Raw genomic sequence first — 140,961 nt, 5'->3', positions numbered from 1 at the left:
GGTGGCGCTAGACAAAAGGTCAGGGGATCACTTAAGTCAGTAGGATTCATCCTCCGGGGACCATAAATGGCTATACAAAAGTTCATAGCAATCTATAGCAAAGGTTGTTGAGATATTTTAGTCTGGACCAAAGTGGTGGTCACAATGACATTGCCACACCTTGAGCCACGCCGCTGCCGTCGCTAAAAAAAGAACAACTTGTAACGTCACCAGAATGAAGACAAATGGAAACTGTTGAGCATCTCCTGACTGAGAAGTCATTTGTTTATTACACGTCAGGAGAAATATTGCTCAACTGGGAGAGATGGTGGAAATCCTGCCGTGTGGCAGGTAGACAGACTGACCTCTTGTGCCCCAGTAGAGTTTCTACCCATCGCACTGCCAAGGCCAGGCTCAAGCAATAGCAGGAAAACCCCATCTCCACCCTGCTACCTCATCACTGCCACCAGCCACACAGGAACACTATGCACTCTGTGTAGCAGTGCAGGCCAAATATAAAACCACTGGCAGAGATGCAGTATATATAATAAGAGAGTCCTGCTTCTTTTTTTCCATGTGGAATTCGGGATAATTTCACACTAAAAACAGTGTCATTAACCAAAATTATTTGACCAAAAATAGAAAGCATGCATGAATAACTGGGTCTAAATGGCAGTGGTACTGTGCTGCCAGGTGGTGCCACTTAATTTTTAGGACAGACAGTAAAGGGCTTTACAGCCATCTCACAGCATTAGAGGTACCCCCAGCAGAACACAAAAGAGGTCCAGACAAAATGTCAAACCAACTGTAAAATATGTCATTAGGCTCTTTGTCTTTCGGAAATATTGACCCTGTTCCTCCCGGTGATTCAAATAGTTTTCAAATAGGTCTTGTATACTGGCAAGATGGCCTTTTGTGAGGCCCAGCTGTGGGGGGCACAGAAGGCCCGGGCTGTTCTCTCTGAAGAAGACATGACTTGTAATGAGCTTGTCAGGGGCCATCTCTCCTTTGGAGATGGCAGTCCACATGACATGACCAGAGCACAGTAATGAGGCTTCACAGAGAACACCATGTACTCTATGACCACAAGACACCTCATGGGAAAACGGGTCTTCATAGTTAGAATCGGTTAAGTTTCTTAAGACAAAGAGTTAAAAAAAGAATCACTGAAAAGAAACCAACTGGTTTTGAGAGAAGTCTAAGAGAGAATCAGATGCAGTTTCACCCTCATGGCCTTCATTTGTTCGTAAACTTGAGTTTATCTGTGTATCAGCGTTACATGATTGCGTTTCCCATACTGCAAGATAAGTGTATGTGTTAGAGAGAAGCCCCACCTCCCGCACCAGGAGATCAGACAAAAGCTGTCTGGTAACCTTAGACCCCTAAAACTGCTGTGGATTCCTCGGCATCAAACTCAATGCAGTATAATGAGTGATTTAAATTCATCGTGTACTCCCATGTCTGCTACATCCTGGTGTCCCTCTTACACAGTTGGACGAGACAGACTGGTTGAGAAGAAATTTCAAACAAAACTATTTTATGTTAACTGAGGGATCTTTTAACCAGGAACTTTTTAATACTTTAAAAGAGATAAAGTTCCCAGTTACTTAATCCACAGGGCTCGCTCTGCAAAGTTATTCTGCCATGGTTAATGAAAACCACAGTGAGGTTTGTACATTACCCTGAGTACACTGTTAGCCTCAAACACACTTCTGATGAGCTTTTCAAATGTAATTTTTAAATCTTTTTTTAATTTTAATCTTTGCACACTGAAAATAAACTTTTATTCAACTCCATTGTACTGGAGTGGCAACTAATGTCTCATCAGAGGACTTCTCAAAACCTACGCAAATAAAACTGAAACCACCTTCATAGCTAAGGTAATATGTCATTTAGGGGAACTGAGCCTGAACAATGTTTCAGTGGTTAGCAACAGACAATAAAAGACATTGCAAAATACAATATACTGATACTGTTTCTGAAAACATCCCTCTTTTAGAAAAAAAAAATCAATTTCCATACTTTCAGTCTATATAACTAATAAGCCATAATACTTCAAAGTTGCTTAACATTAGCTAATGTGTAATAGTTGATGTCAACAAACATCATTAAATAAACTAAAAATCATTTTTGCATGGCTTAAAACAAAAATTCCCTACAAAGACATTACTATTAGGTGAAGTTTGGACTAGTAATGGGATTGATTTCTTTATGTAGTGTGTAGACATTGCATAAAAAAATACAATGTAGTTCAGGTTTCAGCTCCTCTTACACTCCGACAAATCACATACACAAGGATTGCAAAAGCAGGGATGATGAGGCTTTGGGCGTTACAGAAGTCAAGTGAGGACGCCTGTTCCCTGGCTCTTTGTTCAGTGTCTATAACAGTGTTTCCCCCCTCAATTAGATAGCGGTGTTTGGCTGGGACTGACTGGGCTGGAATCCATTCTCTCTTGACTCTGCTAGTAGGGGCTGCAGGGAAGCACACTGCTAGAGTTTGGCTCTGTGAAAGCACTGCAAGGTTGACTGAGGCAGCCCAGCTGAACTCAGATGACCCATATTCTGGGACTATCCAATCAAATAAGCGGAAACAAGTCATTATTATCAGAATTTATGGGACACAAACCAATCGTGAAGCAAGGCGTGGGAGCGTATCCAAACAGAAAAGCAGGCTAAAGGACGCTTAATAGGCAAAGAGACAAGGGCAGGGCTAATATGGAGCAATAAAACTACACTAAAAACACATGGTCAGGGCTGAAGGGAAGCACACTGACTGCTGGGGGCTAGCTGCTGCAAGTTTGACTGAGAGAAGGCAGCTGAACTGAGATGACTCACGTTCTGCGACTAGCCAATCAAATAAGCACAAATCGTCCTTATTATCAGAAATTATGGGACACAAACCAATAGCAAAGCAAGGCACAATAGTGTATTCCAAAAGAAAGGAAGGAAAGGGATAAGCTTAATAGGCAAAGAGACAAGGAAAGGGCTGATAGACAATAATAAAAGTGCACTAAAAACACACAGTGCAGAGGATACAGGCATTGTATTCCTTTAGGAAGTCATTTAACTAATGATACTGGAGCATTATGAACCCCTTTGTTTTCAATACACATAAATCACATTAATGTTTCAGTCTCTCAGCATGCTTTTTCTTGACAAACACTGATTACACGCCACTGAAGTCAGCCCCAAGCTGCAGCTGATGAGTAAAAACAAGAAATCGTGACTAAAACAAAACAAATCCAATACAGAATCATCTACAAGGAAATATAATATATAACAGGCTTATGGTGTCATGTAGTGTGCATTTATAGTCTTCCAGTTATTTTTAAGGTCATATGGCATCCATATGCTATTACTCTGAAGAGTAATAAATCTCAACAGAAGCTTAACAGACAACAAAACAAGAATGTATCCTTGTAGATGTTCAACTGAGGCTTGTATTGCGCAAAAAAAAAGAGGGGGTTTAACATCAAGATGGTGTCCCTGATATCTTGAATTTTGTGTTGAGTCAGGTGTTTTTCTTGCACACTCTTCTGCAGAATTTAATTTTTGTAAGACTCAAATATGGGTCAAGTTCACACAACTTATGTGATGCAGATGAGTCTGTTTGTGGTCTGACAGGCAGATATATGTGTGAGAAGGGTTGAGGGAGGAGGGGGGGAGTGTGAGCTGCAGTCTACAGAGCAGAGGGAAGGAAAGGCTCCTCAGTCGAGGCTCAGCTAGCTGAGTCTGTTGCTGGCCAGATCAGCTGGCAGTCTGTCTAGCGGGGGTGTGGCACATCACAACAAAGGGCTTTGGGCAGACTGCACAGCTCTTATCAACCCCCCAATTTGAGTCGATCTGCATCTTTTCCCCCCTCTCAGTAGCTTATCCTGCGGAATGCAAAGCGCAAATATGGAGGTACGGGTCGTTCAGGAAGGTCATATGTAACATACTGCTGATCTGGAGCGCATTTCCCTGCATTGTGTCGGTACACTTACTGGATTTGATCTTGAAAACTTTTTTTTTCTTTCTTTTTTTTGCATGCCCGTGTTAGTGCACACTTGACTTATTCTGTGATGTGCACATTACAGGTTGTTGGAAGATTTTTATTTTTTTTATTTTTTTTTATTTTTCCTCATGTTGCCATGAAACAGACCCAACGTTTGCTTTAATTAATGCGCGCAGAAGAACGCTGGAAATCTGATCTGTGTAATTTTGTTCTGCATTTGCACTGCAGTTTACTGTCCAATGCAGGGGAGGGTTGCAAAGAGGAAAGCCGTGACAAAGCTCTGAGACTTGAGTGGGAGTGGCACTGTTTTCGACTCCCTCCCTCCCCAGAAATTAAAAGGACATTTCGCAAAGTTCATACAACTTAAAGGAGCAATGCAATTAAACTATGCACCAATTCTGTGGGTTTTTTTTTTTTACTGTACTCCATGTGTTGATTATTCCCATACAGGGTAGTGGATCCGTTTATACACACTGATATTTATAGGCTACATATGACTCAATGAAATACAGCAATCACCCTCCTCTGCACAAATATCGCTTCATGAGAGAGAAACCACACTTCTTATCAGTATTTTCGGTTTCAATAATCCCATCCTCTCTCATATAGGCGAAGGGACTATAATAAATCATGTTCACAGCAACAAACATTTGCACCCAGTGAAACTGACCTGTATGTGTCCTTAGATGGGCTTTGAGGTGGGATGATTTGCCATAAACTTTTTCACAACCTGAATAGTGGCATTTGTGCTTTTTCTGAGGTGATTCTTGCTCAGTCCGACCTCTCGATCTTTTGCCTCTTTGTTTGAGCGAAGGATCGGAGATGGTGGTAGGTGTGGCAGAGTTTCCATCATCTATGAGGTTCGGCATGCTCTCATCCTTTATTTTTGCCTGCTCGGCAACATTGTTGGGAGTCTGCTGGTTAAAATCCGCCAGGATCCGCGCCACCACATAAAGAGAGGAGTTATCTTTCACCAAAGGCTCTTTCATTTCCTCTCCGTTCTTGGAGGAAGATGGGATTTCTGGTTTTATCTCCCTATTCCCTTTAGGAGCGTGAACAATTGCACGACTGGACATTGAAACAAGGCACTCTGCTGCAAAGTGATCCATTTTGTCTATCAAAGAGCCCCCTCTGATTCTTTATGACATTCAAAAATAAAAAATGATGGCGTGTGAAAAAACAAAGTACTTGTTCCGTGGTTCCCTTTGTGTGGTGGTGGTGGTGAGGAGGAGGCGGTCGTTCTCATCAGAGAGAACTGACTTTATGATCTTACCCGGCTTTCCAGTATCATCAACATCCTGTGAGAGAAACGCCTCGGACAAAAATGCAGACAAGCCCCCTCAGAGGGAAAAAAAACAACCCCAAAACAAAGTCTTTGTTTAGTGCAACGTCGCTGGTAACAGGAACTCTAGAAACTCGGATGTGTTAACTCCCATCGCGGCTTCAAACACTCTCCAGCATAGTGAGTGTGTCTCCTGAGCGCCTGTTCCTGCTGGCTGTTGTATCCATGCTGGGGGCGTGTCGACCGGCAGCGCTCAGCAACATCATCAGAGTAGCCGCTCATTCATTGGGTACTGCTTGTCCCCAAATGCACCGCACAACATGAGTTACTTGAAAGTTTCACCACAGGTTGCCTCCCATGCATTCAGATGATGTTTCTCACGGGCGACACGGTTATGTATTGCAAAGACCTTCAGGAAGATCACATGCAATAGAGTAAAAAATATTTTTAGGCTGGGTAGGATGGACTATTGTGCAGTTGTGCTTTTTTACTGCAGCATCCGGCTCAAGCCTGCATGCATGTGCACTCAGCTTGTTTTGCATCCTAACACAGTGATTCATTTTCACACCAGGACCCCTATAGTGACACACATTAGACCACGGACCCCCATCTGATAAGATTTTTGCTTTTAGATGTTTTATTACAGAAGGTGTATAAAACCCATGACCAAAATAGTCATACATACATACATTGTGTTACTTATGGATGAAATTATAGTGAAAAAAAATTATTCTCCTTTTTGCTGAGGACCCCCTCAAACCCCTTCAAAGACCCCTGGGGGTCTCTGGACCTCACTTTGAGAACCACTGGCCTAACATAATGTTAAAACTGTATTTGATAGTATTTTATAGATAGTATTTTCATAATTTAATCAATTATTCAGAGGAAAGGCTCCTTATAGTTTCTTAGAGCCCAAGCTGATGTCTTCACTCAGGTTTTTTTTATCTGACCAACAGCCCAAAACCCAAATATATTCTATTTGCAATCATATAAAACACAGAAACGCTGCAAATCCTCACATTAAGTGGAAAGCACTGAATATTTGGCATTCTTCACTTGAAAAATGACAAACTAAATTATTAATCAGCTATCAGGAAGTTGCCATTTAAATTTCTGTGATCGACTATTTGATTAACAGACTCATTGTTTCAGCTCTACTGGTGGTAAAAATACAAGCGGGTTCGCAGGAAATCAGTATAGAACCATCAATTTACTGATGTCCTGTTTATACACTGAATGTGCCTCTTTTTTTTTTTCAATTGATGAAGTGAGACCTTGTTGACTTCCCCCTGTTACATATCATCCAATCACAAATGAGGAAATGTTAAAAGAAAAACACAGAATTCACACAAGAACTCCTCTGAGATAAGGGAGTGGTTTTCTGTGCATCATCAGGAAACCGTCCCTGATATACTTTGAATATTATTGTGTCACCTTGAAGCGATCAGCACACTCTAGGGCCTCTGGCCAACGAGAGAGTGCACCAGCAGAGAGCTCACATGTTTCTAACTGCCAAATTATTGGCTTAGCGTGCTGAGATTCCACACAGGGAAAATTATTCTTCTTCACCGCCTCACAAAGGGTTTTAATTACATTCTAGTCAAAGAGAGGATAGTGGTGTAAACGTGACGTGGCAATAATTGTTACAGTTGTTCAAATTCCTTTCTGTTAATTAAACTTTTCACTGTATTGCAGTCTTACCAGAGTGCATTGCTAGTTTTTATGATATTAAAAGACAAAAGCTGCCTGATATGTACTGTGTGGCCTCCACCCCTGAATGTTCTGCTCAATCTAACATCAACAGTTTGCACATTTTTTGGAAGATGGCGTCCTCCTTTCAGTGAACTAGCAATGTACCCCCAAAAACCCTCCTCTGAGAAACTCCGAGGTCTCTGCCAGTTGAACTCCAGCCAACCTTCTCCAGTTTATCTGCAGACAAGAGCCAAGTGACACCACTGTGGAGGGAGGAAAGAGTCAAGATACAAAGCTGTGTGATATGAAGGTCTTTGGGTCATTATTAGACAACCATTTATTTCTTACAGCTAGTCAGTCTGGACCTATTTCCAGACAAGTGAAATTAAATCCATTAAAAGGCAATTTCTTATTACTTTTCAACTTTAAAATCTCCAACTTAGAAGCCAGTCGGGTGTGGAAAATAGCATGTCACCAGCTACAAAGTCCTGGCAGAAAACAAACCAGCTGATGCTATTGATTAGCAGCGAAGACACGCTTGAATGACCATGTCCCTGTTTACCCCGTTCACCCAAATTAACCAAAAAAGTTTTCAGGATGCATTTGTTTCAGATTAGGAACATAACAAAATTCTACTTTGTACATAATGTTCTCTCAGTGACTTCTACATTTGTATCCAACTCTGAGCCCAGCTAACAAAAACAGTCCACTTAAACACATTTATTGAAAATAAGAATAAATGTGCACTCCACCAGTCCAGGATTAGACCTGCTTTCCTGCAGCAGCTGATGCTCTCCTGTGAGAATGAATGCACACTTTCAGCACTGTGCACAAAAGCCCACACTAGAAAGTTCCCAGTGTTCAGTGTGAGCAAGGCGATGTGGCATTCAGAAGGCCATCTGGCTGTATTATTTTACATATTCTTTCACCACAAAAACGTGGTGTTCTTGTGTTTCATGTGGTGCTTTGACGATCTTTTCTAACGATAGCACGGCAAGAGGGTATAGTTCCTCTTTCACAGGGTTATTTCCCAGCGCTGTGTAGAAACTGCAAGTGTTTATCAACTCCCGCTGGGTGTCAAGCACAAGAACGCCAAAAGAGACAGAGGAAATCAGCTGCAGCTTACACAACCGAACCTCTCCAAAGGTAACACGCAGCTGTAGAAGTTGTCATTTTTTTCATTTAAATCTGACTCAGAGGGAAACAGTGAAATGTCTCTCTCTGTAGCTGCAGCAATGTGATGATTCAAGAGACCTTTTGTACGTTCCCAAATCCCAGCATCAACCCCCAGTGCACAGTGTCCAAACAGCAGTGTCTGGCACTGACATAAAGTTCTCAGGCGGGAACAGCAGTTTGATTGGCCTCCTCATGCTCTGTTTGTAATGGGAGAGATCCTCTTTAAGCACGGGACAGCCTGACCACTGTAACAATCTGACTGGCTGTTGTGTCAAGGCCGGGCTCTCAAGGCAGAGAGAAGAAGAAGAAGAAAAAAAAACTATAAAACCATGAAACACCACAAGTGGGTTCAGATCGTTGGCTGAGTTCTCTCTTCTCTGCAGCAGGTGGTGATGTTCAGTGGAGGGCTGTGACCTCTGCCTTATGACCTAAGTTTCATCTCTACATTTGGGTAAAATATTGTGTCAGACACCAAGCTGTTGTTAACTGTAGGTGGAGCAGCATATGGTTGTTTCAGCAACTTTTAACCTTCTTTCACAATAACTTAACATACCTAATTTGAGTCAGACTCATTTTCTTATTCGCTAAATGTGTTGAGGTACACATTTAGTCTATGAGAGTGAAGTTTTCTCAGTTTACTCATTTACTGAGTAAGAACTTTCATTTGCGTTTCCTTTAATCCTGATGTTGCAAGAGCCTTCCAACTTGTCAAAGTTCCCGATATGAAAATAAATCAACTCTTATCAGAACATAAGCAATAAAGCACTTAAGGGTGTTTAATTGCATCAAGCCAGTCTTTTTCTGGGAGTGCCATGTTCCCTGTTGGTGTTGATTTATAGGAGAACAATACAGACTGAAGGGTTTCCAAATCACAGACAAAAACTGACAGTTCAAATAAACTGAAATTATTTGAATAGTAAGGAATGATGTAGGACATGAGGGGATATAGTGTGGGCACCTATAAATACTATGCTGTACTCTCTTTTTTTGTTGATGTTCTGCAAAGCTGACTCATCCTTCGTGACACACCAACAATCGTGCCCCGTGAGTAATGATGACAAAACAGGCTGCGATTCCACCTGTGTAAGAAGAAAAGAGGATTAGTCAAACAGAAGACGCCATACAGTTGATAAAGAGTAAACATGTTCATGTAAGTCAGCAGTGAGCATCAAATCTAACACCTACTTCCTGAGCCTCTCTGCAACAATGAGCTGCATGTGCTGGCTTTTCATTGGTGAAATATTGTTCCTTGTTCCTTTCACTGAAAGGGGAAAAGAGCACCAGATCAGGTACAGCATGTATGAACGCAGTAATCACATGAGGTCAAATGAGTCAGTCAGGCGTAGCTGAGACGGGTAAACAAGTCCAAACTACGTGTTATTGTAACAAAGTGTGGCCTGGCTGCTGTCTAGCAGGATATACTGGTTACAACTGCACTGGTGTCACTGGGTCCTTATCACCAAGACTGTACTGTCATAACATTACTGACTGTTCAGGACACCATGAAAGCCAAATAATTACCTAGCACATGTACAAATAGGATCCCATGGCCCTGCTCCTTTTCCACGTTGTTGTTAAAAATCATCCTGTTTTGCTTTTCAATCATGGATTATTTGGTTATAAAAGGTTTTGTTTGACATTTGATTTTAGCCCAAAAAGAAGGTGTTCTTTTTTTGGGTAAAGCATATCACCTATTCTGACATTTACAAGAAAAAAACAGCATACTACAGAGCTCTGGACATGGACTTTTCCTTTTAATCTTGATTCCTACTTTCCATCAGGAAGTCCATCAGGGAGCCCCATTTTTAAAGGAAAAGTTTGACATTTTGGTAAACACACTCATTTGCTGTCTTGCAGAGAGACAAGTTAGATGAGAGGATTAATACCACTCTCAGGTCGGTACAGTGATACGATGCTACAGCCAGTCGCTGTTTGGCTTAGTTTAGCATAAAGACTGGAAACAGGGGGAAACAGCTAGTCTCGCTCTGTCTAAATGTAACAAATCTGCCTACCAGCACCTCTAAAGCTCACTTATTAATATATTATATTATCCTGGAGCCTTGCTGTGAACGGAGATTCCCAGAAGTCACTGGTCCAAGCCAAGAAATGGTCTTGCACATAACCCCTATAAAATCACAACTTGTCATTAGTTTTTTGGACAGATTAAACAAATGAGATATAATTTGTGAAATACTGAGTTTCAGAGGTGTTGGTAGGTGTATTTTGTTAGCTTTGCACAGAGCCAAGCTAGCTGTTTCCTGTCTTTATGCTAAGCTAAACTAACCCACTGCTGGCTGTAGCTTTATATTTAACGAACAAATGTGAGAGTGGTATCAATCTTTTCATCTAATTTCCAGCAAGAAAACAAATAAGCATATTTCCCCAAATGTTAAACTTTTCATTAAAGTAGCTATGACTAAATCATATATGGCTTTCAATAGCTATAAATAAAACATTTGCATAAACAGGTGCAAAAAATGTGTTCAGTTCACAGAAGTCCTGTGGAAACCATGTGTAAACAGCTTGTATATTCAGGTATGTACTGTACAAAGTGTTCAGGCGTTCAATGTGCAATCAGGCAGCACTGACCTGCATAGATATGTGCAGTTGGGAAAACATACAAGCTGAGGCATAGATTATCCCACAAAAGCAGTCCAGGACAGTTTGTATTGACAGTGCCACGCAGGTGTCTTTCTTCATCTGCAACAACTAGTAAACTGAGACTGCAGGGAAGACGAGGAAGCATTGTGAGCACTCAAAGGTGCTTTGTGAGGCACCTTGCAGGAAGGGGGTGGAGGTAAGAGGGGGTCGGTGCATCAGTTCACGGAAGGGTGGGGGGTGTTGTTGAAGATGGAGTTCAGTTTGGTCGTCATCCTCCCTCTGCCTGTGCCTCCAGGCTGTCCATGTTCAGCCACACAACAGAGGCAGCCTTTCTCACCAGTATGTTAATCCTGCCTGCCTCCCCCGCCTCGAAGCTGCCTCCTCGGCACGCCACCACAAAGAACAGAGTGCTGCCCAGCATTCATTGATAGAACATGTTGAATTGTCTGTTGCATAATTCGATAGGAGGCAGCCTCCTCAAGATGAGTGCTCAGTTGGATGACGTGAACGTGACGACTGTCATGCATGTAGAGTTGAGTTCATAATCACGAGCTGAAATCGATGTCACTCACTTGACCCTGGGCTGACGCTTAGCCACTACTGTTTACTGCCATCATTGTTCCTTCACATCACAGCATGGTGGCTTTGTCCGCCTCACACAATGCAGCTCAAAAGAGCAAAATGAAGCGGACACAGTTTTGTTTTTGCACCCATTTGCTGGTCAGTAGTGACCCTATTCATAATGCATTGATCAGTGCAGTGGCTGGAGAGGGATGTGCCTCGCAGGCACCGGTGAGGGGACCTGACTCTGAAATCCACCATTCAGCTGAGTGGTGAGTCCGCAGGCGCTGCATTAACTCGTCGTGCTGATGCTATAGGATGAGGGTCTCTTTTCTAAGACCATTCAACGGGGGCACTTATATGGCACGTCATCCATGCTCAAATGCAAAGACTTGCAGACTTGCAAGACCTCACACAGTGCTGCAACATTACACTGAAATTAAGCCACAATGATATCTACATTGATTCCATGTAAAATATTATAGCTGCAACTAACAATATTTTCTTTAAATGGATTAATCTCCAGATTATTTATTTGATTAACTAATAAAATCTGTTGGAAAATAGTGAAAAAATACCCACACCTAAAGCTGATGTCTTCAAAGTCCAAACCCCACATTGAGTTTACTTCAATATAAAGCAGAGAAAATTATCAAGTCCTTGCATTGAGGAAGCTGAAATCAGAGTATATTTGACTCTTTTTGCTTGATAAATGACTGAAATGTGGTGTATGATAACAGCTGTGACCTCCTTTACTGTTTTGCTACACAAAATAAATTCTGAAAAATACATAAATAATGTTAACCAACTTTCTGTAGCTACTGTAGACAGATAATCAAAGGCAACTTAAGTTATGATCCTATAAAAACTCCTTGGTCTTAAAGGTCTTCTGGGGAGAAAGCTTTAATATGGTCTCTGCAGTCTAGTTATGATAGACTGCCAATTTGAGCACTTGGTGACACAAATAAACATATGATCACATGACTTTTGCCCTCATTCCACCTTTACGAGTACTTTCTTTTTCCATTTTCCGCCATTTTCTACTCTTTAAGGCAAACATTCCCCATCTTTTCTTCAACTCGAGTATTGCATTAACAAACTTGCTTGCAATTGTGCCCGGTTATGATGCGTTATGATGGGCCTGTAATTTTGGTGCAGCGCATACACTCCCCATTTAAATCGTTATGTGGTGCAGAGAGAGAGAGAGTTCAAAGGGAAAATAGCAAGGTTGAATTTCAAAACATAGGATTTCCAAAGAGGTACTCTTGCATCACATGGCTGTTTTCACCGCTTCGGCCAGAGTGCGCTCTAGAAGTCACCGGGTTCACATGTGGGCGAGGCTCCACACAGACTGTAGCGGTGCACGAACCAGGCTGACCGCGGGGGGACGCGCATGGTGAGAGGAGAAGGGGGGCTTTGAAAGGAAATGTGAGAAGTTGCAGCATCTCCCTTAAAAACTTCTCGCCACAGGTCGTTGTGTGGCGCCCCCCCCCCCCCCTCAACCCCCTAACGACACCGTCTACAGGGGACACACATTGTTTATCCTCGAATGACCCCAATGCTGAAGCGAGAACATCCCGTTCCTGAGATATTAATAGCTCCCCTTGCGTCACCAAACTGTGGCGGACCGCTTTGCTAGACACGCAAGGGAGCCACAAACTGTGCCAGCAACACATTCTCCTCCAAAGCAAACATGGTTATAAAACAGGTAGTCATCATTCTCCACCAGCTGTCTGCGAGTCTCACAGCCAATGTGATTACCACTTGTAAGTGTTACACACGTTGTTATTAAGGTGGTGAGAGCTGAGCCTCGATGACAACAACTCAGCCAGTGCACATTTGGGGAGTTTAGTGTCAAACTGAAGGGCGATTTATTTGCGTTTATGCATAAACAGCAAAAATGAGCCAAAATTTCAGAAAACAAACACTGCATAAGATGTAAAATGCGCAGTGCAATTTTCCACCCCAACAATTTTTTTTTTTTTGCACCAGGAGGAGAGCCAGTGTTGTTGATGAGCTGAAAGCCATAGCTTACAATGCACAATAAGCCATATGTTAACTCAGTCCCTTCCCCCAATGCCGGAGCCAAGTGAGGCTGGAGCTACAGAGCCTGGCCCGCATAGCTCCAGAGGGAAAGAGAGAGAGGTGGGAAGAGAGTTTCTGTTGCTATGTTCAGTGGGAGTCTCCTGTCTGGAGAATCTATGGGCTGGCGGATTTCTGAGGGCTGACATGGCAATGTTGTATGTAGGTCAGCAACAGTAAAACAACTTAGGCAGCCCCCAAAGCGCACTGGAGGAAAAGTGTTCTGGCAATGGCTTACAGTAAATATTTACATACAGTGTTACTGGTATGCAAAAAAGTGACTGACTGGGGTTGAGTCTCAGCCAGTCATACGGGTAGTGCTTGTGTTAAACCTGACATTTTTCCGAATTCATCTCTTTTATACTGTGACTGCGTGGCTTCTCCACACCTGCACCCATAAGCACAAGAGTTGAGGCGTTCACCACTGGATGATGCATGTGTTCAGCCGCCAAAGAAAACATCCTGTGGAATCGTTAAAACTGAAGTCATAGTTTTGCAATATCTCTGTGCTGAAAGTAAAATAATAAAGTTGACAAAAAACAATCTCAGCTTATTGTTCACTTACTTTTTGACTGTATCACATGATCCTCATCGGCAGATTGAGTTTTCTTAATTGCCAGGGAAATACAAATGTTCACAATTTGCATGAGTTTGATCACCTCTAGGATCTAACATCAACACTGGCTGCAAACTTGAGCTTGATGATTAATTCTGTGACCTTGGAAACAGAAACAAACTCTATCTGCAGATGAGGACCATGATACAGTTGAAAGCTCCGAAACAAATGAATAAATGGACCTTGAGTTGAGATTGTTTGTTCGAAACTGTTGCAACAGTCCAGAATGAAGTCAGCTTTAAAAAGTGAGTGTGTCATTGTGAGCTTAGTTCGATGTACTATTTAAGATCAGGGAACTGTTAATTTTTGACTATAATAAATCATTTATTTATTTTATGATTCCTTTTTATGTTTTAAGTGCTACGTGCTGCATAATCAAGGTATGCTTTTCTGCAGGAGGTGTTTGTATTGTGTGAACTTCTGTCTCAGCCAAACAAAACTTCCTGTAAGTGTGAGAAAACAATTTGATATTAAAGGAAATGATTTGATTTGCGCAGATATGAAACCTCAGCAGAAACAGACAAAGGCTCAAGTCCTAACTAGATTCAATGATCAGAGTGTTTAGCCTCAGTCAGCTTGGGTCTTTAAAGATTTGTCTGCTCCCGCAGTCCCAACCGATTACCTTATTGCCGTTTGCTTAGTCTCCCACCACCATCTGTGTTTCAGATCATCCAAGGCAGTTCTAATTACAGTCACAGGCAAGAGCCCATAGATAATGACAATGCTGCTATGATCAGCAGGATTAGACAGGTGCTTGTCGACTTGCTTTGACTTGGGATTTTATGGTCTGTAACACACCCTGGACAATCAATGAGGAGATGAAAACCTCACTGTTTCGTCTCCAGCTCAGATACACCAACAATGCAGTTTCTTTTAACAAATAGGTGTTTTTTTCTATGTCACAGTTAGAAGTAAGAAACACTTTTGGGTTGCCGGGATGTGGAAAATCCTCCTGTAAATCAAACTTGTTTTGTTCTTTTAGCTCTTTAGTTCATCAGGAAAACCCCTCCAATAGACTGTTTGGCTACTTCCCATCTAGAAAAAGACTTAAATACATTTATAAATAGCTTATTAACATTTTTAACTGCAGATTTGATGGATTACTATGAGAACCAGGTATATGAGACCAATTTCAGCTGTTGACAAGTGTGTCTCACTCAGCATAGGGCACCTTTGGGGTATTGATTAAGTGTAACTGGTTAATTTTCCCCTATTGATTATAAAACAGAATTCTGGCTTAATGTTTTATGTAGATAAAATGCCAGTTTAGGATTTTATTTTCACAGTTCCTCGTGTATCTGTGGTGGGTGATATGAACATCTTTGTGAGAGGCTTTTTAATTTGGATGTTGGTTGACGGGTACAAGACTTCGATCTAGGGCAAGATGTTTTGACACAACAGGTCAGGTTGCTATAAAATTTGGCATCAATATTCAGTGTACCCAGAGAGTTATTCCTAATGACTTTGGTGACCCCTTGACCTTTTGTATAGCACCAGCCTCAGGTCAAAACTTCCTCTTATTAAAGGAGACATAGACACATTTCCAGGTCTAGATTTATATTCTTGGGCTCTACTGGAATATCTTTGAATGATTTACAGTTCAGAAAACTCCTACTTTATCTTATGTTGGCTCTTTATGCAGCCCTTCAGTCCAGCCTCTGTCTGAAACAGGCCGTTTCAGCTCCTGTCTCTTTAAGGCCCCCCTCCTGAGGAGCCCACTCTGCTCTGACTGGTAATTCTACAGAAAAAAAACAGAAGTAGTAGGTTTTTTTTCTCATTTGTTACTCTAAATGTCAACTTCTCAAATACATCTGTACATATTCGAGCTGAAATCTGATTGGAAATATGCGAGTGGACAATGTGAACAACTCATGGAACAACCTTAGCAACAAAGACTACAGAATGGACGGCCGTATGTTGGCATGTGTGAATGATCTGATGTCACTTCAATGAGGAAGTAGAGGAAGTAGAGGAAACCTTGCAAATGGAGTTTTCAGACCAGACAGAGGCCTCGGCCTCAGGGAGCACTTTTACATATGTTCACCTGATGTTTTGGAACTTTTACCATGTTTAACGTATGTAGACACCTGACATCATAACAGTATATAGATGACAGAAAATCACAAAAACCATGTTATGTCCCCTTTAACTCTTAAAGTTATCTCCAAAAGGTATGCCAGGATTTCCATGCAGTGGATATTCATGCTCCCCAGAAGATGTATTTGGTGACCCCCTGACCCCTCATCTAGTGGCATCATCGAAACTGTCACTTGTACATAAGATACATCAAAATCTAAAGCCCAGAGTGCAAATAAGTCTACTGAGCACATTCATGTTCTCCACAGGATGAACCCTCTCCATTTTAGGCACTCCCTGTATTTCCCTTCCTTAGGTCAAACTATCAACTTGAAATGTACAGAGGACATTCAAAACTAATGGTAATATTTGTGTGAGTTCTGCTATACATAATTATAGTTAGAATCAAATTAAATCCATCATTAGTAAGGCCCCAAGAAGGACTAAACTGTTAGTGTGATGTTCATTTCATCCAACTCTTTTGTATTGTGGGCTGTAATAGAAATGGCATGTAAGGGCTAGTGAAGCTTTAGACTTTAAATTTGTTTTTCTTATGAGTGTTTAACTGGAGCCTTAAACCACATCAGTTTGTGGCCATGTGATGAATGGTTATCACAGCTTTTGGTTTGGACACATCAAAAGAGCTTTAATAACTGCAAAAAACTTTATTTAATAATTTATTCAGAGATAAAAACAAATCTTGAACTGTATACTTTTACACTGATTCAGCACACTAACCCACATCCATGTGCTTTAGTAATTCCAAGTATTTAGTGTATAAATGTCTGCACTGGCAGTTGAGACCGGATAAGAATAGTCAGAGCTTATGGCTTCCGCATGCCAGATAACACTATGTTTTACGTATGACCCATTCGTAGAAACATCTCTCTGGATTCAGAGCTAGCATGGCATTAAAAACAGCCTGCGGCTCGGATGAAGCACTGAAAATATTGACTGTTTTTGGTTTGTAATGCTCAGTAATCCCACTCACAGCAGCTCTTTGGTTGCAGAGGTAATCAAACAAGCATAGCAACGACTATTGATTTTTTTTTGTTTACATCCGTTTCTGACGTTTATTTACAGCATTTATTCAACTGTGGTCATGGTCTGACGCAAAGACAACTGTATCATGTGCACTAGGTTCCTGGTGCAAAAAGTGCAGATCAGCAGTTCTGTGCTGTTTGTCTGTCTAGCTGTCTGTTCCCATCTTGCTTCTCTAGAGTGGTACTGGAGGGCAAATCGGGTCTTTCTTTGATCACATTCATGTCCCTAAAAAAGTCAGGGAAGTGTTGGGTTAAAAGGCTTTTGAGTGTGAATCCCACATCTGGTTGTTTGGATGTTGGACGATAAGTTGAAACTGGAAGTTTACGCAGCTGAGTGTAGGACAAACCGCCCCCCTCCTCCAGTGAGAAAGATCTCCTTCACTGCTCCCTGGGAAAGGCTTATGGGCCTCCCGCCTTGACGGCACAGACACTGCAATCACAAACATGGAGGTTTATGAAACTCTTCTGATCAAAGGAAGGAGCCACTGTTCAGTTCGGTATAACAGATGTGAAATGGAGTCAGTGGTTGGAGCAACTTCCTGCAGGTCAAGAGAGCTGCTGTTTAACAGCCCCAGTGCAGCATATGGATTCCCTGTTAACCTTTGTGTGGGCCCCAGGTCAATCTTGGAAATGCCTTACGCCAGCATGTGCTCACTGAGGAGCAGAATAGAGATGTGTACACTGGCCCGGCCGTTTAGCTGCACCGAGCAGGAGATTCATGGAATGCGTTTCTCCCAGAGGGGCGGGTTTCCAGGAACAGTTTTGCTCTGTTGGTGTGCAATGAGCCAGTCCGCGAGCAGACAGCTGGGTGTGCACGAGCTTGCCCTGGTGTTCACCAGTGAAGTTGATAGCCACAAGCAGCCGTACAGTCTGCCACGCCTCCTTCCTGTCCACTTCCCTAAAATCCATTTTGTGCTGACAGCAGAGTACAGGGGGACCACTCCTATAAACATATAGACATGTCTTATCGTCCGTGTTATCCTCATGAGTCCGAACCTTCAGGAAGACTTTTGTTTCAACGCCACTTAGCCATTTTACCCTTCACCCTACTCCGGCCCTTCTTGAGCCCCAGACATTGTAAACATCCTTCTTCGGACATTGTTGGACTCCACAGAGACTCAACTCTGCAGCTCATAGACACGACCCACAGGGGTCTTCCTCTTCTACCTTTAAAAAAACCTCCATATAATTTACACATGTCACATTCATCACCTGCTCATTAAAATGGCTTTGAGGAACTAAATTATTATTTTGACAGGAGGATTCCATGTCGTTTTTAGCCTGTGAAGAGTTAAGAGCCCAGCAAAAGTTTACATCCCCTGAATATTACCAGAATCAGCTTTTATCTTATCGTGCATATTCAAAGTTGTGTCAAGGTTGTATATCTCAGATCTGTGATTCACAACCAGGAGCATCGTACACCCGGAGGTACTTCTGCAGCTGCCAGAGGGCATGTGGAAAGATTGTGGAGTAGTTCATCTGATAGGACTGTGGGGGTACGTGAGACAAAAAAGTTAGGGAACATTTTTCTGCACATCAACAAAAACGCACTAAGAATGAATTTAAGCTATTGAGCACTGAATAAAGGAAATACCAAAAATACTAGTTTGTATTTGCAAGGCATCAGCATGCAGTAATGAGCCACAAATTAGTCTGTTTGACTGAAAACATAAACATATAAAACACGTCTGTTTTTATATTTCAATTTTTTATTGTTTTCCTTTTTGTGCCCAAACGATACAGTATATAATATACTAAATATAAAGATTGCCTGTAGCTTTATGTCTTCAAAAACTGACATAGATTTGTAGTTGTATTTTGTTTTTATATTCCCAACAACCACAATTTAATGGTGACTCAACAATATCAGCAGCCAACAATACAAAGTTCAGTCAATTTAAACTTCAGAGACTGAATCTGGTTCATATCCAGGAATCTGTTCCACACCTCTTAAATATGTCTTCTTGTTAGGTTTAAGACACACAGATCAACTTTTTACTGTGTCACGCCTAATAAGTGGTTATTATGTGGGGAGCTCACGGTGCTACCTATGGGCATGCTGGGAGTAGAGAGAACATGCCCCAACATGATCACTAAAGACCGTTTCCTGCCCCTTATGTTCAGGCAGTGTGTTTGGTCTGCTGAGAGAGATGAAATGTCAGCACTCACACATTATCCCTGTGTTTTAATATTTCCCTCTCCACATGTAATGTTGTGTTTTTAAGCTATTTGTCCAACTGTGTGCATGTTATAATCAGCTGCTTGCCCTCTCCTGCTGTACTGAGGGACTGAACACACCTCAAGCACCGTGTCTCAGGTGAGTGTACAATCTGTTTCCTTAGCAGCCAGGAAAAACATTGGCTACAAGCAGAGTCAAAAACACGCAAGTTTTATTGTTTTGTCACTGTAGGTCACTGCAGATCTCCTTGATAAAAAGCAGCACACGCGCAAACAAAGGAGGACATACTTGGTCTTGTTTGGTGTTTTTCTCCTGCAGGTTTCCGCAGAACTCATGCTCCACATATTTAAATGTTTGGGTTTCCTTGCCAGGGGTGGTGACTACCTCTAAGCACTTCATAGGAACAAAGAAGGACTTCCACAGTACAGTTTAAGTGCACAGGGTGAAACATGCCCTTTTCCTTGAAAGGTGTCTCCTTCCCAGCTATCACACGTGGAAGTTGTTTTCACCCTAACCTGCTTTCCAGCTGTTGGCTGTATCCTTTCCAGCTTAAGTGATGAGATTAGTCACACAAGGCATTTACAAATTATCAAGTAAAACAACTGAAGGTAAATTGAGCTTGATGCAAAGCAGAAGCAACAAATAAAATGTGAGGTATGTGGAAGCAGTGCAGTTTGTGAGGATTTCTTCTTGTGGTACTGGCTGTACAGATGGGTAAAACAAACAGAGAACATAAAAATACATACAGCATCAAAGCAAAAAGTCTAACAACCGTTCTGTGACCCCGTGGTCAGAGTTATGCATAAAGTATGTGGTCATAAAAGAGATCAGAGCGCCCTCTTGTGGCTTACATTGGGCTGTCTCTGCTTTAAAGACACCTGTGCCCACAGGCTGTGTCTCAAATAGTCTGAAGTCTGGAGTAATATACATTGTGTATTCCGAGGGTATATTGTTCAATGAATCCTCAAAAAGGCTATTTGAATCTCATAAAGCTGACACATTAATTTTAACTGAAGAATAAAAACAAACATGATTAGTTGAATGAACTGACTTAAAATGTACTTCATAAGGCATCATTTTCTAACATGCATTGTGGACATAAGGGAGATTTATTTTTAGTCTACTAACTACTCACCTCCTCCGCCAACAATAACCTTTTCAATGATGCATTCATGTCAAGTTGGATTTACTTGAAATATTACCGTCTGCCTGAAAAAACAATTATGCCAACATTACAACACAATTGTAATTTTTTGTGGACTTTTTCATGTCTTCTGCTATAGTGGGTGTTACAAATGGCCAAAGTCCACAGTGAACTCTGCAAAAAATCCACAAATGTCAGCAGCCCTTGCTGACATTAAAAATCCAAACCACCTATCACACCTATATATATACATATACAATATAATGTACTAGTATGTCCCTTGCTGTAAATTTATTGTTGAACGTAAAAATCTATTTATTTAATACCACTTTTATGTTGTAATGTAGCAACAAGAGTCATCTTCTTCTGTTTATGTTGAAGTGGCATATGTGTGTAGTGTTATCCCACTTTGAAAATTATAATGTAGTTATGCTGGCAGCTTTTTACTCAAGATTCAGCAAAGTTGTGTGTGTCTGGATGTGCGTCTGAGGAAAATCTTAACAAAGAAATAGAATTTGAATACAGAAAATTAATTTAAAATTATGTTAATTTCATTTAAGCTGTATAACACAGTTGTTGAGTAATGCCCAACATCATTCCAATATTCAGTTTTATCCACCTTTTTCATCTTTGCACAGTTAGGTATACATTTTCTACACGTTCAAGTCAATATCCCTTCTTGCTTCTGCCCTCTCAGTGCTCTGCCTTCTTCTTGAGACAAATAATCTCCTCCACTGACACATGCACAGCTACCAACAGATGATAAATCTCATTTGCGTCTGCTTACTAGGAGAAATTACGCATTATCCATTCTTAGAGCAGACAACACTAAGACACACATGGCTGCAGATCCTCCATTCATGTTTCTTGTTATTTGTTTACTGTTTTCAAGATAATTTTTTGCGCCATGTTTGAGATAAAGACTGGAGGAATACATTCTTCACTTTCCAAAAGAAGTATGCTTGTATGCTGATGCGCAGGCTGATAACAGCACAGTAGGTACTTGTTGATTGCATGTTGTGGATTTGTAGAATAGTTATCTTTTTGCTGCACTTACACATGGTTCTGCTGGGATTTTTATTTGCAAAAATGTGCTTCTGTGAATATTTTGTTTATATACTTATATACTTTCCTGGAGGTGGATCAGTCATTATAAACTCTCGCTGTGCAGCCAATCTTTATTCAAACTGGCATGCATTTATTTTAAGATCCCAAAGAGTACAAATATGCCAAATATGTTGGGCTCAATTCAGGGGAAATGTGTATTTAATGCTGCATCAGACATCTAATACATAGCCAATAATATACTATAGCTTTAATAAAGGACTGGGACAAACTAACACACTATATAGAGTATGTGATACTATTAGACAGAGATGATTTTTATAACCTTAAAGTTACTTAGTAGGAAATGAAAGTGAAAACTGGATTTTAAAGAGTTTTGCCAAGGAAATGATGGAATTACATTAATATAGACAAGGTCAGTTTGGCAAACTATTGCGATCATTATTTTCTACTTATAACCATTCCAGTTCGTATCCAGTAGAGGGAGTTGCTGCATATCTAATTTGTCTGTCTCAGCTGGACTGAAACTTGAATCTTTTCCCATATGTTGCTCAGATGGTTGCTCTCATTTGATTCGAAAAAAATGCTAAATCTATGTACAAAAATGCATACACTTCGTTTTTTGATGTATGTAACAGCCTGTAATAGATCCGCTATATGGGAGACGATGATTTAGATTCTAGTATTTAGAAGTTGAGGCACTTCAATTTGACATTTTCTACTCAGCTAAACATTCAGTAGAAATAATGAGTCATAATGACATTGCATAACCGGTTTCAGTTGGTGTGGAAGTTATAAATTCAGCATTAAAGTGATACAGTTCATTACTACTGATGTTCGTTTTTTATTATCAAGCCCGGTTAATGAATAGCAAACTATTTGTCAGGGTAGGCCAAATGCTGAGTGGTATTAAGACTTAATAGTTTCATTTTCCATTAATTTTGTATGTATTATATAACAGGTCAAACTCTTAACAATACTTAACATGGAGCTTCTCTAAATCTGTGTTGTGGGACTACTTTATGTGGAGCTGAACAAAATATTAACAATAAAATGTTGTCATTAAGTGGAAATGAGGGATTAGATACAAAACTATAACAGCTATTACAGGACATTTTGTCCTGGTGATAATGACCATAGTTCTTTGAGATTGGTTTAAATGACGGGACAGGCAGGTACAAGGTGTGCTGCTTGAAATTATTGGAGTGAATATTCCTGGTGTGTTTCTCCCAGAGAACTGGCCTCTGGTAGATTCAAAGCAGTGTTCATCACTGAGAATTAATCGTGGCTTTTTGCCTCTGCATCACATTCTGTATCTCTGCATACCTTTCCGTTTGCACCCTGATGGGATGCTCCTGTCTTCCCTTTCAAACATACTGAGCCTCATCTGGTGGGACAACCTTTGGCTTTCCGCCGGCTAACTTTAGCTTCACAGCATGGTCTCTCTAAGCCTTTTTTGGGGTTGTGGTGCGCCAAAGTAGATTTACCTTCAATAACCATTTATTAAATCTCTATCCATTAGACTCTGAGGCTTCATAAGAGCCGGCTGCATTAAGCCTGATTATGGGATGCCCGGCAGAGGAAAAGAGTCTATGTGTCAAGTGTGTCATCGAGTGATTTATATCCCCAGCCGGGATCCCTGTCTTGTCAGTCGGGAGTAAGCTGAGCGAGGAGAGAGAAGCACTGAAACGTTTAATGATGGTGAATTTTGCTAATTTTTAAAAGTGTAAATCCAGAGGTTGTTGTTATGCCTCGTTCCTGTAGCGGCTCTCTAGGGTTTCTGTCTGTTTCTAATGTTGACGTTGCTGGTGAACCCTGACCTGACGCTGCTCTCGAAGGATCCCTGTCTAAAGTCAGTCTGACTTGCTTCTGTGAAGCATAATCTGAGTCTTCAACATGGACAACAAGGGCCCCAGTGGCACCTTTAAACGGTCCTCCCTCAAACGCTCCACATCTGGCTCGCAGAAGGTAAGATGAAGTCTGTTCAGCAGGCAAGTGTCACATTCAACAGGTGATTCTGTATTGCATTACTGAGTTTGCTCCTTCCTCTAATTTGTCTTGAAAAGGTTTTATGATATCCTGACCTTTTTATTGAGTAGTGGCATTCATTTTCAGAGTTAGTTAAATGTTTGGTGTTGCTCTAAAGATTTTTTATTTATAATAACTGAATCTTAGTTGCTTTTTGTTAACTTTTTGAACCCAGAAACCATATGAATATATATATATATATATGAGTGGCTTTTGTTGCACAGTATGTCACATGGAGCATTACTATGAGCTGGCCATACTCCACATTAAGTCCTAACCAATCATTTTCCAGACCCTGTGTCCCGGCATAATGACACGCTCCATTCAGGACTGCTAGTCGTATATCTCGGTGTGCACATGGTCTGCACTCCCATCCCTGCAAACTTACTTTTAAGTGATGTTTGAAGCTGAGCAGGCTTCAAGAGCTGCTCGCTCCAGTACTGCCATTTAATCCTTCATAATGGCCCAGTATGGACAACCACGGCCATGACAGATTAAGGACTTTTATATATTTCTAATGTCTGCTTTCATGTGATTAACACACTCCTGTTAACATGTCCTTGAAAGCAAGAAAGATGTAAATTGTGCATACATGCATGCTTCTACTCCCAATCCATCGAGCAGTGTATTCTGGGATTAGAGCGTGCACACTACAAACTAACTCAGTGTGCACTTTTGTGGATGCATGTAAGTACAGAACAGAGGTGAAATGTTGAAGAGGCTAAACTATAAAAAGACTTTCTTATTCAAATAGTTTAAAAATGATGAGCAAATTTAAACAAAGATTCCAGTTTTCCAAAAAAAAAAAAAAAAACAACATGAAGTAGGAAAATAAACCATACACTTTGTAATATAAAACACATAAAGCACATTGGGTTTCAGTTTTTATAGATAACATGTAGTGCATAGTCATAATCAGTAAATTAAAAATGTATATTTTAAATATCAAGGGAATTGTTCTCTATGTGGTTAAATCAGCCTGACTCCTGATGTATATTTTTAACAGTAAATCTGACTCAGACATCATCAGACGAATTTAGTGTGATGGGTTTCTGTACATTAGAGCAAGCTTTATTTGGCGAGATTAATATTCTTTGTATAATCCAGAGCCTTTTTAAATGAGGTTTTTTACTCTGTAAAGCAATCAGCAATGTCATGGCTCTCAACTGAATAGCGCTGCACTTTTAATGAGATCGGATATGTTGCTAAATATAAACTCATCAGCTACAAAGACCAGACGGCAAAGATATAATAATTGTCCCTTTTTTTTCTGATCATGCATATTCGTAATGTTGTGATGACAGTTTTTAATCATGGCTTTATCTGCGTTATTCAAATGACAGGCGTATACTTCATCATTTACAGCAGGTCATGGTATGGAGACGGATTTATTTTTCATCCAAAGTGTAGTACATCATAAATAGAATAAAGGCAATACCTCTTTGAATGCAGTCTGGATGGATGACACTCGAATTAAAAAATGAGTGTAAAAGCTTTGCTTGTTATTAACAACAGAAAATGGCTCTGTTTTAATTTTTAAACAGGCATCGCATGATTCTGGTGTAGAATGGGTTGATAAAACACATTTTTAGAAAGGTAATGACCATATCCTAATTATTATATTCAGTTTAATGTATTCACATGATACTAATCTGTTGCCATGAATCAACTTAGCAATGCATTCATGTCCCTCTGTGATGTACTATACAAATAACACTATTCACCAGCAAATAAGCTGCCTCCACTAACCTTTTACCCCTTTTACTGAGAAATTGAAGCTTCCTGTTCAATATTTTCTATGGTCAGGTTTTTAACTATTCACAGATAGATTTCAGGCTCGAGCCCTAAATTGAATTAACTATATAAAAACTGCTAAGGCAACGTTTAGAAACTCTGAAATTTTCACAATGGGGTTTGCAGGGTCATATGACTGCATCAGGCTCAGGTCAGGTGAGAGCCAAGAATCCTCAAAAGCTTTAAGGCTCAGGTCAGGATTGAGCAGAAACGTCTAGAGCCGGGGCCGGGCTATGTGTGAAAGTCGGAAAAGCTTGTGAAAAAAGTAAGATGTTCAAATGTTGCAGGATCTTGTAGTAAAAGTATTTTTACTGGGTTTCTCACAACTGAAGTACAAACATAGCAGCGTTGTTGTACCTAAAGTGTGAATTAAAACAAATAGAAAATATTACAAGCTAAAAGGAAACTGAAGATTTTATTCTGCGGATTTACACCAATATGATTACCCCATGAAATGATTTGCTTCAGATTGTCTCTTAGGGGACTCGCTTTTATTTATTTTGCATGATTATAACATTCAAGATCATATCTGTTAATTGAGTGTTGCAGTAATGTTTCTAGTTTGTCATTTTGTTCCATATAGTGGTAGTCAAAACTCTTAAAACTGTTGGCTGACCTGCTGTTATAGCTTATAAATTATTATGTTATTTCACTTAAATCTGTTTCCATGCTATGAGATGCTTCTATTCTGATACAAAAAGATCAAATAACTTCGCTAGTTTTTATGCAGGCACGATCTTTATTCTGGTCCCCTGACTATGTAATTTTTCATGTGGTCTCGTTTTTTTTCAGTGAGACTTTCCTTTGGGGAAAACAGGAAAACAGCAGCTTTAAAACATGTCTTATGACTCCCTCAACTCTTGGGGATAATCAGTGACATGTTGGACTCGTGATGGCTAACTGGATTTTCAAAACCCAGGAGGACAATGAGTGCATTTACAAACTGCAAACAGTTAGATCCACAGTTGATGCAAATTTGTCGAGAGCCTGTAACTCGAGTGTGTCGCTTTGTCCAAATATCTTTCCCCTCAAGTGAAAATAAGTAAAAGGCAGCTTTTTATTCGGTCCACGTGGGATTCGACCATGAGTCTGAAATATTTTTTTAGACAGTAAAGGGGTCTACATGGGTTTTCTTCCTGTCACATTGCATCAAACTCCAACCACATCGCCATTCAATACCAAAGCCGAGCAATTAGTTGCTTTTATCTTCAACCCTGGTGACATCACATTCCACATAGGACCCCCAAATCCTTTCTGATCCATTTCACTTGTGCTGATGAGGCTTTTGTTGTGTGAATTCCACCGTTTCTACAATATTCAGAATAAGTGATGTGTTCGTTTGACACATCTGACACGATTCGTTTTCAGTCAAATCTGTCGAGCTACAGACTGTAAAAACAATTAGAATTAAATGATTTAAAACTAAATTAAAATGCACTGAACTAGACTGGGTCATATGTCAGCGAACAGAAATACAGCCATCATTATACCTTTTCCTTATGACTGGTGGGGCTGAAGAGTCCATGTAATTGTAGCTGCACTGGAACAAATTTGCTGTGATCTAGTTGCTCACTAAGCTGTGGGTCAGGAGACTTGGCCCATGTGATTCAAGTGCAAAAAGGCATGAATGTATGGCATATAGTGTGTGTGGACTGTGTGTCTGTCTGCGATCTTGATTAACTAACTATTGCATAGTGGAACCAGTAAAAGTAGTTATTCATGGGGAGAATTAGAATAGAAAGATATGCATGTGCCACCAGAGACATATATTGTGTTATAGTGTCGTAAAATATCAGTACAGTTCATAAAACATGTTTAAGTAGAGGTAATAAATACCCTCAGTACTTTTGTATCTGTCCCTTTCAGGAATCCAGCAACTATAATTTCCATCTCACACAACTGTCTTTTGTTTTCGATCGATCATTTTCTCAGAAAAGTCTGCGTGTTGGAATGAATGTTGTTTATTGTTATCGAGGCTCGGCTTAAGTCTTGTTAATTTGCTTGTTGTGTCACAATCTGATCCTGCAGTATCTAATTCTTCAAGGTTTTTGTTGTAAGTGCTCAAAGGCAGCTCTAACGAGGCAGCCGGTTGCTGACTGGATTTTGGTTTTAATTGCTGTGGTTAATGAGTTTAAGTAAGCTGAAATAACTGCGTCATACTGGCCAAACCCCTCTGGAAATGCGCTTTGTTTTCTTCAACTATAATTAACAACGACCCACGTGCATTTTTTACTAGAGCAGGACCAAAAGAAGGGGGAAGTTAGGCAGATATCTCTCTGTGTGTGTCTTTCTTAGTCATCAACCACCAACTTCCCTTTTCTTCTTCACCATGAGTTGCTGTCAAGCTTCAAACTGCTAACTTCAACCATATAAGGAGTGCTTATCAAACCATTTCACATGAGGAAGGTTTTAAATGGATGTCTACGACTTTGCGCTTGTTAACTCCATCTCTCCCTCCAGCTCAACTAAAGCTTTCCTCTAGTTATTTAAGCATGTCCCCAGAAGCCCTTAATGACTTTAAATTGTCTTCATTGCTGTATACTGCTTCATAAAGTCCATGTGTAATAAACAGGATTAATTTTAGACTTTTACACTTGATACACTTTGGGTACTTGATATCCAAATCATCTGTTTTGGCCTAAAGTTTAAATAGACAGCAGCCAGTAGGATAATTCTTGTATTTTTCAACAGTAACATCCTGTTTCATTCAGTTTGCTGGAAGCTCTTTATCTTACACGTTTTGAAATACAAATCCGCTCAACATTACCAAAATTAAAAATCAAGATTAAGAGAATATTGAATAGCTGGTCTGCCGAGTTTTCTTTTCTTCCACAAAAACAGCGTGGGTGGAAATAGAGATTAACTGCAATTAGCATTGACTGACCTTGCCCCCAACTGGAGACCAGTCATGTCTTAACAAGGCGCCTGCCAAAAGAATGCCTGCATCCAATTCTCTCAATTATGCAAATTGGTTTGAAATCAAAGTAGTTGGAGGGGGTGAAAATTTTCAAATGAAAAGTTGGGGAGCCTCTGAACGAGACTGCAGCACTTTTAGGTCGTCCACTCTTCTCCGTCTTCTCACACAAGCTAAGATCTTCCACACTGTGAAGTGAGCACAAAGAAAGGAGTTTCAACAAATTGGGAGATTAGGGGCCGGTTATCAAAGTAGATTTATTGTGCCTTGTTCAAGCGAAGGATGAAAATACCCTGTGGGCATGGAGAAGGGGTCATGGGACTCCCAAAAGGATTACCTTGAACTGGAGTCATGAGACTTGGGCGAACAAAGACCCTGCTCACATGCTCATCATATTAACTGGCCCTCATAAAGTGAAGAAGTTTCATGTCCTGTGGGATTCAATGAGACCACTTGACTGGGAGTGCAGCACCAGGAGAAAGCTCTGGTGGAGGAGCAGCAGACTTCTTCTGTACTCTTTAGACTTAAACTCCAGCAGCACTAGAGATAGGACTCTGCAGCTCGGACAGAAGATTGTGTGTAAGTGTATTTACATTTTATACCTGCAACTCTTTAAAGCTCTTTTCATTACTGGTTTATTTTATGACTAAATTAGTAGACCTACTGGCAAGCGATGTGCTACAAATTATAGACCCTAGAATGTGGATTCAGATGGGGTGAATGTGAGTGGGCAGCTCTGTTTTGAGTTCTGGTTGCTTACTGAACCGTGATAACACTGAGATGGAAAACTGCTGAGACAAGACAGACAGCAACAAACCACACTGTGTCTCGGACTTTCTGGAAACACAAAAGGGTGGTAATACTTTTTTGCAAAAACCTAGAGTATTAGGAATTTCACGTTTTCATGCAATCAAATAGTTTAATAGGAACTATTTTACTTAAAAGAAAATTGTTTTACCGATTTAGAAAAACATTTGTTCAACATATTAATTTTATCTACTAAATCAAGTCATTATCTGACTGAATGAGATAAATCTTTAAGGATTCTGGTGGGAAAATCAGGTCATTGCAATAACAAACAGTAATGGGGTACAGAAATGAGAACCGTTTTAATATAATGCATGGATGGAAAGATGAAACGTGGATTAAAGCATATAGAGCAGTAGCAGTACTACAGCAGTTGAACTCATATATGAGTATGTATTTATAGTGTGTTGACAGGCTGTAAAAAAAAAAACAACCATAGACCCGATCGAACAAATTAATATTTAAAGAATCTGTCTTCTCACTATTAATAATATAATATAAAATCAACATATAGGCTAAAAGGTGTCCAGAGATTTGCTGTGGATAGCTTTCTTTAATGTAGAGCATGCATATACTGTTTATTATATGGATTTATCATACTTATATATTATATTTGTGGTGTTGCAGAGCAGCCGCACTGCTGCAGCTCCCTCCTGGCTGAAGCTGCTGCTATTCAGATAGATAGAGGATAGAGAGAGAGTGAGAGAGAGAGAGAGAGAGAGAGAGAGAGAGAGAGGAAGAGAGAACAGTAACTGTACTGTGTTATGGATACTTGTGATTCCCGATCACAAGACTTCATTAGATTTATCTATGGTGTTTCATTTACACGCACATGGCTTCAGGCTTATGGGTAAAGTTAAATGGAGATTTTGTACATTAAGTATATTTTAAGGTATTAAAGCTTAAAAAGTATTACTATTTTTTCTTCTGTTTAATTTCCCAGTGTTTTCCTGGAAAGATATGCTCCCATTGCTTCGGTTTTAATTGGGCCTCTGCTGTCAACAATGGCCTTCAGAGAAACTTTGCTTTGAACTCGGGTTATTTTTTCTCAGGACTGGAAAAAGATTTGATTTGACATAGTGTGTGGGCAGAGTACTTTTGTGTGATATTTCTCACTGGCTGCTTATGAAGCTCGAACAGACAATGAAAGGTGTCTAATTCCACAGAGTTGTTCAGCGACATCAGCTCTGCTCTAATAATCTCAAAAATAACTGAAAATGTTCTGGATGAAACCAGTTGATCTTCGGGTCGATTTAAATGTGCCAAACAGAGTTTTTACCTGTTGATACCAGACAACATGCAATTTAAGCTGAATTTATATTTAAGTCTCGGCAGAAACCTTTCCACTTTGAATATATTTCTCCCCTCTCTGTCATCTGTGTGTTTCTTCACAGGGTGCAAATAGTCCTCATATTTTAGCCAGGATTACTGCTAAGAGGATTTTGAAATAGAAACTTTTCAGATATCGGCAAGGATGATCTCCCTGTGACTCCGGCATGACAGCATGTGATGTAAACTAACACTTTTCTTTTCTCTCAAATCTTCTCTTTATCAGGCGCAGAGAGCTTGGATTGAGAGAACCTTTCAAAAACGAGAATGTATTCACATATTTCCCAGCAAGGACCCGACCAGGTAATTATGGTCTTCAAATTACCTTTTAAATACTTGTGTATATACATATACAAATGGACTCAGGTTACAACACCAGCTATATAGATATTGTTTATTATATGAGATGACATGAACATGACTCCAAAACTCATGAAAACACTTCTGTTCTGTCAAAAAGTTTGAAAGTTTTACTGCTTGAGACAGGTTATACATTTCCAAAGAAATGGGCACAGTCATGAAAGAGCTTCCTCAATATGTATTTTTTGATAAAAATACATACAGCCTTCATGAGCAGAAAAAAACTGCAGTGTCATTCAGTACTTGTCATCATTCCTTCCCTTGATACCACTGAGTATTACACTACTCAGGGATTTCTACAATGTCTGAAGTTCAGACACGAGGTACCAGGCCACACAGCCTTTGAGTGATTCTTGTTCTGTGATCTATCTAGATGTGCCTGTGGTCAGCTGACAACGCAGCACGCGGCCATCCCTCCCGGTGCCACCTCAGTAGAGGAGACACACCAGCTGGTACAGATTGACAACCCGAAGGATAAATGGAGTGTGATCAAGCACACCAGGACCTACCCAACAGATGCCTTTGGTGTAATCGAGTTCCAGGGTGGAGGATTCATCAACAAGGCCATGGTGAGTTTCAGCAGTGAAAAATGGCCTCTCTGTTCACACAGTTGGTCCTGCATGAAGTTACAACAGCATGGGAGGATGTGATGTGACCTGCCGATGTAATTAAACAGCCTCTCATATCTGACCTATACTTTAAAATGTTTTAAATTTAAGGCAGAAAGGACTGTGCTGAATTCTTCCCATCTTTTATTACCCTAGTATATCCGGGTTTCCTATGAGACAAAGCCTGACAACCTGCTGCATTTGATGGTGAAGGACTGGCAGTTGGAGCTGCCCACCTTGCTCATCTCTGTGCACGGAGGTCTCCAGAACTTCGACCTCCAGCCCAAGCTCAAGCAAGTTTTCGGCAAAGGCCTGATCAAAGCCGCTGTCACCACCGGAGCTTGGATCTTCACGGGTGGAGTCAACACAGGTAGGGCACTGACAGTTCAGGATTATGCTTTTAATGTTCACTTAACAAATAACAGTTTGTGACATTAGTAGATTACCTTTGCTCTAAATTGTCATTACATAACACCTATTCTGCAATTTCCTAGGGGAGATTTGACCAACCCATTGTTACAGATTTAAGCACTATAATTAGAGCTTTTGTGGGAAAAATTCATTATAAAGGACAATCTGTGTGGAGTTTGCGTGCAGTAACCACAGTGTGTCCCATGATGCATCCCCATTAGGCACTTAAAAGAGGCATTATTCATGTTGCTATATTTTCCTTTTTACAACTTAGGGGTGATCCGTCACGTTGGAGATGCCTTAAAGGAGCATTCCTCCAAGTCACGAGGGAAAGTGTGCGCGATTGGAATTGCACCATGGGGGATCCTGGAAAACAAAGAGGATCTCATTGGAAAAGATGTAAGAGCATCTGCAGCTGTGTTTAGTTTCCTTCAAAGCGAGCTCTTTCACACTAATATTTCTTCTTGAAACATTTTGAGCTCATTTCTTCTTCTCTTTCCAGGTAACCAGACCTTATCAGACGATGGCCAACCCACTGAGCAAGCTGGCTGTGCTCAACAACAGCCACTCCCACTTCATCCTGACCGACAATGGCACCTGCGGGAAGTACGGCTCCGAGGTCAAACTTCGTCGACTGCTGGAGAAGCACATCTCCCTGCAGAAGATCAACACCCGTAAGTCACACAGTGCTCCATGTTTAACAGAAAGCGTGCTTCATCCTCCATAACATGTGAGTGTGAACCAGGGTCTTGTTGGACATGTGGCTGGAGAGCTCCTCTGTGACCTGTGGGCTTCCCTTTGTCATCCTATGCCTGGAGCTCAAATAAGGCAGGGACAGCAAAGGGATGCTCAGCTGTCACCACTGACTTCACTCCTTCCCTCCTCTGGTTTTGTCTGTTCACACATCACATCAATGTGTTCTGCTTCAACATTTCACTTAAAGTTCTGTTGTGTTATCTTGACATTACTATAAGGTGATAGTTTAGTAATAAATGGATGAATGGAAGAAATGACTGTTTTTGCTGTGTTTTCCAGGTCTGGGCCAGGGGGTCCCTCTGGTGTGTCTGATAGTGGAGGGGGGTCCCAACGTTATCTCCATCGCCCTGGAGAGTCTGAGAGATGACCCTCCCATTCCCGTGGTGGTGTGTGACGGCAGCGGTCGTGCTTCCGATATCATTTCCTTCGCACACAAGTTCTCAGAGGATGGAGGGTGAGATTTCAGATGATTTTCCCCTTTTGCTGTTAGCATTCCTCCAGGAAAAAGTTGAAATCTTACCTTTGAACCTCCTCCTCCAGCCTGGTTAATGATGACGTCAGAGACCAACTTTTGGTGACCATACAGAAGACTTTCAATTATACCAAAAGCCAGTCGCAGCAGATCCTGCTCATGGTTATGGAGTGCATGAAGAAAAGGGAACTGGTGAGTAGAAGGATAAACAAGAGAATCCTCATAAAGGAACAAAAATAAGGTGTTAATACACTAAAGTGTCTCATATTTCACATTTGTCTTGTATTTGAAAATGTTTCAATCAATAAACATATTTGAGTTGTGAAGCATTTGGTCTCCATCGTCGTTCATCCATTCCACTCCTCTTTGTGTTTCCATTAACATATTGAATAAACATAATCCCCACAACCTGCTTGTCATTTCTCCTTCGTGTTGTGCTCATGTGTGGTACTGTATGTCATGTAATCCAGGGCATTCGCAGCTTCATCATCAACCCTTATGTATAAGCACACAGCTGTAAAGGGGTGATGGTGTCATATTCTGCAGCATTAAACTGTTTACTTTCATGTAAACAATGCAGTTCGCTGCTGTACATTGAAGCGAACACCCCGGTAAGAGTCTTCACGGATAGCCGATTAATCCCAGAGCTGAGAGTGTTTCTCCAATGTGTTTGCCAGAGACCCTTGATAAATACATAGCGGCAGCATTTGTGCATCTCCAGCAGATTTCCGTAAGTGATGTGATTAGTAGTTTGTAATACCCAGCGGATATAATCTCCAGACTCCATACATTTGGAGGGGGAAAGATCAGCGCACTCTACCACCTGCTTAGCAGAGGCTCTTACTTCATCCATTCACAGTAAGCATGCACCACACAGATGGAGGAGAGGATCCATCTCCCTAATCCTCAGCTAGGTTCCTCTCTCTCTCTCTCCACTCCCTAGGCTTTTTTCAGTCCCCAAAGTGCTATCACTTCACCAGAGAGACTGCATCCTCTATCCCTGATGTATTAGACTGCCTAATGCTCCAACATACCAGATAAGCAACTTAAACTGCTTTTTTCAAAGATCATACCGCTGTGGGCTTTTCCCCCGTACCATTTGGTTTGCACTGATACCCGACCCAGACCATGCGACAGAATTGCCAAATTGTTTGAGCTCTTTATATGCAACTAAGAGGTCACACTATTGCCTGCTATTAATCTAAAGTGCCATGACTAACCCACAGGTGAATCAGTATTACCGTCTAGTACCCACATAATCCTTTCATCCTAAGTGCATCCAATGTGAACAGCTGGGTTAGACAAATAAAAATACAGATTTAAAGTGCTGAAATTTGCAGTGATGTAACACTAGCAAACAACATTTAAGTGAATTATGGGTTTACCATTTTTAAAAAAAGTTTCCCTATTTGCAAAAACAAAGGACACGGACAGCGCAGCACACAACTGTCTGGAAGAGTAACACAAGTTTTCAGTCTTGTACTGTCTCATACTGATGCATGCTGCTTATTATCGATGCATCCTGAGACCAGCTCTGAAACTTTTGGCGTCTTGCCACGCATTCATGCCAACCTAATCCCATTTACCACGGCTGCACATGTGACAGACCCGTCAGCGTAATTTCATTTGATATAGTCGAGTCTATAACAAGGCAAGCACTATCACTCTGTCTGACAAGTAAATTAGCCACAGCGTGCTGGAGTGAGAGGTCCTGCTGAAAGAATCTCGCATCAGCTGTCATCACATGTTTACAGCTACAGTTAGAGATGGGAATACATTCCTTGTATGATTTCACCCATTCATTAATTCATTAACCCATTTATGTGGTTAATTACTAACTGATTCAACCATTATATGCCTGCCTATTTCACAACTTTGCTCAATTCTTCTCTTTTTTTGTTTCTTTCTCACACATAGATCACAGTTTTTCGAATGGGTTCTGAGGGACAACAAGATATTGAAATGGCCATCCTTACTGCCTTGTTAAAAGGTATTATCTGACTAAATATCTGAGCAATAAGGTCAACTTCCAATACATATACTCGTATGCATCTAAGAGCAGTATTTTTCTTACTGTGTACTACTCTCTCCATCTCTCGCTTCTCTCTCTGACTCTTCATCTGTTTTGCATCAGGCACGAATGCTTCAGCAGCTGACCAGCTAAGTTTGGCTCTGGCCTGGAACAGAGTGGATATTGCTCGCAATCACATCTTTGTCTATGGACACAATTTACCAGTGAGTGGTGCTAACCTCTGAAAAGTGTAAATTAATTATTCCACATGAGTACACTTCAGTTGCAAAGTTAGTTTTACAATCCAAAAATCTGTTGAAATAGAAACCAGGGGTTCTCAACCTATAGCAGAAGGACAGAATGATCTTAAACAGAGTTGTGCTTCTCAGATGATTCAATGAAATCAACAAATAAAAACAATAGAAGAAAATATGATTGATATGCTGATGTTTAAGCAAAGAGGAGCCACAGCTTTCTTCCTTTTTTATTCCTGCTTGGTCAGCCTGCTGGTGCCATCGCCAACACTACAACCGCTGCAGCCCCAAACCAGGAGAAGCAGAAGAGTCCCGCCACTGCTCCTCGCAATAAAACCAGAGGAAAGAAGGGGAAGGGGAAAGGAAAGGCAAAACCTGAACCTCCAGAGGAAACCGATCCGAGGAAGTTAGAGTTGATTCGTTGGGTAAGGGTGGAGTTTATAAGAAAAACTTTCATGTCAGATGGAAATATGAGAGAATAAAGGTTTTATGTAAATAATAATTACTCGGCACTAAATATTACTTTCTGATTAGGTGAACTCTCTGGAGCAGGCTATGATGGATGCTCTGGTGCTGGACAGAGTGGACTTTGTTAAGCTGCTCCTTGAGAATGGGGTCAATATTCACCACTTCCTCACCATTCCCAGACTGGAGGAGTTATACAACACAGTGAGTCTGACGCACTGCAGCAAATCAAACTGAAAGTCATTCTGAATGCCTCAAAATACAAATCTGTCAAATATGAAAAAAAAAAAACTAATACTTTCTCTTTTCTTCTCTCAGAAACTGGGCCCTGCAAACACACTGCATGCTGTGGTTAGAGATGTCAAAAAGGTAAAATGATTTTTCCTACTGAGAGTTTTTGCTGTTAATAAGGATATTTTCAACAATGTATTATCTCAACATAATTACTATACTTCATGTTACTTTGGTGATTCTGCAGGGGAACCTTCCCCCAGATTATCAGATCACTTTGATTGATATTGGTCTGGTGCTGGAGTGCCTCATGGGTGGAGCTTACAGAAGCAATTACACCAGGAAGGCTTTCCGCAACCTCTACAATAATTTGTATGGACTGAAAAGGGTAAGAAAATAAATGATTATGGCTTGTCCATCATTTAAAACTGTATTTGATATTAACTGCCATATTTTGACATTTTCTTGCAGCCAAAAGCTCTGAAGCTTCTAGGAATGGAGGTGAGGTTTTAAAACACTTTAAATGAACTAACAAAACACAGCACCAATATGAAATAATTTTTTTTAAAAACCAACAGAGCAGAATGATTTATGATAATTCTTTAATTTTCTTGTTAGGATGATGAACCTAGAACAAAAGGCAAGAAAAAGCCAAAAAAGAAAAAAGAGGAAGAGGTGGAAATTGACGTGGATGACCCCGAGGTCTGTCGATTCAAATATCCCTTTCACGAGCTGATGCTGTGGGCAGTGCTGATGAAGCGCCAGAAGATGTCACTGTTCCTCTGGCAGCGTGGAGAGGAAGCTATGGCCAAAGCTCTGGTAGCCTGTAAACTGTTCAAGGCCATGGCCCATGAGTGCTCTGAGAGTGAACTGGTGGATGACATCTCCCAAGACCTGGAGAACAACTCCAAGTCAGTACTGATATCACGACATAACATCTGTCTTGAAGGTTTCAGTTGTAGAATCACAAGTTATTTTGTCAAGATGTAAGCCCAAGTGCATATCACCATAATTTTAGTACCTTATCTTGGTGACTTGTCCATTTCATTAAACAGCTGAGGCTCACTTTTACATGCTTGCTATTATAATTATTATTAAAATGATCTTATCTTTAACCTCCCTTTGACATCACACAAATGGTTGTTATTGTTTTCTCCCTTTCACAGAGAATTTGGCCAGCTGGCCTACGAGTTGTTGGACCAGTCCTACAAACATGATGAACAGGTGGCAATGAAACTCTTGACGTACGAGCTGGTTAACTGGAGCAACTCCACCTGTCTGAAGCTGGCTGTGGCTGCTAAGCAACGTGACTTCATTGCCCACACCTGCAGCCAGATGTTGCTCACTGACATGTGGATGGGCTGCTTAAGGATTGGCAAAAACCCCGGCCTCAAGGTTGACATGCCAAAATGTGTTTCTTTAAGCAGTCATTAAACATATTTCACAGTTATAATATTGAGATCATAAGTTGTGATAATTGTTGATGGTAATAAATTCACTGTAAACAACTAACTTGTTGCAAGTTCTAAAAAATGTGGTCATTTTCTCACCTAGGTTATTCTGGGAATTATCTTTCCTCCTTTCATTCTACTGTTGGATTTCCGTCTTGGAGATGACGCGTCTTATCATGCACCTGAAGGCAAAGAAGAGGGAAAAGAAAAGGATGACGACACAAAATCCAGCAAGGTCCGGGTTCATGCTGACCTTGTCAGATTACTTTATTTTAAACACATTGTTATAATCTCTTTCTGTCAGCAGTGAAAAGTGATGACCAGTAAAAAAAAAGAGTTTGCTGTGTCTTGTAGGACCCTAATAATGATACAACTTCCCGAAAGGGGGATGAAGAGGAGGGCAGCACTAAGGTCCGCAGAATCCCCATTGGCAAAAGGTTCTTTGAGTTTTATGATGCGCCCTTCACCAAATTCTGGTTCAACACCGTAAGTTTCCCTCTGATAACAAAAAAGACAAAATATTTTAAACTTAAATAGTATAGTGACTTTGTTGCACTGACTTTATGGCATTTTCTCCGTCTGACAGATTTGCTATCTGGGCTATCTGATGTTATACAACTACATCATCCTGGTGAAAATGGAGCGATGGCCATCTATACAAGAGTGGACTGTCATTGCATACATCCTTACACTTGGCGCTGAAAAAGTCAGACAGGTAAAAGCCAAAATTATGACCAGTTTGATCGAGTAAGTATACCTCAAATGTTGGTTGAGTTGGTTTTTAATGGTCTCTGCATAACAACCTTGGTCTTTAGATTCTGATGTCAGAGCCAGGGAAGCTGAAACAGAAGATAAGTGTATGGATGGAGGAGTACTGGAACATTACAGACCTGGTTGCCATTTGCACCTTCCTTCTTGGGCTCATGCTACGGCTGCAGCATGAGCCTTACATGGGCTACGGCAGAGTCATCTACTGTATAGACATCATCTTCTGGTACATTCGCGTATTGGACATCTTTGGAGTCAACAAATACCTGGGGCCCTATGTGATGATGATAGGAAAGATGGTAATGACATTTAGTGTTTTACTCTGAGCTAAATAAATCATTTGAAAAAAAAAGAAAGATATGATGGACATGATGTGAATACAAAGAGAAGGGTCAGAAGTTCACAGTGAGTTGAAATGCATTTTTCTTCTAATTTCTTTCAGATGATTGACATGATGTACTTTGTTGTGATCATGCTGGTGGTGCTTATGAGCTTTGGAGTTGCACGGCAAGCCATCCTTCACCCTGATGAGGAGCCGACCTGGCGCCTGGCCAGAAACATCTTCTACATGCCCTACTGGATGATCTATGGAGAGGTTTTTGCGGACTCGATAGACCGTAAGACTAGAATTCATAGTAAGATTCTGTTTCCTGATTCTGGGCAGATGATCAGTGTTTTTCATTTAACTTTGTGTCATAAACTCTGTGACTTTTAGTAATACTGTAATACGTTGCATGGTGACCCCTCAATACTTTGTCTCCCTCTCCTGGCACATTTATACTAGACTCTTAAATATGTGGAAAATAATTTGCATTGAGGAAGAGCAGAATAGGTATCATAAACTCATCTCCTCAATCATGATCATCTGCCTCCAATTTATTTTGTCAATGTTTCTTCTGTCAGGGTGAAGGCAAGGAACAGTCACTGAAAAAGTCTAAATTACATTGATTATTAAACATTAAAACAGTGTTTCTGAGGAATTTGCAAGTAGGTTTTTTTGTTTGAAAGTATATTGACTGCTTCTGATTGACTGCTGATTCTCTCAGACTTTGAAACAAATGCTGCATATTCTAGAGTTTGGTTAATAAAGCTATAAACTAATTAAGTGACTTAAAGCAATTTCTATTTGATTGACAAATTTGGAGAAACATTTTGATGACAATAGTCCATTCTTACATGGACATCAGCTTGATCCTGACAGAAGTATGATGTAGAAATCTTGTGTTTATTGATTTTAACGCTTTCTCCATGTCTCTGCGTGACCGCACTTTTCTCGGATTTCTCGAAGTCTATGCAATGGAAATCAACCGTGAGTAGTCTTCAAGACAAGAATGCAAACCAAATCAATTAGCTAAAGATCTCAGAATAATTTTTATAAATAACTGCCTTTTCCCCACAGCTCCATGTGGTGAACATTTGTATGATGAGGATGGGAAGAAACTGCCTCCATGTATCCCCGGTGCCTGGCTCACACCTGCTATTATGGCCTGTTACCTTCTCGTAGCAAACATTCTTCTTGTCAACTTGCTCATTGCTGTCTTCAAGTAAATATATACTCCTACATCTGACTGCTCTGTTATTTTACAAGAAACATTTACAGTTTGTACTCACCAGTCTTGGTTTCTTGCCCCCACAGCAACACCTTCTTTGAAGTCAAGTCCATTTCCAACCAGGTGTGGAAGTTCCAGAGATATCAGCTGATCATGACCTTCCATGACCGCCCCATCCTGCCTCCACCTCTCATCATCTTCAGCCACCTCTACATCCTCTTCAACAGGCTGTTTCGACGGTGTGCCAGGAGGAGACAAGAGGGAGAACTAGATGAGAAGGACCGCGGCCTCAGTTAGTCACCTCTAATAATCCAGAACACTTATACACAATTTCATTAAAATAACTAAAAGGCTGCAATATAATTGCAGTTGCTATAATGTTACATTCAAATGCTTAAAATCAGACACGAAAATAATTATATTTTGTTTTTGTCCCGGGTCTCTAAAAATAATAATCATGTTGTAACTGATAGATATACATATTTACAGAAATATTTTGAACCTGACAGATAATTTAACAAACACACTGACTGACACTGTCATGATTTGTTTCTTCCAGAGCTGAGGCTGAATCACGAGGAGCTAAAAAGTCTGTACGAGTTTGAAGAACAGTGTGTGGAGGAACATTTCCGAGAGAAGGAGGATGAGCAGCAGTCCTCCAGTGATGAACGCATCAAGGTTACTTCTGAAAGGTGAGCCCTCATTTCAAGTATAGTTTCGACTTCTAAGCATGATGCTTACATTTCATACTTACATCAACTTTCTATTTCTCTGTTGTTCTTGGCAGAGTTGAGAATATGTCCATGCGTCTGGAGGAGGTAAATGAGAGGGAGAACACTATGAAGGCCTCCCTGCAGACGGTGGATCTGCGCCTGGCCCAATTGGAGGAGATCCACGGTCGAATGGCAGTTGCCCTAGAAAAACTTGCAGGAGTGGACAAATTGGAGCTGACCAGAACCTACTCGCGAAACTCCTCTGTGTGTGATCCTTCCTCTCTACTTCGCCAGGGCAGTATTAACAGCGCTGATGGTTACAGTCTTTACCGCTTCCACATGGACATGGAGGAGTTTGCAGCGAAGCAGAAGGACACTGATGATCTTGCTAAAACAGGGCTAGAAAGACAGAGGAGTATTTGCACTCTCGCCAAGGAGGGTGGTCAGAGCTTAGAGGTTGGTGGTCTGGATAGAACACGACCCAATTCGTGTGTGGACATTCTCATATCTCCATGTGAACAAAAACCTGTTTCTCCAGCATCAAGTCAAGACACCATGACCAACAAAGGCAGCACAATGCTGCTAGATAGACTAACAGACAAGAACACACTAAGACCTTCTTCCCCTCCAAAAAGAACTAAATCACTGAGATACTATCCAGTTGAAGACCAACCCACCTCTGCCTTGATAAAGAGGAGGACCATGAGCACCAGCATTGTCAGCCCTCCTGATGACCCGGTGGAACCAGCTGTACCCACAAAGAGCACCCAACTGCCACTGGGAACTTCCTCTTCTCCAAAGAGAACTAAATCTTTGAGGTATATTCCTGATGAAACCCAACACCAAACATCCCCTATTACAAAGAAGAGGGCTATGAGCAGCATCATCTACAACCCAGCCGAGGCAGGTGATGATCTGCTGCAAACCGCAAACTACAGGTCACTGGTGGAGCAGGTAACTAAAACTCCAAATCAATGGCCAGAAAACTTGGAGTATCAGGTGCACCCCAATGTCTTTGGTCACATGCCTAAAGTATCAATGGTCAGAACTCTTGCGCAGCAGTTTCAAACTACCCCTGCTCCCGGAGAGCTTAAGCAAGAGGAGAATCTGATTGATCAAATTCCTTTAGAAAGTAAGGGAGCTCCCCCAGCAACAGAACCCATGGAAAACCAGACAAAGATGAAGGCGAAGAGAAACCTATCGGACAGTACTGAGTATCTGACTGTAGCTCAAAAGTATATGCCGTCTCACAGGTCACAGAGCTGGAATGTCAGCGAGAGGAGAGCAAAGAGCCTGATGGTTAGCAAGGAGGTGGGAGCCTCTAGCAGCGAGAGAAACCTTGTTGAAACCTGCAGGGTGGCAACTGCTGGAGGTGAAGATGTAGGAAAGAAAATGGAAGCAGAGAAGAGAGAAGATGATGCACAGGAAGAGAAATGAGAGGCGGACAAGAGGAGCTGAGTGATACCAGCAAGGCAGAGAACTGAAATCAAAGGTGGACTGCCATCATAGACCGGCTGCTGACTGAATTTGTGAAACTGTTTTCACAAAAATGAGAAAAACAGAATGACAGTAATGAAATGTCATTACCAAATTCTTTAACATTTTAAATCATGCAGTTATTCTTAGTTGTCAGTGCAGAATAGTGAAATTCAACATAACTGTCTTTTAAAGATTGACTTCCTTTACTTGTCAATGGTGTAACATACAGTAGCTTACAAAGACAATCATTCACATTATAACTTTCCCAAGTCGTCGTGTTTTCATGTTGGAGATGTAAAGGGAACCTGTTAAGATGTATTTTAAGGTTAAAATAAAGTATATACACAACAGTTAGTTGTGCTGACATATACTATGTGACATGAGCTTCCAATATATGGTTGACAAAGACTTTCATATACTGTCTGTAAACATTTTCTCTTCACTGTAGAATGTGCTTAATAATGACCCACTCAGAGGTGTTCTTACAGCTTTCATGCAAATACTGACAATCTCATAACAATATGTATTAATTACATTTCCCAAAAGAACAAACAACCCCTTAACAGTTTCATTTTGACACAGTAACCTGTATAAATAAAGGTTCCATTAAAAAAGAATAATACAGTAGATTGAATTTATACATATTTTTGTCTTTTCTGTCACAAAAACTCCTTCTTGGCACACACGAATGGATATGATGCCAGTGCAACTACAAGCCTGGATTTCCACGGACAAATACAATCAATGCTGAGACTTGATATATCTGACAGCATCCTCATAGTAAATATGACACAAGGTAGTCTGTATAAAATAATGCTACAATATGAAAGATTTGAAGTGTTTTCATTGTTTTACATTTATAAGACAACTATGTGCTACTGGGATATTTGAATAAGATCCAACTTTTAAAACAGAGGTATTATAAATGCCGACAGAATCACTGCCTCCTGCGAGCAGACACTGCAGGGCCAGCTACAAACCACTGCTGACCATCACACACAAGTCTTTTGATTGAGTGGATATACAGTATCAGGCCTCATTTGTCATTGATCCTCTTCTGGTCAGCAGATCAGGATGGTATATCAACCACTTATGAACCTGTGAGCTTCAGCTGGCAGTAAGGCGCTCTGAATATGACCTCCGTCGCCGCTGCTACGAGGACACCCGGGAAGCAGGAACCCTCCAAAAGAGAAAAGTCACACTAGAGCCGTGCACACTCGAGACGAGCAGCCTAGAGGAGTGAACACTTGAAGAATTTAATTCTCTTTGACTTTTTCTCTGTGATCTTGATTGGTTTGCCCGATCCTCCAGCATTGTTGTCAGTCTAGCAAGGAAAGATAAGATAGGGGATAAATGTACAAAACATAGTACTAAAAATGTAAGCCTTCACACAAAATGTAGCATCTGTTACAAGAAACTCAAAATCACTTACTGTCTTTGAGCTCAGATTATGTAATATATCTCTTCCCATTGTATAAAAAGCCTAGAGTGAAAGAAAAACAAATCAAAAAGTTTTATAATTATAAATATACATCAATCATGTTACATGGTAGTTTCAGATTTAAAAGCTTTTACTTACCTCTTCTACATTTAAACTAGACTTTGCACTGGTTTCCAAGAACTTAACGCCGTAATCAATAGCCAGCTGAGTGAGATAAAAAATACAATGTTAGAGTCAGTCATTGCATATTGGAAAAATGCTCAGCATTTCCATTTGTTTGAGAGAGCTTTTTAGTAGTGACTCAGCACAGAGACTCACTTTTTCACCTCTGTCTTTGGACACCTGTCTCCTGTCAGTCATGTCACATTTGTTACCCAGGATCATCTTCTCAACATCAGACGAGGCATGCTGGGAGAGGTTAAAAGGCTTGTTAAGTGTTACACAGGACACAAGTGTATACTGACAATATCAAACAGCAATTTCTACCACATAAAAATTCAATTTGTCTGTACATTTCCATTCAAAGCTCACCTCTTCAATATTTCTGATCCAGTTTTTTATGTTTTCAAAGGACTTCTCATTGCAGATGTCGTAGACCAGCATAATTCCCTGAGAGGAAAAACAGTCATTCTCACAAACTATTTCTCAACTCCAGTGATATGTAAGATAAGCCCAAAGAGAGGAAGTGTAGTGATGAAGCGAGGACTTACCATCGCTCCTCTGTAGTAAGCTGTAGTAATGGTGCGGAACCTCTCCTGCCCTGCAGTGTCCCTGAGAACATCAAATCAACGTTAACAGTAAACAGACATATCAATGATTTTTTGAAAAAAAAATTCTCCTATTCAAATTGCACTCACCAGATTTGAAGTTTGACTCTCTTTCCGTCCAGCTCTATTGTTCTGATTTTGAAGTCTATTCCTGCATTTGAATAGACACAGTTAGAGTGGTGCTGGTTGCGCTGATTAGCTACATGATATAAAATATTTTCACATGCCTACGATGCACAGCAAATCAGGCACTTATGCAATAAGTGACTGTCCTTTATAAACTAAAATAACTGTGTTATTGACTCTTAATCCTGTGTCAAGGCTTAAGAGGAAAATATAGTACCAGTCAAAAGTTTGGACACACCTTCCCATTCACTTGAATGAGAAAGTGTGTCTAAACTTTTGACTGGTACTGTAGATGCTGTAAGAACACTATGTAAATTATTATAGAGCTTTTGGGTGGATATAATATTATTGTGAATGCAATCTACAAAGTACAGTAAGATTTACATTACAGTAAGGTTTCCAAAGGTTGAACATCATCAACAGTTTTGATTTCATTTTATATTCAACCTTGCAGGTGCCTGTATGGCATCAAGGACAGCAGATCATTATTATTTGTCTCTCATTCCCATTGTCTTGCTTTTATGTAATTGCTGCCATTTTTAAACATTGTGAGTACGTTTTACTACCCTATATGGCACTACTACATCTATATATAATGACCACCATCAGGGCAGTGCATTAAAGCATTGTATTATGCCAGATTTATCTTGAGGGGCGGCTGCGGGGTACTCACCTATTGTGGATATGAAGGTGGTATTGAAGGAGTCCTCGCTGAATCTGAACAACAGACATGTCTTGCCGACTCCGCTGTCTCCGATGAGCAACAGTTTGAATAGATAATCGTACGTTTTCGCCATTTAAAACACACCAAGCGCTCAAACGATTCGATGATAAGAAAGGCCGTGTACTGAGCCGGGATCCCCCGTCTAGAAATCCTCAGCTGTCTGTTGCAGACCGGTGCTGAAATGAGTGGCGTCACTTTCTGCTTTGCATTATGGTCCATGTAGTTTAAGGGGTTGAGCTCGGACTACATGTATTTTTTTAAAGTCACTTCTTTTATATGTTGATAAAATTAAAAAATATGTGGGTGGCTATGTCCTTTATAGCTTTCCTGGTTTTTGTACAGCTGTATACATTTAATTGTGAGGCGAAACTGACGATTTGATTATGTGTATCACAGACCACTACATACAGAAAGCAATTAATTTATCTAAAAGGATGCCGTTATGTATTAAAAAGTGTTAGCTTGAGCTTGATCCTATGCAAAAACCAAAAAGCACTGCAGAGACCTCAGAGATGGCTGCACAACATTCGTTGTAATTTTAATACTAGAAATACTGCCATTCTTTAAAATCATATTTCGATCTACAACAAACACACTGATAAACATTGGACGCATGTCAGATTTTTTTAAATTAATTAAATTATAAGTACATAGCAAAAATGTTCAAAATGCGCTCCTTTCTGTTGAGAAATCCTTTTAAAATATGCCCCAACCTGAATCCAACCTTAACAAAACTGTCTCTATTTCCTATTGGGCTCTGGTGTACCTTTTTACCAAGTTCAATTGAAAACTTTTCTCAAGTTTTGGACTGTTGTGTCAACAATATACAGTTTCAGCCCCTCAGGTCAGCAACCACAGTCTCTGCTCCCCTCTCTGTTTCTGTCAGCTCACGCATGCGCAGGAAAAGACAAGCATAATGCCTGTAAGTTGCAAAAGTTTTACTTGGACGTTTGTTTTCGCTTCAGTCAATATGCAGTGATGTCAGCTGTTTGTGCTTCTTACACATCGAGTTGTTGTCAGACTGTGTCGTTGTGTTCGCGGTATGAAACCTTTGAAAATTGTGTTGTTGATGATAATGTAGCACATGGTGCGCAACGTTAGCTAACGTTGCTCTCTGCGTGACGCGGGTGGCGACTACTTACTGAAACGCAACAGTTTGTCGCTACAACGTGAGGCGGAGTGATGTCGGTCCAAGAAACAGTCTGTACCTGTAATTTTCGCCAAGCCCTTACGGTTTTCTTTACCAGATGGAGTTCTCAAACATGACATTGAGCTAACACTGCTTTTATAAAAAACCTACAATATAGATACGTATGGTACAGTTAATGTTTTATCGTTTATCATAAGGTTATGCCAGTAAACAAACAGGATTTATTTGCCGTGTTTTCTGTAGCCCACTCTTCAAAAACAGTGTGCATACTTACTGTTTTTATTAAAGGAGAAGGGTTTCAAAATGTGTATGTATGTTAGGGTCTGACGAAAATATATACCAAATATATACCACTACTACTAACCCGTCAAAACCAAACTAAGTGAACGTGTCAGGTCTTAAAAATTGTCTCTGGTTTGTATTTTTTCTGCATTTTAGTTGGCCAAAGATCTCCTCCACCCTGCTATTGACCATGAGAGAAGACAACACAAAAAGAAAAGACTTGTTCAGAGTCCTAACTCCTACTTTATGGACGTAAAGTGCCCAGGTAAATTAACAGATGTTGTACACCTGGCAGTGTGACGCATGCGCCACGTCAAGGAAATATTATATCATTTTAAAAGGTGTACTTGAAAACAGGTACCTGTAACCATAGTTTTGTAAACTTGTACATTAAGTAACGATAAGTATTTTTGCTGCACAGCTCGTGAAAGTGAGCTTGCAAGCCTAAGCCCAAGCAAAACTGAGGTTACAGATACAAAACCCTGTTTGCAAGCACACCTTTTTGAATAATATAATATTCCATACAGATGAATTTTTTGTCACACTAGGACCAATTACTAGGTTTCTGCAGTGTTTCAACCATTTTTTATATCACATTACAAACATAGTATTTGTGACAACCTCTTTTTACAGATGCTTTTGTTTTTAAAAAAATAATTAGTATTTTACTTCTTTCTCAGGTTGCTACAAGATCACCACTGTGTTCAGCCATGCTCAGACAGTGGTGCTGTGTGTGGGATGCTCAACTGTGTTGTGCCAGCCAAAAGGAGGAAAGGCCAGACTGACAGAAGGTAAAACATCCACTAAAGAGTTGAATTTATGCTAGTGCAACTCTTAAAGTATAAACAACATATCACTACCATCAGCTGAACAGCAGACTGCAATCTAATTAATTTCTTATTTTCTTTACAGGTTGCTCTTTCAGGAGAAAGCAACATTAAAAGGGATTACACACTTAATCATGTCTGTAATTAAGCCATGATGTTGATGAATCCCTTATCTTTTCCATTGATTTCAATGTAGTTGTGCATTCACTGACAGGTTCTGTCACTGTACAGGTGTTCAACTTTTATGACAAATTTATAAACTTACTATCAAACTTTTTAATATGCAAAGTATTAGAATTAAAATCTCACTAAGTCAATAAAGAAATCTGTTGGAAAAGTTGAAGCATTCATGGACTTTTATTGAGAAATAAAACGGTTTGTCATGACTGAAATTACCTTCACAGAAAGCATACGAGTAGTCATTTCAGTTTCTGGATGAATACATTTGTGTCTTAGATTTCTTAGGAAACATACATATAAAAGACATGAATCTTAAATAGAGAACATACCAGACAACACCAAAATACAGTTTGGGAGCACAACATCGTGACATGTGAAACGAGTACTCCACTTGCATATTCATGTTCCAAGAAAAGTCACACAAAAATGATACTGGCAACTGTTTCAAACTAAACGCAGTACATTACTTTGTGAAAAGCGGGACTTTAAAGGCATTGGTCAAACCTTGTCCATTGTATCATAGACTACAATCACTGTGTCTGACACTGCACTCCACCCCTGGGACTATCCTCGTCTTCCTCATATGCTTCTCTGCTGTAGTTTTTCTGCTGTTTTCGCATATCCACCTCACAGAGATCCACTTCCTCCATGTCATCGGTAATCATCACATCATCCCTGGGAGGAAGTAGTCTTTCCAGCTGGTACATAAGATGCTCTGGGAGCCAGTCTTTTTCTGGAAATTCCACCTACGGGATAAAGTACAATTAGCTGAGGCGTATGCTTTGTATGAGAACCTGAGAATCTGACACAAGAGATAAAAATCCAAGTGTGTCACACTGGTGAAACATTATGCGACTACTGACTTACCTGGAACTGAATGATAAGTTGTCCCCTATCGTAAGGATCCCTGTAAATTGGCATGCCCTCATTCAGAACACATTTAGTGTCGTCATATTTGATTACTTCACCTGTTAAAAAGGAAAGATGTTAATAACAAGATGAGATACTTTACTACCAAAGTGCCGGTCATGCCAGCAATGAAAACCTGCTGAATTCAGTGAATTACCTGGCTGGGAGGTAATGACGATCGTCCTGTTGTCTAACGTTTGAATGGTCTTCTTGAAACCACACAGGGCCTCAACAAGTTTAATGTTCATCTTCATTATCAAATTGTCATCTTGTCTATGGAAAATGGGGTGCTCTTTCTGATCCAGCACAATGTATACATCCCCAGGCTCCAGTCCAGGTTCCTGATCACCTTCTCCACTGAATGAAATTTTCTGGCCATCTTTCATACCTACACAACACATTTATAATCAGCTTAGTTTGCTTCGCAGTGCAAATTTAATGCTACAACATATAAATGGGGAATGAAAATTACCTTTGTCGATGTGAACTTCAAGAATTTTCTTCTTGCGTTCCACTTTGTGTCCATTGCAGTTCTTGCAGCGGTCCTTTGAACTGAATGACTCGCCCTGTCCCTGGCAGTCTGAACACATGGTTTGGATCTGCTGAATCATGCCTGGCCCAATCTGTTGCACCTTGACCTGTACTCCTCTTCCTTTACAAGTTGAGCACTTCTCCAAGGTACCTTTCTTACCTCCATACCCTGTAATAAACAGGAGAATATAATTTTTCAGAATTATTGCAAAACCCTTATTATAATTGGGATTAAAAAAAAAAAAAAAAGCAGAAGTACAACACTACATACCGTCACACTTTTCACAAATTACATTCTTCTGGAGTGCAAGCTTCCTGGTGGTGCCATTGTACATCTCCTCCAGTGAAACACTAAGCTGGTGGACAACATTCTTCCCTACAAGAAAACCATATATACAAGTTACAGATACATGAATATAAAGACAGTCTGCAGCTAAATTACTTATAAAGCTGTAGTAAAATATATCTTACCTTTTCTCTCCCTCTGCATCCTTCCTCCACCTCCGAAGAACATGTTGAAAATGTCCATTGGGGCTGTTCCTCCGCCCATGCCACCCTCTTTGATCGCTTGTTCCCCACCTTGGTCATACAGGTCTCTCTTCTTTGGGTCTGACAGCACCTCATATGCTTGAGATATAAGCTTGAACTGTGGAAATACAACAAAAAACAGAAAAAACATGAGTCACTTTTGAAAGCAAGATTGCATTTAAAGATTTCATAAATAATTCCTATAACTGCAATAAATAATAGCAGAAAATAATTGCACTATTCCTTCTAGTGACTAATTAATGTTATTGTTAAATGTTTTTCTCCTGAAAGAGTCTATATTAGGATTACTTGTACATTTTAGCATGTTTCTGATGATGACACTGAAACTTTAAAATGTGCAGATGGCTGATCAAACCAATTTTTTTTACAAATTGCTAAGCCCAATGTGCAATAATAGCCTTTAAAAGGTACAGTGTGTAGGATTTAGTGGCATGTAGTTGTAAAGTTGCAGATTGTTACCCCCACCCCCCCTTCCAAGTGTTTAGTAGAGCCTACAGGGGCTGTGAAATTTGAGACAAATGGAGAAAGGCCCTCTTGAGAGCCACTGTTTGATTTGTCCCTTCTGGGCTACTGTAGAAACAAACATGGCGGTGCAACATGGTGGGCTCTGTGGAGGAGGACCCGTTCCATATGTAGATATAAAGGGCTCATTCTAAGCTAATGAAAGCACAATTCTTACTTTTTAATGGCATTACATATTAATTAAGACATACTTATGAATATTATATTCCATTTTTTGCCAGATCCATCCTGCTAGATGCCACCAAGTTCTACACACCTGCACCTTTAAGTGTTAAAATACAGTCTAGAGAGGCAGTGAAGGATCATGTAATTAATTTTAATCTTCAACATTCATTTCACAACCCCTTGACGTTACATCCTGGGGCATTTCAACACTGTGTCATAGGGTTAATCTGCTTGTACCTAGACAGAGGAACTGCTACTAGATCATTCCAGAAAGTTCCTGGAATTCACTTGTTGTCAATTCAACAAGGTTTAAAATTAGAAAGAGTCCATAAACGGCTGTGGGGGACACCCTAAAGGTCTCTACCGTTATATTTAGTTAACTCACCTTCTCTCCTTCATTGGGGTTCTTGTCGGGGTGAAATTTCAATGCGAGTTTTCTGTAGGCTTTTTTGAGTTCCTCTGCAGAGGCTTTAGGGCTGACACCCAAGAGATCGTAGTAGGCAGTTTCATGAACCATGGTGACAACCTAACAAAAGACATAATAAAGCATAATCACATTAGTACACTATAGAAAAGTGTCGCTTCTTATTTTGTCCAAGACGTTAACGTTGGGACACAATGCTAACTTACCGTTAGCCAAATGACCACATGTCAAACATCGAAAATTAACCGTTAGCTAATATTACCAAACAGCAAAGTTAACATTGGCGTCGACGTTCGCTTAAACGTTAGAAAATAACGTCACTAACGGCTAGGAAACAGTAACGTATGCCTCAAACAGATTAGGACGTCAACAGTTAACAGAGACAGCACATGTGGTTAAATGTCGACTCCTGTCAGCTCCATATAAACGTACATTACGTTTGAAGCTTGAATGAAAGTGTTAGCATTTCTGAGCTGCCGAGTTAAACATTCTTACAAATGATACTATCGTGTACTTACTTGCCAGGTGTTGTTACTACTATCCGGGCTTTCACGCGTGTTTCTCTGAGGGTGGCTGGTTGGGGAAGATGGCTGGTTCTTATATATACGCTTCACGCTGCAGAACTTTCTGGAGAGCTCAGAGGAGAGGGGCCGGATGTTTCGTGGGTTGGGACTGCGTAGTCTAGAAAAGACCACGACGGAAAAAAAAGCAGGCGACAAGGAGGAGGGGGCAGGAGGTTCCCAGATCAGCTGCTTATGTATATCTTCACCTGTTTTACAAAATCAACATTTCCTTGGTTTGGTGTAGTATTGGTCGAAGGGCAGCGACTCAATGGCTCCAAGATTCAGTTTAAACTACAAAAAGAATCTACTTAATTCATACAGGGTCTATTTGGGAATATAGGACTAAAAGTAGTATACGTCTTTATAAAAGAAAATATAAATAGCATTATAAATATCGGAATCAGAACCATTGCCAGGTAGGTTTGCATATACAAGGAGTTTGCCTTGGTGTTGTGGTGCATAGCAGTCAATTAAGTAATCCTAAACAATACAAAAAGAAAGTAATTTACAATGAAAAAATATGTAAAATATATTCCAAGTGAGAAGAGCTGCTACAGGTTTAAAGTTTAAATCAAAGAGAATTAAATTAAATTTACAGAATGTTGATCAAGAATGTGCAAATGTTCGTAGTGTAATGCAGTGTATAATAAATAATAATAATAATAAGAAGAAGAAGTTCTGCACATATAAGATTATTAAATATGCTTATATGTATATGCTATGAATAAGCCAGCTCTTTGTCAAGTTGTATTTTTTCTACTTGAACTACATAATGACCTAATTCATGTTTATGCATACTTGGTGGTCCATTTTGATAAATATTAATATAGTTCAAATCACTGAAAGAAAAAAAAACATAGGTATCATCATGGCTTAATGCTTGTAACTGTGATGGCTTTGTTAGTGGTTAAATTTGTTACAGAACATGCAAATGCAAAACATGCATTTCTGCCCTCAAATGCCGTGTGGAGGCACTATTAGCCAGTATAACAATATCAAGGAGTGTATGTTAAAACATTTAAATTATGAGAAAAAAATGTGTTCAATTCTAAGTAATGTTTCTAGGATACAGTATAGGGAGAATGCTGGAAGATAACACGGTATAAGAAAGTTTGATCAAATTAGCCATTAATGTTTAGTATTCTTTCACACTGAACTAACTTCCAGCTGAAGTGGTGAAAGTGAAATATTCCTGCTCTTGCTGTGGACTTATGCAGTCATAAACATTGCACACCAATGACTGCATTTTCTCTTTATAATTGTGTTATTTACTTGTGTCATGTGTTCAACCGTTTTTGTTAAAGAGAGTGAATTAACAGCTGCACTTGTTGCCCTGACTGGCTATATGGCTGTATACAAAAAACTGAAAAATTATTAAATCATCTACTAAATTTGTGTGCAACTTTTTGAATGAATTCAGATTGTATGGTGTAGCAGCAACCTCATATAAACTCAAATGGTGAAATTGACACTCAGTAAATAGGGTGTTTACAATTTCTGTTGGATATATACTGTATAGAGTCAGCCCAACTCATAGTCAACTCATATAGAGTCAGCTTGGTCAAAGTTGGAGGTGTATTGTTATAATTTGTGTTTTTACCTATCTGTATTTGATTTAAGAGAACATTATAATCAGACTGTTTTACATGTGAAAAGACAGACCTCATTTAAATTCTGGACATGGTCTTGAGCAAGTGGTCCAATGTAGTGCGCACACACAGACTTTCTGACTTGTTTTGCAACCACTGACAACTTCATTGGACTTGTTGAAGTGCACGTCTTTTGGATAAAAACTTTATGTTGACAAAAGTTTAGCAAATATTTAAATGTGCATTGTCCAGAGAGACAAGAAGTGCTTTTGATTTTTTTTGTTGCACACTTACCAGATTCTGAAAAGTGTCTTCTTTGAGCAAATCTGTAAACTCTGTTCTGGATAACTTGTAGCCAAACTACCAGGAGATCCACACATAACAATATGGAAATTCCTAATGAAGAGAAGGGAGATGATCAGGTTGTGACCAGGTAAGCCACTTAAAATGAACTTTTTGTTTCTTTAATCTAGAGGATGATTGGATATTATAGTTTATTACTTTTCAGTTAATGTTGAATGGGAAAGATTTATCAGTTAGCGTGCAATTACACCACAGTACAAAACTAAAAGTGTGGAAATGGTTGGAGAACAGTTTGTCACTGATCACTACAGTTTTGGAAGTCTTCTTTATTTATTATTCCTTTTGTAGAAAAATCACAATAATTGTTGAGTGAATGTTCCTGTTGTTGAATGAATGTTCCTGTCTACTTTGTTTTAATATGGCAATGGTTTTGCAATGTGGCAGGTTTGAAATTGTATGTCTACATTTAGTTAAATCACAGAAAATATGTATAAAAACAATGCTAGAGAAGAGAAAAAGTTTTTAACACGTAGGAGTGAAAAATCTTTTGCCTTTCACTGAATTTCAAACAAAGCAAACAGCTTTAGCTGTGCCAAAAGCCCAACATTGTGTTGGGTAAACAATATGCCACTGCAGATTTGACCCATGTGATGAAATGAAAACAGCGGCCGAAACCACTGCCAGAATGTGAGGGGGAGTGTATCCGAGTTGTTTGAAGCCCATGTTTCCTCTGTGTGTTTTAGTGTGGAGTTGTCAGTTCAGGAGTCTATGGCAGACGTGCAGACAGATAGTGGAGAACATGCCTCTGTAGGTGAGTTATAAGCACATGGGACATCCATTCTGGTGTTGGGATCATGGTGGAAGTTCTTCATAAGTGAACACTAGTAATGGTACTGGATAATCCTGATGGGGAAACAGAAATTGATTTTATACCTCTGTGGGATGGACTGGATTTGTTTGTCAGATTTGCTTTCTCTCTCATCTCAGGGAAGAAACACATAGAAGAGGTGACTGTTGGCGCATCTCTTGCTCCAGCTCATTCTCTTTGGACTGCGGACGCTAAAGGCGCAGTCAGGCTGAGAATAGAAGAAGGTTGTTCGGAGGAGCCTATCACGGTTCATCAAATGTTCAAAGCCTCAGTTGAAAAATATGGAAACATCTACGCACTCGCCAGCAAGAAGAAGAACAAGTGGGAAAAAATTACCTTTTTAGAGTATTATCATTTCTGCCGGAGAGCAGCCAAGAGCTTTCTAAAGGTACTGTATATTATCCAAAAATAGAACTGTGGTTAATCTACTTATTGTAAACAGTGCATACTAAGTGACAACTATTAAAGGTCAGCTTTTAAAAAAAGAAAAGAAAAAATCATTTGTTAATGTGTGCAGCTTGGTTTAGAGCGATTCCATGGAGTGGCAATACTAGGATTCAATTCAGCAGAATGGTTCTTCTCTGCAGTCGGTGCCATCATGGCAGGGTGAGAAAGACACATCCTACAGTAACAACAATACTAAACACTGAACTGAATCAGACGATATCTATATATTCAATAAACTGTTATTATTGTGCTGTTATCATTATTTCATTCTTCACATGACCCTGTTGCAATGACACATTCACTAACTTTAATCTTTTATTTATAATAACCTTTATTCCTCCTCACAGAGGGATAATGACTGGAATTTATGCCACAAACACACCAGAAGCTTGCCAATATGTGGCTAGTGACTCCAAAGCCAACATTATTGTGGTGGAAAACAAAAAGCAATTGGATAAGATATTGGAGGTACTGTTACTTAAATAATGTACAGATTTTGTCTACATATAAAACATTTTGTGGTAAATTTCTCATTTTCAATACCAAAGATACGTGACAGACTGCCCCATTTGAAAGCCATAGTGCAGTACAGTGGACCAATCCAAGAGAAGATTTCCAATCTCTACTCTGTAAGTACACTTCTGACACCACATGAAATGATACAGACCAAAATGACTGCTGAGCTCAGGCCATGATGGTGTGTGTTGCTGTTTTGGGATAGTGGGAGGAGTTCATGGAGCTGGGTCTGGATGTTTCTGAGAAAGAACTGGATGACATCATCAGCAGCCAGAAAGCCAACCAATGCTGCGTCCTGATCTACACGTCTGGCACCACAGGCAAGCCGAAAGGTGTCATGCTCAGTCATGACAATGTAAGATTTCTTGTGATTACTGTTAATCTGTACAGATTTATTATGACTATATGCAGGCAGATGATTGTGATATTAAGCAAAGCAAGTATGGCAACAACAAACAATCTTCTGTTTATATATATATACGATGAATATTCAGATCACATGGACTGCCAATCATGCCAGCAGGGCAGGGGACATGCAGCCGGCCGACACTAAACAGGAGTCACTAGTGAGCTACCTTCCTCTCAGTCACATTGCTGCTCAGATCTATGATCTCTGGACTGGTATCCATTGGGGTGAGCTGGTGTACTTTGCACAACCGGATGCCTTAAAGGTAAACAAAAATGCATAGCTCACACATGTGGGTTCTGACAGTAATAACAGCATATCTCAAAGGTCAAAAGACCAAAGGTGAACATATTTTGTGCAAGAATAAGCACTTTCACATCAAACTTTTACTCAGCTAAGGTAAAAGCAAGGCAGAAAGGCTCTAATAAGACTTGTTACACACTTACTGCCAAGGGTTTGTTTTTTTTTCAAAAGTGTTTTCCCATAATCAGTTTATATATCAATATCTGTTTGTCTCTCAAATGATACAGAAATTCTACATCCTGTGACGAAAAGCTGAATATTGTAATGAACCTTTTGTGTAAAATGAAATTTCACAACTAAAAAAAAAAAAAGTAGGTGTTTCATGTCTGTCTTCTCGTTGTAGGGAAGCCTGATAACAACACTACGAGAAGTTTGTCCTACATCCCACATGGGTGTCCCGCGGGTGTGGGAGAAGATGATGGAGAAGATAAAACAGGCAATTAGCGAGTGTGGTTACGTGAAAAAGAAACTGGTCACCTGGGCAATGTCAGTCAGCCTGGAGGCCAACCAAAAGTGTATGCTAAAGTAAGTGCTGATGGAGATGAATTATTGAGGTTACATTGGTTGATGCTTATTTGGATGCTATATATATATTTGAGGTGCTCTGAACTGTTTTGACGTAGCTGTACATAAAACTCAGACATAATTTAATTTTTCCTTTTTCAGGGATGATGAGAAACCGTTCCTCTTTTCCCTGGCTAACAGCCTTGTGCTGCAGAGGCTTCGGGCTGAGCTGGGCCTCTCTTGTTGTCAGAAGTTCTTCTCTGGAGCAGCACCAATCGGTAGTGAAACAGTGCAGTTTTTCCTCGGCCTGAACATCCACTTGTATGAGGCTTATGGCATGAGTGAGAGCACGGGACCTCACTTCATGTCAGGTCCCAAAGCCTACAAACTACCAAGGTAGAAGTTCAAGATTGTAACAATTGTATGTAAAGTTTGTCATGCCTAAGTTTTGTATTTTAGACTTATGAGTATTAAGTAACTAAAAGAATTGATTTCTCTGACAAAGCTGTGGTAAGGTGGTGCCTGGCTGTCGATACAAAATGGCCGACGTAGACTCTGAGGGGACAGGTGAGATTTGCTTTTGGGGACGTAACATTTTCATGGGTTTCCTCAATATGGAAGACAAAACGAGAGAAGCTTTGGATGAAGATGGATGGCTGCACTCTGGAGACCTGGGGAAGATAGATGAGGAGGGTTTCTTGTACATCACTGGGAGAATAAAAGGTATCGCTATCTGAGCAAATAAGGCTATTGTGAGAAAATTGCTTATCTAAGGTCAACAGCTCACATTCTGTAGATTACACACACTTGAGTGCATGTTGTTCAGGACAGAAGATACTTCTCCTTTATCCTTGTTATGAGTCATAAACAGCTGAAATGTCAGGGTGCCCTCTCTCTATTCAGAGTTGATCATCACAGCCGGAGGGGAGAATGTTCCCCCTGTTCCCATTGAGGATGCAGTGAAGAAGGAGCTACCCATCATCAGCAATGCCATGCTGATAGGGGACAAGAGGAAGTTCTTGTCAATGCTTTTAACCTTAAAGGTAATGTACCATTAGTTTCTTATTGTAGATAATTGGAAAATGTTACACTGTATTGTGACTTGACATCTACCGTATCTTATGTTAAGTCACTTTTATGTGACTGTTTGCAAACACAACTGGGCACAATGAACCATTAATGAACATAAATTAACATTTCCACAGCAGCAGTGTGTATACAGTCCCAGTGCTTAATAATGCTTTAAGACTTTGTTTCCAACACAGTGTTTTCCCTTGAGAGATTTGTAACAAAGCAGAAAACATAGTGGAGTTGAAGCAATTAAAATAACTGGTTGCACAAATTACTGCAATTGTTTGTTTTGACCTATAATCATGATTTAGAAGGAAATACCTAAAATTAATGGGATTTGATTCTGTGTTCTAGTCTAGCAGCAATACAGAGACCATGGAGCCCACAGAGGAGCTGAGTCTGGAGGCTGTGGAGTATTGCCGAAACCTAGGCAGCCAAGCAACCAAGGTGTCTGACATCATGGGAGGGAAAGACAAAGACGTGTGCCGTGCAATTCAGGAGGGAATCGACAGAGTCAACTCTGCAGCCATCTCTAATGCTCAACGCATACAAAAGTGGACTATCCTGAGAAAGGACTTTTCTGTTTCTGGAGGAGAGCTGGGTAAATTTAGCACAACAGTGATCAGTGGACTGTTGAGCCAGACTGGGTAACGCATTATTTTACAAGTCCGTAATTTCCAATTAATTTTCTAGGAAGTTTATGGAGGGAAAGATGTAATTTTATTTGCTACTAATTTTAGGGAAGTTCAATTGGTACACACAGGTGAGCTGAACAAGAAACATACAATTCAACATACAGGGAAGATACATTTTCTATTGATGAATGAATGCTGAATAGATATTTACTTTTAAAAAAATCCCACTTTCCCTGTAATTAGTACCAAATGTTGTTCTGACTTCCCAGGAAATCATGAGGAAATTATGAACATGTAAAAGTGTTACCCTAGACCGTAACACTTGTATGTATGTTGTATATAACAATGTTATACACTTTATAATTATGTCTTTTGTATTATGGGCCTTTCAATCGTGAAACTGCAGTGAACTATTGCTCATTACATTCTTTTGTCCTTCCAGGTCCAACAATGAAGCTTCGTCGTCCTGTTGTCTTGGAGATGTACCACAATGTCATTGACAGTCTGTATCAAGAATAGTGTCACGCTCCTAGAGAGCTTACTCTGTAACTGTTAGTATGAAAATTATTTGTTACTAGCATCATTCTTGTGGACATGCATGGAATTTAATTATATCTGTGTCTTCCTGTGTACATAAATGCAAAAAATAACAGAGAAACCATATTTAAAGTTTTACAACATTTAAGAGCAAAACAAGATTACCTTCTAAGTACTTACAATACCAAGAATTGTGCAAATCTCAATTGCATCTTCTTATACACTGAAATATTTGTCTCTCTTAAAAAATCACACTAGTTACCTGCAGGACAGCTTCTTACAGTGTGTCATGTAAAAATTTGGTACTAGTTAGTATATAGCCTATACTAATTTGTGTAGAAACACTGACTTTACAGCGTTCATGGACACAACTTTTACTGGAAACCTAATTACCATGATATTATCAAAGTCATCATCATAGCAGCTGAGGGGGCTTATGACACCCACATTGGTCATTTAGATAACACCTAATAAAGAGTCTGGCATTTCTGGTATCACTGTAATATTCATCTTCATTTATACATTCATTACACTTGCAGCAAAAACATAACTGACATAAAGACTTAGTGCAAACACCTGCTAATTTAATGTTAAGAATGCTTGATTGTTTTAATTAAAGCCTCAATCTGTATTTTCTGATTGCATGAATGTTAAATATATTCACATTAATAATTAAAGACTTGGCCTTATTGATGAAATAATTTGCAATCTGCATTTTGAGTATCCCTCAGGTGATCATCATGAGGGTTACGGATTGTTTCTTTAATGTCAATATGACAGCGTCAAATAAATAAGACAAGAGGCCAATATCAGCCAATAAATAGACAATATCCACCACACTTTAGGAATAAAATACATATCACATATACAGTAACTGTTGGTCATGAGTTTGAAGAGAATGCTTTGAAGAGTGCAGAGAAAAAAATAATAAAACCGTCAGGATCATAGACTCCTGAGTCTTTTTTTTAAATACATCTTTTGGTTAAAATGTGCAGATACAGCATGACATGATTAAAGAAGGGGACTCAAATGCTGAGTCACTGCCCATTTACCATCCCTTTAATCTGTATCCCGCACTCTTTGACATATTGCCTCTGTGAATTCTGAACACTTTGCCTTCCCTCCGAGGTCTCCCGTCAGAACCTTGAAGACAAAAGTATTATGAATCAGAATGGGGACATATAACCAAAACACTGTGTCAGAGTTTCTTGAGATATTAAACTACCTTCTTGTCTCGAATGGTGTCAAAGCAGGCAGTTTCAATATTCTTGGCGTGGCCATGCAGGCCCATGTGCCGCAGCATCATGACCGCACTGAGCAGCAGGGCGGTGGGGTTGGCCATGTCTTTTCCTGCTATATCCGGGGCAGTTCCATGAACCTGACAGAAGAAATTAATCACAATCAGTCATTATAGTTGATATTTCTATAAAAAGATAAGAAGCAAACTTTGACATGCCTTCACTAGCTCATCCCACACCATGAATTTCTACTGTGCAACTTGTACTTTGATAAATACTTTGACAAATGGGATTAACAACAACATACCGACTCAAATATGGCAACACCATTGGCGCCAATGTTTCCACTAGGGGTCACTCCAAGACCTCCAATCAGTCCAGCACAAAGATCACTGTAATGGTAAACGCATACAGTTACCTTTAGGTTTATTCCTGTGCATGTACATGATAAGATAACTTTGTCTATCACAAAGAAACAGATATTTTCATTTGACAAGGCTCAACAATACACATTTTAAAACACACATAAAGTTAAAACTACAACTGACAAAGACAATATTAAATAGGACAGAGTACAGTGCCTATTTTATTAGTTAGTTTATTCCTAGTTTATTCAGGATGATGATCGCAGAGGGAATAAAAGATTTTTTGTAGATGTTTTTCCGGGCCAGTGGGACTTTGTAGCGTCGACCTGATGGCAGTAACTGGAAGGATTGTTGGAGGGGTTGAGAGGGGTCCTGCTTGATCAGAGTGGCTTGCCTGATCACTGATCGGGTGTAGAGTTCAGATAAGGGGAATTTGGAGTGAACCAATTAATTTGCTGGCCTGATTAGTTATGCAGGAGAGTTTTGTTTTGTTTGGTGGTGAAGGTGAGTATGGATTCAATTCGCGTCCTGTAAACCAGGGTTAAAATGTCCTTGCTGACATTAAAAGTCCTGAGCTTCCTCAGCAGGTGGAGGCGCTGCTGGGTTTTCTTGTACACAGAGTCTGTATGCTGGAAAAAGGACAAGGAGGTGTCTATCTCTGTCACAAGGTGTTTAAATGATTGTACTTGTTCCACCAGCTAGCCTTAATACTGAGGGGTTGGAAAAGAGCTTGACCTTATTAACTAGATTTCATATACATAGGCACATCATTTGCAACTGATGCAGACCATCATCACTACAGATTTTAGTTGCTTTTTCTTTGATTGATGTTAAATTTTTATAGTCCAGGTTAGTTTAAATTACTTTATCTAAATTTGAGTTTTACATTAAATTACATTAAATACTGGCCTGGTTGAAACCACAGTCTGCACTATTTTCTTGATTTAACTGTTTTCTACATGTACAAATGAAACAAAATTTCATGATTTGCAGCAGTGTGTAAATGCACTGTACGTCTACAAATGAATTGCTTTAAAAAAAGTTGCTTTTTTGTGCAATTTAATGAAGAACACATCTTTTTTAAAGCTTATCAATCTAAGAGGTTCTCTGGTGACATTTACTTACCTCAAGATGTCTCCATACAAATTTGGCATCACCAATACATCAAACTGTGTGGGATCCTGTACCATCTGTGAAAACAGGTATAAACAATGGCACTAATAATTAGGCATTTTAAGAACAAAACCCCCTCACAAAATATTGCTTCTTATCCATTAAAAACATTCATTCACACTAAAGTAATACATAACAAAAGCTATTGGGACTTACATTAAGGCACACAGTATCCAAGTACATCTCAGTGAATTTCACATCTTTGTGCTTTTCAGCAGCCTCTCTGCATTTTCGTAGGAAAAGCCCATCTGACATGCGCCTATAATAAAAAAAAGAAGACAATCATTTTATTTTGGCAAATAGCTTGAGAATGACACATTACTTAAAGTAGTTTGTATTGAATACAACTTACATAATATTGGCCTTATGAACAGCAGTAACACTGGCCCTTTGATTATTTCTGGCATATTCAAACGCATACTCTGCAATGCGTTGGCTGGCTTGCTCTGTAATGAGCTTAATACTCTGTACCACTCCATCAACAATCTGAAAATATACAGATTCAAGAAAGATTACATTCAGGAAACATCTGTTAACTATAAATCATGTTTGAATTGTTTTAAAAAAAAATGCTAAAGGTTTTATCCCTAAATATCAAAAGGTGTCTACACTGGGGAAGCAAAAAAACAAAAATGGTTTTGATCTAAAGAAAATTAAACAGGCCTGCATGATGACTCAGTGAAGAAATAATCAAAAGGTCAAAAGAAAACAACTAAACGTAACAACTAGACAAGTAATGTGTTGTTAAAGGTTCTTACCACATGTTCAATTCCACTGTATTCACCCTCAGTGTTCTCCCTGATGGTGACCAGGTTCACATCAGTGTAGGGGGTCTTGTAGCCCTCGATGGACACACAGGGGCGCACATTGGCATAGAGGTCAAACGTTTTCCTCAGCAGCAGGTTCATAGAGGGATGACCAGCAGCTATTGGTGTCTTCAAAGGACCTGTAGATTGTCGAGTAATTCAAAATTATTTACAAGTTCATCTGCCAACACCAAATGAAAACACCCTTTAGAGGGACAAGATCTAAACTAATGTGTCATGTAATTTATCAGTTACGTATTTGTAAGAATCTTTTATTATCTTCATTGGTATTTGTTTAAATGTACTCATCTCTAAAACAATTTCACTTCCTAATTTTTGCTGTGCTTTTAATGCTTTGCTTAGTTACTAGTTACTAGGAAAAAAAACAGAGCATATCATCATCAGCAGCAGCATCATCATCATCAACTCACTGGAAAGCATCAGATTTTATTTTTAGTAATTATGTATTAAGCAGGTTACCTTTTAGGCCAATTTTGTTCCTGTCCATCGATTCTTTGGCATCTGGAGGAATCATCCATTTGCCACCAGGTCCTTGGATGGCTGTAACATTTCTCTCTTCCCACTGAATAGGTGCCTGTATCAAAACAGAAGCACTAGATTAGTTCACAAAATGCTGATTTTTACATTAGAATATAAAAGATTTGTCATCACAACAAATTCCAGACTTTAATTGATTAAAGAATAATCAAGTGTTATCTATTGTATCTATTGTAACCTAAAAATTTTGCTGGGTACTCTTCCTGGTGATCAATAATGTTTCTCCCTGGTCCTGAGGTACTAACCTGAGCTGCTTCAAATATCTTCATGACAGCAGTGGAGATCTCTGGACCAATTCCATCACCAGGGATTAAAGTAACAGTATGCATCTGTGAGGCAGAACAAAAATCACATAAAATTCAGTGACACAAGAATAATTACACACTTCTGAGAAAGTCACTATTTAATACAAGCAATAAGTTACACTAGAAATTCTCAAGAAAAAAAAATTCACTGTAGCTCTAGGGGAAAGATACATACCCCACGGATGAACGTCCTGGGTTGTGGAGTCTCTCTCTGCAGAGCTCCAACCACCCGTGCCACCTGACAATAAATAAGGCAACAAATTTAACATTTTTTCCAATGTACTGTAAGCTGTCTCACTTCTACAGCACAAATACAGCCATATATACAATTATTTGAATAAACAGAGCTATGATGTAAAGTGAATGACCCAAGAATTATGCAGTCTCAGTACAGCATGTTTTATCTGGATAGCTGTAATGTACTGTTTTTGACCAAAAAAATATATAATTACTGTAATGCCAATATTTGAATATGAAAAGTGCAGTGCAATTACATGAAACACACAAGGTGTCTGAACAAGACAGACAGACAGACGGATAGATAGATAGATAGATAGATAGATAGGTAGATAGACAGACAGAGACAGATGGCTTAGGAGCAATCTGCAAAGGACATTCTGGAAGAGGAGACTGCACTTCCCAGCGGGAGTAGTGAGTCCTTGTTAAATAGCACGTTAGCTGTGTTGAAAAGGCACATTTCTTTGTGTGATTATAACCATCACCACCCGCATCCGTGTATGAGTGGAGGCCCAACAGGCCTACAACAGGGGCAAGGACAGCAAGAAAAAGTGAATGTAGTAATGTAGCGTTAATTAACCAATAGAAAAAGCTAAGCAAGAGGTCACCTTTAGCTTAGGAGCACAACAGTTTACTGACTTAGAAAAGAAAGGCCCATTTCAGATTTGGATAGCTATACTACTGCGGGAGATTGCTAGCTAGCTGTTTTCCTCAAGCAGCAAGGATAGTCAACGTTTTAATACTTATGCTTAACTTACTTCCTCTGCCTTGATTTTATCCTTGTCTTTGACCGATAAACCCCACTGTCTTAGTAGATTAAGAATCTGTAGATAAGGGACATTTCATAGACATTTGTTGCCAAGGTGTAGCTCAATCAAGAAACTTTCAACTTGAGCAATTACCCATGACGCCAACGCTAAACTGTTAATAAAATGTAGCTATTAGAAAAGAAAACAAGTAGATTAGCTACATTCGTCAAATGCTAACGCTAGCGGTCAGAGTCAGGTTGCTATAGTAACTAGAAGCAAGTAGCCTAAGCGTTAGCGCCTAGCCAGTTAGCTGGTACTGTCTGCTGTATGACAGCAGTCTTTGACTGTAAACGACTGTCAAAGAGCCAAACGTTAGTTGATGAATTGGAAACGAATGACATGCAATTGGTGCTATTCTTTAAATAATTTACATATTTTCCTCATACATACCGCTGACCTCCACGTATTCCCTGCCATCCTGAGCTAGCCACCAAGGTCGATGCAGCAGCAGTTATCAAGCTAGCTACAGTACAAAGCGGATATCCGTTCTGAACATTTCCCCCCACAATAAACCCCTATTAAATAAAGTCACGGAGTAGATAACGCCATGATTCATGTGAATTTCAATTATTTTGTGGTACTAACGTTCGATCACGCACTCATTTCAACTACTTATTTTTGGTTTCTACAGTAATATTGACCAATATTATACTAATTGTAAGAGTTTTAAGGATGACATTATATTTAATGCCGTGTAATGATACCACATATCCAAAAAACACTAAATATTAGCTTTTCATGAGAAAAAGGGGAATATCTGTCATCATAAATAGGCTAAAGTGACATTGTTGGTCTGAAATGTGGATGGAATCAGGGATTAACGCAAGAAAAGGAATGTGAACCTGAACTGTTGTCCAGAAGGAAATGTGTACAATGTACTGAATTTAGTATTATGTGAATTTAACACTGCTCTATGCCTGAAATTAAGTTGGGTACCCGATAATTTAAAGCGCCGTGAAATATAATGTGGCTAACACAGTTTTGTAGGTGCACCTGCAGGTGGCGCCAGTGGACTGTTTAATCCCAGTCTGGGTAACCTCTACTCGTTGATTCCTCCAATCCTTCAACCACATTAACAATTCGCCTTTTTTGACTCTGGATGTGCAAACACTGTTTACCATGTATGTATCAGTTGTCCAAAAGTAGACTCTACAGATATGAGTAAAAATTTACTTTGTAAATACACCTTTACATCTTTATAAGCATTGTATTTTTACACAAGTTGGTTATACACATCATAAACTTTATGGTATAAAACAAGTAGAAACAGCGGAAACAATCATTCAATCACATTTTGCAAAAGTTCAACTTACAAAGAAAGCATACAGCATGGGAAGCTCCCAAAATGATCCAGCAATGCAAAATGGAAAAGCTCTTAATTACCGTAAACCTATACAAATTTTTAAGCAGCATAGCTCTCAGCATTAATGCAGGCTACAACATGGTACAAAATGCACACTGTGCAAGTAAAGACATCTTTGAACCAAACTGAGGGGTGTCAGTATGGATAAAGGTTTTCAAACCACTTACATGTATCCTCTGATACTCAATGCATAGGATGCAATAAAATTTCAACAAATGCCTCACATTGCAACACAGAACATGTGTCTGACAGTAACAGTTGTCAAGCATTTGGATATAGCTTAGTAATTTGAAAAACCTACAGTACATATAGCCATGGTATTTTTTTAAATCATATATCACAAAGTTGCACACAAATGTGTCCAAAACAGCTCAACTCAGATGGCATACTGCTTTGGCTGCTTCTTCAGGCTCATAGATCTTTCAGTTTGCGAAATCACATGAGTTGCTCTGTTGTTAAGGAGTCTGCATTCATGAAGAACATCTGTAGAAAAATATAGGACAAAGATTACATTTAGACACCACACTAAACACGATGCAGTTGAGTTGGTTAGATCACATGCAATACTTTATTTTTAAAAAATACAGCCCTGCAGAGAAATTCTTACCATTAAACTGTTTGTAGGCTTCTTCAATAATGGCATTGTTTGATCTTTTTATCTCCCAGTAAGTATCCTCCACCCATGGCTTGCAATCAGGATGTTCAATGAGCTGTCCATTCTTGTATAAACCAGCTAAATATTCACAAAAAGAAACACAAACGTATTTCTTTATCACAGCCTTTCAGTTCAATTACATCTTATTTGAGCATGAAAACCACAGACATGCCAGTAAAGTCACTAAAAAATGGTCATATATAAGATGAATATACTACAATCATCAACTTAATCTGATCAATGGAGTAATCAGGCATGATACACTAGCATACTAATTAACAGGGTTACCTTTGATGGTGTCATCAATGTCTTTGCATAACTGGTACAAATCACTCCCACGTCCAACCACTCTCTCACCTACAATTTAAATAGAAAAAAAAATCTGAGCACTCCAAGTCAAGACACAATAACATAGTGTCAGGAGTTAAGGTTATATAAACAGAATCAAAAAAATCTTACCATCAAGCACCTTGAGGGTGGGGAACATCTCAAGAACTATGGTTCTATATGGTGTGTTTCTGCACACTGAAATAGAGGCAATTTTGAGTTTATTTACAAAGATTTTTCAATCCACCGTATTGTTTGTTTTCAAGAAAGTCATTGAACATTACCTGGATTAGTGTAATTGTAAGTGTTGTCTTTAAGACGTATATTTTCTAGCTTTCTCAAAGACTGAAGGTAGTGAAGGCTCTCAATACTGTCAAAAAACAAAACAGAGATGAAATGATTTCACATGACCAGTTCAGAATACTGTTCTTTCAAAATATAATTACTAGTAGCAAAATATGTTTATGCTTAATAACAATGACATATACAATTAACAGCATATTCACATTCTTATCAATCTAGAGTAGACATTTGGTTAATGAATATATAGTGATACCTGGATATGATATTTCCAGCCAGGTTTAAGTTCTGTAAATTGTCACAACTGTGCAGAGGCTCTGGAAATACAAAAGCAATAACATTAAATTAAAAAAAATCAATTCTATTCATAGTGGAGACTATGACAGGTGCTTTTACAGCATGGAAATAAAAACTTGATCAGTCCTTACCTAAATTGGAAATCCTGTTAGCAGACAAATTGAGAACAGAAAGAAGCCGAAGAGATGACAGTGGAGCTAAATTTGTGATGTTATTTGCAGAGAGGTCCAGTCTCTCCAAATTCATACACTCCCCTATGCATCCAAGATCATGTATTCCTGTAAGACATATAATAAATCAACAATAATGCATTTCTGACAACTTAAATGGTGAAATTATAATTCGATCTTACCAAGACCTCTCAATTTGAGAAAAAGTATTGACTCCAAATCAAATTCTCCTGTACGTGACTTGAGCAGCACCGCAGTTATCTTCTCACATTCTGCATCTGAAAGAAAGAGAGCAATAAAGCACATTCATTTTCGAGATATATGCAGCACAACCACATACTCCTTATTTCTGTGAGTCAGCACTGCACAAGGATAATGCTGGGAGCAGTGTGTCTGCTCTGTTTACGGAGGAACAAGCAGATAACTCATGCAATCATCGCTAAATAGTACATTTCAGCCGATCCAAGCAGTCCATGAATATTATATCTGGCAGCACGCTGACTTTCAGGGTCACAAACAGGCAGATTGCTGCTCTGTGCGTCGTTAGTGATGGGAATAGCTCGCCAGCAGGAATAACAACTGAGCGTTATATTTGGTTTATTTTCCTAAGGCGGAATCAGTCACTAACTCAAACTACACAAAAACACTCTTTCGTGAGCCTGCACAAATGAAATGCTGACTTTCCCGAGTGGAATCGCATTATTAAAAAAGAAAAGAGTCATCAGGTTAACCAAATACAATTAATGATGCGGTCGTCTGTCCTATCCTGTTGTGTTTTCAGATTAACATCAACGCTGGATTTATTTATTTAACTTTATAAGTAAATTATATAAGGACTGGCAGATAAAAAATGGTTTTAAAAAAACTTGCGTGGGTGGAAGTTGTGCCACCAAACACAAATTGTGCATATGATAAACACCTGCAGAGACAAAGGTGATGATGCTTAACGTAGCTTGACAGTTAGCTACCGTTAAATGTTGGTGGCTAATGTTAGCTACCTGTTTCATGGCTGTGAGCGTCGTGAGGCAGCGGCTGCGTGACTTCATGAGGATGATTCAGCCGGATGAACGTGGGTGGGTTATTTAATGACAGTGGTAATTGGCCTTTTCCCCCCCTTATGATGATGAGACACGTAAAATGTTGTGTGGCAAAACGATACATTGTTAGCTACCACTTAGCATAAGCCGCTAGTGGCTAGCATAGCAACGTAGCAACAAGCTATCCATCATAACTTACCTTGGTCTTTATCTCGCTTTACGTCCATCGTGGGCAACTTTGCTAGTTAGAAAGCTACCTGTCGTAATGAAAAGCGACGACTTAACAAATGCAGTGAAAAGGCTTGGAAGTGGTAATTTTGGGGGGAAATGTGAAACTGGCATCTGTCCTGGGGTGCGGACAGGACTCGCTCACTGTGCTGCAGCAGCACCCAGGTGGATGAGACGGACTTCAGCCTCCGCAGTCTGGCGAGCACTGAGCTGAAGAGGGAGGCAGCACACACTGTTGGAGGGAGCTGGAGGATGAGGACGTGGATGGGGAAAATGTCCCAGTATTTGCTCCATGTTACTACGGTGCAACAGGTTAAACTGGAGGTCAATTAAAAGTTTTGTTCTGGTTCCAGCAAAAACCAAGTATTTCTCTACGTGGTTTTGTGTTTGATCTATTGATAGTCAACACCCGAATTGACAATTTAAGTAGTAATTGTGCAGAATTAGATTCAAAGGATGGTGAATAAATGAGCATGAAAAGTCTAATCCAATCAGGGCTGAAATAACCCATAAAAATATGCCATTTAAAGTTAATTTCAACGGAGAAGAAAATGTGGACAGCGGATTAAAGTGTCTATTAGGGTGTCAGAATCAAAAATTTCATTTATTTTTATTTTACCTTTATTAGGAAGTCCCATTGGGATCAAAAATCTAGGTCTCTCTTTTACAAGAGAGACCTAGCCAAGGTAGCAGCCGTACAAAATCACAACATATTAAAATGTAACAACACAATATACAAAAACTCATAATAAAACAGAACAGCCATTCAAACACAAGAAAAACAGCTACATGCCTCCATCACCATATTCTTAAATTCATCAATGGATAGCCTATAAATGTTTCTAATTTTAGATCTTTTTGCAGATTATTCCATGCCTAAGGTGCATAGTAGGAAAATGCAGTTTTCCCCAGATCTGTCAAAAGTCAGGGTACATTAAAAATCAACTACTTGATCAACTATTTTCATGAGCCTGCGCAAATGAGGTACTGACTTTCCTGAGAGAAACCGCATTACTAAAAAGAAAAAGAATTTTCAGTATAACCAGATAGAATTAATGATGCAGTTTACTGTCCTATCCTGTTGTGTTTTCAGATTAACATCAACGCAGGCTTTATTTATTTATTTTTCAGATTATATCATGCCTAAGGTGCACAGTAGGAAAATGCAGTTTTTCCCAGATCTGTCAGGGTACATTAAAAATCAACTACTTGGAGGAGTGTAGCTGGTAACTACCAGAGCTGAGACAGAGAAGGGTACAGAGGTAAGCTGGAAGTTTATACATATATATGTGTATATATATAAATATATAAATATATATATATATATATATATATATATATATATATACACCAGTGCTGTTGTCTGCGAATGGTCAATGATGTCCAACCCACCAAATCATAAAGAATGCAATGGTGAGTAAGGAACTTTACATTTGTAATGAAACTGCATGGTACACTGAATCCAGGCTCCATAAGATGTAGGAGGCTGTATGCATATACAATATGTCACCATCACAGACAGGAAAGTAGCATCCACAATTTTTTCTTGGCATTGAAAGTAAGATTTATTAATAAGATTATAGTTAAGATTTGTGTTAGTGCCTTTACACATTGATTGAAAGTAACTTAGTTTATTTACTCAAGTACTTTAATGCATTTTAATTGAATATTTCCTCTTGAAGCTGTTACACTTTATATTTCCACTCCCATACATTTTAAACAGAGATGTTGTATGTTGTATTTCCGAAGGATTACTACATCTAAACAGTTAAGATTAAGAGTTTATACAGAAAACATATTATCAGTTTATAAAATATGGTGTATTATAAATTAAATGACCCCAAAGTACATAAAGTTTGCATCACCATGACCATCTGTAATATTAAAGTGCTGCCTTTTTAAAATAATAGATAAATAATAATAACAAATATAGCCTAATAAAAATGGTATATGAGTCTGAAAGGGAATGTCTGAAAATTTTGCATAATAAGTACTTTTACTTGTGATACTTTAAGTAGTCTATGGTTTCTGATAATATTAATGTACTTTTACATAAGAAGAATGAAGAATGCTCAACTTTTACTTGTACTGGAGTCTTTTTATTATGGAGTATTAATTTACTCCAGTCTTAGTGCTTCCACTGCACTGTTGCAGCCTTTTCGTCATCCAAAATAATGAAGCTGTGTCAGGCCAACCAGCTGTATCATTAAAATCTATAATGTCAAAGTGGGACAGGTGAGTGTGCATATATCAGTTAAGACAGCTCATACCAGCGGGCTCCAGTTCACTATTATTTATTTATTTAGCTGAGGTGCCATTGGTTTGTTTTGACTCCGGTGGACAGCAGAAGAGAAGCAGATCAACTTGCAGTCCTTGGACTTCAAACACGACCTCCGCTGGCACCCACACAACCGGGCTCTGCTCTTTTACTTTTTTTTTTTTTTTTTTTTTTTTACCTTGATATGTTTTTGCATCTTATACGTTTTTGCAGTCATGGCGGACATCTCCTGTACGGACACCAACAACATTTTTTGAGACTTTGCAACGTCGTCGACACCTTCTGTGCGGATACCTAGACTCCGTGGACCCCCTAAATGCCTTTAATTGAGAAAAGGCTTTGGACGTTCAGTGTTGTGAATGTGTACAAGCAACAGATGACTTGATAGAGATGGGTAATAAGCAGACTATATTTACCGACGAGCAGCTGGATGCCTACCAGGTAAGCGTCCATGCCGGTACTTGAGTCATAGACTGTATTTCCTCCAGCATACCCCTCATACATGCAAATCAGCATAGGCAAACATCCTGTCAGTTATTTAGTTTTTCTGACTGTATATGATAATCTATGTTACAAGTCCCAAGTTTATTTAGTTAATTTCCTACTATTCCATGAATATGATGATGTCATTATTATGCAATACTCTTTTATCATTATTTTTTTTCTCATATTAACCTACTCACTACTGACAGTGGAGCCTTAACTGTCTGCCTTAATGTGTAAAGCAAAATACACTGAATATCTTGTGAGATAGAGAAGAAAATAGATATGTTCAGTCTTGAGTTTTACTGATCATTAATAGGCTGACACTTGATGATGTCAGTCTAATGCAAGCACGTGGGCGTTTTGTCAATAATCTATTTCCTGCTAAATTACTGTCTGTTATGACTCCACGGTTCAAATATTGACATGATAGGTGAGAATAGCAGAAGGTTTTGATTTCATTACAAAATGCAGGATCTTGTATTCTTTGTGGCACCATCTGAGGACATCTGACCTTCTGTGGCCTGCAATAGTCCAGGTTCTCCTGTGAGGAAACATATCTTCATCTGCACAGGTTTATCATGTCACTATAGGCATGACTTAATAATTGATGCCAAGCCAGCGTGATATGCAGCGAAACTCTACTCTCAGGAGACAGTTTGGTTCTCAAGAGCCTCTCTGGTTACTCTTTACAAAACCTTGTTAGGAGACTGTTGCTTTCTGTGGACCAGTTTAAGGAATGCGCAAACAACACTTTTACTGACCTTTTCTTTGGGTTGGATGTATGATGGAGACTAGTGGGTTTTGATAACTAGCCGAATATTGCTATAAATATGTTCACACGCAATTATTACCAAGTCAATATCCTTAGTAGGCCTGTTTTGACCTTACACCAGCGAAGAAGGTTATATTTTTTGTTAATTACCTACTCTGTCTCTAGAGCTGGCTGTGCTCTGCTTCTCACACTCAGGAGCACAGCTCAGACAGAATGGATACAATGGGAAATATAAATTGAAGTGCCTCCAGTAGGGCTGTCAGATAATGCGTGTGCCAACACGTGCACGCCTTCGTGTAGACAGCTACAGATCAACACCAGATCATGTTCCCCTGCCTCATCGTTCCCATTGCAAGTGGCAGGTGACAACACTCACGAGCATCATCATCATTTAAGAGAAACCGGAGACCTCAAGTAGCGTTTACAGTAAGGGCTGTTCACATGCCTTCAGAGGATCGGTAATGTTATTTTCTATGACTCACAGATGTGTCATTGTTTTCAGGCCTCTTCATGGAACATGTAAACAATTAATGTACCATGTGTTTGTAATAGTATGTTCAGTTTTGACATGCTGTTTTCCTCTCATTGCAGGATTGCACGTTTTTCACTCGCAAGGAAATCTTGCGGTAAGTGGGGTTTTATCTGCTGTACAGGTGTATCGATTTCCATGCATGACACATAGATGTACAGTAGATGTACATGAGATAAATTGTTACTCATACATTATGCCACCCACTCTGACCATAAGATCATACACATGATAATGTTACAAATGTACCAAGAACCGTTGCCTTGAAAGATTTCACCTGTATGATAAAATGCAGAAAAACTCACATTACTCAGATGCTCACATTGATCTCCTGACTGTTGTTTATTTCCCAATGTCCCTCCTTTTTCTTTGCACTGTAGTTGAGATGTGCTTCAAGTGGACATATAAACCCTACTTTCATTACGAGGCACTATAAAATATATTACTTCTTTAGCCTTTGTATTGTAAAGAATCTGTCTGTATCCTGTAAGAGGAATTAAAAGTGTCCCATTGCACACATTTGTGGGCTGAGTCCTCGCAGGAAACTTCTTCCCACTTGGGAAACTTAATGCTGAGTGTTGGTTTCATTAGCAGTTGCAACTTGTGCTCTTTGGGCAGAGTTCAAAACAGGGAAAATTTGTTGTAGCCTTTATGGTAATTCTGGCACAATATAATTTGACTAACAAGCTAAAGATAACAGTAGATTTTTTTAATTATTCACATATTTTAACTTAATATACAATACAATATCAACAGTAGTTTTTTTTCTTCTCGTTTGCCATAACTGGAGTACACAATTTAATGTGTTAGAAGGAACTGAATAAAGACAACAATGAATTTAAAATAGGAATTAAGTAAAATAGATACACTTGATGAACTGTCAAATAACCCAGAGTAAGGCTGAAGAAGCTATAAATGTAAGCAAATGTCAGGAATACAGTTATTTTTTAATAGAATCAATATACTGCCATATATATCTTTAATGGGTAATAAACTATTATCATTAGAAACAGCTTGAAATTACCACAGAACAAGTGAGTGAACAATCAGAAAGATGACTATGTAGTTACATCTGTGTGTGGAAGAACAAATGCATAATAGTGTTAATCATGTATCGAGAAAGATGTTATCTGTATGAACGCAAATTTCAGGTCTTTGTCAGCAAAGATCTCAAAGTTCTGTCCTGTACCAGTGCCGGATGTTACCTAAACCTCTGAAAGTCACGCTGACCTTTTGATTGCGGTGTTGTTTTCAGTGCCGCCGAATGAACTCTCACATTTCTGCCTCTTTCGACATGTGCAGCTCAGCACATAAAACATGACAAATATCTAAATCTGCACTTGGTGATTGCACAAGGTATCATGTCTCACTGGGTAGCATCCTTTTTCCCTACCCGTCACTCACCATGTCGATGACATGTATAAATTAAACCAATTACTTGCTTTTCTTTCTAATGAAATTGACCAGTGCCACTCGTGTTTCAGTATCTTCTGTCAGTGGATTTAGATATTGGAAGATTAAATGGCTACTTAAATAAATTAAATGTAGATACTCAAGAATGTTATATTAAAGTTATGTGAAGTTATGAATATGAAAGTTGTGTTGTCTGATTTGCTCCTCTGTATGTGCAGTAAAGGTTGTTTTTATATGGTAATCTCTCTAATGATAAGACATTACAGGCATTTGTGTCCTGTGGTGTACTGTTACTATCTTCTAAAATTACCCGAACAATCAAGAATTACTGAAGGATTAAAATTCAATGGATTATATGACAAACACTTGTTTGATTTTACATGTTTTATTTGTTAAGCAGTTTTAGGATGTAACTCAATACCCTACATTAAAACCACAGCATTACCCCCTAATTTTTCTTAGCAGGACTCTCTTCAATGAGACTTCCTGATTTCTATTTTGCTCTTTTTAACATTTCACTACATTGGTCACAGTATTGTCAGAACAAGTGTGTTTTTGTTTAAGAAATTTGTGCATTTTTCCAAATTCTACTGCATTTTCTCTCCAACAAAACAAAGCATTTGTCTTTTTTTTTCTCCCCTTGTGTGCACCTACTTGTTCCTCCTCAGTGATATTGAATTGACTTTGATTCCAAGGCCAGCATTGGACTGGAGATATAGTAATTGACAATCAGCAGAGGGTGTAATAGGGTCGCACACTTTATGACCTTCATAAAACACTCCTCCTTGTCTCTTTGCACAGCTGCAACTGTGACAGCACAGTTATGTAACATCAAAGAAACAGGTTATCACTGATGGTTGTAAGGTCACTGATGTGAGTCCTTTGACCTTATGTCATGTCCCATATTAACACTAGATCATAACATTTCAGCATTTATGTATCATCAAATGTGTGTTAAAGTGTGGGAAACATCACTCACAGTCATAACTGAAAGTTGTCAGTGATTATATTATTAATGTAGCGCAGTAGAGAGAAGTGTAGTAGTAGAACACTGATTGCAATTTGCGAAAATTCTGAAAAACAAGTAATTGTCTTTGAAAGCATTTCCAAGCTGTGCGGTCCAAACACTTTCAAGTCATGGTACATTAAAACTGCAGGTTTAGCCGTTCGCTTTCCTGCAGTTGTATCAATGAAACTCAATCATTTTGACAGGTTTATCTAATTTAATTGTAGTGAGTTTGTCCTCTAAGACCAGTTTCCCTGCTGACAAATGGCTTCCAAGGCGCCACATGTCACGATTATTCAAGGACAGAGTGAAAAGGGAACCATAGATTAGCACTGACTATCCTGACATGTTTATCATACATAAAACATCCTTACAGTTTATTGACATTGGCTATTCTTGATAATAACTGACACAAAATTAAAGAGAGAGCAAGGAGACATGGAGAGAGAAAGAAGTGCAAGAAGCTTACCTTTTTTTTATTATATCCTTAATAATTTCCTCAATAAATCAAATCCAGCCAGCGACAAATATTAAAAATTTTAAATTGCAATGTTTTGAGCCTCTTGAGATTAACCATCATTTTTGATTAATTTGTGGCCATATTTCTATTTATAGCCATTCCATAATTTTATATCTGTGCAATTCATAATTCAGTATCTTTTAACAAATTATTACAGCAGCTGTGCTATAGATTCCTCCAGCTGCAGCTATATGTAGAGTGGAAATTCCCTGCAGGAAGTCATAAACAGAGTCATACTGACCTCTTTTTAATATATTAACACTTACTGACAAGAGATACATTTACTTTTATAGTAGTTGTTATTTTGTGTATTGTTTCTTTTCAAACACACATGAAGCCAATTCCATAAAAAGAAGCACAATTATGTTAAAAAATTGTGTTTTTATTTTTTTATTCTAGGTTGCACGGCAGGTACCATGAGTTGGCTCCACATCTTGTACCAATGGACTACACCAATGATCCTGATTGTAAATTGCCTTTAGCCTTGATAGTCAACATGCCAGAGTTAAAGGTAAAAAAAGGACACTCAAATGTGGCACCCTCCGCTCACGTGGGCCGACACCTAATCAATACGCACTCTCTTCCAGAGGAACAGAATTGATTTTTAGCCGTCACCATCACTGATCTGAATGTATGACACACCACATGCTGTGATCTTATGAAAGTTAATGTGCTATGAAATGCTATATCCTGGCAGCAATGCATTCCCTCCTATTTTTAAGTGCTTGCCATTTGAAAAAGAAAAACAAAAAAACAATCCAGAAATTTAGAAATGGCGTGTTGCATAACATCACAGCCACATTTCTCTCACACACCAGACATGAATACCACACTATAATTTTATACAGAGTCCTAATCCATCAGGAGTTTAGCACAGAGGTGTGTCTGTCCTCTGAGCAGCATTGGCTTGTCTGTAAAACTGTCATTTGATTTCAGGGCCAAAGTCCTCTACAGCTTTATATAAATTAATTCCCATCTTGCTGAAGACTCTGTTTTAAGGAGCTATGTTGAGTTGACCAGAGTGACTCAGGCTGCACTGATGTGTCTCAAGTTATTCACCTGGTTTCAGTTAAAAATTGCTTTAGATGGCCAATGGTGTCTTTAACTGAGCTTGTATTGAACTCAAGCATTTACTAATGTATGTATATAACTGTCTTTTTTGATAGCCTCCTTTCAGTGTGAATTAATTACAAGCTCTGTCAAATCAGCTAATTACCTGAGATATTAAAACCAACCTCTGGTTGAGCAAAGGAAGAGAAATATTGGCTTCACCTTACCATCAAAGACAAACTCAGTGTTTTTTCAGCTGAATTCTGTAGTCAGCAGAATCCTTGCAGCTTGTGTGAAACTGACAGCAGCATGTAAAACCACACGGTCATGACACTAGTTCCTTCAAGATGTTTCTCATGAATTCCTTCCCTCGCACAAACTACAGACTGTACTGTATGTTGTTACATGTATGTGATCCTCAATGCAGTGAAATTACATTTACATTAATGTATGTAAATGTTGCTATCCCCCTTCATCTGAAGGAAAACCCATTCCGCAACAGGATAGTAGAGTCTTTCTCAGAGGATGGGATGGGGAATCTCAGCTTCAATGAATTTGTGGATATGTTCTCAGTCCTCAGTGAAATGGCTCCTAGGGAACTGAAGGCCATATATGCCTTCAAAATATACGGTAACGAGAAATTACTAAAACATTTATTCTTTCATTGTAGTATTTAAGACTTATCATGGATAAAATAAAAAGGTGTAATTATTTGCTGTAATCCTTGTTGTTCACAGATTTCAATGTGGATAATTACCTGTGCAAAGAGGACCTGGAAAAGACTCTGAATAAGCTGACAAAGGAGGAGTTGACTCCTGAGGAGGTGGTGCTGGTGTGTGAGAAAACCATCGAGGAGGCTGATTTGGACGGAGACAACAAACTCTCCTTTGCTGATTTTGAAAATATGATATCTAGGGCTCCCGACTTTTTAAGGTACCTAATACAACTAATGCTTTAAGATTATGTTTCTATAAAATAATTTGTCAGTTAGGGGTGGGTGATGTGGCCCTAAAATAATATCACGATATTTCATGGTATTATTTGGCTCTCCTCATGCTCAGCCGGGTGCTTCTGCTTGAGGTGGTGAAATAAGTTTGTTGTATTGCTCCCTTTTGTTGTTATTCTTCTTGCACTTCTTACATATTGTCATGGTTTGTTGTATATCTTATCTTTTGTAACCAAACCACTTCCACACCACTGAAGTTGCTCCCCTTTTTGGAACTAACTCCTCCGCCGTGGAGCCGATAGTAATGTTACTTTTGCTCTCAGTCATGCTGGTTGTTGCTGTGCGTAAGTCATTACAACCAAGAATATTGCCATTATCAAGATATGAATTTTTTTTCATCATATTAAAAATTATACCGATATAATCGTGAGCAATACAATATGGAACTCCCATACTGTCAATAACTGTGTACATGATATTCTATATGAAAAGTTACGTTCTATAATCAGTCAGTACATGCATTACCCCTTGTGCAGCAGCAAAGTGGGAGGCAAGTGCCCCTGGTTTTCATTCCCCAGATGGCTGGTAATTATTTTCATCATTTTACTATCACTCTGCCATCATCATCTTAACCCTGAGCCTCCACTATACCCGTTCATTACTCGTTCATTAACATGCAAACAGCCTCACAAGTGTCTGTCCCCACTGAAATGATGAACACATCTGCTCTTGATTCCTGTGTGTTTGTACAGCAAGTATGTTTGTATGCACAATGAATATTACTGTTTTACTCATGGTCTTTCATATTGTCTCTTTTGTGACTCAAGTACCTTCCATATACGAATCTGAGAGGGCTCCATGGTCGTCAGCTTGGTGAACCTCAGCACAATGACTGACTCTCCTACTTTCAAAAGAAAAAAGAATCATACGTCAGTCCTCTTCGGCTCTTCTCCAGCTGTCCTCGCCTCAGTGAAGACTGCCTAGTTAGAGAATGAACTACTGGATGAAGCTGAATTCTCAGGATCCTCGATTCCTTTACAGTAGATGAACAAATGTATTTTCCTTTTCATGAAACAGATATTTCAAATTTTTATCACCACCTTTAAAAGGGCTTGACCTGGATTGGTCTCTTGTAGGGAGAAAAGGCTATTCATTCCACAGTTTGAGCCTGAAGTGAACCTGAATATGGATTGCTGCTTTTTGAGCACATACAAGAATGCATAATAAGTTGATCTACCTATATTGCACATGCGATACCAACAGTGATGTCTTCCTGTAATGACACACTAGATATTTAGTATTTATAAGGCAAAGGACAAAGCCTGAAGCGAATGAAAGCACAGCGATGGTGTAAAGGGCATACGGTTATTCTCCTCTATGAGCTATGCAATATTTGTACATGCATGGGACACTTGTGGTTCTTTTGCAGTGTATTGCTTCTTGTTATCTGAGGTTGTGTTTTTGCTCGTGAAACTGCAACATGATGACAATCATATCTTATTGTTCTCCAGTTAAATGAAGGGCTCTGTCATCTGAACTCATTTTGGTAGCTTTCATCTTCTGCCTCAGCCATTATCCTGAGATGTTAGTTACAGCCATTTTTTGAATATACATTTTTCAGTATTTTATGTATTACTTTGAATAAATGTTTTTCTTTTCTGTGTGTTCTGAGTGAATTACTTCGTGTGGATGATTATTGTTGTGACTGAAAAAAAAAAAGCGTAGAAGGAGCTCTCGCTGTTTGTTAAACAAAAGCTCATCATTTCATGTGACTGACGTGACCTGCAACCTTTATGCGTTCATTAATATCCTGTCCATATAACCAGTTCACCTCATGATAACCGAGGAGAGTGCTCAATAAAGATCAGGGAGCCTGCGCTTGTGCATGCCCCATCATATGAGGTGTAATGAATTGTTAAGCAGGATGTGATCATTAGGAGTGAGCTGCCTCAGCATTCACACAAGCATGATTACATCCTGCATACACAGTTAATCTCAACTAGAAAGCTAGGGGAATTACTGGTTGATGAGTAACCGGTCCTGGCTTTATGCTTTAAAGGAATAATTTGCATCAGGTATCTTTGAAGCACAGTAGGCTGTGTTGTTTCAGTAAGATTAGAGTTTTCAGTGCAGGTTGTATGACTTAGTCATTCAGTACATTTGGATGCTGGCTAGTTATATGTGTAGTTCAGGCCCTGCATCTGCTTTGACTTACAAGTGAGTCATCTTCACTTCTTTGTTGTCAAGCGCAATGGCTTCAGAAGAGGTATGACCTGGTAAATTGGTCTCAGGTCTGACAAGTATTGAACAGGGCAGTTAGAAAGTAGGGACAGCAGGATAAGACACAACATAACAGATCCCAGCGAGATTATTTCATCTAAATTATTTTTGTGAGGAAACAGTTAAGGTTTCCCTCCTGCAAGCTATCCATAATAACAAACATTGCAACAGGAATAACGTGTACGCATTTAGAAATTTGACTGTGTGACTGAAACTGGTCTAAAGTGCGGGCAGGACATTTTGTGTCACAGCAGACAAAAAAAAAGTGCATTCTTCAAGCATGCAGAGCTGCTTAGCTTTGTACTTTGCAAAATGAAGTCATAATATTATTTTTGTCATGCTACTTCCAGATATGAGAAATGAAGCACAGTTGATGTTGAGCATTTTATTTCTCTTGAAGGAGGACAATGTTACAGTCTGTTAAACCGTGTGCAGTCACCAGAGCAGCTGGTTAATTCTTCATTCCATTATCTCCAGTTCCTTTTATGAGGACAGAATCAAATATTCAGGGCAATGCAGTGCTGATTGTGTGGCTTCATTAATTACTGGTCTCACTCTGAACATCTGTTAATTATGATTCCAGCAGGGCAGCTTCTGGTGCAATGTGATACTGAGGCTGTAAAGCAGCCATAACTGTAAGCAACTGTTTCTGTGGTTGAGAGGGGCCAAACAATGTGTGAAACTCACACTGGGATCTTGTCTGCTCTAATCTTATCTGATTTAAGATCGTGAGATGGTGCATTAAGTTCTCACAACATGATGAGAATGGAGGTCTGACAAACTGCTCAATGCCAGATGAAGAAATTATTGTGGAAATTAGTTCTGATGTTCCAGACTGACTTTTTCTTAAAACTGATAAATTGACTACAAAAAACACTTTAACACTTTAATTTAACACCCTAGTCCCTATTTATCATTTATTAGTAGTATAAAAACAATAAACAAAAATAAACAAACCATGGTATAATATGGTTGTATGCACAGATAACGGCAGGTGTTTAATTATAATATTTGTCAACAATTATAACTAATCTAATTGTGCAATCTCAGTTTATACTGGTGTATAAACAGATAAATGATTGACAATGTAAGATATACAATAAAACACTTTATATTATCATACATTATTTATATTTTATTGAAATATTAGTTATGAATCATATATTTAGCTATATTTATTGATTATATACAGGGCCAGTCAAACTTTTGGACACACCTTCACCTCTCTCTCTATATATATAAAATTTATGAATCAATTTTATATAATTTATGAATATATTTATGAATAAGAAATACTGTATTAATACTGTATTAATATATGATCTTCAGCCTGTGGAGTTTGTCATGTAGTTTGTCATGGAGAATTGGTGAATTTTGTCTATATATATCTATATATATGTAGTTTGGCATTAATTCTCCCATATCCCATATGGCTGAAGGCCATGAAGGCTGAAGGCAAATTTTATGGCTGAAGGCCATGGGATATGTCTGAAAGCACCAGGAAAAATCTAGTAAGTGGTCTTGGCTTATTTTATTTTGTCAAAGCACTATTCCCAAGATCAGGAAAGCAAAACTTCAAGTGTCAACATGTCTTCATGACTTGTGAATACATTTATTAACATTTAAAAAAAAAAAAAAATGTTATCTATCACTCATTATCACTCATCACATCATCACTCATTAACTCTTAATACACCAACTTTGTTATGGAAATTGAAGATTCTTCATGTGATAAATATATTATACTATAGCTATCGATAAATACATCAATTAACACTTAAAATGTCCATATATCTGCTTACAACTACATAATAGTTGTGTATATTCACAGCTCACAAATGCTAAATATGGGTTCAAGCAAAGTGCTACCAATAAAGAAAGAGGCATTTTTGTTCATACTGTATTCACAATCTCTTGAGTTATTGTAATGCTTGACTGACTAATGCGTAATGTGACTAGTGTGGCCACCCATACCAAAGAACACACAATATTACTATAACATGAGGATATGATTTTTTTCTATCTTCTCTTTTTTCCAATGTTTCTCTTATTTTACATAAACTTAGCACTAGCATTGTTTGTTTACAGAGTTATTTACAGGTGCAGAAACCCACTGATACACAATCAGTTGTGACATCTTGTTAATCTGTTGTGAGAGGTGACACACATTTCCTCCTGTTTTCCAGTGACATTTTATCATCTTTACCTCAGCTGTGACATATCAAATGACAAAAATGTTTGTCAAAATATTGTTGACCTTCCAAGTTGAATTTTTCAATATTGTAGTGAATTAGAATAACCTGGTATGCAGTACATGGTTTGCTGGGGGAAACACCCTTATTACCTTATTTATGTCACTCATATTCTGCATAAAACAGTACTGTGCCTTTATAAAGATAACCATTGTATGATCATAGAAAGCATTCAAATGTACAAACAGGCCTTTGAACTATTGGCTATGCTGTCGTTTTACTGGCTAATCTATAATTAGAAAGTAAAAGAGCACAAGATGAAGAAGATAATGAATGACATTTCAACATCTATGACCCACTTCCCCATGCCGTATACAGGCTTTTGAAATCTTTATGCAAATCAAGTTTCCTTTGAATGAAGTGCATCATTGACGGTAGCTGTCTTTAGTCAAAACATGTAGTCAAACATTGGCCCATTACATATGACACTTTTGTTGAATTTACAGAGCAAGTATGTTTCCCTGCAGCAATGACCTCATCGTGTTTTACTAGAATGTTTTTCAAGGTATGATGGAAGTGCATCACTTAACAAGAACATACACAACAGAGGTTTCGATAATGAAAATTAAAGGAAATGCTTCCTGATAAATCATACATTTAACATCCTGTTTTATAAATTATTTGCATCTTGTGCTCTACTAATGAATAGACAGTAACCTGACCAGCCAGGTTTTCTTTCACCTTGAAGATATTTATTTTGTTTATGTTACCCATCATCTCATTGACTGTTATCTGTCTCCTTTTACATAAAATGGCATAGTTTTTAAGGCTAAGGCAAGACTTGGATTTTGTAGAAAATAAATTATGTCAGTATAGTTTTACCTTTACCATGAAAATAAAAGAAAAGGGGAATGATATTAACTGAACTGAACTGAGGTTATGTACAGTACATCACTGTTAGTGACATAGAAGGAATTCATTCACTCATTCCACATTGAACAGCATTAGAAAATAGCACTAACTAATAGAATTTGGCATTCATTTGATAGATGGCAAAAATAATGTCTGGCAAATTTTATGGTGTAGCTTCTATTTTCTTAAAGTATGTCTGACAATATATTAAATGCACTACTGTTGGTTTGTCACCTTTGGTTTAAGTTTATAAATAATAGATGAAAACACAAAATGTCAAATGAACAGCATATTTTGTGCACCCCACTCCTTCTTAGCAGATAAATGAAGGCAGTTGGCAGTAATCAAACTACAGAAGCTGTTTGGCATCTTCCACAATCTTCATCTCACCACAGGCTTTCAGTTGAACATAAATACCCAAGCTGCATATTTCTGCTTCTATTTATCCCCCAGAAAAGAAATATGAGGTTTCGTTTAAGATTCTGTCATTTAATCTCAATGTACAATTTGTGTTGCACATTGGCTTACATAAAAGAAAATGCAAAGGCATCATTGTTTAATAAATAAATTTAGGAAAAATAATAAAATAAAGGAAAAAATGTAATTCAAATAGCTATGAACATTTGAGCCCATAGTGAATATATTAAATAAGCTGCAACGGTGTGTATATTAGGCAGTGTTAGGTAGTGTTGTAAAATCGGTAAACATTTTCTTCAGTAGTTGGTAAGGTAACCTCTTCACCATTTCTTCTTGGCGTCAGGAAAGAGCCATTTCCATTTGTCATTCTGCAGGAGGTTAATAAGTTCAGTGTTAAATAAATAGAGTGAAAATTAAATACAACTTTTGTAGAATTAAGTATTGAAGTGAAAGCATTGTGACCACATTACTAACCTTTAATCCCCAGCATGAGTGCTGATGTTTGGGTCTGATGTCCTCCAGAGGCTCGTAAGTGTCGGTTGTGTCCTTGTGGCCAGGAATCAGCTCATAAGTGTTGTTATGAGGCAAGCGGCTAACAAGGGCTTCAGCGGTGACCTCAGCGTACACTGAATCACTGTGCATCTCTGGTGTCAAAGATCTGGTCTCAGTGGATGTAGTGTGTGGCCTGCCAGCCAGGTGGTAGACAGCACTCTCACTCACGTAGTCCAGGCTGCGGCTGCACGCGTCTGTCGTCTCTGCTGTTGGGCCATAGCTTTTGGCTTGTCTGTTGGGTTTAGGGGAAAGTCTCGGTGGTGTGCAGGGGGGAGCGCTCAGCCTGTGTGAATGTTCTCCATCAGAGCTGTGGTCCAGGAGGGGCAGAGACCTGCTCTTGTAGTCCAGTAGGCCGAGCTCAGAGTACACAGTGACTGCTGGTCTGGAAGGAGGACTGCACCTGCCGATGATCTGATCCTGGGTTGTGGACCTCACAGCTAAATTGTCCTGAGAGATGTGTTGGGCTCTAGGTATCTCCCTGGGTGGTTGCTTCATGAGCTGAGCATACAAAACATTGTCCTGGTCATTCACCGGGCCGCTCTCAAGGTGCCTGCTTCTCCTTGGCAAAGGTGGTACTTCCTGTTTTACAAAACAAGTTGTTAAAGTCTGCTTTGGAGATGTCAATAAATGAACAATTTCCACATAATTTCCTGTGATTTTAAAATGTCACTTGCCTGTAATGTCCTGTTGGTTTTTGGTGGCCGTGTAGGTTGTTGCTCTGAGGCCGAGCTACTTTGTTGTTTTTGTACGTTCCTCACAGCTCTGACGGTGGCCACGGGCTTTTCTTCATGTCTAACCTGGATGATATCATACAGCTCTTCATTCAGCCCCTGCAAAAACAAAACACAAGTTAGCCCTTTATCCTTGATCAATGCTGCTTAAAGGAAGCAAGTCAACGAGTTTTGTCTCACCTCAAAACACGAAGAGGTCAGATACTCTCCAAAAGGCTCAATGGGCCTTGTCTTGTAGTATTCTATCAGATCAGGGACGGTGTTGTGTCCCTCAGTGTCTCCAGTGACTACAAACTGCCCTGATTCACTTTGGTTTATCACAAAGTGTCGACACCGATCCCTGCCTCTGTAACAGAAAAAAAAAGAAAAAAATTGTCATATGTAAGTTATATGTTATAGCTGGAGTGATATAGTTTTGATATACAAATTAAGGAAATGAATGATCTTTTTTAAAATAAAAAACAAACAAACACGGTTTCCTTAAGCGGAGGAACGTCAAGAGTTTAAAATGGGAGCTTGATTAAAAGGAGTGAAATAAAATCTGTGTTTAAGACAAGCTGAAGATATTAAATGAACCACTGAAATGTCCCATTTATGACTTACTGATAAAATAAGCTGCCAACGAAGGGCTTACGAGAAATATAACTATAGTTGATTTGTCACATAATACTCACATAATTAGCTCTTTACAAAACTGATTACATATATTCTTCAAAACTAATAGAATATATTGATTTGTGAATAATATTTTATGCATCAACACATTCACTCTTTAAGTGTTAAGTACAGGGCTTATTTTTGGCATAAAATCAAAACACATTTCAAGAACTTGCTAAGTTATTAAATTACTGTCATTAATTGTTATTTTACTAAATTATTGTTATATAAATTACAGTGGTGTTTCAACCAATGCACCATAGCAATGGCAATTTCCAGAATTAGTCTATGCTGAAAAAGCTTCATCAGTGGACAACTTTACAACAGCCTGTTTAGCAGTACTCACCTATAAGACAGTATGTACCCGATGGCCTTATCACTGAGACGGATCAGGAAGCAGCCTAGCTCCTTTTCTCTGAGTATTTCTTCAGCATCCCTGTAGACAAACCATGGAAAGCTTTAATACCTTGATCTCAGAAAACATCAGAACACAACTGTATCCCAAAAAGCCCATTTGGCTTGAGATAAGAAGCACAGTGTGAGGCATATACTGTATTTTGAAAAGGCAAATTGTGTAATATGCTTTCGAAATTATATAGTCTCAAAGGAAAAACCATTTTGCTATGTGGCCTTTCCATAAGCCTGTCATATACCATTTCTGAAGTTCTGACGCAACTGTCCCTTGCGCTTATGTAGGCGTCCAATGTATGTATGTATGCCAGAGGAAAGGGCTGTAGGTGAAAATAGGTGGGTTTCAAAGTGGACACTTTCCATCAAAAAAGGTTTGTTGAATCCATAACTCCCTTAGACATATGAGTGGTAGAATTTGGCTCCAAAAAAACCTCCTTTACTTGCCTTCAGCACTGACCAGACTTGTCCTAAATATCTCCTTTAGTAAAATATCACTGCACCTTATGTACACATGGACTTATGTATTTGCTTTACTTTAGATGACAAATATAAATATATAAGTAACATCTTCTATATTTAAAATGCAGACGGTCAGATATTTCCAACTACTTACTTTCTGGAGATGAAGCCCATGAACCAGGCTGGGAAGAAGCCGTTTTGAACAACGAGTGGCAATTGAGTCTCAATGAACCATTTCGAAGCCAGTTCCTTGAGTCTTCCTTCAGCAAGAGAATCCGCAAGTTGTTCCCTTTGCTCCATGCTCGTCCGGTCCTAATCAAACGCACACAGACAGATGATGGAGACAACCGACAGTCAGTTCCCAACATATGCAGCGAGGTTGCACTTTGACCGTCTAATTTGTTTATTTTCCAGGAGGCGTCACCAGATACTAAAAGCAGCTCAGTGTTCTCTCTTTATAGTTTATGCAGATGCTGTAGGAAAATGCATGTGTGTACTTCAGCTTGATTTTTTTAGACATGCACCACACAAAATGTAATCGTTATTTAATCATAATATTTCATTTATTTAATTTCATTATTTAATATTTAGTTTTATTTAACAGAAAACCTATTAAAAACCCATGATTAACTTAAGGTTGTTTTCTCTTTTATTTACTTTGACCTCCCCTGCTGTAATGTGTCACACTGACTTTGTTGCTGGTGGTGGACAGACTGTTTCATGAGCAAACTGTTACTTTTCATGGTGAAATGTGGTTAATGAATCAATTAAGCAGTAAGTGACCAGTTCTGGTGAGATCAGAAAATTGTTCTTACCTTGAAGCGAAACTTCAGACAGTTCCTGAGGCAGGGTGCTTTCGTCTGCTTCTGATTCTTTGTCCTTGACCCTGAAAAGTGGCAGATCTTATCAGATCTGGGTGTCTGTTGTTTGTGTGCTATGCAGAAATTCCTTTCAAGCCCTAGAGATAGAATGAAAAATTGTCAATGAGGCTTTATTTTTGTTTTATTGTAAAGCTCAGCTACTGTTATTAAAAGTTATTTTTCAGCTCAGATGGAGTACATACCTTTCCTGGAGATTGTTTGGTTTGAACCTGGTGTCATTTCAACAAACATTAAAATGCTTCTCTCAACTTCTAATCTGTCTGTATCCTCCTACCGAAGTTGTTCTGAGGGAGTGTGACCCTACATGAGAGATATAGACAGATGACATTTACAATTACATACATTTTTCCACCAGCTTGGAAAGCAGTGCTACACAGCAACGGCTCAGCCTTTCTCATTTGCATGAAAGAGCTGGGCTAAGGGCTGCCGAACAAAGCAAGAGCTTCCTGAAGAGAAACGGAAAGTAAGCTACACAGAAACTGTGGTTTGTGTGCACACGAGTGCATTTGTGTGCAAGAGGAGATGTTTTACCCACAGACTGTTTGGTTACTGTAGTAATGGGGGTTAATTTGCGTCAGCACTTGATCTCTTACAACTATTACAGATGAGGTGGGACCAAACGTCTGAAAGAATGGAAATACTGTATTTGGGAATAACCACTAGATTTGCAGAGATTTTAGTGAGGACAGACAACCCCTGACAAAAGCTATTTCCCGGTCTTGTTTTTAAGCTCGTCATAAATAATAACTAACTCATTCCCCCCATGGCTGAGATGGTTGTCATGAATCACCTCCATCGGTTTCTGCTCTGTGGTGAACAGTAGGAAGTCCCAGTGGGGGAGAGACAATAACCCGAAAAAGTCTGTGTCACTCTGAGCGGGATATGACTGGATTTCTGCTCACTCCCTAATGTTAACACTGCTCCATCTTTGATCTCATGCTGCTAGCACATACTGCTATTGTTCACAATATACAACTGATCAAACAGTCCTGGTAAATGTGATCAGTGTGATGCTGTATGTACTGCTGTATGTATGTACAATGTTTATTTTAGTAGCATGCGAAAGGCTCCTTGTAATCTTGTGTTCCATATGACTAAGTATTGCTACAGTGCCTTGACCTGAAATTTCAACATCATCTCAACAGTCAGTTTAACATGTCTGTGTGAGTCATTATTTGCTCCTCTGGGGGTGTGGAGAGGTTTGGGGTTACATGTTACCACTGATTCTATGTTTGTACTGTATATATCGATATTAGATAGCTAAAGAAAAAAAAAGGCAGAACATTTGAGTTATCAGAGAGTAACCAGGCTCTGTAAGACATACCTACGTGGGGGATGTGGATCTTTAAAAGGTCACAAGTCAGTTGATGCCTGTGAAATGTCTTTACAGCAGAACCGCATTACTGCTTCTCACACTATTCCTCAAACCTCAGGGTACAACAATCATCCTCACCATAACCTCCCAAAAGTAAACCACAGTTCAGCCTGACTAAAAATCTTGTATCAAAACAGTAAAACATTTGCTGTTATTTTTTACTGCAATGCACTTTAATAGAAAATCTCCACATGCAGCATGTTTGGGGTCTGCAAATATCATCCAACATAAAGCATTTTGAACAGTTTGTTCATTTCTACAGTTCAACAATAAGCTCTTGGTTCAGTGAGAAATGTTCCCAACAGATGTAGTTGCAGTGATTAATAAATACTTTATTACATGTAAAAACCACATATTATAGACTGGTAATGAAAAGATGCCTATTGCTCCTCTAACTATAGTAACTAATTACATTTACTTAAGAAATGTACATTTTTAGATGCTGGTCTTTCTGTTTTGGGAAAGTTTCTACTGTCACTCAACGATATTAATGTAAATATTGTTCTTTTTACATTCTTTTAAAAACATGCTATGAGCCTTTATCAACAGTGTAAGTACAGACAGGAAGGTGGGTAGAGAGAGAAATGATGGCATGCAACAAAGGTCCATAGCCAGATCAAACAAAAGGGGTGGTGTAGTTATATGGTATGCGTCTAAACCACTGGGCACACAAGAACGCCCACTATTGTACTTTTTACTACATTTATCAACATGGAAAAAGACTAGAACAGATGTTGTTTGTTAAAGATCTTTTTTCTCCAAAATGTCAACTTTTTGGGAACTCTTGAATACAGCCCTGTTTGAGCTCAATGAGTGTGTTTACATGCGTACCAGTATGTTGGTTATGATGAGATTTATGAAGTATCCTGTTTATGTGCTGCACATTTTAACGTCATATCCTGGTTTTAGAAACCTGGATATACTATCTGGAGTACTCCAACAGAAACCAGCGCCATGTAAACACCTTCTCCAGGTTTCTGAACATTCTGTCGGTAGAGAAATGAGTGGCTGAGATGCTGAGGAATCAAGATAAATTGTAACTGGACACAGATGATGAGAAACCTGTTTGAATCATGTAAACAGGGATGTGAATAACCAGGTCATATCCCGAATAGTATCAAAACCAGGATACTAATGTGCATGTAAACACACTCACTGACACATTATATCGTTTTTGAGAATTTAGTCACTGTGTAGAGAAATTCATCTGATCTGAAAGCATGAAAATTCCCCAAATTAGAGATATGATGGAAGACCATTACCTTTGATTAATTGCAATTAGATCAGCTGAGGTGGGTCCTGCATTGTTATCTTATCTTGCAGTCGTGTCTTATAGAGGGGCTCTGTTAAGTCTAGTTGATAACAATGTTGTTTTTAATCAAATTACCACAAACTAATTGACACGAAGAAAACCCGGGTCAGATTAGTAGTTTTATTAATCCATCATACTACAGTGAGTACTGGTTCGTTTGTGGGTTTCTGGACATAAATGAAAGCTGCTATGTATATGTGTCTGCTGTGGACACTGCACTCAATGGGAACTTGGAGGTGACAGGTTACATACACAATGTGGTGGGTAAGGTGTCAACAGGGGCCAAACCGCTAATTCTTGCCTGGAGCCCTCCTAACATGCTAATCTTAATCCTACCATAGACCCCAGAGGTCTACTTTTTGTCATCTCTCACAGGTGCTTTATTCTATCATTCCAGTTTTTCATGACTGTCAATCCATTTGTTCCAAATGACTTTTATATCATTGTTTTCTGTTTCTATTTTAATTAGTGCTTTTTAAAAAATATGAATGTATTGGGGTCCCCCAGTCAAAAGTGCCCAATTCTGCCTATGCAGTTTTAATAGATGGAACTATTGAGTTCATGTTTTCCATGGGTCCTAATTTAAAGTCACACACTATCTAGCAGTCTGTCATTCATTTTGAAGGTTTTGTATAAAAATTGTACTTGAGATAAAAGCTGCAATTTGTATTAAAGAAAAGTATATATTTTCATTTTACGCAATATGCAAATTAACTGTAAGTTTCCTAAAATCATCTGTTATCTGTATAATCATCTGTTTTTTCAGATGACATTAATTACATAGCTAATCATGTTTTGAGAAGGAATAAGTTAAAATTTTGCTATGATGGTGGTTTCTTACAGTAGTTTAAGAATAGAATGTGAAATATGTTTTTGTATGTTAAATATGTTGGTATGATGAGGGATAATCCAGCCATGTTCACCAGGGACTTTTAGTGTTTTATTAGCTCTTTATCTTTTATAATTATGAGGACTTTAACTTTTTAAAGATAACAATGACGTAATGTCTATAAACTAATTAGGAACTATTCTGCTCTTTGGCTTTGTACTTCTGCTAGTCATGGGTTGTTTTCCAGTGTGTGTTTTTCACCAGTTGCAGCAGCATTGTTGCTTCATTATATTTAATATAGAAGTATCACAAGTTGCTCCTTTTGTCAAACACCACCACCCCGCGGTGCAGCTGCCTCACACACACCGATGAAACAAACTACATTTCCCATGCTCCCCTGTCACAGACACAGGCAGTCATGTGGATGGAAACAGGAGTGGGCATCCGCTGTGCGCTGCACGAAGAAGAAACTTCGAGGAAAGATGCACGAAGAGGAGGATGGCAGCGACACAAACTCCTGCACAGCGTCCCGGATTGTGGCCTCCAGGTCGGTGGACGTGGCTGAGGTCGAGGGCACGAAGGATCAGGCCTCTAAGCTGTGCGGCTACTTGAACAAACTGTCCGGCAAGGGGCCTCTGAGAGGGTACAAACCGCGGTGGTTCGTGTATGACCCGAGGAAATGTTATTTGTATTACTTCAAGACTCCCCAAGATGCCTTGCCACTGGGGCACATCGAAATATGCGATGCGTGCTTTAGCTACGATGTGGAGGGAGAGGAGGGTCAGTTTGAGATCCGTACTGCCGGGAAGGAGTTTCTCCTGAAGGTAAACTTTTCACAGCATGTGTGTCACTGTTTTGCTGTCATTTGTCACTTCCTTTCTCATTGTGGAAAGCCAGACACACCCATCACCCAATAACTTGACAGATTTATTCTGAGTTTTGATTTTTTTTTTTTTTTTTTTTTTTTTTTTGTCAGACATGCAGCTGTTTCTGCTGACAGGATGTGTTTTGACTTTTAAAGATCCCCTCCAGACATGTTTGAAGATGTATATAAAAGACTCTATTTTGAACAATAATGTGTGTCTAACAGGATTTTTCCCACACAGGAAGTTCAATTATAGTGTTAATACCCTTAAAATTACATCTACTCCCTCTCCCTCATTGAAAAATCCAGAATCTGTGAATATGCAAATATTTGTGTCCTACATCACATTTCTTAGGCTTTAAGTTTCCACATCACACTTGTGTAAGTTAAATATTGGACCAGGATTGGCTTCCAAACTGGTCGTGATGTCATAAATCCTGCTCGTAGTCCCACCCATTAAAACTGGATTTTCAATGAGCACAGAGAAACTTTTCACTTTCAGAAGATGAATGTGAAAACAGCCTTTTAGTGTCAAACTCTGCACATACATCACTCTGAACAGTGAAGCTCAAACATTCAACTGTAGCAACAAGAAGAAAAACACATTTTTGAGTGGAGGGAGACTTTAAGTAAAACTGGTTAAAAATCTATAAAGCATGTAGGTTGTGTTTGCTTTACTTAATCAGCACATAATTTAGCTGATTTCCCCCCAAAACACCACTGTCAGCCACACTGTTTATGTTGAGAGATGACTTTAGGCTCTGATTTACATGCACATGAGCTCACACGCCTTCATGACATATCTGTGTTTTGCAGAAGGATCACAGCATCTCATGTGATGGTGTTTTTAGTCTTCTTTGCTTTGTCATATGATTATGACGGGTTCATAGCCAAGAAAGGTGGCCCTGGTTTCACTCAGCCTGGCTGCCTACTGAAGTCTGCATCATCTTCAACAGATGGTGTGAATGGTTAATACCAAACAGCTTGCCTGGCCGGAGGCTGGAACTGAGACTGAAACTAGTGTCTGCGCTCTCTCACATGACTGATCTTAATAGTAACCTGCTATTTAAAGTGCTTTCGGACTGTTTGATATGTTAGGGTTAGCAGGGCAGCTGTTATATCCCTTGTCTAGGTGTCTTTCCATTAGTGTTGGAGTTGTCTTTAATCTTTTATCTCTACAACATGATTGATTTCCATTTAAGACTTGCTTCACCAGTGTTTTTAAAGTCAGGTTGTTTATTATTTTTATCCACCCCAGTGAGTAATCCTCTGTGTGTGTGTGTGTGTGTTGGTGTTTTTAGGCTCCCAGCAGGCAGGTGATGCATTACTGGCTCCAGCAGTTGCAACAGAAACGTTGGGAGTACAGCAATACACGAGGCTCCGGACAGAGAGACAGCTGGAGCTCCCCGACCTTGGCCTACCCTCACGCCGGCCTTGTAGGCAAAGACAATGGTAGGCAGGTACACACACACACACAAATGCGGTGTACAGTGTGAACGCTCGTTTTTATCACATCCGGGCACAGCTGAAAGTAAACATCTATATCTGAAGGATTAATATTTACACAAGAGCTGCATTAGTTCAATGTGTTTTACTTTATATGGGGTGTGTTTTAGTGGAATGTGTCAAAGAGCACAAACAAGCATCCTGCTGCCTCAATAAACATAAGTCAGCAATGTTCACAACATGTGCAAGAGAGGAAAAAACAACAACAAAACATATATATATACATGTATCATTATTATATTATGTCCAGATAAGACAAGGAGTTGTTGAGATTCCTTTATATGGAGAAGTAGCTTAGTTGTGCTTTCATAAGTTTAAATGCTGCTTACAGTTAAATGAGAAAAAATCTATTGCCTTTTGACTGGTGTTGATTGTTGTAGCTGAGTGAAATGAAGTGTGAATGCTTCTTCCTGTTGCTGTGATCATACACACATGACTTCTGTTTTACTGTCTTACTATACTCTTGTGTGTTACTGTCACCTAAAAGCGCATGTAGTCATGTCATCAAAAAAATATCAATACTGGTATCAATATTGGTAATCACACAGGAAAACTCACCAATGCTACAAAAGTAGCTGTTTCTGAAAGGAAGTTGAGAGAATAAAAAAGTGGTTGAAAATACTTGGATATGTTGTTTTTTCTGCTTTGATGTCCTGTGTTATTTCAGTCTCAGAAAAGTCTTTGACCTGTTCGTCAGTGAGCTGTGATAAAATGCGTGGGTGCAGGAAAGACCTGTGTGGTCAACTGAGTTTCCTCTAAAGTCTGCCTAACTGGAATCTTCCCTCTGGCCGCGAGGAGGATGTTAAATGTTTCATGTAACCCTTTTTGGATGGCTAGTGAAAGATTAACATGGCTAAGCCTTTCTTAACAGTGCAGCCAAGGTGCTGGACTATCTTGTAATTGCTACTGACTTATACAGGTTCATGATACTCTATATACAAATGTTCAAACTGTGCTGTAACACGTGCAGCCATCAGTTTGTCATCTCAAATAACTTGTATTCTTAATTAGAGCTGGCAGAGGCTTTAATTCTTCAATTTGGTTGGTTCAACACATTGGTTCAGACTGAAATATCTCAACAACTCTTGGATGGATTGCCATGAAATTGTGTACAGACATTCATGGCCCTCAGAGGATGACTCCTACAGACTTTGGTGATCTCTTGACTTTTTCTATAGCAACACCAGCAGGTCAAAGTTTTCACTTACCAGGTGAAATATCTCAACATCCACTGGATGGATTTATGCAAAATTTGATAGATATCTTGTGGTTTCCAGATGATGTATTCAGCTGATTTTGGTAATCCCCCAACTTTTCATCTGGGTTTTATTGAAATATCTCAGCAACTATTGGAAGGATTGATGTAAAATTTGGTTAATTTGTAATAACTTTGATGCGCCAACCTTTTAGCCTCACAGAGCACAAAGCAGCCGCTCTGTTGGTTCTAAGTCTTATTTAGAGTTATCTGAATATGTCAGTACAAAGAGTTCAAAGCTTTTACCAGTGCTCAAGGAGTCTGATCATTGTAATCTTTGAACTGCAGTCTTACAACACATATTGTGTGTTGGTGGTGGCCATTGGTTTCCCCTTTGGGTGTGACAGCATAATTGCGGAGCTGCTTGGCCCTTCAGTGTTCCCACACTGTTCCCAGCTGATGTGAGACAAAAAGAAATACTATATTTATAATGCTGGGTTCAGTAAGGCTATTTCTGATGGTTACAGAGCTGCTCGAGAACCCACAGACAGACACCCTGCTGTAAATACCATTCTGGGTAACTCAAAATATTGCTTCTCTTGACTCTGGAATCCATTCAGCGTCAATACAATTGCAGTTCCTCAACAAACAATAGTCATAGTTTGGCCTTGAGAAGTGGCAGCGGTGATACATGTAATGCTTTATTGTTAGAATGTTATTCTAATGATCTCTGTTCAATTTTAGATGCCTTCGTCTTTGAAAAACTCAGTGACAGCATGGAGAAAGTCCGCAGTGACTTTGCCATGGAGACAGAGACAGATGGTGGAGGAATGGTGGGGATCCAGTCAGCCAGAGGGCCTTCTGCTGTGTCCACAAACCCCCTCAACTTCTCCCTCAAAAACTTTGGTACAGAACTCAGGTGAGACCATAAATGCAGTGAGATCTTCCTGTATCGTAGAAGGCTGATATTGTTCCCACAGTTTTTAATTAGGAAGTATATATTCTCGTCATTGTTTTCAGCCCCTGCTAAACAGGCAAAACTAGTTTATCCGCTACAGTTATGTGCCCCAGTAGAGCTGCACTGAGGAAAGAAAATACCACCTCGGTTCTTCCTGAGGTTGCCTGCAGCGGAGGAAAAGGTCACATCTATAGTACAATAGTTGTGGCCATACGCAGCCATCGACAGTTCCCCTTCTGGGGTATACAACACATCTATTCAAATGATCCAACACTCTAAAATGCCAAAAATGTGACATGTGGATTGGAATTTGTGCTGTATCAGTGATAGAATGAGAGTTCACTTGTAAAGGTAAAAAGCTGGGATGTTGCCTGCTCCTCATAGCATGTTTCCGAACGAGTCTGTTCCACGTTTTATTATGATTTAGCTTATATTTTTTTTTAAATGCAATGGGTCTTTAATACACGTATATAAAATATACTGAAACTAGTTGTTTGCTGATATTTTTCACTCCAGATGAACCAAACAGGGGCCAGAAGAGTGGCTAATTGTATTCAGTGGTTTTGTTTCTAAATCTATAAGTTTATTAATTCTGCAGTTATAGCTCATGATCAGAGCAGAGGCAGTTAAAGCTCAAGAATGTTACACCAGAACCATCGTGTTAACGGATGCTTCGGGTCGCAGTTACACTCATAAAGGGCGAGTCTGCGTGATTACAGTTAAAGCGTGTCTGCTGCGTTAGATGGACGCAGACCACTGAAGAACTTAGGTGAAACACGTTCGGTGTAGACGAGGTGTGAGGCAGCAGGGGAGCAGTTAAACCAAATAGTCATGTGTTTGCTGTGATCTCACATTCACAGGTGTGAAAAACAAAAGTAGAGTCAAAAAATAGAGTTACAGTCAGTCACAAGTCTTTTAACTTCTATTCAAGAATGCCTCAATATTTATGCAATTTTTGATTGTTATTTGAAATAGATAGTTTATTTGTTGTTCAAGCTCTCCCAGTGAGTAGTCTGGAGTTAGTAGAGATGTACTGTAGTATTGCTTTTTGGTTTTTTTTACAGCTGCAGTTCTGTGGTCCAAGGCCTTTTGAGAAAAGTGTTTAAAGACCTTAACAAAGGCAGTTTGTGCTAATGTTACCACTTACAAAGTAAAAGAGTCCTTGATTGTTCCTTGTGGATTTGAACAGCTTCTACATAGTAGCAGCCACTTTATTCCCAGCATAGCACTGGTCTTACTCGCTCTCCTGTCTGGTTTCTGTTCTTTCAGGAACTCCATGTCTTATCTGCGGCCAGGCCGAGGAGGTGAGAACAGGCGCAGTGTGTTTTATACCAGCAACAGCAGCGCAGAGGAGTGGGAGCTGGTAGATGCCCCGCCCAAGGACTTCCCTGAACCGAAACATCATCCAGACACACATAGACGTACGTTCATTTCCTGCTGCTTTACTCAGCCTCTGGCCAGGGTTTGGCACTCACTCTCAGCTTTTATATATATATATATATACATTTTTTATTTTTCATCTCTCATTTGCTGGATTGATGGATTAACAATGTATTTTCTTACCACTTTCCTGCTTTTTCCTGATGGGTGATGAAACTCTCCTCTCTCTCAGATTCCTTTGGATCATCGTTTACTTTCGACTTTGTGCGCAATTCATCGCGGCCTAAGAGGCCTTTGCTTCGAGACATGATGGGCACTGGGAGGTTTGGGCGCAACGTTGAGACACGCAGCTCTGAGAGCTCCCCAGTGGAGTGCAACGGTAGCAAATCTCTGGAAATGCAGCTTCGCCTCCAGAGCCAGCAGGAAGAACTGAGCCGCATGCAGCAGGAACAGACCAAACTCAGAGAGGAGCTGGCCAGTCAGAAGGTAGGTGGGCTGAACCAACACCAATTATTACAATAATTACAGCAATTATGATATCTCAAAATGAATGTAGCAAAGACTTTCTGGTTTTTACATTGTTGCATTTAACATGTTCAACTAGCACCAAGACTAACTTCATGATGTGTGAATTATCCACATAAGTGGGAATACTGGGCTGACTGGAGTGCTTTTACTGTCATTTCAGTCAATTCAGCAAAAGTCTGAGGTTGTGATGGAGCAGTTTGGAGGAATTCTGATGATCTCACTAATACAGGAAGACAGCAAATGATTTGTCATGCTAGCAAGAAATAAGGAAATAGCAGCTGTGTCATTCCCTCCCATTAGTCTCAAGTTCTTGTTTTGGTGTTTTAAGACTAATTGATGAGTAACAATGGCTGCAGAGCTGGCCAGATAAACATTTAATATATACATCCGCTATGAGATGGTTTACTGATCGTACAAACTTGAACAGTCAAACTGAATCGGGTTACTCGGACAAACTGAGTCAGCTTGCCGTCTCTGAGCAACTTTGTTTGAAATATGGTTTTGTTCCTGGCCAGCTCAAGAGTCCACATGTGGCTTTGTATTGTTAATACTATTGATTTATGTCCTGCAGGTAATGTGGGGCCTAGACTGAATTTATTAGTCACATTATGCCCAAATAAAAGAGCAAGATAACCCAAATACACACTTTGCCTTTGTTAAAAAACAGGTGCTAATGAAAGCTGTATGTTTAATTTTATTACTGTATCTGCAGTTGTATAACCAAGTGCATGTGAGTGTGTTTGAGTGCACGTCAGACACACATCAGTGCAAATTCATGTGCCAAGTATTTTCACATTGGACACAGTTTCCAAATACATACATACCTAATGATCTACACAGCTATGATAAACTTTATTATTGAAGTTCATGTTCTGATATTAGTTACAGGCTTCTCTGCGTGTAGTGCTGGCTGTGATTAGTGTTGCTAGGTTAGCACGACTGTGGCCGTTGTCAAAAACAGTGTGAACTAGCTGGTTTTCTCTCAGGAAGATCCTGATGCAATCTTGTGTCATCATTTCATCATGTAGTTAACAGATGGTCAAAACATCCATTTTTTATGTGAAATAGTCCCTATGATAATGTCGTAATGTCATCATTTTATGAAAGTGTGTTCACTTTTTATTTTGTTAGCTGGGTGATTTTTTTTTGTTTGTTTGTTTGTTTCAGTTGAGGTGGCCCACTTGCAGCAAAGCCTGATTAGTGTACACTGTTAGTGTTTGTGTTTTTTGATATTTAATAAATCAATTATTTTGGTTTTATTTAGTAACAGGCTGCAAAACTGTGGCTTCTTTTCTTACATATTGTAAAATTGCATGTGACTAGTCTAGGTTATTAGTCATAGAAAAAAAACATGAGGCTTCACACACTAGTATGCAAGTTAATAACTTATGGAAGCTCCAAAATTTACATTACTCTAAACTTATTATGCCTCTGTTTGCACCCAGCAGGGTCAATTCTAAGAAATGTTGAAATGTAATTAAAATTCAGTCTATAGATCAGCAGTTAAGAAATTAAAAATTTTGCAAAATGAATATGCAGTTGGAAAAACATTTTAAAATCTTTAAGATAATTTTTGAATTCACCTCACAGGTGAAAAACAAGCAACTTCATTTTAAAGCCTGATCTTTCCCCCGCCAGACATTGTATTGACCGAATAAATCCTCTCTTGTTAACCAGGAGCTGGTGAGACTTCTGCAGCAGACTTTAAGAACCTCTCAGTGTGATAGGCAGCCAGTGCGCCGCCCAGCTCCGGCTCCAGATTCATCTGCAGCCTCAGACCAGAACCAGGCTCCAGTAGTGACCCAGGAAGAGGTCACCCAATTGGAGACCCTGCTTCAGGACAAAGATGAACAGATCCAGTCCCTGTGCGGTCACATGGAGCGGCTCGCATTGGAGAAAGAAAGCCTGCAACAAGAGCTGAAGGGCCTGAAAATAAAGGTGGGGGAGATCAACGACCAGCTGGGCATGTTGATGGAGACCATCCAGGCCAAAGATGAAGTCATCATCAAGCTTTCGCAGCAGGCCCCTGAGCAAAGCGGCAACCCAAATGACTCTGGTACACCACCTCCCAACAAAGATCAGCAGGAAGTGGACATCCTTAAGGTACAGATGAAAACACTTAAACTAAAGCTGCACATTTTGAGAACTGTAAGCACTTTTTCCGAAGTGGGATTTGAGTATAATATTAGAACAAGACTCTTGCTTTGGCTTCAGTTTAACATGAAAAATCCTGTTTTGTTTTTTTTCATTGTTCGTTTATGCTCTGGTTAAATTTTCAATCTGATTAACTGCACACACTGTATGTTTCTTCACTTTCAGGACAGTCTTCAAGGCTACAAATCTCAAAACAAGTTCCTGAACAAAGAGATCCTGGAGCTGACAGTATTACGCAGAAATGCAGAGAGTAGAGAAAAGGCTTTGGAAGCAAAGGTACTATCTTGTGTTTGTTGGTATTACTCTGTTAAAAGAAAACAGGAAGCCTGAATAGCTTTTAAGGGGAAGTCCAGCATTGACCTGATTGACCTAAACCTAAAAATGCCAAGTAGGAAAAACTGTGTTTTGGCGGTGAGTATAACGGATATAATGTTAAACCTTTCTTCTTATCTTTGCTGCAGTATACGGCCCTGGAGGCTAAGTTGTGTCAGGTGGAGAGTAAGTATCTGGTGTTGCTTCAAGAGGTGAAGAGCCCAGTTTGTTCCTCCTCAGAGCAGAGCCATGCCAGTGATGTAATTTCTAGATTATTAGAGGATGCACTGCAGGCAGAGAGCCCTGACCAGCAAGAACACCTCATCTTCAAACCAATCACTGTCAGGTATGCCTTTGTGAATACGCGCCTTTATGTATTGTCCATACTGAAAAGTATTTTAAATTTTTCAACCAAACTGATGTTGGAAAAGAAAAATAGAAAGCGATAGCATGAAAAAATTAGCTCTAACATTTTAGATTTTTCTATTGTAAAGCTGTAAAAGCACCTAGATGTTGTCACTCTGCAATTTTGTTTACACTCTTACAAATGTTGCAAAGATAAATGGCCAAATGTAGATGTCACATCATATCAAATTAGAAATTTCAAGCACTGTCTGGAACATGAGTCAATCGTGTCCATCCCTCAGTATCAAAGGCCAGCTGTCCTTTATAGACATACTATTTTGTACCAAGATTCTATGACAAATATAGAAAAAAAAAATACAGAGACAAAAATATAGAGACACTGGTGTTGCTTCAATAGATTGTTTTGCACTGCAGTCACAAGACTTTTAACAGCTGCAACTCAATTTTTCTTGACTGGAAAAACTAGCTCCGCTGTTTTCTAGTGCTATCACTCTGACTTCTGTGCAAGCTCAGGCAAGCTTTGGGGCTCGTGAAAATGTATCGTTAGAAATTCAGGAAATACCCAACTGACTCAGAACTGAGTGAAGGTTAAGCAAATGTGGATTACCCCCCCAAAATTGAAACAACTCTTGGAATGAATTGAACATCACCGATTGATGATAATTCTTCCACATTTTCTCTCCGATTTCAACGTTAGTGAGTATGACGTGTTTGGCTTCAAGACTGTTCCTGAGGAGGAGGAAGAAGAGGAGAAGCTTGTTGCGAAGGTGAGAGCCTTGGAGCTGAAGTCCCTGTCCATGACAAATCAGGAGGTGTCCGTCGGGGTGAAGTGGGAGAACTATCTGGCCAGCACCATGAACAGAGACCTGGTGCGCTCCCCTGAGCTCAAGGCCCTGATTCGCTGCGGTGTTCCCCACGAGCATCGCTCCCAGGTGTGGCGCTGGTGTGTCTCCATCCATGTCAAGAAGTTCCGGGACCACTTGCCGCCCGACTATTATGAGACCTTACTAAACGTGGCCCGGGATAAGCCCAACCCGGCCTCGAAGCAGATCGAGCTGGACTTGCTGCGTACTTTGCCCAACAACAAGCACTACGCCTCCCCCAGTGCAGACGGCATCCAGAAACTCAGGAACGTCCTCATGGCTTTCTCCTGGAGGAATCCAGACATCGGTTACTGCCAGGGACTTAACAGGTACTGGAAATGTTCCAGATGTTTTACTTCTTCAACTAAGAGTCTTGTCGTGCATTTTAAACATTAATTTTTATTTCATTTCTTCAGGCTGGCAGCGATTGCCTTGCTCTATCTGGAACAAGAGGATGCATTTTGGAGCCTCATAGCCATCGTGGAGGTCTTCATGCCAAGAGACTATTACACCAAGACTCTGCTTGGCTCTCAGGTAAACAAACTCAAAGGTTATATGTGACATTTGAAGATACAGGAACATGTTGCTGCTTCTCTCTGGTATTAGTGATGTCATGGTCATGACTTACCAGAGCAGGAATGCATAGCAGTAATCAGAAATGTACGCTTTCTCTCTCTCTGCTGAATTGGATCCCATGTTTTCTCCCTTCTGTGAAAATAAAAGTCTCATAGAAAGTCATGTCACGGTTGTGTCTGTGCAGGTTGACCAGCGCGTGTTCAAGGACCTGATGATCGAGAAGCTACCACGGCTCCATGCCCACTTTGAGCAGCACAAGGTAGACTTCTCCCTCATCACCTTCAACTGGTTCCTGGTGGTGTTTGTGGACAGCGTTGTGAGCGAGATCCTCTTTAAGATCTGGGATGCCTTTCTGTATGAGGGTCCAAAGGTAAGAGGCCAAGCAGAGAGTAGAACTGTTATCCTCTAATCTCACATAGCCAGATGTTTCCGGACAAGCTTAGAGAGTTCCGAAAAAAGCTCATAATAAAATTAGATAAGGAGGCCTTTGAATAATAATGACAAAGATTTGGCTGCAAGTTTAAATTTGCCCACAGCAGAAGATGGTATCTGTAATAAGTTTTCTGTTACACAAGAGTCAGTTTATCAGTTGGCCATATCAACCCATTGTTTTTCCAACCTTATTTAACCAACATTTGTGTTTGAAGCCTGATAAACCAGAGCTATGGGAAGGTTAAATCTCCACTATTCAGTACTTTTATGGATCCAATAATTATGTATAATGTGAAAATGGTCACTCATTGTGTCAAACCCTCATACTCTGCAGTGTCCCTCAGCTCTACAAAGCTTTTCAGCTTCTTTTAGCTCAATGTTTTGGTTTTATGGCCCACGAATTCTGTTCTTATGAACCTCATTCCCAGCAGCAGGCAGCTGTTTTCAGCAAAAAACCCACTGTACACGACCTGCCCAGCACCAAACAGCAGATAGACAAAGTTAGCAACTGGCTCTTGAACCAACACTTTTCAATCTAAAGATATAGATGAGTTAATGGAGACTAAAACAGAGCCAAAAGAAGTGTCAAAATTGGATCCACATTCACCAGGTGGCCAAAGCCACAACTGTAAATGAATGCTAATGTTGCTCCATGTTTGCTGGATGTGTAAATGAGCAATTTTTTGCTAACATGTTTGCCAAAACATTTTTAGCTGATAATATGGCAGAAGTACATGGTTTTTGGCTTTTAGAGGAGTTCCCAAGTAGCCAAAAATAATTGTGTATGTATTTTTATGTTAGGAAACTATACTATGCTGTTAGTTCAGAAGAAATATTCTGGGCAGACATTCCTCTATCTGTAATAAATACTGCCTTAAGTCTTCTGAAGGGTCTTTGCGTGTCAGAGGCATGATGTGTTATGATCTATGGTCACACAAGGAAAGTCATGAGGCAGATTTCACGGCTTTGATATTTTTTTTTCTCCACAGATCATATTTCGCTTCGCTCTCGCTCTCTTCAAGTACAAAGAGGAAGAGTTTTTGAAGTTGCAGGATTCCACAGCCATCTTCAAATATCTTCGATGCTTCACGCGCACAATCCTTGATTCAAGGTAAAGCAACTGCAATTTGTTTTGGTATTTGCAGTGATGCATATAAGCACTGAGGACGACAGTACAGTCTAGTAAGAAGGAGCGAGATAATGAACTTAAAACAGTTGATCAGATCTCTTTGCTGTGTGGCTGACATATACAAGCAAAAAGGTGATTTCCAGTCTGTTAGTTTTGCATCTGTGGTCATTGCAAAAGCATTAAAAAGTGATGGAAACTACACAAAAATGACTCTTGAGATATTGGTTGGCAGTTGGAAATGGGTAAAACATGAGTCCCATCTTAACATCTCGTTAGGTGACGTTTGTGCACTGTGGAACAATATAAAATAGTTTTTTTCATACAGATCACTTAAACAGACAGATGAAGCCAGCAAAGTTACGCATTCAATGTCTGAAAAGGAATTAATTCAATAATCTCACATATCACACAGCACAGAGAATGAATAGAAAAGTATTCCACACTGACAGGACTGTTTCTTGACCCTTTTTTCCCAGGAAGCTGATGAACATCGCTTTTGTGGACATGAACCCGTTCCCCCTGAGGCAAATCCAGAACCGCCGCTCCTTCCACCTGGAGAAAGTCCGTCTTGAGCTGACCGAGCTGGAGGCGATCAGACAGACTTTCCTCAGGGAGAGGGAGACGTCTCAGGATGGACGGACCTTCGTCAGCGACGATGAGGAGGACAATTGAGCTTAAGCCTGTCGCATTTTCAGGCCGCGTCACTTAAGTATGAAGACAAAGAGGTCGACTCCGCAGACCAGTGATGCATCGCAGTTGTTAAAGGGAGTTCTTCTTAAAGAATTGTTGGAGTTGGTCTCCGCATCAGAGCTGGACCAATCAACTTTCTACAAATTCTGAGCTTAATCGCATCAAAGGACCAAAACATTACCGGCCAAATGGGCTTTCTATCAGTATTCCTGCCTTTTTATTTTTTGTAAATGCCTTATTTGCTGTATGCTTGTGTTTTATGTGATGGCCAAAACAGTACACTCGCCCTACGGCTCTTCAACTTCCAATGCCGAGTTTAACACTTACAGTCCGAATCAGTATTTTTCAAAACATGGCTGTGATCTTTTGATAATTGGCAATTTTATGCCTGTTGAAGGAATGATTGTATTTTTTTTTTATACTTGTCTCCATTAGGATTCGGAGTTTTCACTTTCCTTGCCTCAAGCTGTGGCTCCTTTCATCTACATCTTACAAGAAAAATAGTTTACTTTTTAAAAATATTTTCCACATCGCCACTCAACAACACATCTCTTGTGTTTGATCCCTGTGTCTGTTGATGCACTTGAATCACTTATGCTGAAATTTGACTTTTGCTGAAACTTTTAGTTTGCTGAGAATTTGAGCCCGCTGATCGTTTTAGTAATTCTAAAATGTACATATCATTCCAGTTTGTCTGCGGTTACATAGAATAGACACAAAGATTTACCATCAAAGGTAGGATCAAAACAAAAAAAGCAAGTGGAACATTTTGACTAACCTCATATTTTTTATTTCAGCCATCAAACGAACAACATCGGTCAGTTCAGTTTACTTTATCTGCCCATATTAGGCAGATTTTCAGACCATTAATAATGTAATATTATTTTACACGGATGTACCACTTAATAATACATATTTTCCAAGGGCATGTTTATAAAGCTCAAACTGTTTTGCACCTATATTTGTACTGGATTTGGATAGGAGAAAATTCTGCCATTGGCATCAAAACACCATATCAGTGCATCCGATTATCAGATTATTTCATTTAAACTGTCGTAAACTGTGTTTTTTAACCTGCCGTAAAAAAAACCCCACCCTGCCCGAGAGTACTGCTCTTAAATGTTAATGTTTTATTTCCTTTTAATGTTCTTGTTTCCCAAAAATGTGGGTTTTGTTAACTGTTTAAAGGATTCACTTCCCGCTGACTACAACGTACTTTGCAACATATTCAGTATATGTTCAGTATAATGCTGGGACTGTTTATCTGAGCCCTGTATGAAAATGCTGATGTATTTGCATTCATTGCCCTCAGGGTGGCAGTATAACATTTGTCTCCCCAGTGTTTACACTAGTTCACCGGTACCCTCCACACAGTACGGACTTAAAGTTTCAGTGGAATGGACAATAGAAATGTGATTTATAATCAATGAGGGAAACATTTTAGGAGATTGTTGTGACACGTTAAGCAGCATCTTTCTCTCACATCCAGGTACTTTCAGATGACAGTAGCATCACCACCATGTTCTTGCTTACACCAGTCAAACAATTCCTACTATTTAACAGACCAATGTGTTAAAGTTATGTTCCACATATCAACATTTGTTCAGAAAGAAAACATTTTTAGATTTGGTTAATCAACATGTTAAAACTGTGCTGTTTGAATGGGAATCTACAAGAGGGAACAAGTACGTTTTTCTCACTCTTATGTGCTGATATATTGTTTACAGCTTGTTATAACTTTTAATTTCCTTTATTTTTATTTTACTTTAAGCTGTTTACAGATATTTAGTTGCTGTTACTTACAAAATCAATCACATTTTCTCTATTACAATATTGTCCGCCAAAGCATTTTGCTGAACTTTTTCATTGGAGCACCTGAGCGTCTGGACCAATGCCAGAATTGTAGTTGTTTTGATGATACAAATGTAAATGGAGAGAAAAAAAGGCCTTTTTAGAGACGTTGAAATTGAATTTATTTTTTCTTTTGAGAGCAGGTCTCTCTAAAGATCAGAATTTTCAAGCTTGACTCTGTCAAACATAAAAAGTTAATGTTTTCTTAGGTCCACTCAAGTTATCAGACAGCTCACACTGTTGAAGGTTTTCAATTTTTACTCCTATTTCAATACACAACTACGGTTCCAAGGAAAGTCTGCATGCATTTTTCATGTTTTCTTTTAGTTTCCTTTTCACATTGAATAAGCTACATTTAAACATATCACCTTTTTCCTTTTTTTTCTGTTGCTTTTCCCTGCAGTGTATTGCACAAGTGTAGTGACAAGACGACTTCAGAACATTATAAGGCACTTCACTTTTTTGTATGTAAATCTGTTTGATAACTTGTTAATCAATATCATTGGACAACAGAAATTGCAAAACATATATGTTACAAAATTAAGTGTAAGCCACTGTATTTTTTTGTAATAGTCTACCAGTTAAAAGACAAATTCAATAAACCATGGCTGACTGAGTGTGTTGTGGCTCTTGCGAAGGTGTTGGTGAGAAGCAGGAAAGGCAGCTTGCTTTAGTAAATATCACTTCCTTAAATGCTCGTTGAGTAGTAAACACCAGATGTGTCAGTCATTTTTATTGATAGCCTGCCTCTCTCATGGTGCAGTTTCATAATAGAGCCATCAGGGGGAGGGACTTGTGCAGACACAAAAGCCTGATGGTGCTGCCACAAGTGACAGAAAACAACAGAGACGCTGAAGGAGACGTTTTTTTGACTGAGCTGCGACCATGAGGAGACCAGACCAACAGTAGAAGACGTGGGAACAGATGCAAGTGTATCTTCAGCTCTGCATCTGACTGAAGGTGAGAAATAAGTTACAGCTGCAGTCAGTTTGTGCCATTTTAAGTGTGACATGAAACTTACCAGATAGGAAGTTTGTGGTATCTGTTTGTACTGTTTTATCTTCACTTTTTTGTGTGTAGATATGTGTTTACTGCTATATTGCACAGTGGATTACTAATTCAGACAAAATGTTTCACAACATATACCCTGCCCTAATTACCCAAATGCTCTTTTCCTCTCATTTGTAATCCTGTTATAATCACAGTAACTAAACTCTGTTACACTGACCAGCTTGGCACAGTTTTATGAGTTGTACTTATTAAGTAATGAAGCCCCAATCAGCATTTAGACAGATTAGGGGCTATTTTTTATTTCCTTAACTGGTCAAGTTAAAGTGTTTAAACTTTCTCAATACCACGGTGAAAGTACATACATCTCTGAGATGGAATGCCATACGGCAAGCTGGGGCATGTAGTAAACATTTTCATCACTCTGGTTAGAAATCTACAGGAACTCCTCTTTGCATCAGCAGGATTGGACTTGCGGAGAAAAAAAAGATAGCCGGATAGACAGACAAGAGGACGGACTGGCTTTAGTGGTGCATATCAAGGAGATCACCATCAATGAAGACACCCGGCATGGCGGTATTCAAGCAACAAAATGTGGATGATTTCTATGAAATTGGAATGGAACTAGGAAGGTAAGTAATTTTCTAAACTGTTTAATGAAGCAGTAGAAGGAGTGTACAGAAAATGATCCTCCTCACTTTGAGTGTGATTCAGCTCGCCCCTGTATGCCTGAGTGGTCCTCATGTGTGTGTGTGTGCGGGGGTATGCAAACAGCTGGCCTGTTGAAGCTTGAAATTGGGAGTGTCGGTGTGTTTAAGTTGGCTGAGGTTTACAGCAAGAGATAAAGTTTCAGGTAAACGCACTCTAAGAAAACAAGTTCTGTATGGGTACAATATGTTAAATGCAGTAGAGAGAATAGACTCACATTTACTGTCTATTCAAGACTACAACTCTCATTCAGGGTGGAGGATACATGTGTTGGCTGGTGAGCGGGAGTACTAACCAAGCCCATACAGAGCAGACATAAAGGAAACTGTGTCCCATGGGGAAATAAATTATAGGAAGTTGGCAGAGTGCAATATGGACTGAGGAAGCTACAAATCCATTCAGCACAGAAGGACAGCTTGGGCATGTGCACCACTTGCTAACAGAAAGATAGGGTGTGAAGGGAAAGCATCTGACATCTCACCTTTCACTGCTAATCAAAAATATACACTATGTCCCAATGTTTGCTGGCCATTTAACTTCTTTGACACACCCTATGCTGTTGAAATGGGTTCTCCAGCTGCGTATATATGCTTTTGTGTCCAGTACTTACGGTATTCCTCATATATTTTCCTTTATGAAATATTCAAGTGCATCTGTGAAGATTTCAAGGGGGAAAACACAAGTAGGCCGATGTAAAGAGGGATGTGACTGTCTGCACTCTCCCACTGTTTCAGCAGATATGTTTGTATTTGGCAGTAGCCATCTCTTATGTTATAGTCATCATACTGTTTAATGTAATGTCAGACCTTTAATAAGAACAACAGTTGTATCATCTTAGGTTTGGCATGTATAGTTTCAAGGGCAAGGCCTACATTGTCATCATCTTTTCAAATTAGCTGAACATCTTTTGGAAATAATTTCAAATTCACAAGCACTCCTATTTGTTGTTTGAGTCAAACTTTTAATTGTGGCGGTGTAAACAATGTAAACCATAAAGCCTAAATGCAGCAGTAGTGGTAGCTACATCACTTTGAGGTTATGGAGCCTAATTAAAATTGTGTCCCTTGAAATGTTTAGGCAGATGAAAGAGAAGTTGGCAAACACAGGCATAAACAACCAACTCTTGGTATTGGCCAATATAGGTCTATATTATTTTTTAAATATATGCGCCTTTAGGCTAAACAATCGGTTTCTGTATTGGCCAAGAATTTTCATATCAGACAGCAGTGCATCACTAATTGACTCATGAAACACAACAGCATTTTATACTGTATTATAGTTTAACTTTTTTTTTTACTGTGGAAATGGTATTATTTTTTCCTTGTATAGGTATTAAAAAGGTCTTAAAAGTCAATAAATTTGAAGTTGAGAATTGAGCAGAAACGCTGTATTAATAAGAACAACTTTTATGTTACCGGGTACATTGGATTTGCTTTCTGAAGAGCGTCAAAGTATCTGAACCAACAATAATTTATTAACAACTTATTAACATTCACACACTTGATGGATTATTGTAAGAACCATTTAGTAATGGTGTATCAGCAGATGATTAGAGGGGTCTTCACAGTTAAGTAAAAAGCTAAAAAGACAAGCCAGAAGTTGTTTTAATCAACAGCTTTTAACTGATAACTATTAAACATTGGTGAAATATTTATTAAAGGCTCCCTCCACTAAAAAATTAGTTATTCTTACTCTCACCTGACTGCATTTGAGCTTCACTGTGCAGAGTTTGACATTAGAAGACTGTTTTCACATTCAAAGGGGGAAAGTTTCTCCATGCTCACCTTAAATCTGAGTTAAAGGCTTGTAGCTACAAGCATGACTGGTGACATCACAACTAGTTTGGAAGCTAATCATGGTCCCGTATGAACTTACACAAGTGTGAAACTTGAAGCCTCCAGTGCACAAACATTGCACAAAGTAGGAGATGGCATTTAGTCAGTTGTAAAGCCAATGGTTGAAAATGTATAACCTTTATAAAAAAGATTATGAAAACATGATAAAGGTTTTAGAAAACTCTTTCTAAAGAGTTTCTAAATGGTTTATGAACTCTTTTTAAACCCATTCTAAAAGTTGCTTCATTGTAAAGTGCTTCTGGTAACAGGACTGTCTGACGATAAGGAAACGCACCATCTAAAGACTGACAATATCATTGTGTTGTGGTGATGCTGAAAGGGTGTTACTTGAAAAGAGCCCAGCATTACTGTCAAGAGATATAGAAACTTGTGGTTAAAAAGGCACAGATGTCTGAAACTGAAAACGTATCTGAGAATTTTATCACCAATCTGGCAGCTAAATGTTTTCCTTGCAGTTATTTTGTCTTGCTGTGATGGGTTGGTAGTGAGTTTTGGAGGGTTCAGCCCACTCCACCCACAGTTTGTGACAGCCTCTTGGGTTCAGACCTCTCCATACGCCACAAAGGAAAGTTACTCAATTGTCCTCACAAGAGGGTGGGGAAAATTTGATGAAGGGGGCCAAAAACTGATTTGTATTTAAGTATTTAAGATGTTCTCTCCTCTGTGGAACTGTTGAGCCATTCATATGAAAGTCAGTTCATCATAACGTCCCCCTTGTTGACAGATTTTAATGTCATAGGGCCCCACGCAGTTGTACTCAATGTTTCTTTCCATACTGACGGAGACTTTTTAGTAAACCTATCTGTAAAACAACCCTTTACTTGAAATGTGAGGCATTTACTGACCTGTCTTCCCGTCTGATTGATGACTACTGATGATGACATACAGTAGGAAGTGTCACAGTGTCAGCCCACAGCTGCCACTAGCCTTCACACGAGACTGTTGAGACTGGTGAGCTGTTACCATAGATGTATCATAAGAACTCTCTCTTGGCTGTTACACAAGTGTCTGCGTCAAGGCAAGACTGGGAAAAAGGACTCTACCTGTCAACAACAGATTCCTTCCCCAAGAAGCTTTTATACATTTACTGCTTTCTTTACTAGATGCCAATACCGTGGTGACCATCAGACACTGCGTGTGCCTGTAATGAATGAAACAACGTCATCTTTGTTAGTTATCATCAAGCAACGACAAGAATTAACAGGATGCTCCGTTGGATAGGAAGTGCCATTGTTTTTGCGTGCCTGAACAAAAATAAAGGCTTGTCAACTTCCTCCAAATTTTAAACTCTGCCTATGGTAGCATGCACTTGCATCATAGTGGGTATGAGTCCTTCACCTTTGTGGTGTTTTTTGTTTTTGCCATGCCAGTGGTGTGGCTGGTGATGTCGGTCCACCATTTTGTTCCTCGAGTCTTGAGCCCAAGACAAATTTCCCTTCGGGGACAATAAATGATATCTTAACAACTGTTACAGTTGTTAACAACTGTACAGGCATTCATGTACCCATTCATTCTGGTGATCCAACTTTTCATCTAGCACCATCAGGACAGAATCTTACTTAAAACCAGTGGTTTTCCCATCACCTTTAGCTGTACTTTGTGTTAAGTATCAAGTTAACATGCTAAACTAAGGATGTGAACATGGTAAACACCTGCTAAACATCACCATGTCAGCATGCTAAAGTTAGCTAAATTTGAGCTGAAAGCATCACTGTACCAAAGTACAGCCTGGCAGAGCTGCTCACATGGCTTTAGACTCCTGTTATTAAATTACTCAAATCTCTAGTTCCAACTGAACACAGGAACACGGAAAAGGTCACACCACATGTTATGCAAAGTGTTTCCCAGTTACTGCAATATGTGTAATTTGTAGAAATAGTCAGTACATTCACACAGAAGGAAATTAATTACGAGTTTTCAGTTTGCAGAAGTTTGTCGTCTTTGTAGAGGACGCAGGGAGTGCAGCAATGTACATTTAAGGCCACCGTGTTCACACACTGGATGTGTTGAAGTGAAAAGAACTGACAGTCGCGAGGTGGACAGGTGCTGCTGATCGTCCCAGTAAAGTGCTAGAATTTCTCCAAAGGGATTTACATGATGTATCTATAGCAGCCACAGTAGGCGTGCGTGTACAAGGAGCAGAGGATAAGAGTGTGTGTAGTCAGACATTCCTGCTGTCGAATAAGTGAAAAATGTGTTTATACAGTGCAGCCCGATACAGGGAACTCCGTGTTGGCCTCTTGTCTTGGACATTCCCAGAGTTCCCGTTTGACAGAGGTCAACCCGTTACTGTCAGCACACTCATACAGCCCTGCCTCTCCATAGATGCTTTGTTGAGACTGGACCACTTCAAAACCAGTGAGAATCTACAGTGTCCTGAACACTTCATGATGCAAATGTTGAGATATTTCATACTAATAGCAGATAAAGCGGTTGTCAAATTGTGTATTTGGGTTATTAAGCATTTGTTACTCTAGATAATACAGCTTTTCATCCTCTGACATGACAAAAATGATATTTTTCTGCAATGATGAATGTGATCAGCTTTTCCTTTCTTCCTCCACTTTCACTTCACAGATGGTTGGGGTGGTTAGGGACAGGGCTTGGTCAATTATGAATCTGGCCGTCTTTGTCACGCTGCCCCAGAGGTTGTTCAGTTGAGAAATGTGTTTAAATATTGGGCCGGCGCCACTTGTCCGAGCATTCCTCCAACCTTGGCTATGGATAATGACCTTCAGCTGTTGGGAGTGGAAACTCTGTGGAGAGATGGTACTTTCAGCCCCAGTGGCCAGCTTAGAGCTAATGCAGCCGGCACGCCTGGCCCGTTGTGGAATACCACTCCCAGCATCACTGCTCTCTCCGCTGTTACTTTACACTCCACAGCAACGCTAAAGTAAAGCCCCTGCAATGACATTTGTGTTGTGCACTGTCTCGGGTTTGGGCTACAACCATCAACACGAGGGGTTATTCCGTTCAGTCTTGCTTAACAGGCGAATCAAGGACACTGTTGCTGCTGCCATGTGACGATTCCTCCCCTCGGGGTACTTGCCTGTTTTTGCAAGTGGAATTCATTGAGTGACTTACCCTCCTCCTCAGTTCACACATTATCGTAGTCATCTCTAACAGGGTCAACCTTTCAGATGTGTCTCAGGGGTGGAAACGTCCTGTGAATAGAACAGATAGAGGGAGCATTTCAGATTCCATGCTGCTCTGCTTCAGCCCCATGCAGCATGTGTGTGTGTGACTCTTTGAAGACCATTGTTCAAAGAGTCTGTCCCGCATCCTCTGTTGAGACATATTCTCAACGTAATCTGACCTTGACAGTGTTTTTGTTGCTGTGATAAGAAGTAAATTGTCTCAATAATAACCACCTGGGGCTCTGTGATTTTAAGCAGGTGAAATGGATACTTCTCTAGAACCTGGAAGCGTAAAAATTGTTCAAGAACATTCTTCATTAGTAGACACAAAGGGTGGCACAACACCAGGAACACCTGTGCAACCTAAAGCAGTGCAATTAATACTACTGTACTTTTGTGAAGCGTATAATCTTGTTTCTTTTTTTCAGATTGTGTCTTCGACTGCCTACAAATGTTGATTTAAATGCTTTAAGGCCATAATTTGCAGTGTTGCTTGCTTATATTGTAAGATGTACCAACTATTCTGCCCCCTTAGTAGAAAATCTGGGCTTACATAGTAACAGTAAACCTCAGAAACTGATGTTTTTGTGTACTTGAGCAAGGCAAATCTATTGGAAGGCTTAGTTAAACGCCTCAGTGGAGCTGCTCCCAGATGTGATTGTAGAACTGAGTAAGCACAGCACAGGGTGTGCCTCATAAAGAGCAAACTGGCTCAATCGTCCCACACTGAGGCGGTAAGGGAAAGGTTATTGAGTCAGAAGGGTTACCTAAAACTACAAAGATGATTATGGCGGTATAAACATTCGCATATAATCCGCTGTTTGTTTTGTGATGAGCTGGAGCTATGAGTGTGTCAGCACACTTTGAAAGTACAAGTGTAACCTGCCGTATGAAATGAGCTTGGCAGGAGCTCAGTGGGTATTTGTATGTTTCTGGACTGTTGAACAAACTGTGTTTGTTTGAGGCAGCCGTTATCAGCAGCTCCTCTCAGCGTTCCTCCTTTCTACTCTTCCTCCAACTCAGCAGGCCCTCTTCTTCTCCCCAGCAGCACAAGCAGCAACAGCAGCAGAGAGGTGGCAGGTGGCGAATGAGCCTGCGAGCAGAGCTATTCTTAGCCCACTAGACACCATGATAATAGTGGACACAGACTGGACAACCTCTCTCAGCCACCCTGGAATCTCTGTGTGGACAGTTATGTCCAAAACATACAAAAGGCCAGCCAGTTATTATCTGTTTCCCTTCTTTGTGAGGTCTTTCACATTGTCTAAAAATACATGTCCAAGCTACACTGTGGAATAAACAAATAATCATAATTAGCTTTAATATATTTCAGCCAAACATTGTAGTCTGTATGCATACTTTACTGAGTATTCCTCTTGTCAAAGATAACGTTCATCTTCCCCACTCAGAAACTCTCTTGCAGCTCTGCCACCACCCTCACCCTCATCTCTTCCTGTGGGATGACACTGAAGGGTCAGTGACTGAGAGGGTTGTTTTCACAGTCTGAATGTATAGAGTGGGCAGGTCAGCCCACAGCAGCAGGAAACGTGTAAAGTAGCAGGAGTGGCAGCAGGCTTTGTCAGGTCTGAGATTACAAGTGCTGCTCTGATAATAAAGCCATGGAGACTCACAACATATATTTAACTGGGCGACAGCGCTGGAAAATGTTTTCACACTTCTCATTCAGTCTGTCAGTGGGTCAGTTATGAGTGAAATGACTCTGTAGTTATGTTAGGGGAGAGTGACAACAAAGGAAAATGTTACACCGAGTTTATTGATGGAGCCGTGCCAGCGTTCTTAAAGTCATTTGAAGTCATTAACCCATGTCATAAATACATATCCACAGGCTGTAACATGCATAACAAGAACTCAGTAAAAACTGAAACAATGATCCACTGAGAGATGAACTGTAAGCCACACCTCTGTTGTGAAATATTCAGCGTTTTTGGGATTGTTTCAATGGACTGATCTCATGAGGATGGCTAGAAATTTGGCAGGAAGGTTGCTGGAGGGGGAGGACAGCAACTCTGTCCACACTGCCGGCCTATCTGATTGTTCTCTTGTCTGTCTGGGAAACAGGAAGTGATGGGTTATACCGCAATATTTCAGTAATTTTTGACACTCAACTTCCTCCCATACGTTATAGCTATATCCTGTTGTTAGTTGATGAGAAGTTCATTTAAAAAAAAGATACCTAAAGAAACAAAATTTAACACAAACAATATTTTTCAACAGCAATAATAGCATTAAGTGATGCCAGTCTTTTTTTTCTGTTTTGTGTCTGTAGTGGGCAGTTTGCAATTGTCAAGCGCTGCATAGAGAAGAGCACAGGTGTTGAATATGCAGCCAAGTTCATCAAGAAGCGCCAGAGTCGAGTCAGCAGACGTGGTGTAAGAAGAGAGGAGATCGAGAGGGAAGTGGACATCCTGCAGCAGCTCCAGCATCCCAACATTGTAGCGCTGCACGACGTGTATGAGAACCGCACGGATGTGGTGCTTATCCTCGAATTGTGAGTCACTGCATCATCCAACAACACATCACCATATCCTTACATTTAAAAGAACAGAATCCCCTCATGCTTGCCAGTTTACACCGGTGTTTAACCTTAAAACATCCAAACATCTCCACACAATCATTCGTTTTTTGCATTTCTCCTGCAAAAGAAGTCAAAGGATACTTAACATAACGCACAGCATCTTGTTTTAATATAAAACATCAGTGGAACTTTTTGAATGTTTCAGACCAACAATGGTTAAGTTTTGTCTGTGCATAGTAACAGTTCACTGTGAGTTTGTATCTGTGTACACAGATTGTTTGTTGAACCTGTGTTTGCTGAAAACCTCTGCCAAGATCATGTGTGCCAGAAAGAACCGAGTGTCTCTCACAGAGTCGATAACGCTTGTGTTGAAAAGAGGCCTCAGATGACCTCATCTGTGTCCAGCAATTGCCTGGGAACATGGAGGCACCAATTAGGACTAATTGAAATATCAGTCCAATTAAAACTGGGATGAATTGACTGACATTTTTCTGTTCAGCTGCAGGATCATGATTCATTCAGTCAGTTATGTTTTCTTTGTATGAATGTAAAAGAACATTGTGCTTATGGGCTGCCAACTGATCAAAGGACACTTTAAACCAATTGCAGCTTTTCAGAAATTTTAGTATGAAAAGAAAGAGAGCTAGATTGCTTCATAAGTAGGGCAAAATGACACAAAACAGACCTGAATTGTTGCCACAAACAAATGTATTTAAGGCATCCTGAACCAGCACATCCAAATCCTGAGAACACACTTTAGATAACCTTCAAGAGAGCCCTCGCTCCAGATTATCTGAGCCCACAGGATGAGTCCTTAAGTGTCTGTGTGTATGTTACAGGGTTTCTGGAGGAGAGCTGTTCGATTTCTTGGCTCAGAAGGAGTCTCTCAGTGAAGAGGAGGCCACTCAGTTTATCAAACAGATCCTCGATGGAGTCCAGTACCTCCACGCCAAGAGGATCTCACATTTTGATCTAAAGGTACAAAAGATCCATAAGTGACATTTGTGCATCACATGTAAAACTGTATTTTGCTCATATCGTACTGTACGTACATGCAAGGTTGAGCATGTGAAACTGTGAAATATATATAGCAGGTGTCTAATGTACATGCCGGTAGAGTTTTGCTATTCTGAATCACTCATCCTTCCTGTTTTCTGTGGCTGAGGTCCAAACTCTCAGATACAGACACCTCAAGGTTATCTCATCACTTTCAGAGCGCAGTGTCGCCCACGCTGCTCGCTGAAAGTCACAGCCCTGTTTTTTTCTACAGCTGCGGCTCCTCACTCTCTACGCTTTTCATTTGGCAATTAAGGAAAAAGAATGCACAGTGAAGGGCTTGATTCAGACCTTCCCGAGGCTTTGACCTTCAGTGCACGATGACAGATTTGTGCACTAATTAGTGCTTAACATTTACTGCGAAATCAGAAGGTTAATAGTCAGTCAAGGAAAATGTTGAAACTGTTGTCCAGTTAGCATAGATATTACAGCTGTTGACCTTTACATTGATTTATAGGAATCCAGAGTAACTCTAGAGGGTTTGTAAATCCCCCCAAAAATATGCTTAATTGCTTTCATATTACACCATAACAATTGTTGCAATGTTTTTCTTCAACGCTTACGCAAAAGGCGCCTTTCACCAGGTAACATCTATTATTCAGTGTTGTTTATGTATTTCCCAATCTTGGTATTAGCTGAAATCTGCTGACAAATGTGCCTCCCTGTGTTGTTCTTTTTGTACTTCAGCCTGAAAATATAATGCTACTGGACAGGAATGTTCCTCTACCCCGCATCAAACTCATAGACTTTGGACTGGCACACAAAATAGAAGCTGGGGCAGATTTTAAAAACATTTTTGGAACCCCTGAATTTGTTGGTAAGTGCTTTTCGAACAAGTTTTCAGTAGTGAGAAAAGTGTTTGCACTGTAGGACATTTTAAGAAGAAGGCTTGGTGTTTTGCCTGGCGCTGTTTGTGATGCAGGAGTGTGTGCTGTCTATTTTCAGCTCCAGAGATAGTCAACTATGAGCCACTGGGATTGGAGGCAGACATGTGGTAAGAGCCTTTAATTACCTCTGACTCTGCTCCCTTCCATACAGCAGGCTGCAGTACATAACTTTGGATTAACCTTGTGCTGTTTTTTCACAGGAGCATTGGAGTCATCACATACATACTGTAAGTTGGGATGATTCATGACTATGAAGGGGGATCTTAATGTACCTAAAGGGATTTTCGAGGAAGGTCTTAGTCAGCGTATGAATGTTTTTGCTGCCGTTTCAGCTTGAGCGGCGCGTCACCTTTCCTCGGTGACACAAAGCAGGAGACGCTGGGAAACATCTCGGCGATGAACTACGATTTTGACGAGGACCTCTTCAGCAATACAAGCGAGCTGGCCAAGAGCTTCATCAAGCAGCTCCTGGAGAAGGACACGAGGTAAAAGTAACGGGTCTCTGACAAACAGCAGAACAGCTGAAGGTCAAAGGTCATGTCTGACAATTCCAACACAAAGCCCAGTAAGGTTTCACAGCAATAAATCCTAAGCACATTAAATATGCGGTCCTGATCCAAATGAGAATGAAAGGGCAGCCAGTCCACAGAAATCTAGAGCAAAGGATTTGGGCACATTTCTTTTTGCTCAAATTCACTGACACCATGTGATTCACTAAATGAAATAAGCTAAATAAACATTATTTATACTTTAAACTAATTACCGGAAGCAAAGCATTTGTATATACTTATCTGTCTGTGTAAATGTGATCTTGTTGTTGCTTAACACATGTTTCCATTTAAATGCACCCCCAGGAAACTAAATATTCTTGCGAAAGTTGTGGTGACCTGAAAGTATTCCTGAGAGTTTCATATCCTAAAGCATGATCGCTCACCCTGCCCTGGGTGTATTTACTCAGCTGCGGTTTCTTCTCCTTTCTCTCATCACTTTAGAAAACGGATGACTATACAGGACGCCCTCAGCCATCCTTGGATAAAGGTATGCACTTGGTTTATTCTATATTATAGCATGTTTCTGTATTCTCTGTAACTGCTGTCAGAACTCCACCCAAAAATGTTTAACAATATGTAACTGTAGTTAGTGTCAAAGGTCACATTAGGGTAACAGGGTCATTTCTCCTAGGAGAGACAAATCCATCTTTAAATGTGTGAAGAAATTTGAATATAGGCTCAAAATCCCAGAGTACACACCCGTTATCTGCCTATATGTTCCTTCTATTGCACCACAGAAACAGTATATCGTATCCATCACTGCACCACAACCCCCACTCTGGGAATATTTATTTCACCCTTCACCTATCAACAAGCTCCACACATCTGAGCTGTCTTTTACCGTCTGAAAGTTCAATAGCTCTTTTTTCGAGAAATGTCAGCGAACTGAAGCAAGATCTCACTAATTGTGTTTTTAATGGCATGGACATTTAACACCCTGTAACATAGAAGAAGTCTACTCCAACACTGGCTGCTGAAATGCATGTGAATGGTGTTTTTGCTGTGGAGTCATCATCCTGTTTGGATACAAGCATGAAGGCAGGAAACATAACACACTCAACAGGAATGTCTGTTGTCTGTTGGCGCTCATACCTGCCATGGCTTTCGCTATAGGGTCACACACTAATCCTTCATCTGCTGGGACATTCACCGCTACGTGTGTTTTCAAGATGCAACAATGAGACAGCCTCTCACTCAGTGTTCCTCCACCCTTCTGTCTGAAGTCCTGTGGCCACATGGAGGACAGCGCTGCCCCTGAGGCCGAGAAGAAAGTGGAGCAGCTGAAGACGAAGCGTCTAAAGGAGTACACCATCCAGTCCCACTCCAGCATGCCCCAGAACAACACATATGCCAACTTTGAGCGTTTCGTCCATATGGTGGAGGACATCAACCTGATGCAGACGGGGCTGTCAGAGGTGGCAGGGGCCCGCCACACCCTGCAAGGTGACATAGAGGCACTGCTCGCCATCTACAACGACAAGGAAGCCTGGTACAAGGAGGAGAGTGAGACTGCGAGGAAGCAGCTCTCCCAGGTCTGCTATGAGTTTCGTAAAGTGGAGGCCAACAGGAGGCTGCTGCAGGAGGACATGAAGGCCGTAGACGCCAGTCTGGAGAGCATCAGCGGGAAATACCAGCAGAGACAGAGCCAGCTGGACACTCTGAGGCAGGAGCTAAACTGTGAGCTGCAGTGGCTGCAGGAAGTGATGAGCTCTCTGCATCCAGAAGGAGCCAACGGCAGCATTCACAGCAGCAGTCTGAATACGGACATGAAGCAGGCGCTGAAGGAGCTGCTGCATCAGTCCTGTGGAGGGGAACTGTGCCCCGAGGCTAAACAGCCACTCACAGAGTCTGGCTAACCTGAGTGAAGACACACTTTTATTGAGCTTTGATGAATCTTAACATGTTTATGGAAATGAGACTCTTTGAATTCAACACACTGATGTTTTTTCAGCAACACAAACTTTTGAATGTATAGCTGCGTAGTCTTGACATTTTGCTTAGTCCTAAGATTTTTTCCTTGAATATGCTCTGTAGTACGATAGAGTTGGTTAAAGGAATTCTTCGACACTTCGCATTTTGGGAAAAAACACTTATTTGCATCCTTGCTGAGAGTTCAGTAAGAAAATCGATACACTGTCATGTCTTAATAGTAAATATGAAGCTACAGCCAGGAGGTGGTTAGCTTAGCTTAGCTCAAAGACTGGAAGCAAGGGGAAACAACTAGCCTGGCTCTGTCCAAAGTTTTTTTTTTTTTAAATCCTTCTATGTTGTATCTCTTTTGTTATGTGCTGGACTATTTTTGGGCACATAACCTCCCATAAAACCACAACTTCAGTTTTTGTACGGATTAAAGAGATCTAAAGTGTCATTTATTGAGCTTTAGAGGTATTGCTAGTACTGCTAGGCATATTTTGTTTGAACATAGCCAGGCCAGCTGTTTCCCCTTGTTTCCGGTCTTTATGTTAAGCTAAACTAAGCTAAGCTAACCATTCTCTGGCTCCAGCTTCATATTTACCATACAGACATGACAATATTATCAACCTTATTCACTAATTTTCAGCAAGGAAGTGTATTTCCCCAAAATGTCACCTATTTCTTTAAGTGGCAAAAATGATGGCACATAGTTACCTTGAGGTGATATTAAGCAAACAATGAAACAAGATTAATTTATAGATGCCACTGGTCTTTTGACAATGAAGATAAATGTTGAATGCGTCCGTTTTTTCTGTGTCATGACTATAAGACAGCAATTCTTTTCAATGGAATGTATCAGAAGTTCACATTTTTGATTGATTTATTTTTTCATTCCATTTTAATTTTTAGCCTGTATATTGATGTAAATTGGTTATCCATTTGTAAAGTTACATGTGTAGACACAAATTATTTTTGTCAGAATATTTTTTTTATTAATTCAAATGTGCACTTTTACTGAAGATTGACTATTTATTTATTTTAGATGCCTTTTTTTTATTTCTTTCTTGGAGATGTTCTTGTAAAAACAAGAAAATTAACATCTATCCAGATCTTATGTGTTTAAAGACTTGTCACACCCTTATCTGTGTCATTTTAGCATCTCTACAAATGTACACGCCTCACACTTTTTGGCTTCAGTTTTGATGTGCACACTGACATTTCTCACTGTTGTCAAAAACACTGAAATAAATGCTTATCATTTATTATGTATCCAATGTCCACATTTTTGAAAATGATCAGTTTATTTCCTGTTGTATTTCAGTTTCCACTGTCAAAATCAGACAAATATCTTAGCAATCTGTTATTTTACTTTAATATGAGATAGTTAAGATAGTTCCTCTGCCATTTCATCCCCCTTATGTCTCTACAGCCTTCTAATCCCAGACAGGCCATGGTGAAGAGGTTGTCAGTGGTCAACTTGGAGAACTTCAAAAGACAGTACGCCAGACGCAGATGGAAGGTAAAGTATTTGAAGAACAATTAGATCGTTTTTCTTACAGCAATCCAAAAATGTTACTCTTGATTTGATTGTGTCTGTTATTTTGTCTGTTTTCTATAGTTGTCATTCAGAATTGTGGCTCTGTGCAATCATTTAACGCGGATCATGAAGAAGGGCCAGAAGCTGCCTGAGCAGGATGGGGTAGGTGTAAATCAAACATTAAACTGGTTCAGTTTGGACTTCAGAGCAACTGTATTTGCTTAGATTAGTAATTCAGTAGCTACTATCTGAGCTGACTTGCATTGAACTCATCACATAACATGTTTAAAACGGCTACTGTAGACATTCTGCTTATTTAAATGAAATTTTTAAAAATCTTCATTTTTGTGGGTCTTCTCCAACTGTGATAGAATTGTCATCACCTTTCACCAAACCAACAATGGCACAGCTGTTTCTTTAACTCAATCATTTGTTCATTTTCAGAGGGATTGTGAAAGTGACCAAGAAGAAGAAATCCTCAAGAGAAGACCAAGGACCAGAAAGAGAAGCAGCACTTCCTGAGAGCAAAAACCAGTGTCAAGTGTGTCAGTCGACGATGTTCCTGTTGCAACAGTGACTCTGCACTCTTTGACACACACATTGCAGCTGTCACTTGTCATAAAGAATCAGCCTCAGTATTTGAATGACTGCTGAAGATGCAGCGTTTTCAGTGGTCAAAGCAACTTTGTTTGTCTTGGTGACCGACAAAACCAGCAGATCATCTGCTGTGTGTTAGATAGCCATTTCTGAATTAGAGCTACTGTTTTCTGGCATAAGAAGATATAACTGGATTATTGTTGACAGGAACTGAGAAGCCGATGTTAGCACATGCACAAGAATGGAGGCAGCTTCCTCTAATAACTGCAGTCTTAAAAATGCTTCAGCTGTTGTTAGACAGCCAAGTGTTGACAGAGAGTTAGACTCTGTTCTTTTTATTGTGCAGGCTGCGTGTGGGGATTTACAAGAGGTGTTTTGTCCAAAGTATTGTCAGATAAAGGGTGTTAGCACGGCAGGGTGGCGAGACAGTAGCAGATTTTCATAACCAAATGTTTACACATTGTTCTGCTTAACGTACAGTAATGTCATACAACACAGTTTACTCTTCATTTGCCACATCAAGAATAATTACCTGAAGCCTGTATGCTATACAAAGCCATCTGTGTACTGTAACTCAGCATATTTTTAATTACTGTAAATTACTCATGTCTAATGAGACAATCATTACATTTCGTCCTGAGCATACATAATGGCAGTATATAAATAACTATCTATACATATGTGAAAGACATTTCACCGTTGTATTTCTTAATGCAGTTGTTTGTTCTTGATATATTTTGATGTATTTATGGTGTAAATATATATGTCAGTCAAATGTTTTATCTCAGTTTCACTTGTATCTTACATCCGCTGTTTTAAAAACAAATACATAATTTTCTGTTCACTTGTATGTATTGTAAATTGAAATGTTTAATAAATTAATGACTATGATTGTTTTTTTTTTTTAGTTTTAATAGGGTTGGTCAAAAATGAGAGACTCCATGACAATGTAAAAATCAGAACATGCCATCATGATATTAGTAATTGCCATTAAACCTGTTACATGTGCTTTTTGGGCACTCAAATAAAAAATATAGTTTTGTTTTTTTTAACTTTGAGCCCCATGACAATCCATGATTATGACGATATGTTTTTCTAGGAGTTTGGAGAGTGAAAATCCACTGGAGACATGACACATCATTTTTACAATGTGATGTCCTAAACCGGTTTTCCACCTTAAAACCAAATGAGAATGTGAAAAGGACAGACATACCAGTGTCCCTTGACAATAAATACATTATTTATTCTCTGAACATCAATATGCACTAATTGTTATAGTTAACTTCCCTTGTTGCCGACTCACATTTAAGATTGATTTTTCATCCGGCCATTGGTCAATTATTTAGTCTCACAACAGTGATGTTGTTTAGGCGCAGTTAGGCTGAAAGAGATTGGAGGGATAATTTGACCTGAACTGAATACATTTTTGGCAGTGATGCAATCTAGGCCAGCTCCACAATGATGGCAAGAAAGCAGTCATAATCAACAAGTGGGTCAGTCTGTAATCCGTAAGCCTGTTTGTGCTTCAGTATTATGTAATTACTTAACGTTCAGTTTAAGAACACAAACCATTTTAGACACACAATTGCATATTAAAATGTGGTCTAAATGTAAATGTTTTCGTCTAAACAAGAAACAATGTAAAAAAAATCGTTGGTGGGATCAGGAAAAGCTGATCTAAATTAAAATAAAATTTAATTTTGGCATTAACTCTCTACATTTTGAGTAAAAATGTACACACAGACAGCAAGATACATATCATGTAATACATGTTTTCCACAGCACTACTGTATACTAGACTGGGAAAAGTCCGTTGTGCTACAGTCCCCTTCTTTTATAATCATAACAAAAAGGTAAGATTTGGCAGTTGCAAGTGTTTCTTTTAAATAAAGTTTACTTTAATAAGATGACAATTTAGAAATGTGTTTTTGATATAAATCCTGGATTTTACAGTGTAATTTCAGCCTGTGTTACTGGAAAACAAGTAAAATTTTCTGATGTTTAAAGAGAAATGATTTGCAGCTATCAGACTTGTGACTTTGCACATCTTAAATCTTCTCTGTAATGACAGCACTGCAGTAGAGTGCTTGTGTGTTAGCAGTTCCCAATACTGTTTAATGCCAACCTGTAAGTTACTGGCATAAGATGAGATAGGAGAAAACATCTAGAGCATGCTCGGGTCGCTCATCTGTATTCTGACTGATGGAGTCTATCAAAAGGCTGGTGACTGTAAATATTTCAGTCATGTCTCACTGAAACATGAGCTGAGTCCTTTGTAGCTTTGTCATTGCTTGAGAGTGAAATGACATGCCTTCCAGTCATCCATTACAGTTCGGTCTGATGCATCTCATGTAACAGAGTCACAGCTGGTATGCTAGGATCAATTCTGTGGTCTACCAGTAACAGGGTTCTGGGATCACGGGATTCCAGCAGACTTATGGTGGGATGATCTGATGGATGGATCGTTCACACAGACAAATAAGGCGTGCTGTTAGAAATCCTATGCTGCATATGAAACACAAAACCGTGTCTGTCATTGAAAGAGACACGGATGTCTTTGTGGCAGTGTCTGACTCCCTGACGTGTCAAGAAGCCAAAAATGCCATATGAAATGTAGCTTGCATGAGGAAGGCAGACTGACCTCAGCATAAATGTTACTGTAAGTTACCTGCAGGTAAATCTGAAATGTGAGATACCATGGTAACCTCTACAATCATATCACAGAGATTTGACACTAAAAGGCTGCCTGATGCAAGCACACTTATACATACAATCTGTATGTTGATTTTTTCTAAATTCAAACGTCACTGCTATTATGGCAGTGTTGGTCTTCTACTGAAAGTGAAATATATTACCATTCCCTCCCTGTTGAGATAATTGCATCGGGTGGTTACATGCAACCTTATGGTTATAAGTATTAGGGAAATACTCTTCCAGTGATATTTTGTTTCTTTCACAATAGCTCCATCTAGTGGGCATAAGAGGGACATCTGCACCAAGATCAAAAGTAGATGTAACTCATAAACAATAATTTATTACATGACAACACTGTAAATAACAAGGAAAATAAACAAAAATATACAAAATAGAAGTAAAGGCATATGCAAAAAAACAAATATGATCATTCATCTTGCTTGGAGACCAAGAATGATTTATATCATTATGTGCAAATTAACAAGAGAAAAAAAAGTGGATTAAAATAGAAACAAACAGAAATCAAACTGATTTACAGAGTAAATGTGGGGAATATCTTATTAACCCATGTGAAAAACACAATATGAGATGTGTATGAATGAATTTCTCTCCAGAGCACAGCTTAAACCTGCAACTGTAAGTGCAAAATGGCTGAGGTGTAGCTCTCTTCTGGTACATTTCATACTGAGTGGATTTGTAATATATTTAAAACAATCAATCATATGCCACATGAATATTGTATGAATTATCTACTAGGTATTGTATCCAGTAGCAAGTATCATATATCTGGTGTTACAGCGTGCTGTGTACAAATGCCAACAATTCATCCTTTGACTACATTTCGACTGTGCATCTTATTTTCTGTGAGCGTCTGATGCTGTGTGCTCAGTGGACAGAGCCGTCAGGAGATCTGACAACGGTGGCTGTGTAGCTCTGGAGACAGACCTGAGGGCATTAATCATGAATGCCAGCCTCTCACTTTATCTGTGTGATCATTAGGCCATACTTTAGCATGATGATCACTCTCTGGAAATGAGCTCCTGGAGGCTGCTTGCATTATTCATACCTACAAGAGCACAGTCTGCTTCCTATTCTTGGAAATGAGACTTAATGAAGGGTGGCCATATTTAGGTTCTGTACTCTTGATGTGTCACTGAGTGGTGTGTCTATGTTTTATCCTTTAGCAATCTGGTTCCCCTGCACCTGCGTGATTAGACCAAAGGGAGGTGACAGGTGTTGATGAGCCCACATTACTGATGACTAATATGCCCCTTTAAGGCAAAGCTGGCCATCTGATTGGTTGACCTCTCAGTTAAAGTTGTGTTTCGCAGCTATAAGAGCAACTGTGGATCTGACAAAGCTTCAAAATGGGCCACTGACTTATCTGGTGGACAGTTATTGCCTCAGGCCTATATTTTTGAAAGTGGTGTTATTATTCTTAATTAATATTACTGGAGTGAAGTGGATGTTCAATTTTCACACATACATAGCTATTGTTCTAAACTCAGAACATCTGTCAATTTTTACAGACCTTTTCAAGGTTCTTGACAAGTAAGAGATGGCTGGTTGTGTGAAGGGCTTGTTGAAGGTATTTATATTTTCTATACATCCAAATATCCCCACTTGTACAACACTATAATGTCCTTTTTCCCTCTTGTCAGATACATGTTTTGGTTAGGTCCGTGTAGAATATAGACACCCCCAAAGGGTTTTGAACATTCCCAAATGCATTGGGCTAAAATGGTTCTTGTTTGTTCTTTTAAAACATTGTGTCTTGCAAGGAGATCAAAAGCCCACGAGAATCAGTTCTGCTCCTCTGCTACAAGAGTAAGTACAGGTAATTAGCTGGCAATATGTGGATGGTTGTGGTGTGAGGGCTTGATGATGCCTCGCTCACATAATTGGTCTATGAGGCACCGACAGTCCACATGTGAAAAACTGCATACAAATGAACCCATGAAAAACAAAGCCTGCGTAAGATACTATGTGGTGATGTTAAATCGGTTGACCACGCTATGAGAATGTACTTTAAATAAAGTGTGCATTTATGGATTTAATGAACATACTGTTGAAAATCTATCATTCATTTGATTCAATTTAATTATCTTATTTATAAAAATCATAATTTCTGCTCTGAACATGTCTCCTTGACAACTACTTAGGTACAATCTAGCTTTTACATCATATTCATACTTTTCACAAGTTAGTTTCCTCCTCTTATACTATATATCCTTGATTCACTGCCATTTTAATTGTTTGACTGATCAAAAACTTTGCATCTGAAGAAATATTCACTGTCAATACAGCTGGTTAAACACACACAGAATGGCAACAGTGCTCTTTGAACATTGTTCTTTCTCCTAAGAGGGTTGAGGATAACCAACTGGAGATGGCAAAAAAAATCAATTCCACTATACTGACTTGCAGAAGCCACTTTTGTCTGTATCGGTGAAGACTAGCGCTGGAGACCATAATATTCCCACTGCAATATCAGGAAGGAACAACAGCATTGATTTATCCACATCGATATGCTGCAGAATTAAACAATAAATAATAAGCTATGGAAATGGATTTGTTTTGTCTTTCTGTGATTGACTATGGCTTAGACAATAACTGACTAGACTTCCCCAGTTGCAAACCATTAGGAGTTTTGATTGACAAACTGAGGAACTCCCCCAGTGAAAAGCAGCAATGAATTGCAGGGGCTGTTTCATCATTTGTATAACCTGCTCTACTAATAATTGAGCAGGGGACAGATATTTTGGGTTCACAGGTCTCTTAATTAAAGGTGCTCAGTCCTCTGGCGAGTGAGACCATTATCTCTATAGAGTGCGAATGAATTAGCTGTACAGTTCATAATAACATAATGAGTCCATTCCTCGAGATCAGATCAAAATGTGTGACAGTCTCATCATGCGGGAGGCTGTGAAGTGGCAGGATGTAGTGAATCATCATCCTTGCAACTCCTGCTCGTCAAACTACCTGTAAATTATTGAGGAATCTGGTGTTTTCTCTTTTTTGTTTTGATCAACTCCTTGTCAAATGGCCTTGATTTTTTCCAAATTTGGACGTTAATCCCCGTTCAAGTGTCTGACATTTGAGAGCGTTTAATAACAGAGTAGCTAATCCCTGTCTGGCTCTGAAGTGCTAGCAGGTTACAATCTGCTGATAGCAAATCAGTTTTACTCACAACGTATAATTATGTATTACATGTGATGACTGTGTGGTTGTGACTACCTTTTAAAATTGCAGTATTAAAGACTACAGCCAGGGTGAGCATTAACACAAACTGCATCTGTTGCTCTACAGAAGACTTTAGTTGGTTATTTAAATCTTACAGCTTAAGGAAGGAGGACTTTTAAAGGTCTTGCAGAGGAGATGCTGCAATTATCTTCCCTTTATTCACTACCTGTACTGAGGTAATGATGCCTTTTTATAGCATGAGGACAATATACTTTTAAATTAGATATTTCTTACAGTATACTGTATATATAATCTGATTGGGTAGTCAGCTGCTGGGAGGTGACTTTCCGCCTTTGTCTTTCTGTCTATGTCTTGAAAAATTAATTACATAGATACAGTACATATAAATAACTGCAGCCGCCACCTTGGCCCTGATTCAACAGCACACCGCCTTGTCATTTCACACTCAGCTGGAGCTCAAATCAAGGGCAATTTACAATGAAAAGGGAGCTGGAGAGAATGAAGCTCTATTTATTATTCCTTCCGGCTTTTTGCAACTGGAACCATGGACCTGTCCTCCTCCCTCCTTCCTTTTTTTTCTCTCCCACTTGCCTTTATATGCTTTCAACAAAAGGCCTCCGTCTCTGCTCCTCCAGTAATGATCAAGCTTTGTAGTTTTGCCCACACAGAGCCTGGACGAAAAAACAAAACAAAACAAAACAAAAAAAAATCTGACATCAATCAATATGGAAAAGGTTCTGTGAACCTTTAAAATGGAAAGCAGTATGATTTCTTTTATATCGGCCTGGATAATATTGGTCTATAACGTTACCAGTTAATTCTGGTGCCACTTTAGGCTATAATTGAACACATAATTGAACAAATGAACATCTAATTCTTTATCACTTATGAGATATTCTTGCGCTTGCTGCTTTTTCTGTTCACTTGTGAATTGCGTTTTTAAGGTTTCAATTCACCAGTAATGCAGAACATTTTTTGTTCTTCTTTACCTTTCACAATTAAGTATTTAATACAAATACATAAAATATGAGAAGTTCCCTCCAATAATCATATTAATTTTAGAATGTGTCCTTCATGGCCTCACATTTTTATTTTGTAATGTGCCCCAATGAAGTATCTTAATCTGCTACTCCTGTCTTCTTTTTTTGATTACATTTATGCTCCTTGCCCTTTGTCCTCCATTCAGTTCCCGGCACATCACATGTTCACGTTGGCAGCCATATCACTACATGGTCCAACTCCCTTAGAGAGTCCTATGAGAAAGGTACTTTTTTGTTGATGCGGCTCTTCCTATCATTCATAACAACTTCCCCTTTTCAGGGCGAGTGAGAGGCAGATCTGTGCCAGCTGTCTTTGGACATGAATGCTGTCGGGTCGTCTGTGCACGTGAGTGCAGCCTTGCCCTGGGAGATGGAATCTGGGGCGGCAACGCTGAAACAATGCAGTCTGGGTAATCGACCCCCTCTACCTCCTGCCAATCACTTCTTGTAATCTGGAAAACGAGAACATATGACTAAACGGTGTAATTGATTCAGAGAAAGACAAATCCAAAAAGTGGTAGACCGCTACCATTTTTAATCTCCTCGATTTCCTGGCAGATTGTTTTCCAGGCCACGCTACACCCACAAACTGTTTTCACCCTCTGTGAATACACCATGTTCTTACTGAAACAAGGCGGAGAGGAATATAATGGCTTTGGCATAGGCTGACTGAAACTGAATCCCACAGTTGGATCATAGTGGTTTCACAAAAAATGTTCAAATTCAAAAGGTCTGGCAATACCAAATAAAATCAGCTCCAAAACAAAACAGCATTACTTTGGAGTATTTTGCAGAAGTGTGAATGAGGAGGAGAAGGAGACTGCTTTCATTATGTGCCTTGATGCCCTTCATGGTAACCCATAAGGTCATTTTGTCGATAATGAATGCACATTTCACTTTTGATTCTTCGTACAGAGCATCAAAGGATGAACCCATGATGTTTACCTTTACACCTATAGATGGCAGTATTCAGTTTTAGATTTGGTGACACCAGCCATTTCGTTTTGAATTCTAGTTGGCAGAAACACTGTTTGTTGTGTAAGTATATTATCTTAGAAGCCAAGCTCAAAGTACAGCTCCAGGCTGTAGACATGGAAAATTGTGTCTTGATTCACACAGAACCTTAGAAAATGCTGATATAAAGATAACACATTACAGTCGAAATTTTCTGCAGCGGCGTGCCTATTGCTTTTCTCAAAGGCATTCTTGTGAGATTTGGATTCAGTGACAATGAAGTTCATATATCTATCATTACCTCTGTTATTATCATTCCACAAGGTGTCATTGTCTGTATTGTGCAGGCAGGTCACATATTTTTAACTCGGCTGTGTACACGTGAAAGCAAATCAGTGTATGTGTGGAAAAACACAACTATTCTCTTCACACAACAGCGACACTTTCTGAGAAATGTGAAGTGATACTGAACTGGCACATTTAAATTTCACTTTGTCTGTACAGCAGATCTGAAGTACTGAAAATTACATCCTCCCTTACAAAACAATAAATCTTATTGTGCTTCCTGTCAACGTACCCTATAATTGGTATAACTGCGATATAAATCAGATAAAACCCTTTCTTTGGTGTTCTTTGATGCTTAATTGATCTCAGATCTTGGTTGACTCTTACAGTGGGCTATTACATAGATTCCTTTTGCTGGGAACTTTGTTTTTTTCCGATCTTTTTGTTTTTTGTGTTACAGCAAAGTGGTATTGAGTATCTCCCTAAACATAAAGGTAAAAAGCCGTAATATTAATGTGACATGTTCTATCTTCTTTAGGAAATATATGAGCAAAAAAGCTCAGAAAAATCAACCTTTGAGTGATAATATACATGTAGCATATTTATCATTCTCTGCATGTATGATCAGTAAATTCAAATAAAACAATCTGCAGCCATTTTGCATCAAACAAATATAACCACGTTTATTTTCAAAGTATAAAATTTCACACTATAAAGGCCACTTTTCAGGGTGAATCGACAACCTTTCCGTTTTTAAGATTTACACAGAGAAATACCTTGTCCCTCTCTGCTGGTCTAACATACTGTCCAGTTCTGTGGCAAAATAAAAGAATTGTTCTACTCCACCACAGAAAGTAGTTGGCAAGATCTGAATAATTTACTCGATACAGGAGAATGGCAGGAGAGTGAGAATTCCTGATTTTGTACATCCCACAGAGGAGCAGGTATTCTGAGCGGCTCTCTCGCTTTATTAAACCGGCTTACAGGCACAGCTTGACGTTACAGGCACTGTTCGCCTTCTACTGGGAGACTCGAAAAAGAAATCTGCAGTTGACATTCTTTACAATGGCACCAGTCAGGCCACGAGAGCATCCTCTGTTTGTACAAGCGGAACGACTCGTACTGCGGACCTCGCTGTCAGAGGCCGGTTGGCTCACTGCAGATCTGGTGAGGTGTCCAGACTTTGAGCGTAGCGTTCACATTCCTACTTACTAACCGTGACGTGGTGCCCGCTGAGGTAGAACAGTTGTACCAAAAGACTTATTTATAAAGTATACAAATGAGTAACAGTCACATCAATAAACTTAAGAGTGGAGTCATGAGGGGGAATAGAAAATAACGTCACATTTCACCCACATTTTCAGCACAACAATATGTAGACCACTGACATGTCTGGATATCTGAAATACTCCCTTCCAGCACAAACTACTTCTGCAATTCTTTCCCTTTCAGGCATAAATGGCATTTTCACAGATACTCAAACTGTATTATTGCATCTACAAGCCAGTGGGAACAATTGAGTTGTGAAATCACTAGCTCTGGTGACCTCAGCATGTGAAATCTATCCTTCCCACACTCACACACGCTATTCAAGAGTGCAAACGAAAAAACAAAATTAAGTCAACAAAAGGGAAATAAAGCAGACACTTGTCATGTCAGAGAGGGGACATTCCCATACAGAGTACAACATGTTCGTCGACACTCCTTCCACATTAAAAAGTAAGTCTGTCATGTCCCTTTTGAAGGCTCCCGTCTCCCCTGAAGGCTGGAATGGGCTAAGCGAGCTGACTGGCTCCTGGCGGGGTAGGAAAGGCTAGGCTGGGGTCTGCAGTGCTTACAGCTGGACACCCAGCCCTCTATATGGACTAGGACCAGCTGCTGTCCATCAAACCCCCCGTCCCCTTGCGGGTGATGATGCTCTCTGTCGACTTAAGCAGCCTCTCTAGACAGGGCGCGTTGATTTTGCCCGGCGGAGGCCCTCTGGGCACCGAGTCTGTTTTAGTGTGGCTGTCTGTGCTGGAGGACACAGCGTTGTCCTGCGTAAGGTCTCTGTCTCTGGGGGGCAGCAGGTGCCTGGGGCCAGCCTGGGTCTGCTCTGCTGTGGGGGAGCAGATGGGTGACGTGTGGAGCCACTTCAGGTTACTGGCGGAGTAGGCTCCCGGAGGAGTGAGGTCAGTGACTCTCAGGGCTTTGGCGCCCACTGGGGGATCACTGACGGTTACGGGGCTCACTGCTGCAGGTGCGATGACTGGAGATGGAGATAGCTGTTGGGAAAAAAGGACCAGAGTTTAACCCTTCATTTCATTTAGCAGGTTATTTGTCAGGGACGAATCAACAGAAAAGTGTAACTGAGCCTCTAATAGCCTAGAATGCTAATGTTCATCTGTTATTGCTGCCAGATATTAAAACGTGCACTAAAAATAAAAATATGATGTCACGAAGTGTAGAATTAGAAAATGTCAAATTTGGCGCCCGCTCAGTGGTCATACCTGAACTGGGCAGACTGAGATTTAATAGGCTGAAAGCAAAATGTAAACTGCACCAATTTTCTTTGGAATTGCTTTAGTTTTCTTCAAACAAATCATATAAAATAAGAATAATATGAAATATGTTATAATTACATAAAACATCAATACACTGAGGCTTTAGACCTGCAATGACTGATTTTTTGGCCACTTGGGGGCAGTGCAACAAGCTTTAAACACAACACTGACATATTATCACCTAATACAGTTGTTATGGGGAACATGAACAGTGACCTTTTTAAACATCCAGTAGAAGCAGAGCTATATTATCATTCATTCAAGGTCGTTGAAGCCTAATATCGACTCCCTTTTAGCCCTATTTTGGTCTTCTAGCTCCTGAGAGAAATATCTGCCCCTTTGCTAGCTGCTAAATACTCCACTATCTTCACCAGACAGTCGTTAACTTGTGGGTTTAGCAGAGCTTTTTCACTGATAACAGCTGCCTACTGCATCTAGAAATAACACTGATAAGAGTGATGAGACTGAACCAAAACAGTAAAGCTACGGGCTATAAGACTAAAACAATAAGCTGAACGGTGCTAAATTGTTTTATAGAACCGAGGGGAACTGCAGTTGAGCGCTGATTCTCTCTGGGTTGGACCTTTTCACATAATAGTCATTTCATCTATTGTTACAAATATTGATTATAGCAGCTTTAAAGTTATTGTGTTTCAGTATGACCACGTATGATGTTGCAAAACAGCTTCTTTGTGGTGACTGAAAAAAATTGTACATGAAATTCTTGTTTATGGGTGGGTTAGCCGCAGAAATAAATCCTTGCCAATTGAACGCACAGGAATGTTCCAGAGGACTCTGACCATTCTTATTTCCTAAGGGAACACTCCTCCAAAATTACCTTTTCTCCTCTGCCATTGTTCTTAGTGAACCTGAGACTGCAGTAATACCTCAGTAAAAATAGCTTTTAATCCTCCCTTCCCTGTCCCAGACCTGTGATTAAATAATAATAGATATTTTTGTCCCTCTTTCACTGCGTCATCACCATATGTTCTTGGCAGCGGGCCTTGTCTAACCCAAGAGCTCTTACACAACAGTTCTACTCTTTTACAACTTTACCTTCGGTTTCTTGGTGGGAACGGCTTCTTCTGTCTGAGTGACAGCGAGTTGGTCTTGGAGTTTTACGTTAGGGAACCAGCTCTTCAGCATGTCCTCCATTTTAAGAATGATATTAATATATTTCTCCCTGAAAAAGGAAGTGAGGAGAAGACAGAAAAGTAGAAACAGAGAGAAATAGAGAGATATTTACTCAAGCTGTCATGCATAAATCTGTGTAATCTACCAACAATCTTGCCAACCTCCTCTGTGAAATCTTATCTCTGCATCAAGCTCACACAGGAAATATGCAATCTTGAACAGCTAGTGCACACTTACACTCACTCAGCAAAGCCTGTACTCCATGTGTGGGGGGGAAATTGTCTTAAGTACATTTCTCACATGTTTCGCGCTCACACGTGGCCTGGTGTGTAATAGTTCTGCTCGCCTCTAAATATAAACACCAAAGCCACAATGGTCTCCAACAGCGTCACTGTGAAAATAAACTAGTCGTGGTGACGCAGTTCTCATTGGAGGTGGGCAGAGAGCAGCGTCCCATTAACTCCCACCCGTCAAAACCAGATGGTGGGTACGGATTAGCTTGTGTCATATGATCAGGACCTTCCTGCTATACTCCATTCAGAGCATGTTAATTTTATGTGAAAGATTATCCGCAACAGTGACTGCTAAAAAAGTCACTTTGATCCTATCTACCATTGTGTTGCTGCAGGGGCTGCCAGCTGGCAACACAGAGCAGGCACAGGGGACAATGGTGGGAGGGAAGGAGGGAGGGGATTTATTCCACCTTCCAGCCTCTGCCCCGACGGTCTGCAGGGAGGCTGCCACACCCACCCTTTGTTTCCCATATGAAGGCAGCAGCTGGTGGGTGAGGACTCCAATTAGTCTGTGCCAAACTCAGCAGCACTTCATCTTATATCAGTATACCTTGATGCAAACCCTCGCAGTGACTGGCTGCCCAACAGGCCCCACTTTGCTTCCCATACAGGTATCAGAAATGCTGCTTTAAATACAGAACTCCATTAAGCTCCTATTGAATTCATTAACTTTCGGTGTAATTGGATTGTGTTGATCGGATCGTAATATGTTATATTTCTATAAATTATTGTTTAATTTAGTGCAGAAATAAAGCTCTAAATCAATAGAAAATTACTTTCATTATTCTATGTTATTTTGCTTACATTTCATTTTCCATGTTGTTATATACATTAGAATTCCACAGTGTTTAAATATAAAAAATTAGATGCTAAAGAGGTTGAAAATGAGAGCAATTTTACGACGTGAAGAAAAAGAAATCTACACATTTAAAAAATATATCACTAGCTGTAGACTTTCTCCTTTAAAGGGATGATATCATACTCCATTATACCGTCTGGCAAGTGGAGAGCTAATCAAGCAGAGACAAGCGTGCTGCTCCCACAGTGGCGCCTGATACATTTTTAACAAGATGCCCAGCTATAGTGAGACTCAGCGATCCCTGCAGTAAATTTATCCTGAAAGCGTGCAGGGGTAAAAGCTCCTCGCAGGGCAACCTGCTGTGAGCCATGTGTCACGGACATGTTGGAGACCACTTTGACCCACAAATAGCGAGCACAATTTCTAGTAGTTGTAATGGTACATATGTGGGTTAAATGTTTTGTAGTTGTGATTCTGATTCATGCTATTATCTAAAACACTTCTTGCTATTAGTCAATAGCAAGAAGTGTTTTCTGTTTCGGTAAAAGTAAGATACTTGCAGGACATGCACACTAGATAAAATATACATTTGTAGCTTCAAAAACATACACATATAAAGGGAAATACTGAATATTATAAGACAATATGGATAATTGTAGCATGTCAAACAGTATGTGGGTCAAGCTGAGGACACTTACCCCATGCAGGGGTTCCGCAGGACACCCATGATCCTTTGGATCCTATCCATGGCCACACTCTCCTGGAAACTGCTGAGTCCTGGAAAAGAAGAAAGTTGTACCATGAGCTACACGGACTGTGTTGACAGTAGGGCTGAGTCTGTGGAGCAGATGGGTTGTGTGAAACGTGTGTGGGAGGGAACAGACTCCTTGCCTCTGTGTGGCCAGGAAGTGTTGGGTCACACAAAGTTTGGGTTTGACAACGATCCCAAACTGAGCAGCTTCAGAGCCGGTCTGAACATGATGCTATCTTCCAGAGAGTCCCTTATAATGCCTATCAAACGACTCAGCAGCTGCTTTACTGGAGACTGTGGCACAGTATGTTCTCACTTGCTTCTGCCAAGCATCTAATTTACAAGAAAGCCTGAAGTGTGACATTGCTCATTCTCAAGTGGTAAAAAAATAACATTCAAATGTTTTTTTTCTCTCTCCTTGCAGGGCCATTTTGAAAGAGTTCAGTTATGGGTCTGGGCTATGTACACCTTTACCAAGAATGGCCTCCATTATAAAAGATAGACACACACACACACACACACACACACACACACACACACAGAGGAAATACATGTGGTTACTTGATAGCCCCACAACCATACATGTTTCAGACATCTTGATCTCAAATCTCAAGGAAACATATTTCATTAAGAGTGGCATGCTGTCTATCTAGTCTATTGTTTTTCAAAGAAAGACAGAGCGAGATGTAGACTGGCCTGAGAAATGGTTGTGTTAAACAGTATGTAATGTAGTGAAAGTGTTCTGAAGACAAAAACAAAAAAAAAGATCTGAAACGAGTGACTTACGTTCTCTGTATCTCCCTGAACGAAGACCATTCAAGATTGATGACAGTGGATGAATGTAGCATTGTAGCTCCATGCACTGAAAATAGATCAAATTTGTAGTTAATGATTTAAAATCTATTCAAAAACCTTCTGCAAAACTGGCTTTCGCAAACTGCTGTTCATTTTAATACGAAAGTTGCTCAACATTATTTAGATAACCCCTGAACACCCCCTACTGTTCTATTGACTGACTCATGACAGACGAACTCTAGTTCCTCATAAAAGCATGACTAACTCTGCTCATACAGTTAGTGGTGAGGGTCATCTTTACTGGAAGTGTCATGCATGAGGCACTCTGTGTTAAACCAGCAGGGGAGTCGATGTAGGTGATAGGGCGTGCCCTAGTTTTGCTGACACTGTCAACCACCTCCTGTGGGTGACAATGTCATGAGTCATATAAGTGCCTACCTTTCTGGTAAAAATTCGGTCTTTCTCTGACATGTTGGAAATGAGCTGCCGTTCCTTGTGCTCCCCCTCTGTGAAACTGTGAGGTCTCTTCAGTGCTTGCTGAGTGTCTTTGCCATTCATTTTTTCTCCCTGTCGTGTTTTACACAGTCCGATGCTGTCCCTGCCCCATGTCTCAGTGCAGCCGGAGGGAGATCCCCGGCTGGAGGCCTCCCTGACCTCGCTCCAGTTACTGTCGCCCTCCTTCACCTCGCCGCTCCGGCGGCAGCTGCTGTCAGACGGGCCCAGGTGTGACGGGGAGTTGGGGGATGAAGGAGCCTCTGTCTGGCTGTGCTTTCTGGTACAGTCAAGCTCCTGTTCGCTATCGTTGTCCTCATTGTCACTAGCCAGCCAGTCAATGGAGTTGTCCGAATCTGTAGCAGACATCCTTGGCTGCAGGCTCTAATTAGCTCTGACCATCACTGACCTGGAAGAGAGAAAGTCATGGTTACTATAATGCAACAATACAATAAAGGAGTGATGAAGATGTGAAACTGGAGCCTAAAAGTAACAGATTCAAGTCCTTCAACAGTATAAATGGTGCAGCAGCGGCCAAAACCCTACTGGAGTGTCCTTGAGCTTACATTACACGTTAGTCTGGATTTTTTTAAAAACTCCCCAAACCCTGCACCTCCAACCAAGCAGACATGAATAGAGGCAGAGAGACAGACTCTGAGCAGATGGTGGCAGTGGGACCGCAGTTGTTGAGACCACAATGACCTGTTTGTTTTGCAGATGCAACACCTGAGCCAGCAAACACGGACTAGCCACCATCAAAAGCAAACACCAAACATACCAGTGCCCGCAACAATCCTGTGCAGCCCTCAAACACTCGCCGCTTCCAGTCAGAGCCTTAAATCTCTCCAAATTATCGTCATCGTGATTCTCCACATCCTGACATCACATAAGAACAAACCTCTACATTCTGCATTTTACTGGTTTGAGTGTTATTCCCCATTCGGGCTCCATCAGCTGGCCCACCAGCTGCTACCACCACACTCATTCATAAACATTGTTAGCTTGTTTATTCAAAGGGGGCAGGGGTCTGCCACCATGACAACCAGTCAAGCTAAGACTGCAAACCTCCTGTCAACACTTTGGTGTCGACACTTTGGTGTGGGGGGGGGGAAAGGATTTTTACAAAATGGGAGACTGGCATTGTTGGTTCACAAACTGAAGAATACCTGAATAAAAACTCCTCCAACCAAATGCTCTTCACGGATGCTTAATTGTTTATATCTCTCCAACATGTTTCCTCAGTGATTATTATATCGCTCCTCACATAAAGGAAGTGAGAACAGCGTTTTCAGCACAGAGATTATTTTTGGTGTTTGAATGGTTAACGCCTGGCATGTCACAGATTTCCTGTGAAATTTGAGGGTAGGAGAGTTAATTGCTCCCCAGTTCTTTGTCTCAGGATAACCACCTTCTGATCTTACTGTTACATATGAGGGTGGAGCAGAGATTTATTACAAGCTCTAATATAACAAAAACCCCCAAAGAAAAATAAGAAGAATTGATGCTTCCGATTGCAGGTAATAAATAACATGGCTCCGAGATGACAGAAAGCACAGCTGAAAATAAAATGAGTGGCCAGGTTGCCACACAACAGGCTGAACAGCTGTAATAAAACGCTCAGTGTAAATTATATTTGAATACCAGGAGACTGGACTTATAAAATATCACGATTCAAGACATTCAGCATCAAAGATCTGATTAAACTTATATGCAATTTCTACATTTTTTCAAATTCCAGCTGGTTATTTTAAAAATATACTAACGCCGCATTAATTCAGGTAAACCCGAACAAGCCTTTTTTTCTTAATTCATGTCTGTGTAAAGTGTCCATCAGCAAACTTTTTCAGAATATCATAATGTATTACATGTTAAATATATTTTACTATATCCTGTGATACATATAATAAGATTATTTTTTCTATAAGAAGACGTATCAGAGAACTACCACCCACTAGCCATTTCTCAGCAAATAATAAAGACATTACACATGTAAATGCTTTAAGATAGTCAACACCACTTATGAGACATGTTATAAAGTGAGTGCTTTTACCATTGGTTTGATTTGATTGTGTAATAAAACAACACACATATATAACACACACTGTCCAAATATTCACTTGTCCTGGGCCTTTTGAATACACCACCTATAGGCCTACAGTCTTTCAGATAGACATTCAAATTGCTACGCTAGTACTGATAACACGTTTTTATAGCACATACATTTGTTTTATAAAACACACCCATACTTGGTTGCCTTTATAGTCTCCATTTCTATATCTACCTGTGTAGGTGGGGCACACGAATTGAGATGCCCACCACTTTAACACAAACACACACACACACACACACACTTCAATTTCTTTTTAAAAAAGGGCGATAAACATGAATTTTGACAAAAAATCCCCTAATCGAAAGGTCAAAATTTATCATCTATCCCCTAAAAGAAACGAGGAAAAACACAAAGTCCAATCACCGGATCTCTTTGCCTTAATGCAGGTTTCAAAGCAGTTCAACAGACACAATAGACTTCCTCATCTCTCGTAGTAAATTTGGCAGCATGCACAGGTAAATTATATAAACCCAAGAGTGTAGTCAGGAATAGTTATCAATGTAACACCTAAACTGTCATGTCATATCATTAATCCTCCATCACAAATATCTGCTTCTTTACGACTATCATATGACTGAGTCAAATTCCTCTGGATGATTTTTCTTCTTTGAATAACATCATCTAATGTTTTCACTCACACATAGAGTTTATCAGGATTATCTGATCATTAGGATGAGATGCGGATCGGGGCAGGTACGTACCTTCCCAGGATGGAGCGGACGGTGTTACTCTTCCTTTGTTCAGCGGTAAATCCAGCAAGACTGTTGGGCAGAGAGCAGCTGATGTGCTGGACGTGCGATGTGTGAGTAAGGAGGCAGTACAGCCAGTGATCGGCCCGTGTTGCTTCTCCCAAGGCAACGTGTCTGGGAGGGCGGGATTAGAGAGGACCGGCTCTCCCATTTGTTCCTCCAACGCCCCCGACTGACAAATCGGCTTCTTCGCTCAGGGCAGCCGCGGAGCGATAGGCGAGACCGGTTTACATATGCAAATGACATGCAAATGACACAAACACGTGGACACGCGGATCGGTTTCATTTCAGCAGCTGGGCGCAAAGTCAATCCAGGGCTAGTTTTGGTCATTCTAGAGGCATTCTTCCTCATTATATCATCCGGATGATGATGCCTGTAGTTGTGGCATGTCAGTAAGCTGAGCAGCCTGTGTAAAGGCACAGTCAGCAGTTTCAGGAACAACTGATAGAGTTTGCTCAAGGACACTTCAGCAGACTATTTGAACACAAATAGTCTGGCCATCTGTCTAAGCCATCATTTTCCTATGGTTAGAATACATTAACCTATTAATGTACATTGAGATATGAGCCATGGGAGTCTCTAAGATGAATTTTAATCAAATAATTAGCAATTATTTCATGTTGCTTTCCTTTAAAAAACATAAAATCCGAACAGGAAAGTGCTTTTTCAAGCAAATCTGGCTGTTACTGAAGATGCAATTGGCATGCAGATTGTGTTCAGTCTGCATCTTGGGTTTTTTTTTTTTTCTTTTGGTTGTTGTTTTTTTTTTTGTTTTTTTTTTTTGGACACAGTGACGGTAAAGGCATGACTCACAGGACCCCGGTTTGACTGCCTGAGAGGGTGGGATTAGGAGCATTCTGTCAGAGGCCAGACGAGGATCCTGAGCCTGGAGCCAGTGAGTCATGAACTCTCTCGCAGCAAACGTGATCACGTGCGTCTAAGAGACACCCACAGAAAAAGCAAAGCCAGCCTCCTTTCCTCGTCTCTCCCTCAGTTGACAATGAGGACTAGTGGAGTCAAACACAACTACAAAAAAACAAAAAAAAAAACACAACGCACATTTCTTTCCCTTCTATCTGCAGCGTGGTTGGGTCACATGTGAAAATGCACTGGGAGATGTTTACAGAGTCAAAGATCAGATGCATGCCCAGACAGCTTTAACAACTGGGTGCAAATCTGTCAAGCATAAAATCCAGAAAGACTTCTTGGAGTGTCTTCTGTGCTTTCTATAATGAGCCTGTAGTCTACCATGGTAATTAGATTCTGAGAGCATTTTGTGGTCAAGAGATCATAGAGGAGTGTATGTGGCTACTTTTCCTTTATGTGCCTCTGTTAAAGTGAGTAGCAGGCAGGATGAGGGCACCAGCAGCCCAGTGTCCTCTTCGCCCAGAGACTTGTGCATTTATTCTCTGCTTTTGTGCTTTTAATCACATCCTGCTGTCAAGAAAGTGCACCACAGACACTAGAGCACCCATAAAGCTGGTTGAGGTGACACGCCTGCTGGCAAAGTGAGCCTCTCGTTTTTAATTGTCCTGTAAGCCATTGCAATCTTTTAAACATCCCATAAACTGTCTCCTGTCGCTCTGTTCCCCAGGCCCAGATCCTCCGCTGACCCCAGACTTTGTGACGACTGAGAACTTCCTACAGCTTCCCAGCAAACTCTCATTTCCCTTTTTTGTCTTCAAGGCTTCCATGTCAGAGTGAAGTGCATCACATCCACTTCAAAGCACAGGAAACAGACATCTACATTTTTGTTTAGATCAAAGAGATATTTCAAGCACATGCATGGAGCACTTTAGCTTGTACAGACAAAGTATAAAATGTAGAGAAAAGAGCGGCTGTATTTATATTGATAACAGATCTGCACGGCAACTCAAATATCTTTTGTTGAAAGCGTTTTTCTGCGTTAAAGGGCAGATTGTTCAGAACGTTTCAGTAAATCTTCTGTGTGATCTCCTGTAACGTTTATGTATTAACAATCATCCGGCTCCATTCGGTTCCTCTGCAATTTGTCATCCACATAAAGAGCAATTTCCTCACAAAGGGAACTCTTTTATCTGTGCATTCTCCTGTCAGGATACGAGATGAGTCACACTACACAAACTGGCACTGTGATTTTCAATTTGTCAGAGAGGCTGGCTGATTCTGTATCCCACTGAGACTGCATGTCTCCCGCTCTCATTCATAAAAAATAAACGCCAAATCAGACGCTCACATCCATTTCATTATAGGGCATAGACTGAGCATCTGTCCTAACCCTGCCTTTTAGAGGAAACGCAGCACGTGTGCGTGGGTGAATGTCAGTGACGCACCTCACCCTATGGAATGAGAATTTTTGGATGACTCGTGGTCTTTTGAGGGTTTCATATGTGTATCCAATTTACAGTATGAGACACTGCACAATCTGTTTCTCATTTTC

At 39.7% G+C, this 140,961-nt stretch overlaps 12 protein-coding genes, 1 long non-coding RNA gene and 1 pseudogene across 29 annotated transcripts in view; 6 read left to right on the top strand and 8 right to left on the bottom strand.

Annotated features, from left to right (window-relative positions):
• Positions 1-5,469, bottom strand: part of klf13 (Kruppel-like factor 13) — a 13,416-nt gene extending 7,947 nt beyond the window's left edge. The window contains exon 1 of the mRNA XM_042412788.1: positions 4,644-5,469. Within this exon, the coding sequence (XP_042268722.1) occupies positions 4,644-5,082 (439 nt within the window). The 5' untranslated portion in view covers positions 5,083-5,469. The remainder of the gene's footprint in view (positions 1-4,643) is intronic.
• Positions 5,470-8,874: 3,405 nt separating this feature from the next.
• Positions 8,875-14,271, bottom strand: LOC121897655. Its single transcript, XR_006096268.1, has 3 exons — positions 10,713-14,271; positions 9,309-9,384; positions 8,875-9,202 (listed from the first exon to the last, which is right to left on the bottom strand). It is a non-coding gene; the product is annotated as an uncharacterized LOC121897655 (long non-coding RNA).
• Positions 14,272-31,205: 16,934 nt separating this feature from the next.
• On the top strand, positions 31,206-41,916 carry LOC121897395 (transient receptor potential cation channel subfamily M member 1). The gene is given in 23 exon segments (XM_042411835.1): positions 31,206-31,291; positions 31,487-31,700; positions 32,016-32,140; positions 32,244-32,415; positions 32,777-32,951; positions 33,038-33,161; positions 34,887-34,959; positions 35,104-35,204; positions 35,769-35,903; positions 36,018-36,068; positions 36,178-36,318; positions 36,432-36,841; positions 37,097-37,325; positions 37,485-37,616; positions 37,736-37,867; positions 37,968-38,096; positions 38,197-38,448; positions 38,592-38,766; positions 39,438-39,458; positions 39,549-39,693; positions 39,786-39,991; positions 40,259-40,391; positions 40,487-41,916. Coding segments are annotated over 23 exon segments (4,641 nt in total). The 5' UTR covers positions 31,206-31,288; the 3' UTR covers positions 41,850-41,916.
• Positions 41,917-42,080: 164 nt separating this feature from the next.
• LOC121897394 (ras-related protein Rab-8B-like) lies at positions 42,081-45,025 on the bottom strand. Its single transcript, XM_042411834.1, has 8 exons — positions 44,899-45,025; positions 44,190-44,250; positions 44,043-44,103; positions 43,864-43,941; positions 43,651-43,740; positions 43,471-43,536; positions 43,324-43,374; positions 42,081-43,215 (listed from the first exon to the last, which is right to left on the bottom strand). The coding sequence occupies exons 1-8, from the start codon at positions 45,020-45,022 to the stop codon at positions 43,123-43,125; spliced, it is 624 nt and encodes a 207-aa protein (XP_042267768.1). The 5' UTR covers positions 45,023-45,025; the 3' UTR covers positions 42,081-43,122.
• A 739-nt stretch (positions 45,026-45,764) lies between these two features.
• rps27l (ribosomal protein S27 like) lies at positions 45,765-47,551 on the top strand. 2 transcript variants are annotated; one of them, XM_042411831.1, is made up of 4 exons: positions 45,765-45,871; positions 46,538-46,646; positions 47,062-47,172; positions 47,294-47,551. In XM_042411831.1, the coding sequence occupies exons 1-4, from the start codon at positions 45,866-45,868 to the stop codon at positions 47,320-47,322; spliced, it is 255 nt and encodes an 84-aa protein (XP_042267765.1). In that variant the 5' UTR covers positions 45,765-45,865; the 3' UTR covers positions 47,323-47,551. The 2 variants fall into 2 exon arrangements, with proteins under 2 accessions (XP_042267765.1, XP_042267767.1); XM_042411833.1 differs by lacking the exon at positions 45,765-45,871 and adding an exon at positions 45,882-45,989.
• Positions 47,550-51,117, bottom strand: dnaja (DnaJ heat shock protein family (Hsp40) member A). 2 transcript variants are annotated; one of them, XM_042411813.1, is made up of 8 exons: positions 51,007-51,117; positions 50,450-50,590; positions 49,300-49,474; positions 49,100-49,204; positions 48,770-48,997; positions 48,455-48,685; positions 48,256-48,356; positions 47,550-48,134 (listed from the first exon to the last, which is right to left on the bottom strand). In XM_042411813.1, the coding sequence occupies exons 2-8, from the start codon at positions 50,579-50,581 to the stop codon at positions 47,919-47,921; spliced, it is 1,188 nt and encodes a 395-aa protein (XP_042267747.1). In that variant the 5' UTR covers positions 50,582-50,590; positions 51,007-51,117; the 3' UTR covers positions 47,550-47,918. The 2 variants fall into 2 exon arrangements, with proteins under 2 accessions (XP_042267747.1, XP_042267748.1); XM_042411814.1 differs by lacking the exon at positions 51,007-51,117 and adding an exon at positions 50,695-50,968.
• Positions 51,118-51,195: 78 nt separating this feature from the next.
• Positions 51,196-58,618, top strand: acsbg1 (acyl-CoA synthetase bubblegum family member 1). Of its 2 annotated transcripts, none has more exons than XM_042411812.1 (15): positions 51,196-51,245; positions 52,996-53,073; positions 53,687-53,754; positions 53,931-54,199; positions 54,329-54,417; positions 54,606-54,726; positions 54,807-54,887; positions 54,980-55,129; positions 55,269-55,445; positions 55,827-56,008; positions 56,150-56,383; positions 56,493-56,710; positions 56,891-57,030; positions 57,413-57,659; positions 58,136-58,618. In XM_042411812.1, exons 2-15 carry the CDS (start codon positions 53,027-53,029, stop codon positions 58,210-58,212), a joined length of 2,100 nt encoding a protein of 699 aa, XP_042267746.1. In that variant the 5' UTR covers positions 51,196-51,245; positions 52,996-53,026; the 3' UTR covers positions 58,213-58,618. The 2 variants fall into 2 exon arrangements, with proteins under 2 accessions (XP_042267746.1, XP_042267745.1); XM_042411811.1 differs by lacking the exon at positions 51,196-51,245 and adding an exon at positions 51,298-51,467.
• Positions 58,619-58,793: 175 nt separating this feature from the next.
• idh3a (isocitrate dehydrogenase (NAD(+)) 3 catalytic subunit alpha) lies at positions 58,794-64,218 on the bottom strand. 2 transcript variants are annotated; one of them, XM_042411815.1, is made up of 12 exons: positions 64,112-64,218; positions 63,671-63,736; positions 62,851-62,913; positions 62,616-62,699; positions 62,293-62,407; positions 61,765-61,952; positions 61,359-61,492; positions 61,163-61,265; positions 60,959-61,023; positions 59,776-59,860; positions 59,456-59,608; positions 58,794-59,373 (listed from the first exon to the last, which is right to left on the bottom strand). In XM_042411815.1, the coding sequence occupies exons 1-12, from the start codon at positions 64,136-64,138 to the stop codon at positions 59,290-59,292; spliced, it is 1,167 nt and encodes a 388-aa protein (XP_042267749.1). In that variant the 5' UTR covers positions 64,139-64,218; the 3' UTR covers positions 58,794-59,289. The 2 variants fall into 2 exon arrangements, with proteins under 2 accessions (XP_042267749.1, XP_042267750.1); XM_042411816.1 differs by lacking the exon at positions 63,671-63,736 and having other exon boundaries at positions 64,112-64,216.
• Positions 64,219-64,877: 659 nt separating this feature from the next.
• lrrc61 (leucine rich repeat containing 61) lies at positions 64,878-68,333 on the bottom strand. 3 transcript variants are annotated; one of them, XM_042411819.1, is made up of 10 exons: positions 68,244-68,333; positions 68,070-68,127; positions 67,016-67,111; positions 66,795-66,941; positions 66,623-66,683; positions 66,351-66,436; positions 66,199-66,264; positions 66,028-66,096; positions 65,692-65,817; positions 64,878-65,567 (listed from the first exon to the last, which is right to left on the bottom strand). In XM_042411819.1, exons 2-10 carry the CDS (start codon positions 68,095-68,097, stop codon positions 65,461-65,463), a joined length of 786 nt encoding a protein of 261 aa, XP_042267753.1. In that variant the 5' UTR covers positions 68,098-68,127; positions 68,244-68,333; the 3' UTR covers positions 64,878-65,460. The 3 variants fall into 3 exon arrangements, with proteins under 3 accessions (XP_042267753.1, XP_042267752.1, XP_042267751.1); XM_042411818.1 differs by having other exon boundaries at positions 68,070-68,306; XM_042411817.1 differs by lacking the exons at positions 68,070-68,127; positions 68,244-68,333 and adding an exon at positions 67,832-68,038.
• Positions 67,828-78,756, top strand: cib2 (calcium and integrin binding family member 2). Of its 9 annotated transcripts, none has more exons than XM_042411823.1 (9): positions 68,346-68,422; positions 69,230-69,360; positions 70,405-70,817; positions 71,800-71,996; positions 72,226-72,260; positions 75,502-75,613; positions 76,635-76,782; positions 76,890-77,085; positions 77,926-78,756. In XM_042411823.1, the coding sequence occupies exons 4-9, from the start codon at positions 71,901-71,903 to the stop codon at positions 77,945-77,947; spliced, it is 609 nt and encodes a 202-aa protein (XP_042267757.1). In that variant the 5' UTR covers positions 68,346-68,422; positions 69,230-69,360; positions 70,405-70,817; positions 71,800-71,900; the 3' UTR covers positions 77,948-78,756. The 9 variants fall into 9 exon arrangements, with proteins under 9 accessions (XP_042267764.1, XP_042267757.1, XP_042267758.1 ...); XM_042411824.1 differs by having other exon boundaries at positions 68,361-68,410; XM_042411822.1 differs by lacking the exon at positions 68,346-68,422 and adding an exon at positions 68,523-69,082 and having other exon boundaries at positions 71,830-71,996.
• A 2,212-nt stretch (positions 78,757-80,968) lies between these two features.
• Positions 80,969-87,038, bottom strand: LOC121897645 (annotated as a pseudogene).
• A 3,465-nt stretch (positions 87,039-90,503) lies between these two features.
• Positions 90,504-105,528, top strand: tbc1d2b (TBC1 domain family, member 2B). The gene is made up of 13 exons (XM_042412484.1): positions 90,504-90,930; positions 92,273-92,423; positions 94,417-94,591; positions 95,900-96,051; positions 96,243-96,496; positions 98,216-98,641; positions 98,858-98,968; positions 99,154-99,350; positions 100,068-100,562; positions 100,650-100,767; positions 100,994-101,179; positions 102,231-102,352; positions 102,847-105,528. The coding sequence occupies exons 1-13, from the start codon at positions 90,589-90,591 to the stop codon at positions 103,040-103,042; spliced, it is 2,925 nt and encodes a 974-aa protein (XP_042268418.1). The 5' UTR covers positions 90,504-90,588; the 3' UTR covers positions 103,043-105,528.
• Positions 105,529-105,734: 206 nt separating this feature from the next.
• On the top strand, positions 105,735-121,668 carry dapk2b (death-associated protein kinase 2b). 3 transcript variants are annotated; one of them, XM_042412983.1, is made up of 12 exons: positions 105,735-105,871; positions 106,352-106,551; positions 113,908-114,129; positions 114,996-115,134; positions 115,900-116,029; positions 116,158-116,206; positions 116,300-116,326; positions 116,432-116,584; positions 117,092-117,137; positions 119,994-120,083; positions 120,183-120,263; positions 120,546-121,668. In XM_042412983.1, exons 2-12 carry the CDS (start codon positions 106,475-106,477, stop codon positions 120,621-120,623), a joined length of 1,092 nt encoding a protein of 363 aa, XP_042268917.1. In that variant the 5' UTR covers positions 105,735-105,871; positions 106,352-106,474; the 3' UTR covers positions 120,624-121,668. The 3 variants fall into 3 exon arrangements, with proteins under 3 accessions (XP_042268917.1, XP_042268916.1, XP_042268915.1); XM_042412982.1 differs by lacking the exons at positions 119,994-120,083; positions 120,183-120,263; positions 120,546-121,668 and adding an exon at positions 117,874-118,831 and having other exon boundaries at positions 106,384-106,551; XM_042412981.1 differs by lacking the exons at positions 119,994-120,083; positions 120,183-120,263; positions 120,546-121,668 and adding an exon at positions 117,874-118,831.
• A 7,870-nt stretch (positions 121,669-129,538) lies between these two features.
• LOC121898049 (circadian-associated transcriptional repressor) lies at positions 129,539-138,658 on the bottom strand. The gene is made up of 6 exons (XM_042412933.1): positions 138,494-138,658; positions 135,629-136,091; positions 135,182-135,257; positions 134,343-134,421; positions 132,475-132,601; positions 129,539-131,139 (listed from the first exon to the last, which is right to left on the bottom strand). Exons 2-6 carry the CDS (start codon positions 136,049-136,051, stop codon positions 130,741-130,743), a joined length of 1,104 nt encoding a protein of 367 aa, XP_042268867.1. The 5' UTR covers positions 136,052-136,091; positions 138,494-138,658; the 3' UTR covers positions 129,539-130,740.
• Between the last annotated feature and the right edge of the window lie 2,303 nt (positions 138,659-140,961).

This window comes from Thunnus maccoyii, chromosome 5, assembly GCF_910596095.1.
Source record: "Thunnus maccoyii chromosome 5, fThuMac1.1, whole genome shotgun sequence".
Lineage (NCBI taxonomy): Eukaryota > Metazoa > Chordata > Actinopteri > Scombriformes > Scombridae > Thunnus > Thunnus maccoyii.
This window is presented reverse-complemented; position numbering and strand designations above follow the sequence as displayed.

Coding starts and splice junctions, on each gene's coding strand:
- LOC121897394 (XM_042411834.1), bottom strand. CDS start 45,022: ATGGCGAAAACGTACGATTATCTATTCAAACTGTTGCTCATCGGAGAC. Junction 43,942..44,042: donor CTTACTACAGAGGAGCGATG/GTAAGTCCTCGC, acceptor TTTTCCTCTCAG/GGAATTATGCTGGTCTACGA. Junction 43,375..43,470: donor CTAGTTTAAATGTAGAAGAG/GTAAGTAAAAGC, acceptor CTTTCACTCTAG/GCTTTTTATACAATGGGAAG.
- rps27l (XM_042411831.1), top strand. Junction 46,647..47,061: donor TATGGACGTAAAGTGCCCAG/GTAAATTAACAG, acceptor CTTCTTTCTCAG/GTTGCTACAAGATCACCACT. Junction 47,173..47,293: donor AAAGGCCAGACTGACAGAAG/GTAAAACATCCA, acceptor TTTTCTTTACAG/GTTGCTCTTTCAGGAGAAAG.
- dnaja (XM_042411813.1), bottom strand. CDS start 50,581: ATGGTTCATGAAACTGCCTACTACGATCTCTTGGGTGTCAGCCCTAAA. Junction 49,205..49,299: donor GATGCAGAGGGAGAGAAAAG/GTAAGATATATT, acceptor GTTTTCTTGTAG/GGAAGAATGTTGTCCACCAG. Junction 48,357..48,454: donor CGTCATTACCTCCCAGCCAG/GTAATTCACTGA, acceptor CCTTTTTAACAG/GTGAAGTAATCAAATATGAC.
- acsbg1 (XM_042411812.1), top strand. CDS start 53,027: ATGGAAATTCCTAATGAAGAGAAGGGAGATGATCAGGTTGTGACCAG. Junction 55,446..55,826: donor CACAACCGGATGCCTTAAAG/GTAAACAAAAAT, acceptor TTCTCGTTGTAG/GGAAGCCTGATAACAACACT. Junction 56,009..56,149: donor AACCAAAAGTGTATGCTAAA/GTAAGTGCTGAT, acceptor TTCCTTTTTCAG/GGATGATGAGAAACCGTTCC.
- idh3a (XM_042411815.1), bottom strand. CDS start 64,138: ATGGCAGGGAATACGTGGAGGTCAGCG. Junction 61,493..61,764: donor ACAGTGGAATTGAACATGTG/GTAAGAACCTTT, acceptor GTATATTTTCAG/ATTGTTGATGGAGTGGTACA. Junction 59,861..60,958: donor TTGTATGGAGACATCTTGAG/GTAAGTAAATGT, acceptor TTACCATTACAG/TGATCTTTGTGCTGGACTGA.
- lrrc61 (XM_042411817.1), bottom strand. CDS start 67,994: ATGTATCGTTTTGCCACACAACATTTTACGTGTCTCATCATCATAAGG. Junction 66,684..66,794: donor TAACAGGATTTCCAATTTAG/GTAAGGACTGAT, acceptor TTGTATTTCCAG/AGCCTCTGCACAGTTGTGAC. Junction 66,265..66,350: donor TTACAATTACACTAATCCAG/GTAATGTTCAAT, acceptor CCTCTATTTCAG/TGTGCAGAAACACACCATAT.
- cib2 (XM_042411823.1), top strand. CDS start 71,901: ATGCGTGTGCCAACACGTGCACGCCTTCGTGTAGACAGCTACAGATCA. Junction 71,997..72,225: donor GTTCCCATTGCAAGTGGCAG/GTGACAACACTC, acceptor CTCTCATTGCAG/GATTGCACGTTTTTCACTCG. Junction 75,614..76,634: donor TCAACATGCCAGAGTTAAAG/GTAAAAAAAGGA, acceptor CTTCATCTGAAG/GAAAACCCATTCCGCAACAG.
- tbc1d2b (XM_042412484.1), top strand. CDS start 90,589: ATGCACGAAGAGGAGGATGGCAGCGACACAAACTCCTGCACAGCGTCC. Junction 98,642..98,857: donor AGGAAGTGGACATCCTTAAG/GTACAGATGAAA, acceptor CTTCACTTTCAG/GACAGTCTTCAAGGCTACAA. Junction 99,351..100,067: donor TTCAAACCAATCACTGTCAG/GTATGCCTTTGT, acceptor TTTCAACGTTAG/TGAGTATGACGTGTTTGGCT.
- dapk2b (XM_042412982.1), top strand. CDS start 106,475: ATGAAGACACCCGGCATGGCGGTATTCAAGCAACAAAATGTGGATGAT. Junction 106,552..113,907: donor ATTGGAATGGAACTAGGAAG/GTAAGTAATTTT, acceptor TTGTGTCTGTAG/TGGGCAGTTTGCAATTGTCA. Junction 115,135..115,899: donor TCTCACATTTTGATCTAAAG/GTACAAAAGATC, acceptor TTTGTACTTCAG/CCTGAAAATATAATGCTACT.
- LOC121898049 (XM_042412933.1), bottom strand. CDS start 136,051: ATGTCTGCTACAGATTCGGACAACTCCATTGACTGGCTGGCTAGTGAC. Junction 135,258..135,628: donor ACCGAATTTTTACCAGAAAG/GTAGGCACTTAT, acceptor ATCTATTTTCAG/TGCATGGAGCTACAATGCTA. Junction 132,602..134,342: donor CTGCGGAACCCCTGCATGGG/GTAAGTGTCCTC, acceptor TTCCTTTTTCAG/GGAGAAATATATTAATATCA.